Source organism: Medicago sativa, chromosome 5 (assembly GCF_051527215.1).
Source record: "Medicago sativa cultivar Bolivia chromosome 5, Bolivia_mono, whole genome shotgun sequence".
Classification (NCBI taxonomy): domain Eukaryota; kingdom Viridiplantae; phylum Streptophyta; class Magnoliopsida; order Fabales; family Fabaceae; genus Medicago; species Medicago sativa.
Window position 1 is genome coordinate 11,056,776 of NC_140753.1, and position 113,815 is coordinate 11,170,590.

At 32.7% G+C, this 113,815-nt stretch overlaps 7 protein-coding genes, 1 long non-coding RNA gene, 2 other non-coding genes and 3 pseudogenes across 16 annotated transcripts in view; 6 read left to right on the top strand and 7 right to left on the bottom strand.

Moving 5' to 3' along the window:
* Positions 1-5,113: 5,113 nt before the first annotated feature.
* Positions 5,114-9,297, bottom strand: LOC146919967 (MIP18 family protein (DUF59)). The gene is made up of 5 exons (XM_085713357.1): positions 9,020-9,297; positions 8,810-8,913; positions 8,622-8,721; positions 5,683-5,728; positions 5,114-5,482 (listed from the first exon to the last, which is right to left on the bottom strand). Exons 1-5 carry the CDS (start codon positions 9,131-9,133, stop codon positions 5,382-5,384), a joined length of 465 nt encoding a protein of 154 aa, XP_085569483.1. The 5' UTR covers positions 9,134-9,297; the 3' UTR covers positions 5,114-5,381.
* A 2,660-nt stretch (positions 9,298-11,957) lies between these two features.
* Positions 11,958-12,031, top strand: TRNAI-UAU (transfer RNA isoleucine (anticodon UAU)). The gene has a single exon. It is a non-coding gene; the product is annotated as a tRNA-Ile (tRNA).
* A 93-nt stretch (positions 12,032-12,124) lies between these two features.
* On the top strand, positions 12,125-23,129 carry LOC146919969 (vacuolar sorting protein 39-like). Of its 2 annotated transcripts, none has more exons than XM_085713349.1 (12): positions 12,125-12,590; positions 13,170-13,381; positions 13,510-13,641; positions 13,733-13,876; positions 14,094-14,206; positions 18,513-18,921; positions 19,277-19,600; positions 20,704-20,925; positions 21,161-21,403; positions 21,599-22,042; positions 22,208-22,306; positions 22,440-23,129. In XM_085713349.1, the coding sequence occupies exons 1-12, from the start codon at positions 12,191-12,193 to the stop codon at positions 22,464-22,466; spliced, it is 2,769 nt and encodes a 922-aa protein (XP_085569475.1). In that variant the 5' UTR covers positions 12,125-12,190; the 3' UTR covers positions 22,467-23,129. The 2 variants fall into 2 exon arrangements, with proteins under 2 accessions (XP_085569475.1, XP_085569474.1); XM_085713348.1 differs by having other exon boundaries at positions 22,558-23,129.
* Positions 23,130-25,217: 2,088 nt separating this feature from the next.
* On the top strand, positions 25,218-25,289 carry TRNAQ-CUG (transfer RNA glutamine (anticodon CUG)). Its single transcript has one exon. It is a non-coding gene; the product is annotated as a tRNA-Gln (tRNA).
* Positions 25,290-25,513: 224 nt separating this feature from the next.
* LOC146919971 (protein GAMETE EXPRESSED 2-like) lies at positions 25,514-32,733 on the bottom strand (annotated as a pseudogene). The gene is made up of 17 exons (XR_015011640.1): positions 32,598-32,733; positions 32,071-32,391; positions 31,224-31,562; positions 30,676-31,002; positions 30,304-30,510; positions 30,126-30,217; positions 29,900-30,044; positions 29,209-29,517; positions 28,989-29,113; positions 28,560-28,777; positions 28,219-28,446; positions 27,690-27,919; positions 27,251-27,489; positions 26,861-27,017; positions 26,563-26,726; positions 26,279-26,379; positions 25,514-25,805 (listed from the first exon to the last, which is right to left on the bottom strand). The product of XR_015011640.1 is annotated as a protein GAMETE EXPRESSED 2-like (transcript).
* A 1,657-nt stretch (positions 32,734-34,390) lies between these two features.
* LOC146919972 (protein RADIALIS-like 4 pseudogene) lies at positions 34,391-35,975 on the top strand (annotated as a pseudogene). The gene is made up of 2 exons (XR_015011635.1): positions 34,391-34,880; positions 35,772-35,975. The product of XR_015011635.1 is annotated as a protein RADIALIS-like 4 pseudogene (transcript).
* A 5-nt stretch (positions 35,976-35,980) lies between these two features.
* On the bottom strand, positions 35,981-37,694 carry LOC146919973 (uncharacterized). Of its 3 annotated transcripts, none has more exons than XM_085713352.1 (3): positions 37,620-37,694; positions 36,469-36,663; positions 35,981-36,378 (listed from the first exon to the last, which is right to left on the bottom strand). In XM_085713352.1, exons 2-3 carry the CDS (start codon positions 36,655-36,657, stop codon positions 36,286-36,288), a joined length of 282 nt encoding a protein of 93 aa, XP_085569478.1. In that variant the 5' UTR covers positions 36,658-36,663; positions 37,620-37,694; the 3' UTR covers positions 35,981-36,285. The 3 variants fall into 3 exon arrangements, with proteins under 3 accessions (XP_085569478.1, XP_085569477.1, XP_085569476.1); XM_085713351.1 differs by lacking the exon at positions 37,620-37,694 and adding an exon at positions 37,193-37,445; XM_085713350.1 differs by lacking the exon at positions 37,620-37,694 and having other exon boundaries at positions 36,469-37,166.
* Positions 37,695-39,667: 1,973 nt separating this feature from the next.
* On the bottom strand, positions 39,668-48,703 carry LOC146919974 (nucleolar protein). 2 transcript variants are annotated; one of them, XM_085713359.1, is made up of 25 exons: positions 48,197-48,703; positions 47,055-47,220; positions 46,227-46,343; positions 46,006-46,139; positions 45,758-45,908; positions 45,429-45,496; positions 44,948-45,046; positions 44,736-44,851; positions 44,226-44,400; positions 44,019-44,129; positions 43,842-43,920; positions 43,578-43,721; positions 43,378-43,491; positions 43,060-43,181; positions 42,892-42,974; positions 42,685-42,806; positions 42,475-42,595; positions 42,255-42,392; positions 41,883-41,979; positions 41,595-41,720; positions 41,154-41,246; positions 40,944-41,049; positions 40,454-40,599; positions 40,263-40,352; positions 39,668-40,121 (listed from the first exon to the last, which is right to left on the bottom strand). In XM_085713359.1, exons 1-25 carry the CDS (start codon positions 48,491-48,493, stop codon positions 39,996-39,998), a joined length of 3,141 nt encoding a protein of 1,046 aa, XP_085569485.1. In that variant the 5' UTR covers positions 48,494-48,703; the 3' UTR covers positions 39,668-39,995. The 2 variants fall into 2 exon arrangements, with proteins under 2 accessions (XP_085569485.1, XP_085569484.1); XM_085713358.1 differs by having other exon boundaries at positions 39,668-40,124.
* Positions 48,704-68,658: 19,955 nt separating this feature from the next.
* LOC146919975 (GATA transcription factor 20-like) lies at positions 68,659-70,317 on the top strand. Its single transcript, XM_085713360.1, has 2 exons — positions 68,659-69,515; positions 69,604-70,317. Exons 1-2 carry the CDS (start codon positions 69,084-69,086, stop codon positions 69,841-69,843), a joined length of 672 nt encoding a protein of 223 aa, XP_085569486.1. The 5' UTR covers positions 68,659-69,083; the 3' UTR covers positions 69,844-70,317.
* Positions 70,318-72,238: 1,921 nt separating this feature from the next.
* Positions 72,239-73,727, bottom strand: LOC146919976 (uncharacterized). Its single transcript, XR_015011642.1, has 2 exons — positions 73,547-73,727; positions 72,239-72,840 (listed from the first exon to the last, which is right to left on the bottom strand). It is a non-coding gene; the product is annotated as an uncharacterized LOC146919976 (long non-coding RNA).
* A 1,774-nt stretch (positions 73,728-75,501) lies between these two features.
* LOC146919977 (uncharacterized) lies at positions 75,502-76,826 on the bottom strand (annotated as a pseudogene).
* A 23,047-nt stretch (positions 76,827-99,873) lies between these two features.
* Positions 99,874-105,280, bottom strand: LOC146919978 (uncharacterized). Its single transcript, XM_085711086.1, has 13 exons — positions 105,028-105,280; positions 104,587-104,618; positions 104,400-104,434; positions 104,212-104,264; positions 103,699-103,774; positions 102,764-102,825; positions 102,445-102,542; positions 102,026-102,093; positions 101,770-101,917; positions 101,601-101,698; positions 101,287-101,433; positions 100,496-101,164; positions 99,874-100,359 (listed from the first exon to the last, which is right to left on the bottom strand). The coding sequence occupies exons 1-5, from the start codon at positions 105,278-105,280 to the stop codon at positions 103,749-103,751; spliced, it is 399 nt and encodes a 132-aa protein (XP_085567212.1). The 3' UTR covers positions 99,874-100,359; positions 100,496-101,164; positions 101,287-101,433; positions 101,601-101,698; positions 101,770-101,917; positions 102,026-102,093; positions 102,445-102,542; positions 102,764-102,825; positions 103,699-103,748.
* Positions 105,281-112,793: 7,513 nt separating this feature from the next.
* The window catches only part of LOC146919979 (uncharacterized), a 4,580-nt gene continuing 3,558 nt past the window's right edge, over positions 112,794-113,815 (top strand). Inside the window, exon 1 of the mRNA XM_085713363.1 lies at positions 112,794-113,525. Within this exon, the coding sequence (XP_085569489.1) occupies positions 112,881-113,525 (645 nt within the window). The 5' untranslated portion in view covers positions 112,794-112,880. The remainder of the gene's footprint in view (positions 113,526-113,815) is intronic.

Genomic DNA, 113,815 nt, shown 5'->3' on the forward strand with positions numbered 1-113,815 from the left:
TGTTTCCCTTCAAATGTCTTTCCTCCATTTTCCTTCAAACTCTTATAATAAGATATGATGAATCTAATGTATCGTTAAGGATGAGTTGCTCCTAGCGGTGAAACTCATTAAGAAGCACTTTTTTAATTTAAAAACTTTTGAAGAACCGTCGTTGGAGGTGCTCTTATCAACCCGGTTTTTAAACTTAAACTGAACTCTAAACTCGAGATAGATTCCACTGTTGACAAGAACAAAGGTAACTCTCATAAGCGGCGAACAAACGAGTACAACTATCCACTGTTGGCGCTAACAAAAGTACCTAATGCATTCCTAAAAAAAACACAAAAAGGTACCTAATGCTAACAAACTAGTCACACAAAAAATCATTGTTTTGAAATTGTGAAGGTGTCTAAACGGGTGGGATCACAGCTAATACGCACAAAAGATGAATTCTAATAGAAAATTGCTTTTCTGACATACAAAACTTCATATTGACACATGCAAATGACGTTTTTACTTCCGACGGTAGTTAACTACCGTTCCAAGTATACAGCACAAAAAAAAAAAAAAAAACTCCAGCGGTAGTTAACTACCGTGGAGCATATATTGATTTTTTTGTGCATTTTAGCAGCATATCTTCGTGTATAAAGCACAAGGAATGTATCTCTCTCCCATGTAATTGCATATGCAAACTTAGAGGGTATATCTTCCCAACGTTATCATTAATCCAGTGTTTATGTATATATATTATTTCATCATGTAAAAGTTGGAATTACTCCCTCCGTCCCATTTTAATTGAGCCCTTGGCTCATTTCACAATTATTAAGAAAAAATGTATAAGTGAAAGAGAGAGAAAAATGAGTTTGAGTGCCCTTATCAACTATTGGTGCATTCTTCTTTATCATAAATGCAAAATAAAATATATTGAATTGAGAGTGGTGAAAGTAGTATTAATTAATGTTATAATTAGAAAAAAGTAATTAATATTGTATTGAAAAGTGAAATGAGTCAATTTTTCTGGGACAATATTTTTTTGCAAATGGCTCAGTTATTATGGGACGGAGAGAGTATTTGTCAGGGATGTTCAGAAAAATAAATTTGTGATAACAAAAGAACAACCACCCACAAGAAAATAGGACTGGTGTCTAATAAAAAGGTGGGTATTGGCAAAGTTTAAAGAGAAATGATATTTGTACAACCATTTTATGACAACTTTTGAACAACTTTCTCTCTCATACTCACATGATCTTGTTATCCTCCTTCTTCCTTTTTCTCTCTCCATTGTTTTTAACCAATAAAAAGAAAGAAAAGCAAGGTTATCACTAAAGTTGTCAATAAATGGATGTACCAATATCATTGCTCAAGTTTAAAAAGCAGCTACTGCTAAAACTAGAGTTGAAATTAAACGCTAAAAGTGTAGCAATAATTTTAACACTTTCTCAAACTTTTCATAACACCCATGTTACTGAAGCAATAAAATAAAGGGAGATTAACAATAAGTATACAGAAAATTGTTTGTTTCAGATCCCCATGGATATGGATGGAAAATTTTGAAAGCTGAAGACTGCACATATCAAGAAGGCAATCATGTTTAACTGACTTTTATTTAGGATTTGGTTGCTCTAAAGTGAAGGATGCACATAAAAATCAATATACATGCTCCACGGTAGTTACCTACCGCTGGAGCATTTTTTTTTTTTTTTTTTTGTGTTGTATACTTTGGAACGGTAGTTAACTACCTCCGGGGGTAAAAACATCATTTACATGTGTCAATATGAAGTTTTGTATGTCAGAAAAGCAATTTTCATTTTAATAAGGACCTTACTGTTGCAGTGGTTGAAACAAAGACAACATGATGCATGTGAACGGACATTGGCACTTGAAGCAGCTGCATGGATAATTGAAATTAGAATTTTGCTCTCCACCCAGCACGTTTTGCTCGCACCCTGCAAGCCTACCAAAAATACCCTTGCGCAAGTTAACTTGCGCAAGTGTTAATTTCTGCGCAAGTTAACTAACGCTACGTGAGTTAACATGCGCAGCGTTAGTTAACTCACGTGGCGTGTTGTCTTAAGCATGCAGACCACCTCATTTCCTCATTTCTCATCTAGAATCTCAAAAATCTCTCTCAAATCACCCAACTCCAAAATTCCTTCAAGTTCAAATCAAACAACACTCCAATAACAAGTAAGTTCTCATGATCAAACACCATTAACCTTTTAAGTTTGCATGTTAGATTTGTTCTCTTAAATTAGAAATTTTTTAGATTTAGAGTTTGTTTAAATTTTGGTGTTTTTGGAAGGAAATCATACAATGTTAGGATGTAAATGACTTGTGTTGCTTAAAATGTTTAGATGTCTGCATGTTTATGTTGATTTTTTTAGAAATTTTTTTAGAATTAGGGTTTGTTTAAATTTTTATTTTTTTCGCAAGATATGATACAATGTTACATGCAAATGAGTAATATACATGCAAATGAGTAATACTGCTTAATTATTTAGATGTTTGCATGTTTATGTTGTAGTTATCATTTTTAGGGTTTATGTATAATATGCACACCAAGTGTTTGATTAAATGTTTGAATGAGTTTTTCATTAATTATTTTTAATTTCTATGTGCGTAGATTTGAAACAATGGCCGGGTGGATCGACGTTCATGCAACATTCAACGGCGGAGAACCTCAGAGGTTGAAGGTTCGGTGCCTTGATGTAACGCTAAGAGATCTCAAGGATCAACTGAATGAATTCAACCAAGGAGTCAACCCAAGAGACACAAGGAGGGTGCAAAATGTTCGATATAAACGTCCAAAGCTCGACGAGGGGAGCGTATCATTCACTTGGGTGGAGTTAAAGAACGACGAAAACGTGACGAGTATGTTTTGGGAGCACACCAAGTTCCAGTGGATCGATATGCGGGTGACGTTGCTGAGATCAACTGAAGATATCATCAACAACTTGATTCCGCCAGAAGATCGTCATTAGTTAGGGTAAGGTGCATTCCAACTGCAACAATTGTCCTACCTCTGAAATGGGGTGATTCAAACTTGCCAAACGACCAGGACTCAAGCATTTCGCTGGGCATTAATGTTTTTCCTTTGAAAAGATTAAATTCTTGTTAGGCTTGCTTAGATGATGGTATTAAGTGTCAAGGTCTGGACCTCATTTCGTTGGCACTTGAATACCATCATCTAAATCAAGCCTGACAAAAATTTATTCTTTTCAAAGGAAAGCATGAATGCCCAGCAAAATGCTTGAGTCATGTTGTTTGGCAAGTTTGAATTTGCCCCATTTCAGAGGTAAGACATTTGTTGTAGTTGGAATGCACATTCCAACTACAACAATTGTCTTCCTCTGGATAGGGTAATTCAAACTAGTTAAATGGCAGGACACCGGCATTCGACCGGGAGTGTTTTTATTCCATTTTGAATGTTAATTTCTTGTTGGCTTCGTTTAAATGATGGTATCGAAGTGTCAAGGTCTGGACCTCATTCCGTTGGCTCTTAGATACTATCATTTAAAACCAAGACCAACAAGAAATTAACATTTGGAATGGAATAAAAACACTTCTGGACGAATGCCGGAGTCCTGCTTTTTAGCTAGTTTGAATTGACCCCATTCAGAGGTAAGATAATTGTTGTAGTTGGAAGTTACATTTTCGAATTGACGTACATGTCTTTTACGTAATGTAATGTAATGATACCACAATGTAATGTAACGTAGATGAAATTATATCTAAATAAAATTGTCTAAGAATTAATGTTGTGTACTTATCGAATTTATTTATTCAATACGTCATTTTTATTTGAATTAATGTTGTGTACTTATTATAATTCACTTATTCGATACGCAATAATTATTCGAATTCACGCTATTGCAATATTTATTTGAATTCACGCTATCACAATATTTATTTGAATTCACGCACTCGCAATATTTATTCGAATTCACGCACTCGCAATATTTATTCTAATTTTATTCAAATTTATTTTATTGACTTTAATCTTCTAATTTTTTTTTTTTACTTTATTAGAAAAAATATATTGCGTTAATTAAGTCACACTGCGTGACTTAACTAACGCACCATATAATCTGTGCGTGACTTAAGTCATGCACGTTATAATCTTTGCGCAAGTTAACTTGCGTAAGTTGGCCGGTTCTAAAAACTGAAGCACAAACGTTTCTTGGACGCTAGTCAATGGTCTTCAATGGTTTTTGCACGTTTTCCTTAAGATTTGACCACATTTTTGGACCTCATTAAGTGCTATATACCTTATACCACCTATAAAAACCCTCACATACTTCCTCTTTTCCTCACATTTTCTCATCTCACTCTCCCCCCCTCTTTCTCTTCTTCTTGTTCTTCCTTTTCCCCACCGGACCGACCACTACTTCCCCCATAAGCCACTGGTATATACCGAAGAGGGTATCAAATAAGTTTTTACCTCAAGAGGGCATAAAAAAAAAAAGAAGTAAAAATCAGTCTTATTTGCGCGACTTAACTCGCGTATTGCGTGACTTAAGTCACGCATAAGTACAACGTGCGTTAGTTAAGTCACGCTGCGTGACTTAACTTGCGCAAGGGCATTTTTGGTACGCTTGCAGGGTGCGAGCAAAACGTGCTGGGTGGAGAGCAAAATTCTTGAAATTAGTGTTACCAATCTTATGCATTAGATTCAAGACATGTCTCAACCTTTAGACAATCATTGCACATATTTGTTTCCATGTCTAATGTGCCTCCACCAGATAATGTAGAGCGATCCTTGGACATCGTTCATACTTTGATTTTGATTTGGGATCCTCTTCATTTATAAAAAGAAATGGAGAACTACATATGGAGATTGATAGACACAAAAATAGATATTGGGTTCCACAACAAGTGAGTTCTACCATCATTATTTTAAAAAAAAAAAAATTAAATAACTTCTTTGTGTCTATCTCTCTTTAAACAAAGCCTCCATCTATTTTGAGAAACAGAAAGGATCTTAACCCTTAATTTTGTGTTGTAATTTGTTTACTGAGAAAGCTGTGTTTACACTACCGCAGTTGAACATTCATACTACGGCAGTTTAAACCTCCTCTAAATGCAAAATCATTTTTAAAACTTACCACCTAAAAAGCTTAACATGAGCTTGGAGTATGAGGGCTGGCTTAACCCACAAACAGCAAAATATACAGATGCATATCTATAGTCAAAGTTACAAACATAGGACATAATGATTTCTAACTTAATTTACATACAAAGATACCCCCATGCTAAACATGATGTGGGGTTGGTTGGGAAGAAAGGGGAAAAAACAACCCATGGAAACCAAAGAACTAAAGACATAATGATTACATTTTATTGCATTCATCTGCAGCTAATGCCTTCACAATAGTTATTGGGCAGGCATAATATATGTTTGTTCACAGTTCATTGGACTCGAGACACTCATCCACAAGCTGGCGCAGGTTTGGATTCTCTAAGGCAGCAGCGATTCTCTCTTTATCGTTTAATTGCTTATTCACTGCAAAAAAATATTGTTAGAAGTTCATGTTGCAGGAAGTAACGATTATATAAAATGTTAAAGTTTGTTTGGGAATTTAGATGGAGTCTCACCTAGTGTTGAATGCAGATAAAGAAGGGAGAAAAAAAAAACAAAGAAGAAAGGGGTTGGGAAAAGCTTAGTCTTGGATGTTATTATTTTAGAAAAAATTTAAACTTTACCTGATTCTTCATTGGCATGAGATCCTTCAGATACTTTGATGTCCACCTGCAAAGAAGAATTTGAGTAACAAATGAGATTACAACCAGAGAAGACAATTATACTATATGATATAAGTAGTGTGGAACTAAAAATGTAGCCTTGAGAATCGTGATTCACGAGAGAGAGTGTGCAAGTGAGAAGGGATTCATCATCAAGAGATGGGGGTTAAAAGACTGACACATACCACTTGCCAATAGGCACATCAAATACAGGGGAAGAATATCAAACCATGTGAACAACGGCACAATAAGAAAGTAAGGTCACAAACTCATTTGGCATCAAAATATGCATCTATTGTTACCTCCATAGAGATACTACAAACTTGCACACATGAAGTTCGGGTTGATATATCCTACCACAGTTAAGAAGCTAGAATAGACTACAATTCATCTGATGATTAACTTCATTACAGTGTACACGGTGCAAGAATCACATCTCCCAAAGTCATAATTATAGTCAAGTATGATAACCATGATAACATAATTTGAAAACAGCTTATTTAGTATATGACTAGACATATACTTCTATTTAGAAAAAGATTTATCGCTACTGTTATATAGAGAATTCTAGAATACTTTTCTATCTTCACTTCTAGTTACAATGTTCTAAAGAAATACTTCAATCACTTATTCTTCTGCAACCATGTGACCTAGTGATCACATGTACGAGTCATAAGATTCAACCTATTACAAATACAAGGTAACATTGTGAACTATAAACAGACCCTTCTCTGAATAATAAACTAATAAATTTAGAAAATTATACCCCTTTTGTTTCCACTTCTTAATGCTTCTACTATTCTTTCGCTTACATTATCTTGTGTGTGTGTGCATGTGTCTGTTTTAACCATTCGGTTCCGAGGGAAAGCAACCTTAGTAATCTAAAATTTGGCTAAGAGGTAAATAAAGTTTGATCAAGAGTTACAACCAAGAATCAAACATGATACTCCCAACCAATTCAACCTTAACTAAAGCTCATTAATCACTTGAGCCTAACCACTTCGTAAAATAAATTTCTCTTACATTATCTTATCTCAACAATTTTTTAATTTTCTCAAAATTCAAATTTACACAACATTTGGTTTGAAATTTACTTGTATTCATGAAGAAAACAAACTCTGTTCCTACTTTAAAAATGCTTAAGTTAAAATTTACTATCTCGTACAAGTCCAAAACAGCTCCACTCTTTCAAAAGAAAGAGAAGAAATGCTATCTTCATATTGCAAAATGATGTAATTCCTACTCAAACTCAATCTCCACAAGTTTTGGTTGTTTTGAAAGTCAAGGACGGATAAACCAATTTCCATATAGGACATTTATGAGGTTATGGTGCAAATTATACTATCAAAAGATACATCTTAAAAGCATACAAACCACTTAATGGATGTGTATGTTTGGATTGACCGCGAGTTTGGTGGAATTGCACTGTGCCCCAATGATTTTTTAGCCAAAGCTACACTTTGGAGCTTCAACAGAGTCAAGACGTCACACTGATTTTGCCAAACTCACCGTCAATCCATGCATGGAGTAAACTAAGAAACAAAAGAAAACAAACACAACTTATCCATCCATCAATTCACAACACATTGCATATTTAGTTCCACTTTTGAATGAGTCAAAATTGATTATAGAGGCGTAAAATTCATTTTGCCTTCAGAATTGATTCTAACTTGAAGCTACAATTTGGAGCTTTTGACTTCTGCAGTTAATTTTTAACGTTTATTTATTGTTCAACTCTTATACTCAACTAACTTATATCTAGAATCAATTCTACATAATCAATTCATTTGAAATGAATTTTATCCCTGCAAAACGAAATACACTTATAGCTAGAACCAACCAGTTAACTGGAGGCAAAATCTAACATAAATCACTTTACAATACATTCAACTCACTTATAGCTAGAATTGATATTACGAAGCGTGTCTTTGCTTCTGCGGTGACAAAAATTGATTTTGTGTGGATTGATTTGGTAAAATTGATTTTGCCTAAAAATAAGTTGAAGATGAAGTAGTTTACACTTGGATACATTCATGTAAGGTTAGTTGAACAATAAATTTGAGTGTTAAAATCAATACTAAAATCAAAAGCTCTAATTTCTATCTTCAAGTAAGTTAGAATCAATTCTGAAGGCAAAATTCAGTTCTAATCTAGAGCAACCAGACATGTCTAAATCAGTTCTACACCTCTAGAGTCAAATTTATCTACTCCAAAAGTGAAACACAAAACATACACTTAGATGTTCTCAGGTAGAATTGAATTGGCCTCCAAAATGATTCCAACTTGAAGCTAAAATTTGCGGCTTTTGCCTTCTAAAATTAATTTTCAGCCTTTAATCTAGTGTTCAACTCACCTATAGCTAGAGGCTCCGTTTGTTTAAGCTTTTTTTTCCAAAAAAATCTATTTTTTTCCTTAAAAAAATCACTTTTTTCATTTTTAAGTGTTTGTTTAGGATTTTTAGAAAAATCATTTTATCAAAAAAATCTATTTTGATCCTAAAATGAAAAGCTATTCGGATTAGCTTTTCTCAAAATCTATTTTTTTCAACAACAAGGAGATAACACATGTACATGTTAAAACTCATTTTTTTAAAAAAATAGATTTTTATGGGTAGTAGGCAAACGAAAATAGTTTTAGATTTTTTTAAAAATCTCTAAAAAAAAATCTCTAGATTCTTTTAACCCAAAATCTATTTTTTTTAAAGCTGAAACAAACGCACCCAAAATCAGTTTTTCAGAATCAATTCATTCAAAATTTATTTTTTATTACCAGCACCAAACACACTTATAACTAGAATTAACCAGCTAAACATTCAACTCAATTTTTACCACTGCATAACAAAACACGCACTGATACTAAATAATAATAACTTGTGAAGCAAAAGGGTTGAGGAAACAAACTTTGTAATGAGCAGGAAAATAGTGCTTCAGCTTAACTCTCAAACAAAGACCGATCACAGTAACCATACTACAGTGTCGAACCGTCGGAGTAAAAGTAATCCTACACACACAAAAACAAACATAAATTCAATTCAAATTCATAATTCATTCAATAAATCATAAAATACGATAAAAAAAAAAAAACTCACAGAATCCGACCCAATTTGTCATCAACAGAAATGGATTCTTCAGAGAGAACATTAAGCTGTTCCAATGAATAAGGATGTTCAGGATCCCTAATATCTCTCACAAAATTTGTCAAATCAAATCAAAGTCAAGGATTCAATTTTTAATTTCAATTCAAGTAAACATAGAGAAAATATATAAATGAAGAGAAATAAAAAAAATGAAAGAAGGATATCATAAATATCGAGAGGATCAACGAAATGATCAGAGTGAGGTTCTTCGGAGCGAGGAATTCGTTCTTTTTTGGCGTGGACTATAGGATTAGCATTGATCAAACCAAGTGTCATCGCTTTCAAGACTGACGGAGATTCTTCTTCTGTATTTCTACTTCACTCTATTTGATGATTGATGATGATGGATGAAATCAAAGAATCAGTCAGTCTGCATCATTTCGCTTTTGGTCTGCTCTATACATGTTTGTTTGTGCAGTTCAATAGTACAATTTTTATGACAACTTTCTCATTTACACTGAAATTATGTTTTTACTTTCTTTCTCGGTTATTTGGTTTTTGTGTCATGCCTCGTTATCTTTCTTAGAATATAGTTGTCCCATAAGTTTATTGAAAGAGTTGTTTAAATAACACAACTCGTGACAAATCACAAAACTCTTACACTCAAATAATTTAGGGAATAATATGTTTTTGATCCGTATAAATATATAAACTTTTTCTCTAAAATTTTCCTTCGACTTTTAGTCTCTATAAAATTTTCAATCACCACTTTTGATCCCTGATTTTAAGTAACCCATACATAGACTTCATATTTTTGAACAAAATTTTGCAATTTTTTTATAGGAAAATGCTAACAAGTGCCCTAAGGGCACTTGATAAGAAACTTAAAGTAGTAACTTTATCTTGGAAATTGTGCATTCAACTTATTGAAATAGTAAAAAGCAACTTTTTTTACATGAAATTTCACAATTATTTCCTTTTTTGATTCCTTAACCATTGCCCTAAGGGCATTGGTTAGCAAAACCCTTTTTTATAATATTACGAGAATCTTAAAAAAAAAAATAGAATTTTTTAAAAAAACATTAATTAAATATGAATTTTTATAGTTTTGGTCATTTAAAATTCATATTTAATTTATGTTTTGCCAAAAAATTCTATTTTTTAAAGAGATTTTTATAATATTCTACATATTTCTGCACAAATTCATTAAAAATACAAAATTTAAACATGAGTTTCTTAAAAGTATGGACTAAAAGTAGTGATTGAAAATTTTATATAGACTAAAAGTCAAAGGAAAATTTTAGAGGAACTAAAAGAAAAAGTTTATATATTTATAGAGACCAAAATCATATTTAACCAAAAAATTTAACAGTAATTTTAAAATGAGAAAATGGTGTCTTAACCCAAGGTAGTGAATACCTTAAACTCAAATAACCCTTACAAAGAGATTTTTTTAAAAAAAATATCTTCATTTAATGACCTTTCATTTAGAGAGAGATAAAATAAATATGATAATTTGACAAAAAAAATGATAATATTATTTTAAAATTACCATTATATTTATCTTGCCTATCTCTTCAACTCGAAGTAATCAATAAATGAAGATGATTTCAACACGTAAATATGAAGATGAGTTTTTCAAATCCAAGTATGGACAAAATCGAGGATAACATTCAACAAAAAGTTCATCATTACATATGCAAAGAGCGTAACCGTTATAAAAGTACAAAAAGACAAATCAGATTGTTTTTTTGAAGAGGAAAAAACGAAATACATTGAACTTAACATTAATGAACATATTGTTCAAAACTCCATAAAAATAAGGGTAAAATATGCATTTTATCCCTGCAATTATAGGTCATTTGATTTTTCATCCATGAGCTTACTAATCCTCCCATTTTGCCCAGTAAAAGTTAATCATTTGAAAATTCGTCCCTCATCAGAGTTAATCATTGCCACGTCACGCGAAATGACCAAAATGCCCTTAGTTGCTCCAGTTAAACAGAAAAGGACCAAAATACCCTCCTTCATCAACTAAGGGCATTTTGGTCATTTCGCGTGCACATGAGTGATTAACTCTGATGAGGGACGAATTTTCAAATGATTAATTTTTATTGGGGCAAAATGGGAGGATTAGTAAGCTCAGGGATGAAAAATCAAATGACATATAATTGCAGGGATGAAATGCATATTTTACCCTAAAAATAAAAAGGGAAGTGACACCACACCCGTCACTAATTCACGTGTATAAGAAAATAAAAACTTGATCCTCGCACTTAACATAATCAAAGGACAAATCAGTTAGTCCTCCTATTTCTATTCACATGTACATCATGAGGACGAAGTCTAAAGGATAAATTCGAAAATAAAAAAAGAGGAATATACACTTAAGTAAGCCTAAACGATTATATCATGTTGGTCCATAATATTTATGTCTTACTCATACAAACACACAAGTCATCATCTCTTCATATGTTCCATTATCAAACCTTTGGTGTATATGTATGACGGTGCACCAAAGTTTATGTGTAAACCCTTATTTTTTTGCTTTAGTTTTGATTATATTTATGAAACATATCCAAGTGTTAACATCGAGATGTATGTTTTTCGAAGACATCGTAGTCTTGTTGGGATAGTTAAGGGAGAAATTGTATTAGAGGTTGGAGACAAGCTTAGAAACATAATACTTCTGCCTAAGTACAAGCAAGATAAAGTATATCAAATGCAACTTTAGCAAAAAATCAAAGTATTTTTATTTTAGAGGTGAAATTTAAAGATCATATTATTCACAAGTTATACAGTAATTAAATTCATAATCAATTACTTTCAGTGCATTTGTTTAGAATTTAAAAATTTCAATCCAAGCAATTGGGGAAAGCACTCACAATCTTATGCAATATTTTACAAAGGATCTCTGGTTTTCATTGGTGTAAAAGAAAAATAAGAAATTTCTGGTTGAGTTTATGGCATTATTTATTTATTTATGCTTTTAGGTGAAAAGGATTGATAGCCAGTAAGTTACCCGATATATAAAAAATAAGGAACAAATTGGATTGTATGCAGTTCCAAACAAAGGCATTTGGTTGGCACTTAACGTGTAGCAGCGAAATTGGAATGATAAATTAAATTATATATAAGAGTGCAAATAAATTATCAACACGGTCCCGTAGCTCAGTTGGTTAGAGCGTTGGTCTTATGAGCCGAAGGTCGCGGGTTCGAGCCCCGCCGGGACCATTATTATTTTAATTTTTTTTCCTTCTTATTTATTTCTTATTTATATATATTTTTTTTTTGCAATATAACAAAAAGTTTCTGGGTTTCAAAAGTAAGAGGAACAAGCAAAAGCTTCAAATCCATTAAAATGAAGAATTAATTTAACATTTCGTAACCAAAATGGTGCACAGTGCGTACGATAGTTTCGAACTCGTTCCCAATTTCAACGGCAAGATCGAATCCATCGAATCCTACGGTTCAAAACTCTTACTCGGTTGCTCCGATGGATCTCTCCGAATCTACTCGCCGGAAACAGAATTCTCCGATCATTCCAAACCTTACACACTCGAGAAGAATCTCGCTAATTTTGCGAAGAAGCCTGTTGTTTCAATGGAAGTGTTGGAATCAAGAGAGCTTCTTTTATCGCTTTCTGAATCAATCGCGTTTCATAGATTACCAAGTTTGGAAACGATAGCGGTTATCACAAAAGCTAAAGGGGCTAATGTGTTTTGCTGGGATGATCGGAAAGGATTTCTCGCTTTTGCGAGACAAAAGCGTGTTGGCATTTTTAGACATGATGGTGAGAATTTGTTATCTCTGTTAATTTCTTTGTAGATAGATATTCATAGATTATGGATCATAAACACCGGACACGAAACTGACAATGACACGTCAATACCTGTAGTAATCTGTAAGATAGATACAATTGAATGTAATCACATTAGCTTATAGCATTAGTGCGTATGCGCTTAAGTATAAGATAATATCATGATAAGTGCTTATGTATAAGCTATTTCTATACCAAAAGATAAAATAAATTTAGATTGTTTTCTTATAAGCTATAAAATGCTTTCATAAGCTATCTTGGAGAATTTGTGAAAATAAGCTGAAAGCACCTTATAAGGAGAATTTGTGAAAATAAGTTGAAAACACCTTATAAACATGACATAAGTTGTTTCCATAGGTTCTTTCAAACAGTCTCACAAAACATTAGTAGGTAGATAAGCTCAAATAAGCTAATCCAAACAGGCCCTAAATAGTGTATCGCAGAAGAATAGATATCAGTTTAAATTTTAGTATATGCTATCAAGAGTAAAATTTAAGTTGAAATTTAAGTTTGAAATTGATATTTTAGTTGAAACTGAAATTGTGGATGTAGGTGGTAGGGGGTTTGTGGAGGTGAAAGAGTTTGGTGTACCGGACATGGTGAAGTCCATGAGTTGGTGTGGGGAGAATATATGTTTGGGGATTAGAAGGGAATATGTGATTTTGAATGCTTCAAATGGTGCTTTGTCCGAGGTTTTTACTTCTGGGAGACTAGCACCGCCTTTAGTAGTGCCTATTCCGTCGGGAGAGCTGCTTCTTGGAAAGGTATTATTCTCTTCGTTGAATGTGTATGTATGTATTTTTGTATGTTGTGTGTGTGTGTGATTTTTTGTTTTCATTGCTTATTTTTGTTAGGTTAGAGGATGTAGTTTGATTTGTTGATGCATTTTTAGGAGAACATTGGGGTCTTTGTGGATCAAAATGGGAAACTTATTCCTGAAGGCAGGATTTGTTGGTCAGAGGCACCCTTGGAAGTCGTGATTCAGAAGCCGTATGCTATAGCTTTGCTGCCTAGATTCGTGGAGGTAACCGACTGTTGGGAAGAAAAAAAGTGGTTTTTTCTTAATGTGAGAGAGGTTGTGGATCTATGTTCTTTATATGGCCTTTGTTTTGCAGATTCGATCTCTTCGACAACCTTATCCGTTGATACAAACTATTGTTCTTCGCAATGTTCGTCATCTTTGCCAAAGCAGTAACTCCGTGATACTTGCTTTGGATAATTCTATTCAAGGTCTCTTTCCGGTTCCTCTTGGAGCCCAGGTACTGTATATACTGTTAAATGATAGACGCATTTTGCCATAGCTCTTATTTTTGGATTCTAATGCAAATGGAAAAGCAGTGAAACATGTGACTTCATTTTACGCTACCAAGTTATCAAAATTTTGTATTTGTGCATATCGTTGGTTATTTTGAAGTTAGGGATATTGATATTTCGTTGCAGATTGTGAAAGTTATGAACTTTGATATTTCTTTGCAGATTGTCCAACTAACTGCTTCTGGAAACTTTGAAGAGGCCTTGTCATTGTGCAAGCTGCTTCCACCTGAAGATTCAAGTCTACGTGCTGCAAAAGAGGGATCAATTCATATAAGGTTATTTGCCATTATGGATTATTCTAACGAAACAGACTATGCAATTTTCCCCTATTGAATTGAATACCTTTGATTTATAAGTTCATCTTATTTCTGAGCCCCCCTACTAGCTGAGTAGCTGGCGGATTAAGTTTATATTGACTGTTGATGTGGACTATGTATCAATATGATCATGATAGCTAATGTAAACCCAAAAAAGAAAATCGTAATTCCTGTTATGTTGATTGTAGGTGGTCCATGTAAAGGTTTACTTTAGCTTGTTTTAATATAGTAGTATTAGCTGAAGTTGGGATGTACTTCGTAGATATTGTTAATATACTTATTCTTTACAATAGCCAATTAGTGGATAAAAAGACTTCAATTGCTAACTAAAAAGTCTTTGATCACACATCATCTAACTGGAGTGTGGTCTGTGCAATGCATAGAAAATCTTTGTATTTTGAAAGAACTATCTCAAACTATATGCTGGGCATAATCATTTTGGTCATTGTTCATAAATTTAAAGAGAGGAAAAATAAATAATGAGGATAGAGAAAATTATAATCAAATCATAATAAGATTTATTTTTTTTATCTATATTGAATACATTACTGGCTTATTTGATAGCAATTGTTGAAGTTTCGTAATTTAATTGTATAATTGTGTTCACATTATTATTTCATGATAATTGCATCATTAAATGATCATGATCAACGTCTCTGAACTCTGATTATTGAAATTATACAAACTCAACTTTCTATATGTTGAGATATTGAATAGTTGTGACTGTTTAATTTTATCTTCCCTATTTATTGTATTGATTGTATTGATTAATCTTCCCTATTGATTGGGGATTAACTAGGAGGCTCCTGCCTATATATATATAACTGTATATTCTGCCCACATAATATAATGAACATATTTTCAGTCTCAATATAATATCAAGAGCATACTTCCTTTGAGAGATAGCAATACCTGACTTTGATTGTGCTACCTCAATACCAAGAAAATAACGAAGAGGACCCAAGTCCTTAGTCTGGAAGTTTTGAAATAAATGTTTTAATGCTTTGATACCCTCATTATCATCACCTGTAATCACAATGTCATCAACATAAACCACTAGGTAGATATATTTATTCAATGAGGAACATTTCGTAAAAACAGAGTGATCAGCCTCACAACGGATCATCCCAAACTGTTGAAGGACTTTACTAAATCTTCCAAACCATGCCCGAGGAGATTGTTTTAAGCCATACAAAGACTTACGTAATTTGCATACCAGATCACACTCCCCCTGAGCAACAAACCCAGGAGGTTGCTCCATGTAAATCTCTTCCTCCAAGTCACCATGCAAGAATGCATTCTTGATATCCAACTGAAAAAGAGACCAACGTTTCATTGCAGCCATGGCCAAAAAGAGTCGAACAGATGCCATTTTTGCAACTGGAGAAAAAGTATCACTATAATCTTGACCATGGACTTGAGTATATCCCTTCGCCACTAGGCAGGCTTTCAACCGATCTACCTGTCCATCAGGGCCAACCTTAACATTAAATATCCACCTGCAACCAACAATAGATTTCCCAGAAGGAAGTGGAACAAGCTCCCAAGTGTGATTAGATTCTAAAGCTGACATTTCATCAAGTATGGCTTGCCTCCACCCTGGATGGGACAATGCTTCCTGAATTGTCTTAGGAATAGAAACAGACGAAAGTGCAGAAACAAAAGCACAATAGGTGGGAGATAAACGACGGTAAGACAAAAAATTATATATAGGATACGGGTTACGGGTTGAACGATTACCTTTGCGGATGGCAATGGGCAAATCAGGAGATGCAGGTGGATCCGGAGCAGGGGTGGAGACACTTGAAGCAGGAACTGAAGCATGTGGTCCAAACCTTCTCTCATAAGTGATGCCATACTTTGCCAATTCAAATGCTCCTTCGGTTGAGTTGGATCAGGTTTTGCCTATTCCCTATTTTGATTATGTTGAGTCCACTCATATGTATGAGGGGGCTTCAACTAGTGTGAGGACGCAGGATGGGGATACCGGAGATTTTCCCATAACAATAGGACTGCACCAAGGGTCAACCCTAAGTCCTTATCTTTTTACTTTAGTTTTGGATGTACTGACGGAACACATCCAAGAGTTAGCACCGAGATGTATGCTTTTTGCAGATGATGTAGTCTTGCTTGGTGAGTCGAGGGAGGAGTTAAACGGGAGGCTAGAGACTTGGAGGCAAGCCTTAGAAGCGTACGGTTTCCGCCTGAGTAGAAACAAGACGGAATATATGGAATGTAACTTCAGTAAAAGGAGAAGTGGGTCTACCTTAGAGGTGAAAGTTGGAGATCATATCATACCCCAAGTTACACGGTTTAGATATCTTGGGTCCATAGTACAAAATGACGGAGAAATAGAAGCTGATGTACATCATCGTATTCAAGCTGGGTGGTTGAAATGGAGAAGAGCCTCAGGTGTTTTGTGCGATAAGAAAGTACCACTTAAGCTGAAAGGAAAGTTCTATCGGACAGCAGTCAGACCGACAATGTTGTATGGTACGGAGTGTTGGGCGGTTAAGAGCCAACACAAGAGTAAAGTAAGCGTAGCGGAGATGAGGATGTTGCGTTGGATGAGTGGTAAGACTAGACATGATAGGATTAGGAATGACATCATTAGAGAGAGAGTGGGGGTAGCACCTATAGTAGAAAAGTTGGTAGAAAATAGGCTTAGATGGTTTGGACATGTAGAGAGAAGACCCGTAGACGCCGTGGTAAGAAGAGTAGATCAAATGGAGGAGAGTCAGGTTAAAAGAGGTAGAGGAAGACCTAAGAAAACTATTAGAGAAACCATTAGAAAAGATTTAGAGGTCAATGAGTTGGATCCAAATATGGTCTTTGATAGAACATTATGGCGGCATTTGATCCATGTAGCCGACCCCACTTAGTGGGATAAGGCGTTGTTGTTGTTGTTGTTGAGTCCACTCATATATCTTCTGTCCCACCAGTCGTACCAGATACGACATATTTTGGAGGAGACAGGTCTTACGGACTGCAAACCAGTTGAGGCTCCTATGGATCCTAATGTGAAGCTTCTTCCTAATCAGGGGGAGCCCTATACTGATCCAGGCAAATACCGAAGACTTGTCGGAAAGTTAAATTATCTCACCATGACTCGGCCCGACATATCTTTTCCAGTTAGTGTAGTAAGTCAGTTCCTCAACTCTCCTTGTGACAACCATTGGAATGCAGTTATTCGAATTTTTAAGTACGTTAAAGGATCACCTGGTAAGGGGCTTGTCTTTACTGATAGAGGCAACACCGAAATCATTGGATATTCAGATGCTGATTGGGCAGGAGATGCAAGTGACAGACGGTCTACGTCTGGTTATTGTGTTTTCTTTGGTGGAAATTTAATTTCATGGAAGAGCAAAAAGCAAAACGTTGTTGCTCGATCAAGTACAGAGGCTGAGTATCGAGCCATGGCTCATGCCACACGTGAACTTTTATGGTTGAAGCATTTACTTCAGGAACTTCATTTTTGTGAGATTGGTCCAATGGAACTTGTGTGTGATAACCAATCAGCGTTGCACCTCTCATCCAATCCAGTTTTTCACGAGAGGACAAAGCATATTGAAGTTGACTGTCACTTTCTTAGAGAGAAGATTATCACCGGAATCATCAGAACCTCCTTTGTCAATTCCAAGGATCAACTCGCTGATATCTTTACTAAATCTCTACGAGGTCCTCGGATAACTTACATATGTGACAAGATGGATGCATATGATGTGTATGCACCACCTTGAGGGGGAGTGTTGAGATATTGAATAGTTGTGACTGTTTAATTTTATCTTCCCTATTTATTGTATTTATTGTATTGATTGTATTGATTAATCTTCCCTATTGATTGGGGATTAACTAGGAGGCTCCTGCCTATATATATAACTGTATATTCTGCCCACATAATATAATGAACATATTTTCAGTCTCAATACTATAGAAGTAACATTTTCAATTCTATATAGAAAATTTATAATATTACCATGTTTCAAGAAATTAAAGTCTATGTTTAGTGTTTATATATTTGAGTAAATAATTAAGATATTGAAATATGAGAGTTCATATTTAACAATGCATTTTATCCCTATATGTGTACACATGTTCCATTAATATGGGTTAAGTGATGCCCACAGTAATGATAATGATTGTAACTTTCTTTAGCGGAAGACTTTTCCTTTTATAAATTACTTGAAGCTTAACATATTAATCATTGTTTGCTTTGCATTTTTCTGAAGGTGCTGTTGAATGTGTTTGTTTCATGTTGTTACAGATATGCCCACTATCTTTTTGAAAATGGGAGCTATGAGGAGGCTGTGGAACATTTTCTAGAATCTCAAGTAGATATAACCTATGTGCTTTCTCTTTATCCATCCATTATCCTTCCAAAGACAACTATTGTTCATGAGCCAGAGAAGTTGGACATTGATGGGGATGATTCCTATCTTTCCAGAGTTTCGTCAGGTGTTTCAGATGATATGGAACCCTTACCAACCGACGAGAATGCAGCACTTGAATCCAAAAAAACGAATCATAATATGCTTATGGCTCTCATAAAATATTTGCAGAAGAAGAGAGGTAATTTTATTGAGAAGGCTACTGCGGAGGGAACTGAAGAAGTTGTTTTAGATGCAGTTGGCGATAACTATGCATCCTACAACAGGTTTAAAAAAGTAAACAAGGTGAAAAAGCTATTTTTTATTTCTTATTCATTGTTCAATATATCTCCAATGTGCGATGACAATGATTATGGGTTAAATTTTTTGAACTTGCAACTTATGCCTTTCGGTTGGAGGCTAACTAAGCAAATGTAATGCCCATATAAAGCTTTATTGACAAATACACACAGGCTCACTTGTCCGCATGCACACACACTATTGATTTATTTGTAGTACATATGCAGAATGAATGGTGATTGATGAAGCTGTTGGGCACATGATGTCCTTAATCATTTAGAAATATCAAAATAGTTCAATCATAATTTATTAATTATCACAGTTGTTACTGAAGTTATCATTTTGAAATTATTGGTGTCAGGGGCGTGGTAATATTTCGGTTGGTTCTGGAGCTCGGGAGATGGCTTCAATATTAGACACTGCTCTACTCCAAGCATTGCTTCTTACTGGACAATCTTCAGCAGCTTTAGAAATACTAAGAGGTGTTAATTACTGCGATATGAAAATATGTGAAGAAATACTTCGAAAAGGCAATCTTAATGCTGCTTTATTAGAACTTTACAAGTGCAAGTCATTGCACCGGCAAGCTCTTGAACTTCTTCACAAGTTGGTGGAAGAGTCAAGATCTAGCCAGTCTGAAATTACACAAAGGTTCAAGCCTGAGGACATTGTTGAGTATCTCAAGGTAACTTTTTTTAAAAACATTGTGTTCTTTTAGTTGATTATAATGGGCTGTTACCGGCAATACTATAAGACCAGCGATGTTGTATGGAACGGAGTGTTGGGCGTGAAGAACCAACACGAGAATAGAATAAGTGTAGTGGAGATGAGGATGTTGCGTTGGATAGGTGGCAAGACTAGATAGGATAGGATCAGAAATGACAACATTAGAGGGGAGAGAGAGTTGGGATAGCAACCTATAGTAGAAAAATGGTGGAAACGGCTTAGGTTGTTTGGGCTTGTAGAAAAAAGACATGTAGATTCTGTAGTAAGGAGAGTAGATGGAGGATAGTCAGATCACTAGAGGCAGAGGAAGATATAGTAAAACCATAAGAAAAACTATTTAGAAAGATCTAGAGATTAATGAGTTGGATCGAAATATGGTTTATAATAAAACATTATGAGGTAGTTTGATCCATGTAGCCGACCCCACCTAGTGGGATAAAGCTTGGTTGTTGTTGTTGTTGTTATATAGACTAAAGAACTGTCTCGGTTTGGTTCATAGGAGCTAGGAAGCAGTAGTGGCTAAATGTCCTATAGTTCTTGAATCAGATAGTAAGTCCACTCACTCTTCACGAAGGTTTTGGCCAATTTGTTGGTTGATATTATCAACATTAATACATTATATTCTTGTGCAATTGGAGACCACATGAAGTTTTTTTTCTTTCTTTTTCTTTTCTTTCCGGAAATGACATGTTAATTGTTAGTAAGTGGGGGGAGTTGAACCCATAACCTCCTTATCACATGAAGGAATTATTCTTTTGCATAATTTGATAGTGTAGATCAGATGATTTTTTTTTTTCATTTAACAAATGATTATTTATTGGTTATGACATTGATATGCTAACAGGAATTGTTTTAGGTTTTTCATGTTTGGCTAATTCAGTTCTTTTTCCTCTGCATCTAGATATACTGGAAAATGTCGTTTGTGTATTAACACTTCAAGATTAACTAGAAAAATGTTCAATTTCCGTTTTGTATGGATTTAAGTTTGCCAGAAGACTCATAACCTTCAACTCAGTGACGCTTCTGATTCTCAGTTTTTGATCTGGTGGGTTTTTGATGCAGCCGCTATGTGAGACGGATCCCATACTTGTTCTGGAATTCTCAATGCTTGTTCTTGAAAGCTGTCCATCCCAAACTATTGAGCTTTTTCTGTCTGGAAATATACCAGCCGATATGGTGAACTCATATTTGAAGCAGCACTCTCCAAACATGCAAGCTAAGTACTTGGAGCTCATGCTTGCAATGAATGAGAATGCCATATCTGGCAATCTGCAAAATGAAATGGTGAGGACCTCTTGCATCTTATTTAAAGGCTCTAAGAAATGAATCAGTTTTCCGTTTTCTTTTGGTTGTGGAAGAGAAGGGTTGGGTTTTTTCATGGCAATAGCTTTTGAAAGTTTTGTAAAAGCTCAGCTGGTGATGATTGTACAAGCTCAGCTGCTCTTTTGTCATCCATGTCTTATATATGATTAATAATAAGAGATAATTCTGTATTCACTTACAGTAATCTGCAATGTAGGTAAACATCTACCTATCTGACGTACTTGATTGGCATGCCGACTTAAATGCTCAACAAAATTGGGATGAGAAAACTTATACCCCAACTAGGAAAAAATTATTGTCGGCTTTAGAAGGCATATCGGGATACAATCCAGAGGCTCTGCTGAAACGTCTTCCTCAAGATGCTTTATATGAAGAGCGTGCAATATTGTTGGGAAAAATGAACCAACATGAACTGGCATTGTCTCTGTATGTTCATAAGGTATAGCGTGTATATATCATTTCATAATATCATCTGTTTACTCTGATGGGGAGTTTCTTTGGTACAGTCATTTTCTGATATCCCAAATGCACTTGAGTTCATTTTTTTGTACAAGTGTGGCACTGTCATATAAACCATGGCTTTTAAACTGATGAATAACAATATGTAATAATCAAGTCTACTTTTCATTTGTAGCTTCATGTTCCAGAATTGGCATTATCATATTGTGATCGGGTGTACGAGTCCATGCATCAGCCATCTCTAAAAAAATCTAGCAACATATACCTATTGCTTATGCAAATCTATTTGAATCCTCGAAAGACCACAGCAAGCTTTGAAATGAGAATTACAAATCTATTATCCCCACAAAATACAGCCATTTCTAGAGGTAGTGCACCATCTGTAAAAAGTAAAGGGGGCCGAGGATCAAAGAAAATTGCGGAGATTGAGGGTGCAGAGGACACAAAAGTTAGTTTGAGCAGCACCGACAGTAGCAAGAGTGATGGTGATGCGGATGAATTTAATGAGGGTGACTCTACTATCATGCTTGATGAGGTCCTTGATCTGTTGAGCCGCAGGTGGGATAGAATAAATGGAGCTCAGGCCCTTAAACTTTTACCGAGGGAGACTAAGTTACAGGTAATCATTGCTTGTAGCTGCATCATTACGAAAAAGGACACGTCAACTATTTTTACTGGTCTAACTTATTTTCTTAGGAATTTTTTCATGTTAGGAGAAAGTTTAAATTTTTATCAGACATTTTTTTTGTTTATTCATTCTGTTAAGTGCATCTGTAATCTGCAGGATTTGCAATCATTTCTTGGGCCTCTTTTGAGAAAATCTAGTGAAATGTACCGTAACTGTTCAGTGATCAAGAGCTTGCGACAGAGCGAAAACCTTCAGGTAAGCGTCCCGTAATGAAAATGCCATCTATTTAATATTTTGGGGGAGTTTGTACGATTGATGGCTGTAGTGAATACTAGTTAGCTCCTGAATGGATTCACTGTACAAAATTACTTGTTATTTTCTAGTACAGGCACTGTGGGCTGCAACGTGTCACTGACAGGGCAAACGAGCCACACACACATACATATTGAGAATTTCAAATACTTCTCTTTTGTTAGCAAGAGCATGATTCAATTGGTTTTGCACAGGTGAAAGATGAACTGTATAGTCAGAGGAAAGCAGTTGTGAAGGTAACCAGCGATAGCATGTGTTCTCTGTGCCGAAAGAAAATAGGGACTAGTGTTTTTGCTGTCTACCCCAACGGGAGCACTCTCGTGCACTTTGTCTGTTTTAAAGATTCTCAAAAAATGAAAGCAGTGACCAAAGGGTCTCAGTTGAGGAAGCGATGATTAAACTGAATGACTATACCAATTGATTGTCAAGCTATATTGTTTTAGGGTCTTTTTTTGCCCATGGTACTTGCTGGTTGGTGGATTATGATTTATGATGACAATTGCATTTTTTTTAAAACTTGGTATCCGGCCCAAGGACTAACTAATCCGGAGAATCAATCCCATCGTCCACTAGCGGGAAGAAATGATTGTTGTTGTGAAAAGTGAGATTTGAAATGTAAAGTGTTTATCTGTTGTTTTCTTGTGATTGTAAATATTGGGTTACAGGGGTCAGGGCATTTTGAAAGGGAGCTTCCCACCTCCTTTTCGAACTGTGTTGTATAATTGTATTATTTCAATATTGTGACATTTTTTTGTTTGACTAAAAAGACTTTTCTATTGTGACATGTAGTATTGTTATTACAGTACTATTTAAAAAAAAATCAGTGGTAAATTGTTGTACATGGTGAATTGTTCTTAATCCTAAACACGGACACGTAATGACCATGCTTTTGGAATAATAAATCACAGGTCTCTTTTCCCATTGGATTTTACTTCCCCTTTTAAGTTTTTTACTAACACAATGAAAAAGAGAAGAGTAATGATATTTGTATACCATTTCGGGATAATTTTTGGACCAATCTTTATTTTTTCTTCTTAATGATCAAACACAATAGAGAAAGTTAAAAAAAGAGAGAAAGTCAGACCACAATGAGAGTATGAGAGAGTTGTTTAAAAGTTAGTATAAAATAGTTGTATGAATATCATTTCTCAAAAAAGAAAAGGTGATGATATATACAGAGTATTTCTTTTACGAAAATCATGGCGTTATCATATTTTGAATTGTGGTCTAAATTTTCATTTACACATTTAACAGCTTTTGTTATCGAAACAAATTGTAAAATGAAGTTTTTATTTTGGGTTACAGAAGGCCAATGACATGAAAAGGGAGAAACTACATTGAATTTTGCTCTCCACCCAGCACGTTTTGCTCGCACCCTGCAGCCATGCCAATTTTGCCCCTGCGCATGTTAACTAACGCAAGTGTAATACTATGCGTTAGTTAAGTAACGTTGCGTAAGTTAAGATGCGCAAGTGTAAAACTCTACGTGAGTTAACTCACGCATAGGCATGTATGAAAAAAAAACACTGCGTGAGTTAACTCACACATAGTATTACACTTGCGCGAGTTAACTCACGCACTACTGATATATCAGTACAGCATTAAATGCTGTACTGATGTGCATTGAATGCAGTTTGGGTCCAAACCCTAAAATGCTCGTAATTGAACCTAATTACGCCAGTTTAACAATATTATTGGATAATACGACTTGGTGCATCAAAATTACACCAAAACATCGTTAGATGGTACAATACCTGATATTTGATGCTTGATGAGCGTAGAAACTTGCTTCCTGACGATTTGCAATGATTTGGGATGATGATTTTCACCCAAAAAATCGCACTTTTTGGGTTTTTGAAGGTGGAGGGAAAGAAAATGGTGGTTGGAGTTCGGACTGATGGGTTTTGTTCAAAAACAGGAACATTGCGTGAGTTAACTTGCGCAGCGTGAGTTAACTTGCGTGGCGTGAGTTAACTTGCGCAGCGTGAGTTAACTTGCGCAAGGGTAAATTTGGCATGGCTGCAGGGTGCGAGCAAAATGTGCTGGGTGGAGAGCAAAATTACCACTAGTCGAGGGGTAGTTATCCCAAACATATCAGCTTCTAACATTTTTTTTTTTTTAAAGAATAATCTTGCCTTTGTTAATCTAGCGTGTTTCTGCTTGTTTTTATGGGTAATAAGGGTTAACGGACAACTATTTTACCTTTTATAACGAGATATTTACCCAATTTATAGGGGTTTATAGAAGAAATTCATAGGGATTTATATAAGAAATTACAAAATATTTGGCCGGAGCTCGGGCGAGTACCCGGGGTCGCCGGGCCATAAAACCGACCATGTAACAGATTGTTCCTTTTAAGTTATTTTGGTAACACATAAATTGTAAACATTTTCAATTTAGTTCTTCTGTTTTTGTAATGTTTGGTTAACAGAAGGACTAAATTGATAATGCTTACAAACTTAAAGAACTTATGTGTGATCAAAATAACTTAAAGGATCAATCTGTTACAAACCTCAAACATAAAAGGGACTTATGTGTGACCAAAATAACTTAAAGATCAATCTGTTACAAACTTCAAACTTTAAGGACCTTAGGTGTAATTTAGCCAATATATATTTACATGGCAAGATGATATTGTAAAACTAATTTACACCGTCCGTGTGCCATCATTAAACTCATTTAAGTTTCATATCGTTTCTTTAAATTATTATTATCATGATCAACAAAAAAGAAGAGTCTTTCCGTAAAAAAAGAGTGTTTTGAATAAAATTTATTGAATAACTCTCAAAAATAAATTAAATAAAGTACCTATTATATCAATATCAATATTCGAGCCAAATTATTTTCAACAATTGGTCCCATGGTCTAGCGGTTAGGACATTGGACTCTGAATCCAGTAACCCGAGTTCAAGTCTCGGTGGGACCTTTGTTTTTAGTCTTTTTTTTTTTTTGGTACAAGTTTTTAGTCTCTCTTTATTTACTAGTGTTGTTACACGCACGGGTTAATGTATCTTGAATCAGAAATAAATAATGTGTTCAGCCATATCTATTTTGTTGTCATTGATATTGTTGAGGTTGGTAATTTTTTTTTTAAACAAGTGTTAAGGTTGGTAGTTGAAATAAGATAGTACATAAACTAAGAACTCCCCATGCCACATGAATATTTGATTTCTCAATTTCATAGTGTTTAATTTGTGACAAGGTGAAAATAAACAGCTTCTTTCCATTCACAGAAAGTATAACACCCTCTTCCCATTTCAGTCTTTTTCGATTTTCACAAATGTAAATGGATCAGTCATTTTAATTTAAGCTATATTTTTTGTGAAAATGCAAGAGGGGAGGAGTAGAGGTTGGCGTAACGGTATGCAGTGTTTCACTTGTTGAAGGAGAGGATGGATTCACTTCCTTACTTGGTTCTCCAACTTCAAATAGAGGGCGGGACCTGAAAGTTTGGATATGAAGTTACTCGAGGGATCAAACAGATGTAATCGAGTTTTGTTCTAACGAAAATAAATTCCATTTCTAGTTTATGCATGCTTATGAAAGTTTAGGTTTTAGGTCTAACTCAATATTAAGAAGAGTTATATGAATCACCATAAGTGATGACAATATTGTTTCGCGCTAAAAAAAGTTTATAACTACTCAAACTATTTTGAAATATCAATTTTAAAAACAACACTTATCATCATACTATAAGTTTTGTTTTATCTAAAAGACAATTGAAAATGTGAAGATTTTCCAAACCTTATAAGAGCTACTTGCCATACCTGATTGGTTTGCTCAACAATGCTTCTTATGGTCACAGTTTTATTTTTTTTTTTGGTGTTTTGCAGTATTTTGATTTTCAAAATTATTATTATCCTTGTCTCTGAGAAACTGTATCAATTCTGCAGGATACTAAATCAAAGTACTTACCGTAGGCGAAAATTGGATGATTGCATACGGAAACGAAGCAGGGAAGAGCTCCAACAGCAACCAGTGAAATTAGTAGCATTCTCAAGTATGTTCATGCTTGACTGCATATAAATGTGACATAAGACAAGATATCATGGTTAAAAATAGAAAAGAAACGACAAATGAGTTTTTTTTTTTTTTTAGAGCTAGCACACATTTTTCTTGTGGCAAGATCTTACATACTAAAATTTAACATGTGAGAATCCATTCCTGAAAACAAAAACATTGATGCTTTGTGCACTTACAGTTTGTCCTTGGGAACTTTGGTCAGTAGAGGCCTCTGAAGTCCTTTTCTCATTCTTTCTTCTTTCATGCACAAGGAGAATTGCACATTTACAAGTGAAATATAGAAGCAACAATCCAAGAGAGAAAATGATAACGAACTCGATGACAATAATTGATCCTAAGACTGTTACACAAATAAAAAGAGATTTTAAGTCACAGAGAAAAACACTTGTATGCTTCTATTTTCTATTGAACTTAATGACAGGTTTAATTATGAATGCTTCCAAATAAACTCAGATTATGAAATCTGCAACTTACTGTGAGCAAGAAATGAATCCATTGGTTGCTTTCTCATTAAGTTAACCATTGCCTCAGTATATAATGGCATCAACGTTCCTTCTTCACAATCGGGATAACAGCCATAATATCCCATGTCATTCAATGTCAATGTTAATGTAGCTCCATGCTCATCTCCCTGGACAAAAAAAAAAAAGGAAATACAGTGATAGTTGAAGTTTTCAGGTTATATAAGTAGTTTTGTATGTTCTATTACTTTGGACATAAACTATGTAAACAAATGGTTGTGCTTCTGCCACAAGCCATAAAGTTTTGTATAGCCTTTTCATTTAAATAAATGGCTATGGGAACATATTGAAAAGTGAACAAGTGATTTCCCCTCAAACCTCGAGGTAAAAAAACACGACTCACGTGATAATAGAGTTGCTGCATAACAGTATTGCAGTCATTTACTGTGGCTTGAAATCTGATTCCACTGGCTTTTACCATAAAGTGCTTTGAGATAGTTACATATGTTTGAAGAGGCTGCCACTGAAAATTATTCCTATGCTTCAGTTCAGCTGTGTTTATCAAGCGAGATGGAAGATTTGCTGCCAATAGTCCATCATTTACTTCCATAGAAAATGTCACAAGAAAATGAGCCTCACCACCTAACACATGATCCATAGACATATTTATCTGATACAACTCTCTAATACTATCTTTTTAATACACTCTACTATTAGTTAAATTTCATATGAATCTCCTAGAGTGTGTTGCTAGAATTTACTTTTCATGCTTTATCTTGTAAATATTACATTAGACATAAACCATAAAACATCACCTTAATACTACTTATTTATAATCATACCAGGGAAGGTAAGAAGATCAGGATCTCCAATATAAAAGTCAAACTTGTCTTTATCTTTGTCAAAGATAATAAGTCTCTCATCATTACTCCTCAATATGATGAAGTAAGGGACTCTTATATATGGAGGATCATTGATAGGATCAACAAAAATTGGAACTCCCAATGAATTTACACCATTCTTATTCTTTGCGGAGACTTGAATGGTATCCGCGCCGTAAAAATTCTCATTTCTGAAAAACAAAAAGAATTAACAATAACAACAACATTATGTAAGGCTTCCGCGTGAAATTCTTTTTGTTTGCGAGATATTTTGGACGCATAAGGCATAAGCAGAACATTTTATCATTTGTGAAAAATGGTAAATTCTGCGAACATTGATTATGTTGCGAAGAAGCAGATTCATGTGGCTTATACATTGCCAATTCGTAAAATATTTCATTATCATTGGAACAAACAAAACTTACCAAACAATAAGAGCATTATTACTTCAATAAATTTCAACATATTACATCAAAAATATAAAAATTACCCGAGGTACTGAATTGACTGAAGCGCAATATTAATAACTTCCACAGAACCTTCTAGTATTAAACCGGTTGCTGTTTCATTTCCTGCATTAATTGTAAGTTCACTCCACATTGGTTCTCCAAATTGCATCAACATTGGAGACAGAAATATACTTCCAGATTGTGCACTCAGATTGACAGAAATATTCTCCAATAGATTTGAATACGTTATCTCAAACCCTCAAATACTGCTGCAAGAGATCATAATGATAAGATAATGTAGAGAAAGACTAATCAATTAAATCTAACTAAACAGTATTGCTTAATTTCTTCATAAATATTTATACATGATGCAGATACATACCCAAATCTAGGGCTTATCAAATCTTCCGTTGCTTGAAGTTGACTTGGAACAGAAGCAAACTGAGGCGGAATATTGAGAACAGAAATGTACACAGAAGCTTTAGCAAGATTTCCATTTATATCAGATATTGTATACCAAAAAGAATCATTTCCATAATAATCTGCATACGGAGTGTAGCGAAAGATCCTTCCATTCTGTATAAGTGAACCATGATCTGACTGACAAAGTAGCACAAGAAGGGCCATTTATCATATTCCAAAAGAATTTGAAGAAATCAAGATAAAGGTACTGGATAATGTAATGGAAATTATGACTAAATTATAATTTTATAACTTCAGAGTCTCTGCTGAGAAAAGTTAGAATCAACATAGAATAACAGGAACAAGAAGGCTAGGAGAATGTTCCAAATGAATTGACAACATATCTTACTTTTGAGAATTCAACTATACTTGCATTATCATCAGCAAAATAATCATTTGCTAAGGCATCAAAGGCAATGGATTCATCCTCCCAAATAGATAATATATCATCATTGGCTTTCGGAAAATATTCACCTGTATATGTCATCCAACAAAAGAATCCTTACGGCATACAAAGTAGCACATTTTATCAAAACTAGATTAGTAAATAACACAATGTTTGAACTTACTACTATACACATTGATACTGAGAGGACATGGCAGTAAATGATTGCCATCAAAAGAAGCACAAATCTCATAAGTGCCAACATCTTTAACCATATAGCTACAGCTGTATGATCCATCCTTATTATTCATGGTGTCCCATGTTGAAAATCCAGAACTATTAGCTGAAGTAATCTCCAATTTTAACCTTGATTGTTGCGAGAGGACCTGGTTTAAATAGGAATCCAAAAGCTGCACAACTATTTCATTTTTTGACATCTTTGCTACCTTTAAAGAAAACCTCACGACACTCGACAAGGAGATATTTACTTCACCTGCAGCAAGCTAAGAATGCATGATCAGAAACCATCTTACTTTTGTACGTGAATTTTGAAAATGATGGTATGACTTAGAAAAATAGAAGTATTTCATTAGATGTCAGTGTAAAACTGATTTACAATGACAATGTATGTCCATTAAACTCAATAAATACATAGAAAATTTACCTAACAAAACCTGAGATAAGCCTTATAATAAAAATTTAACAAATATATTTCCAAGGAAATATTTTGTAGCTAAGGTATGGACTGTAAATAACTAATAATTAGATTTTCAGAAGCAATAAACATTTCATTGCCAACCATCCTTCTCTATCACCTATGAGGATGCCAACTTTATCAAACCATATTTTTAAAATCATGTAATATACTTTGGTACCTGCTTTTACCTCTTTTCTGAATGAAAGACCCTCATTCAATAATATGTTTCCACAATACACATTAATATCATAAAATCCACTTTTCTCTGGTGTGTACTCCACTTGAAATGCACTGGTAATTAAAGAGCTCCCACTCACATTTGACTGAAACCAAGATAAGATCTCATTATTAGGGTCTCAAGTTATGAACATTGTACACCAAAAAGTTATGTTTGTATTCCTCACATTGTCGCCTAGCTCTACTGAAGGTGAAGGTGACGGGGCAATTTCCATGCGACCGATACCATCATATCTCACTCCCGAGTCCACTCTACTTCCTAATATCAATACCAATATATTATAACAAGCAAAATACAATTATCAAATGTAAATGTAATAAAAAAGAGTTTATCCTTTGAAATACCAGTTTTGTTCAACATGGGATATATGATCGGCGAAACACTATAGGAGTCATTATCTCTTAAGATTTGTACTTGAAGTATGCCTTCTTCAATAGGAGAAGGATATTGATACATGTCATTCAAATAAACAGAGAATTCTTCTCTTATCCCAACAACTGAATCATTTAAACCAGTTCCATTGACAACACTTTTTACACCGTCACAATAACCTGATCCGAAATAAAAAGACGAAACAAAATTAAAAATAATAAAATTTAAATACTGTAATGTTACAACAGCAAAAGTAAATAATCAAACAATAAGAAATATGTAAACATTGCGATAAACTGAAAGTTCAGACGGAGAGAGGAAGACGACTAGGAATGAAACTTTACCTATAAAAACAGTATAAACATATGGCATATTGGAAATGCTTTTATTATGTTTAGCATCATATATTGTTAATATAAAGTTCCCTGGTTCCCAATTTCCAAAGGAAAACAACTGAATTCCAGTATCCACTTCCTCGAAATGTAGATCAGCTATTGGTATTGTCAAATTTGTGTCTCTTTCAACAACTTCAACATCAAATGTATACAGTCCAGAAACCAGGTTCCCATATTGATCCAACTGACGTATAAAGATTTCCATATTTGAAGACAATTGCCATGCATGATGTTCAATGTTCCATTTGGCGACACATTTAGAAGCATCTATAACACCTGGCATTTAAGGGAGAGATAATTCAAATTCGAATACATAAACACCGATATGTATGACTTTAAAAATAGGTATGATTTAAGTCAAATGTTTTTAATGAATTGACGATTATAATTGAATGAGAGTATAAAAAATCTTTACATCGATGTTGTATAAGAATTAACTCCTTCTAAGAAATTCAATTCAACACAACAAACATGCATTGAAGCAAATAGTACAAAACCTGGATTCACTTTTAATGGTAAGGGAGAACCATTCAATGTTTGATTTCCTCCTTCTATGTGCATAGAGAAGTTTCCGGATTTGGTTGCTACGAACTCAATGACTATATAATCAAACTCATTCCACCCCATGTTGGAGATATCAGGCTCACTTGCAACAGAACCATTTTCACTCAACATAGACAACTTAAAATCAGGCATATAGGACACTTGAGTCGTCTCAGATATGCCGTTTCCAAATGCATCTTTAAGTAGCACCATAATTGTAGCTTTTGAACCAGCTTCAAACTCATATTTCATACCCTTCCATGATGCAACACACACAGATGGATACATGTTCCCTTCAGTCATACAACATCGACATAAAACAATAATTAATGAACACGTACCGAAACTGAATCAACCTACATTATGTATAACATCATGATATGCACCAACTAATTCAACTTAGTGAATTCATTCATTCATTCATTCATACACATCTTACTCAAATCGCCAAATTAGCAACTAAAATACCCTAAAGAAAATGCAGACAGACACGTCAATTCCCGGCTTTGCGATATAATCAAACTCATTCCAGATTATTAATAAACACCTACGAAAATCAAATCTACCTACATTTTGTATAACATCAAGATATGCACTAACTAATTCAACTTAATTCATCTATTCATACATGTCTTTCTGAAATCGTCAAAATAGCAACTAAAATACCCTAAAGAAAATATACACAAAGAAAATGAAGACAGGCAAACATGGTAATGCCTGACTTTAAGATAGTTATGTAGCAAATAAAATAAGCACAAAGAAATGCAGATAGAGCCAGTTAAGTAAGGGTTTTGATTATACCTGGTTCAACTTGGAAATGCAACGACGAATCAAAAACTTTGTAACGATCCTCACTAACTAGCACATTGAACAATCCAACCTTAATTGGAGTGAAGGAAATCTTCCAATGATCAAAATCTCCTTTGAAATTCGACAACACGGTGGATACATAGGAACTATTCCCTTCCTTTCCATTGACATTAAGTATGAGATGGAAATTATTTTTGTCAATTTTATCACCATTCTCAAGTACTTGAACCTTGATGGTTGCAGTTTCACCAGCCCTAAATGTCCCCTTATCATCCCACCAACTGAAAGCAATCACAGGCAATTGTGATCTATCTGTGATAGAACAATAAAAATGATAAACATTTTCATAACTTGTTATAATATTTTTAACAAGAAAATTAGATGAAAGAATTGTGATGCTAATAGTTCTAAATTGCGGTCATATTTATCTGCATTGTTTCGTAATATCAAAGTTCAGTGTAATTCGTACACTGATATTGTGACCGCAATTTAAAACCATTTTGCTGTAAACTGCTAACCTGTGGAGTATGATATTGGGAGGAAAGAGAGAGCATAAAGTGAAATGAGAATGAATAGTATCTTCATTTTTTTCTGTTAGAAGAATCCAATCTTAGTAGAAAAGTTATGTTATGTTCTGTTGATGAAAGTGAGAGCGGTTGGTGGCAGTTTTAATATTTCCTTGTCATGAATCATACGTGCTTCATAGAGATTCATATTAAAAGTTAGTTGCTTATCCCGCTTCTTAAATTACAGTGTACAAAGTTAATATATTTGCATGCGTTAAAGATAGATTTTAATTGTAATGAATATATGGTTCAAATTTTTATTATGAATCTTACTGCTTACCAAGTTTATCGCTTCATATGAGATATGACATTATGGATTTGGATTAGGTGCAATGTAACTACACAAAATCACACACATCTAGTATGTCCAATTAAGATCGGATTGTCCAAGTTTTAAAACCAAATTTGATTTTTGTTAAAATCCAAAATACCGAGCTTGATATCTAGACCGTCTGACCTTTGATCAAAAGGCCGAGATGCATTTCAGTCACATGATTGTGGCTGCACAAAGCCCATATCCGGATATCCGCGACGATGACATTAGTATTTGATCATCTGAAAATTTATGCCTAAACTTAGTAACTCTAGAAAGAGAGAAAGACTAAGCTACTTGCTTTTTATTAGGGTTGGTCCAATAATTTTTATAAGTGAGACATAAAACAAGTTTTAATATATGAGGTCTTTTTTGTTTGCATATAAGACTTTTTTATAAGGCGTACAATAAGACTTTTCTATTCATAAAATCTAATAAGATTTTTTTTTTTTTTGTGAATCTAAAACGAGCGCTTTAGTAACCTTACCCTTAAATTGACCTTGCTTTTTATCCCCTCGTCATTTATGCTTCCACTGGACTAGTGACAAATCTTCTTCATGATGACATTTAATAGGTATACTCCACAAGAGAAGTAAAAACAAGATCACCATGTACTATTTTCTGTTTGTTTTCTAACCATGTTTATTTATTTTGTTACAAATTATGAGCATGCTAAGGAACTTGGAACTCTATTGAACACAATTTGTAGTACAAAAGACCTTCCTTTAAAAAAAAAAAGTACAAAAGAACTTTAAAACTAATTTGTTACAATTTCTCATAGAGTTGCATTTTAAAAGAAAAAGCTGCTAAAACAGCTGTTGTGGCTAAGTAAGACCCATTAAAAATAGATTAAGAACCATAAATGATGTTCACTACTAGAGATGCTCTAAACCAATAGAACAAACATGAAAGCATCGAGACCAAAAAAAGACTTAAAAAATGAAGCAACATGGTATTTCTTTAGAACCAATCACTCTTGTTAATGTACCAGCTGCACAATCATCATATAGTATATAAGGATAGTATTATCACATGTACTTTTGTAGGACATCTTGGAAACTTGCCACAAATAGTTTAAATGGTACACCAATTACTAGTTTCATAGTGTCATCTCTTGAATCGAGTGTACTTAAAATATTCACCTTATTAGCTTCCTAGTTCCTTGTGCTTCCCAATAGCCTTCCACATATTGCTTTCTTACTCATTCACTTCCTTATTATAGTCGATGATTCTTTCTAATTTAGTGACTAGTTGCCAAAGGATTGGTACCTCTTATCGAGAAAAATTCAAAATCCAGTTGAAATAATATCTAAAAATAGTTGATAAATATCACCCTATAAACCGATTTTATAAGAATGAGTTAGACTTAATATGGTTTCAGAGTTTGTACGTTCGAGCCACCCACAAAATTATCATCGCACCAATCCAATAGTACTGAGCGGTGATGTTATACCGGAAAAAAATTCAAGTTCCACATTAAAAAGAGATAAGGCCTTAAAATAGTTTATAAAGGGTGACCCTCCTCATAAACAAGTCTTTTAGTAAAGATGAATTAGATAAATATAAAAACCTAACACCTCTTTCTTCCCATCTAAAACCCTCTTGTGATTTTTTTTGTTTTGTTGCAATGACATCCAAAACATCATCCAACATGCTTTCTTCTCCTAACTCAAGTCTACAATGGACAGCCAAGAAGAACAAACTATTTGAAAATGCATTGGCAATTTATGACAAGGAAACTTCTGACCGTTGGTACAATATAGCCATGTTTGTTGGAGGGACAACTGAAGTGGAAATCAAAAAGCATTATGAGATACTTCAAGAAGACATCAAAAACATTGAGTCAGGCAAAGTTCCCCTACCTGCTTACAGAAGAAGAAATACTGGATGCAGCAATGTAAACATCAGCAGTGCAAATTAAGGTAACAGATCTGGTTCTCCCATTAACAACATTGTCGAAACAAATTCTATTTTTCAACTATATATCTCCATAATTAGAATTGTTCCTCTATCAATGAAACTAACACTTTACTTTTAATCCTTTACTTCCTAAACTACTTTAAACTTAAAAGTTATAAGGTCTTCTTTCATGAAACATTAGTGCTTCTTTGAGACTCTTACTGAAAGTTTGTTGCCTACCACACCTCTTAAATTACAATGCACATAGCACAACAACTAAATCCAAGAATCTACATATTTTTCTTACTCAAAATTTTATTATGAATCTTACGGTTCTTGTGTACCAAGTTTATCCCTCCAAGATGCGACGGGATTATGGATTTCAATTAGGTGCAGTGTGCCATATCGATCATCTGATCAAAGATAGGACTGTTCAAATGTTAAAGCAGAATTCATTTTTTATTAAATATAAAATATCGAGTTTGAAATCTAAACTATTCAATCTTGATCGGACAACCGAGATGTGTGTGACTACGTGTAATTACAGGATTGTTTCATGAAAGAAGACCTTATAACTTTTAGGTTTAAAGTAGTTTAGGAAGTAAAGGATTAAAAGTAAAGTGTTAGTTTCATTGATAGAGGAACAATTCTAATTAGGTATTTATACTATCCATGACATAATTAGGTATTTATCAGAAAATCTAAGCCTAAATAGAGTAACTCTAGAAAGAGAGAAAGACTGATCAACCTTTTTTATATCCCCTCATTGTTTATACTTCTCCTGGACTAGTGACAAATCTTCTTCATGATGACATTTGATAAGTATACTTCACAACAAAAGTAAAAACAAGATCACCAGATAACAATGAGTTTGCTTACTAACCGTGTTCTTTTTTGTTACAAACTATGTGCAGGCTAAGGAACTTGGAGCTCTATTGAACACCATTTTCTGAGAAGTTATTTAACAGTTAGGAGCATTGACATTTCTTTTTACTTTTCTGAGGTCATTACCTTGTAACTTTTTTTTAGCTGTCTGCAACTAATTTCTCTATGTATACCAGTCGCTATCGCGCTTTACATTAAATATCGAGAGATAAAAAGCTCAAATACACATTGTTGCAACTTTCTATCAAGACAAATTGAGTACTTAATTTCAAACAGTTAATAAGAGGACTAAAGTTTTACAACCAAAGGAGAAAGTTAAAGCTGAATAAGTTTACAATGCTAACTACAGATACAAACTCCATGATAATCATATGAAACTGTAAAATCCCACTTGAATGTTACACATTAATTGGTGTAAACTGTAAACAATTGTATTGTATGCATTAATGACAATATAGTCAATCATGTGTTCTCTAAGGTCTTGGTATATATCATAAACTTACACAACACTTCTGCCATCTACTAATGATTCAGAAAAGCATTCTAGTTCTTTGTAGATGAATGAAGTTGTACCGAGTTTTCATCTTCGTTTATACTTTCACTGTTATTTCCAAAATCCTTTGATGCATTAAATATCTGTTTCAAACAATATATGATAGGTCACACTTGTTAGCATAATAATCGAAGGGTTTATTGATGTATATACATCCACGGTAGAAAATATACCTTTTGAATTGTGTTTCTCAAGCATCTCCTGTGTTCATCAACGGATGCATGGATAAATTCATGAAAATGATTTCTTAATTTAGACACAAAACTCCCATCCCCGGACTTGTTTCTTTGACAGAATGTGACTCTTTGTGCTGGCTTGACTTGTTTTAGTTTTTCATCAGTCTGGTTGCTGTTTGAATCCATTAACACCTGAAGAAAAGTTAATCCAGTTGACATCAACATAGTTGAGTATAAAAGGAAATTATGCATTAAGATATTGGATTATCTTGTTTCAAACTGGTTTTTTAAAGCATATAATTTCCCTTTCTTTTATTTCATATTTTGGAAACATGATTTATGTACAACAACTAGTACACCCTTTCACATAAGAGATTTACCATCATAAAACCCCTTATAATAATAATAAACCCATGGCTTCAAATTGACATGACACAGACCCATTTTGAATCTATTGTAGGTAACGTTTGTAATTCTAAGAGACTGATTCCACGACTCAAACACGTGGTCTCCAGTCACAAATCAGTTGCGTGAAAGGGAGTTTCCCCCCTTTCGCCAATAACTAAACATAGTCATAATAAGGGTGTTCTTTGATTCACCAACAAGCTATGAAACACTGACACAGACCATACCCAGACACCAAAGACACCTGTAATAATTTAAGAAAATAATTTATTTTTTTGAAGAAGTTTGAGAAAATAAATTAATTGAATGTAATTACATGTGTCATAAATTAATTGAATGTAACAACACACGTGTCGGACGCAGGACACGCGTGCACACAACATATATAAATATGAACTATGAAGTCTTTCAAAGTTCAAACATGCTTTTTTACAAACATTTTGCATGCACCCCTCTTCAAACACTTCTTATCACACTTCAAAGTTCAAATTTACCGCTGAATGTTTCATCACTATTCACAAGTATACATTGGTGTGCAATTGAACCAGTTAATACTACTACATACGAGAAACATAAATTTGAAAAGAATGATGATGATAAAAAAAATTGAAGAGTGGTGAAAACAAGTGGCAGTGGAAAAAGAAAAAAAGATAAAATCGCCAAACGTATTCTGAAAATATAAACAAGGTAAAAAAAGATGATAATCATATTGATGAAATGAGAGTGATGAATAGGGATTTTACCAACGATGTCGTATGCAGTATTTACTGTCGCGCCGCACGCCGTAGTGAGGTTGACGCGACCTTCAAAAAATTAAAGGGTTAATTATGTTTCTAGTCCCTATAAAATAGCGACCTTGTAAGTTTAATCCTTACTTAATTTTAATAGCATTTTTAGTCCCTAATTTTGTTTTTCTGCACTGAGTATTAGTCCCTACTCAATTCAAATTTGTTTAATTTATGCTTAAACTCTTAAATTTTTGAACAATTTTTTGCAGACATGTTTAGAACATTACTAAAAGTTCGTCCGCAAAAAATTATCGCAAAATTTGATCTCTACATCCAGATTTTATTACTTTTTATCTTTAACTTTTGTCGTTTTAAAAAATTCATATTTAATTCATTTCATATCAGAAAATTATAAATTTTAGTAAACGAACCTTTCATAGTGTTCTAATCTTGTCTCAAAAAAATCGTTCAAAAATTTAAGAGTTTAAGGATAATTAATCAAACTTTGTTTTAGCAGGGACTAAAATTATAAGTAAATTTTTTTTTATAGGGACTAAAAATGCTATTAAAATTAAGTAGGGACTAAACTTACAAGGTCGCTATTTTATAGGGACTAGAAACATAATTAACCCAAAATTAAAATCAGTGATTTTTTTATCCATATCTCTAATTTGTACCTTTAATAAATCAATGTACAATTGGCATTTGTTATTTTTGCTAGATCTGTATTAGATAAATAGTTAATTTCCTTTTTATCAACTATTACTTGGTTTTTTTTATTATTATTATAATTATCTTTGTAACTAATTCTGTATCGGCTAGACGGTTACTAGTCAGGGGTGTTCGCGGTCCAGTTTTGATTGATTTTGAGGTAAAAACTCATATGATCCAATGATAAAATTATACGCGGTTCGGTTCGATTTTGGATGATTAATTTTTAAAAACCGATCTGATCCGATCCAATTTAATGCAGTTTAATTTGGATCGGTTTTTGGATATCCAAATTACAAATTGTTTATAAAAATATGATAAAATAATAGGTTTGATACGGAATATAACATGATTTATAAAAAATTAATAGTACAAAATAAAAATGATTGATTATCTTTGAAACATATAATATATAAACAAAATTGATTAAATTAAACTCATATGTAGTATTAAAAGAATTAAAAAATAAATAAATAAAGCTTAATATAATAAGTATATTATACTTATAAAAATGGAAATATATATTAAAATATATGTATGCTGTTCGGATTGGTTTGGTTTGGTTTTGAAAATTCAATCTAAAATCTGATCCAATCCAAACGGTTTTCATAAAATGTCATCCAAACATATCCAATATTATTCGGTTTTGTGCAATTTTCGATTTTTTTGGATCGGTTTACCGTTTTAATTTGAATCAGTTTGGATTTGAACACCCCTACTACTAGTATATCCTTGTAAAAGGGTATGAGAGATTAAGAGTGATGTTTAGTAGAATCGTTGGTAGAGAAATGAGGGGTTGCAATTGCTTCAAACCTCAGTAGTAAATCATGTGTTTTTACTGTTTACTTCGTGTTTCTAATTTGCTTTATAGTTTTTTGTTTCAGTCAAAAAGTTGTCCAAAAATGCTTGTCAAAATATCATTTCTCTTTCAAGAATCTTTTAGATGAATTTTCTATCTATTGTTTCACAAGAGCATTGGAGTGCGACAATGATAAAAGGAACACACATTCAAACATATGGAAATCATGTCAAGCGAAACGTGTCCAACTTACAAACAAAGAAACAAACGATATATTTTCTTTTTTTTTTTTCCTTTAATTACTAAATAATGTTGATCAACGTAAATTTTTTATCTTCCCATCGGTTTTCTTGTTCATCCACATAACGTTTTAAAGAGAAGATGCTACTTAGCAAGAAACATATAGATTTGGAAAACACATTAATTTAAGGATAACTCCATGTGTTGTCAGAAAATATGGCAGGTGGATTTCAGAAAATTTGATATCATTCCACGTTTTGACTTATGTACTTGTGTTAGCACAAACTGATGTATTTGTGTTGGGACAAACTAGTTTTAAGCATTTTACTTTTCATCGATAATTTAAAAAAATAAAAAAGTATCCCCTGTTAGAGTCTGAAAAACTCGTGAAACATATAATTTAAGCCACACTACATCAGCTTCTTTACAATATATAAGAATCTGGAACTCTTCATTTTTTCTGGGCTGCCGAACTCTGAAGGTGGGAGAGGAGAATACACGTACACCAATCTACACAAACTCTTGTGCTCTACCGGACCGATCATACTACAATCAATTGTGTTCTTTGCGCTGACAAAATTGCTTTTCTAATTGATAAAATTGACTAGAGGCAAAATTTTCTCATTAATACATAATTGACTTTAATTTGCGAGCCTTGGTGGCTTGAGAAAGTATATACTTCTCACAAACCCTTTTCCAACTTCACCTACAGCTTTTAGCACCTTCCGAGGGTCGTATCCTTTCTCGACCACTTCCTCTTGTTTCCGCTTCTTTGAAAAAGAAAGAAAAAACAGTGATCAGAAGATCCATTTGCATGGTTTTAAGAATTCATAAATATTTTTTTTTGACAGTAAGAATTCATAAATATACTTTGCACTAAATCAACAATATATGCACAAATTGTATACCTTGGAAGGATACGATTTCTCCCACGTCAGGCCGATGGCATCGCCTCCTAAAGAATCATGCCATAATTGGAATTTGGTGGAAAACTCTTTCTGCAAGTTATAAGTGATGATATCAAGATTAGTAAAGAGTATGCCACCAAATGGAAACAATACGAGTATGTTCAAAATCAAATCCTTTTAATTGTACTTACCTCTAAATCTTTGATAAAGCACCTTGATGGATCAAAGTCTACCAGCAACTTATTTTTAAGTTCCTCTGGCCGCCTACCCTTCAAATCTTTAGGCAACAAAAAGGGTTGGAAGAACTTACCAGCATGTCCTTTAGCAACTTGTGTTCCTGTTACATTTCCAACGAGAATATCATTTGATTAGTTAAGCTTGTGTCAATGAAGATGATAACATGAGGGAAAGGTCAGATTGTACATAAATTTCTAAGCATACTGAAACCAATGTCATCCTTGTCTTATACGTTTCGAAAATCCAGAATATTTTATCATGCACACAGAAAACCTGCTATGCCTAATGAAATTGTACACTGCCTTGCTACAAATGATTATCATTATTCACTGTCAACTTATGATATCCCCCTCACCATTGAACCCCCTCACCCTTGAACCATTTTATGAATGTATAATTCTGCAAACTACCAGCTATTAAGAACTATGCTATTAAGAACCATACCATGACCAACTTCTGATGAGAAGAGAAGCCTCTGAGGATATGCAAGTTTGTCCTTGTGGAGAAGAATGATTGCATCATAGTTATTTAAAGGAGTTCGCAAAAGGCACTGCAGCAAGATTTGAATAATTCATTAGCCTTTTAAAGGAAATCAAACTCTAATCTACAAATGAAAGTTGAAACAAATAAACTAAAAAAATCTGCTCAATTTACCTCCCATCTGTATGGACCAATTTCCTCCTGAAATGTGAGTTTCATCAACAAATTTGCACTGCTTCGAGCATATGCAACTAACCTTTTAAGTTCCTGTTAATGATTCATTACAACACAACAAACACCTCATTATCAATTAGCATGCACTTGCTAGATTAAACAGTATTGAAATGTTGACATCAAGGTTCAAAACAATAGTATGCTTTACATTTACTGAACCCGAACTGTTGTGACTATTAATTATCACTCTAAACTTATTGTTACTTAAAGACAGTCATATATTGTAGAGAAATTATTCCTAGAATTTAGTGACTGAACAACTGAGTGAAGAGACATTACATTACAATTAACAGAGAGGGATGCATTCAAGAAACCTCCAGCCATATGAAATAATTATATAACAGAACTCAAATTATATCCAATTTAGAGAGAATAACTAACCAATTCACTAGGTGATAATCCAGTCCAGGCCTCAGATGCTTTATCATAAACTGTAGCCAAGAACATCACTGGCCCTACAGCTTGCTCATTCTCTCCCTGACTTTTTCTTTTTAGCAAAAAGTTATCCTGAAAATCCACACAGTTATCATCAAGAACATATAGTTCCTAAAGACCAGCAGTAACAAGATTTTACTTTCTTTTATATTGAAGAGGAAATCCCCAAAAATAACAGACTACAAACAAATCAACAAGTTTTTACTTAATTATGTACTAAGACACACAACTTACATTTATTTCTTTTCCATCACTCGGGCTCAAGTCATTATTTATGTCAACAACCAAAGGAGAATAAGTCCAATCATAGTTTGAGAGCAACTGCAGGAACCTGTCAATGAAATAAAAGTGTTATAATGTGTACAAACAAATCAATAACCATAATTTCAAATAAGGATGCTCAGTTCTGGCCTCTCCTTGGGTAATTGTATGTCCCAACTTCACACCCAATTGTGAAACCCCTTACCAAGGGAATGGCCACATCAACCGTGGTAATGAGATTTGAGACATTCCCACGAGAAAATCAGGTTTAAAGAGTACACTTACTACATTCAATATCTCCCAAAATCTGCTAAGTAAATGAGTAACAATAATTAAGAAACACACCTCATAAACCCGGTGATCCGCGAGCAGGGAGCATTAAATGGCAAAGGATTAAGAAAGAGATAAGCAACCAAAAGCTCAATGGCCTCCTCTACCAAACAAGCAGAAAATAGATGTGAAGCAGCCCAACGTTTTGCTAGTCTAGACAAATAAGAAACCTATGAGTTACAGATTATAAATCGAATGGAACATAACTTGACATATAAATTTTTTAAACGCTCACCTAACTATTGGTCCATATATTGGGTAACGACTTTGTAGTCCATTAATCATGCTAGCATGTTGACCACGAATCAAAAGTTTCTTGTCTGCAGAATGTACCCGTGTTTTTTTATCATTCCCAACTGCATATTAAAAAGGTTTGATAAGTGAAACTCAAAAATGGCATTTCCATTTAAATCATCAATAATCATGCAAGAAGTGTAAGCCATACATTCTTTGAGTAAACTAAGGGCCCTCTCATGCAAAATTTTAAGACGAAATGCATATCCTGACATTAGCACATCCACATCATCCTCAGTTGCAGTGCATGTCATCCCCCACTTCTTTTGAAGACTGCCATAATAACAGAATCATGTCATATTAAACACTGAAAAAGAAGAACAAGATATTGAAGCAAATAAAGGACATAAGTTCCCACCTTTTTCCTATTTGAACAAGGTAACTAGATTTTGTTTTTTCAATTGCAATTTCATCCATTGGCCAGTGCCCCGAACCTTCCAGCTGTAAAGAGAGAACAAATAAACTATTAGTAAATTTTCTCTGCATAGGTCAATTCATTGAGCACCACTGGAGCATAATGTCATACCTGAATCATAATTTCTAGTGGTTGAATGCATGATGGAACCAACTTATTCAGTCTGAGAGATCCAATTTTTTCATTAGCTAGAAGATGAGGTTCAGGAGGGAAGACTGATGTAAACCTGAATGCTGTAAATGGTAATCAACACATATTGTTAATTTGGATGAGTTCAAGCTTCAATAAATTCAACAACATAGAACTTAGAAACGCTTGTACTGCCTTTTTTTTCTTTGGCAAAAAGTTTTCAGTTTTGGTTTATAATAACACACCCCAAGCATTGACACAAAAGACTTCAAAAATAATTTATTCTGGTGGGTAAATTACCAGAGTCTAAAGGCTGTACACTAGACACCTTCAAAGGGAGGCCTTCAATAAGACGCAAACGCTTTGATAGAAGATCAAATGCCTCGAGCAAATTTCCAGAGTGTGCTATCGGATCTGTGGGTTAATCATTTCAAAGAACATCAGCTGTTAATGATATAAGTATATGGGGTAAAAAAAGGAGGCTAGGTAAGATGGTTTACCTACAGCACCATGAGCCAAAGAGAAATCAAGTTGATCCACAACTACTACAATATTTTCCTTGGATAGAGATAGATGCCGACTAAGCACATGCTCGGCTATTTTTTTCAAAATCAGATGCCTTTCCCATTTCTGACATTCCCATACTATTTTAGAGAAAAAAGCACTGCCATGTTAGACATATTATCTTGGCCAGCAAGACAAGAAAACTACGCTAGTCATACTTGATCAACTAAATATGTGAATTGCCACAATAGATGCCTCACCTGTGCTTTCTGCAATTCTACTGTCTTTAAATCTTCTAAGCTCGGATTTTTCTCCCCAAAACTTCCGAAATTCAAGAGCCTGCTTGAAATAATGAGTAAGGACAGTGGTACATTCAAAGCAACAAAAAATTTGAACACGAAAAGAGAAACAGAGTGAACGTGGACAAAAGAATGTACCTCTTCTTTACTTTCAGCATTCGGACCAATATCAACCATCCTAAATGCTTTCTCCAAATCACTGACTGAAATTCCTATGAACAAGGGCTCTTTATCAAGAATTGACAAGCCCTGAAGTTGTAAATTCAATCAGAGACAGAACGGAATAAGGAAAAACATGAAGCATATTTCAAATGAGATACTGAAAATTCATGCTTGAAACCATACATCATTCACGCTCCACTGGCATTGTGCATTTCTCCATATTACTCGAATAAATTTTGCTCTATCATTCAATCCTTTAGCTAAAATAGCATGTATTTTCTCCTCGTACAATCTCCAGCATTCATCATCCATACAAAACCCTGATGCATATAGCTCCTTGTTTCCCTTAAAGTTTATTCTGTAAGAGCAAAACATGTAATAAACTAAGCAGCTTTTACAGCATGAAGCAAACCATCATGAAAATGAATCAACTGAATAATCCATCACGTAATACAGCATCTGAATAAATATGGTATTTATCACCAAGAAAAGCAAATGCAAGTCTCCTGAATGTTATCGTGCAACACAAAAATACACATGCATCATAATGAGTCCTACAAACCTGTTTGCTTACATCATTATAATTTTAATTTATATGCTTTCAATATACAAGTTACTTTACCTAAACCTTTCCAATCAAATACCCCAAATGGATTATCAATGTCAAACAAACACTAGATGAAAAAACATTACCTCATACAATAATCATATTTAACCGCATAGTCAATCTTGGTCATAAAAACTTCCTCAAATCCACCACCTCTACACTTCTCCATGCATTTAAGTGTCAAAGCAGCCTCGTCTTGAAGCTGAATATACACATGAATAGTCAAAACGAGTATCGTGAGATATATATTATAATAAAGGAGAATAAAAGACAAAGGTGGTTGCTGGCCAAAAAATACCTGAGAAAAACCAATCCTAGACATTCGAAAAGCCAAATTGAATGCCCCCGATGGATGACACATGACAACTGGAAATGACCCTTTAAGTTGCATTCTGTCCTGCAAATGGGAATCATGAACAAAACAATGAATAGCTCCGAATAGAAATGGAAACTTTTAAAGAAAACTCTTAGTAAATGGTGCAGAAGAAAATTTTCATCAACCCAAGATTGATCCGTCGTGGTGCAAGTGATTGAAAATACAAAACTACTTGCCAATGAAGAGTTAAAGGTGATATTGCATTACGAAAATATGATTTATTTAAAATTTTGCACCACATATCAATTAAAAACGAATGAAACGTGAATGTAAAGAAAAACATAAAAGAAAATAAAGTATAAACAGAGATTCGGATATCAGGACAATCACAGTGGAACATGAACACAAACTACATACAAAATAGAATTACAAAGGTAGACAAAAGAAGGTTAGAGATCTGGACCTCTTTAGTAATATTTCCTTCGCCTTCCTTTGGAAAGTAGAGACCTCGACTCCATGTCTCTGAAGTGGCTGCAAAACCAATCACAATAATGTATCTATTTAATATGAAAGCTTTAAAAGCCCCCCCACTTTCAATCTAAGCCAATTTTTAAGTCAGTAGCAAATTGCCTACAAATTCACTAAGAAACTACAATGGAATTCAAATATACTAGTCAACAGAAACAACGATAGTGAATCGAGAATACCAAAATATGGCACGCAAACTCCCTATGGTCATCAAAGCACTAAATAAAATGAGCCAAAACTGCAAAGGAGAGTATATATACATACCAATGAAGTTCAAGGTAATGCGAATTATTTCAATTGCCTTCATTGACCTACTAATTTGTTGCCTAGAAGCAAGGTGTGCCAGTATGACGGATAGCAAAAATCCATTCAGGCAATCATGAACATATATTGAACTTCTCTGTCGAGCCCATACCTAAAATTCGGAAGAGCGGCATCAAATTCAGTGTTTCCACATTAATTTTTTACTTATTATAATGCACAAATGCCTAAAAGAAATTCAAATATCAAACCTTAAGTAGGATTAAAGCCTCTCTTAGTTGCTTCCATCCAAGAAAAAATTCGTTGATTAATTTTGTATCCTCCATATACATGTCTTCCAAAATACTAGAATTATACTTTGGTGTAGCTTGAACGGAACTTCCTTCTGAACATTAACAGTCAATCATCAATACATTGTATCAGAAGAAGTTAAAATCTAAAAGAAACTGAATGTAGATGCAAAGGTACAAACCATTCTTTGAATTATGAATGTTATTACGCGTCATGTTTAACTTCGGTATGCTAAAGATATCCTTGGCCGATGGAATAATTCTCACAAAAAAACCATCAACATCAACGAGCTTTGCAGCTGCAAAAAAAATCTCCATTAGTCTCCAAATATTGTTTGTGAACCAAAATGCATTGGAATTTAAATGCCAAGACATACAGGGACGGAGCTACATATATTACTTTTGAGACAGTCGCCACCCCCAAATACAAGAAATTTATGACAATATATATACTGAAACTCATACTCGCCCCCCTAAAGAAATAAGAGTGTTATTGTTGAGTGTTGAATTCCCCTGAAACATGATTAGTTGTACTACAATTACATGCATCACTCTAGTACTTTTCAATATACTCTAATTTCAATTCCTTTCCACGTCACTTGGTACATATATACAAGCCTTCTATCTAGTGCCCCACATTTAGTCATCTTCTTATAATGATATTAATTTTTGTTTATTACTTAATAGGGAGAAGAAAAAAAAGTTCATTACATTCGCCTCTTTTAAAAATAGTACTATTCTTTTTGTTTGAGATGGTAAAATAAGGCATCTTATTCATATTAGCAAAAGAAAAAAAAACATTATTAAGTTAAAAAAATATTTGATTAGACTTTATGTGATTTATTATCATGTTACGTACGTTCTCATAACTACTAAAGCTTTTTTCTCTAGAAATCAGAAATTTAAAACAAAGCCGATTAATTGATTTCAAACCAAGCAAATGTGCATGAATTATTTTCGCCCCCCTTAACAAATTTTTCTGGCTCCGTCCCTGAAGACATAGTACTAACCTGGATACACAATCAGTACAGGCTTTCGAGCTTCGTTCTGCAGGGTAGACCATTCAACCCTACCAATAGATGGAGATTTCTCTAAATACTTTTTCACCAAGCAGAGATAAAGACACCTCTTAGCATGGTACCTGTAGTTCAAATAATCCTTCTCATGGAAGCACTCCTGTCATAACAGAAATTACAGTTACAAAATCAAAGTATACACTCAACACCGATAAACTAAAGAATTTAATTCATATACATTGCAGTGTAAAAACAATTTACACTGTCAATCAATCATAACAGTCAGATCATTGGAAACATTGGACTTTATCATAACCACTTTTAAAGTCGCACACATGATTTGTTCTGATGTGTTGCCGGATCACAAATGACCAAATGGGTTAATAGATTTAGTAAAGCAATTGGTAATTGAACTAAAATAAAGAAATTCAAGTAAAACTAGACACGGGGATTCAAAGATTGCAAGTGAAACCATAACCCTAGACCTCCTTTTTTTTATTTGGAAACAATCCGGCCCAATTACCGACTAATCCGGGTGACCAATCCCACCGTCACTAACGGGGTCCTATTGAAGCAAGGACCCTAGACCTCTCTCTCCATTAATTTACAACTATTGTTCTTAATTACTTTCTATTTAGTTACCGTAAATAATTCAACCACTTTTGTTAGTCATACATATTATAAAATCTTAATTAGTTCGACATTTGCTAATCAATCCATGCGGATACGATAATCTTTTATACTACTTCTCCAATAGAATACACTTGCTCTAAGGGCCTGCTTGAATCGACTTATTTGAGCTTATCTACTACCTTAAGTTTTGTGAGACTGTTAGGGAGAACCTACATAAAAGCTTATGACAATTTTCACATGCTTATTTCAGCTTATTTTCACAAGCTCTCCAACATAGCTTATGAAAACAGCTTATAGTATATACAAAAACAATTTAACTTCACATTATCTTTTTTTATAAGAATAGCTTATGCATAATTGCTTATCATCATGATAAGCGCTTGTGCATAAATGCTTATCATCATGATAAGTGCATACAAAGTAAACTCTAAACTAAATTAAACATCAATTAACATACATAGCTATTATAAAAAAACAACCCATTTTAAAAGATTGAATAATACCTTGGGTAATCTTATAATAAGATCCAAATTTAATTCAGGCCTAGCAAGACTCTCTGTAGAGTAACTACCACCCTTTTGAATAACCAATGGTTTCTTAAACTTGAACTCCACTTTATCAGCACCAATATCCCTAACAAAACTCGGTGCCAAATCAGCAGTAACATTATAGTTATCAGGGATTTCGTCGATGGAAGATTGGATAGCGGCAATGGCGTCATCCACAGGTTTAGAAATCTGTAAGTAATCTACTTGAACTTCTTTCAAGAGTTCACTCACCTTGAAATCCATTGAATCCATTGAATAAAGTTTTCAGGGTTTAGGGTTTAAGGAGAGATGGCGGGTGACGAAAGTGTGTGTGACTGGAGTGACAGTATGGGCGGAGGTGTCACCGGAGACGGAGGCAGACGGTTAGGGTGTAACCGGAGAAGAATTGCACGGCTGAACTGGAAACGTATGGTGGCGGAAGAATGACACGAGAGAGTAGAGGAAAACTGAACTTAGGTCTATGGTGATGGCATAAATAAATTTAAATAAATATATTTATGAATATATAATTTAGTTTTAAGCAATTTTAGTGGAATGAGATTATAAAAGATTATTTTGCCAAAATAAAAAATTTGTAGATTTTGCCATAAAAAAATAAATTGTAGATTTTAAAAGATTTCGTAAATTTGTAAAACGAACGGACTAATAAGATTTTTTTTTAAAATATTTTTGACAATCATAATTTGGAGGACCCTTTTATGATAGTTAATGCATTAAAATTGTAGATTTTATTATAAATAAATTGTGGCACATTTGGAGTTCACTCACAAATTAGATTTTATTATAAATAAATTTGTGAGTGAACTCCAGATTTATTATAAACAAATTAGATTTATAAATAAATTGTAGATTTTAAAAGATTTCGTAAATTTGGAGTTCACTCACAAATTAGATTTTATTATAAATAAATTTATTTAAAAAAGGAAATTATATAGTAGTTAATGCATTAAAATTGTGTAATTAATTTATAATAAAATCAAAAACAGTTTCCTTTTATAGTAATAATTCCCTTTTATGGTATGTTTTACCAGTGCCCCGGGAGAACCGGTTAGCAGGACCCTTTTTTTATTTCATTTTGGTCTTATAACTTTTAAAACGTCCCTCAAGTTCACCTATGTTTGTCAGAGTCGTTCTTTCCGTCAATTTATTAAAACTGCCGTTAGAGAGTGCACACGTGGCAAATCTGACGTGACACATATAAAAGATGTGTTTTTTTAGGAACCCGTAATTAAGGTTCATCTTCATTACTCTTCTCTTTGCAACCGTCCTTCATCTTCTCTCTTCTTCTAAATCTCCATCCTTTTCCTTCAATTCCTTTCATCCTTGATCCATTCTTCTTCAAATCTGATAAATGGCAAAAACAAACACAAAATTGTGGCAAATGGGTCAATCAGTTGGGTCTGTTGGTTCGAATCTTAGAAGAAGAACAATCACATAATGTAGGTGTGGGGAAGAAAGCGTAATTCATACTGTCACTGATATTACAAATCCCAATTGTTGAAAAAATTATCGGGGTGTAGAAACTATGAAAATCAATTTGATAAAGGTTGTAGTTTTTTAAGTTAATTGATGAAGATGTAGACGATGACAGGAATTTGAAGATTGTAAAGCTTCACAAAAAATCTGAAGTTGAAGAATGAATTGGAGCAGACAAGATCTTGGTTGAAGATTTCTATGATTTTTGCATTAACGTGTTTTGGGGTTTGCCTGATTTTAAGGACAGTACTACTCTGCAATATTAGTGCCACATGGAGTCATATGTATTTGAAATATGATGATTGTAATAATATTGTGTAGTTTGATTTGTAATAGATGATGTTGTGTAATTTGATTTAAACTGTCTTAGTGTAACTTGTCTTGGAGAATGCACTATTATTATGAATTGAACCAAAGAAGTTGCTATGCCAATTTTCCGTTTAGATATGTGTCCAACTTCATTGGATTAATGTTAAGTAATGCTATTTGAAATTTTCTTCTTAGGATAAACAAAGACGTGCCAATTAATTATTAAATTTAAATGCATAGAAGGTATATAGTCACATATTTGTCTATGAAGAGCGGATCTAATTATATAAGTATCTATAATGTATTTTTTTTTTTTATAATACTAATCGATAGCGCCTCAATGGTAAGTGCTACAAGATCTTGTACATTAGAACTCAGAGTTGTGGAACCGCATCCATTAGTATCGAACATTTTCTTTTCCAAGGGAAAACCTCGCATACGAGCAAGACTGAAAAAGTGCTTTCTTTGTTGTGGAATAAGAAACCTTAATAATTAAATACACGTATCTAATTTATTCGGAGCTATTAGGGCGGAATCCACTTTTTGGGGAATATGAGTCGAAGCAATTACAAGAATATTTCTAGTAGAAAATTATTCAGAATCTCTAGAAAGAGTTCACTAATAGACCCATGGGATAAGTCATTCGTCTCATTCCCATCCAGATCATGAATGTTCGGAATCGAAATTATGCAAGGAGACATTGCTTTTGCTAATGCGAATTGAAGTGTGAGAAAAAATCGGTCTATTTCTGGTATGATATCCTCAAGTATCGGATCCTCCATACTTAGAAACTCCAAATGATTATCATAGTTATGGTTGAGATAGTCATTATCATATCTATCCAAATTATAGAAAATATCCTCATTCCTAGGTAAAAAACTGTAAATGGTACCCTCTCTATCATAAAAAAGATCATCATCATCATCATCATCATCATCATCATCATCATCAAAAAGATCATTAATATCAAAACATTTAGGATAGTTATCCAGGGAACTTGTCTAGAGATACTATAATGAAAGGAACATAGGAGTTTGTCGCTAGATATTTGACCAAATAGGATCGTCTAGTTCCTACGTAACCTATCACTAAAATACCCCTATGAGGGGATAGGGCTAAGCGGGGCGAAAAGGGTTTTCCATGAGATGGGAAATCCAAACAATTAGCCCCGCACAGGTTTCTGAATAAGTGATTGTCTGATAATGAGCGAGGAACATCCGTCTTTCTGCTAAGCAGGATGTATTGAACTCATAATTTAGTAGATACTTTTTATGAATGTCAATTAAATTTCGTAAGTAAATTGTTCCCGATTGCTCAATCATTTGATAACCAGAGTTATTCTTTGATAAATGATCACTATTAGTCAGACTCAATAAAAGTTGATCAATCCTTTTTTCTGTCGATAAGGTAGAGAACTGAACCATGAATTCCCTTTCTTTATCAGCAACGAAATCACTGTTCAAGATCCAGGATTCTATTTTATCATTAATCCAATCACTATTCATATTTTTCTTTTTCTTATCAAGGTATAGATCGCTTTATTTGTATGACTTACATGTCTAGTATTTCTCAAAAACGTGATTCAATTGATGGGAATATAAATAATGCGACCTCCGCATGTAAAGTGTCATATTAATTATCTCATTAAACAAAAAATTCTCATCTATGATTAAAAAAAAAAAATCTCATCTAATTGAAATAAAATTATTAATAAACTAATTTAATATTTTTTCAATTATTTAACTAAATCAATTAATCAAAAGGACACTAGATTCCTAACCCTCTGTTCTCGCCGGTCACATGTCTGGTGCATTCACCACCACCGCCACCCGTTGCTATGTCTTCTTTTCTGGTCAGGAAAAGTTTAGGTGGGTTCGGCTCTGGTCACCACCAGGGTCAGGGCACGCCTCCGGGCCCAAAGGGCACTTATAGAGGTACTTACAGATCACCCACCAACACTGCCCTCACATCGGCGGAGGGAATCGAACACACAACCTTCTGCAAGGAAGTGGCCCGTTCCTTACCAACTGAGCCAACGTGTGTTGGTTATTGCTATGTCTTCTTTTGTTCATGTTTTGATTAATTGATTTAGTTAATAAATTAAAATTGTACTGGATTGTTCAATACAAATTTTATCTATTTTAAATGAGTAATGTTTAATAGTATATGTTGAAAAATTAATAAATCTTCTCATTAGTACATCATTTTGTTTTCGTACCAACAAAAAGTGAACAGTAACGGCCAATTTTAGAAACAAGTAGTGGCCAATTATAGAAACAACTTCCCTCAAAAAAAATTTAGAAACAACTCAACAACTAATAAACCAATAAAAAGTTTTCTTCAAAAAAAAAGAAAACTAAGTTGAACAAGACTAAACTTATAAGCAGCCATCAACTTTATAGAGACCAAAAATAAATTTAACAAAAGATAAATGTTAACTACCCATTTTTTAACCTAGATGTTTCAACAGGGCCGTTCCTAGGAAAATGGAGGCTCGGTTCTCATAAACAAGAGAGGCCCCTAATAAAAATATGTATTTTTTTAAAAGAGAAAAAAATTATATTATTTGTTTTATTTTATTTTTTGAGAGGATAATTATAATATTTGCTGTTAAACTTTGCTATTTTATACGATAATTATGTGCCCAAAATTACAAGTGCTCTAAAATAATAAAAAAATATTGTGTTTTTATTTGTAAAGATGTAGTTTAATAGGTTGAGTGAATTAAGGAGATAATAGAGAATATGGAGGACATATGAGTATTTTGGCTGTAATATATGCTGGAAAAAAAATTAATGAAAAAGGTAAAAAAAAAAATTAAAAAAAAATAAATGAAGAGAGTTGAACCCATGACTTCAAGAAGACAAAAAAATTAAAAAAAAATAAATGAAGAGAGTTGAACCCATGACTTCAAGAAGACTTCAAGGCACTACCACTAGGCACAATGCACTACCACTAGGCCGCTTCTACACCATTGTAAGTTTAACAGCATTATTAATATATATGCCTATATCTACACCATTGTAAGTTTAACAGCATTATTAATATATATGCCTATATTTTACATTCATGTTACAAATAAAAAAAAAAAAAAATTGGGCCCCTAAATTTTAGAGGCCCGGTTCAGTAGCGCTGCTTACACCCCCTAGGGTCCGGCCCTGTGTTTCAATACACTCTCTTTTTATTCGGTAAAATTCATACGGACCTACCATATTCAAGTGACCCATATGATATAATGAGTTCCATATACATTTCAATAAATAAAAGAGAGTATGTTGAAATGTATGTTATAGAATGTGTTTATGACATTATTTTTAAAAAAAATTAAGAACAGAGAACATGGCGTTTTAGCAAAAATAGGGGTGTTGATAGGCTTGCCCAAAGCCTAATCCATTTGAGCTAAGAGCAATTAGCTCATGAGTTTGACTACGAATTCTGCTCTTTACCCAATCCGTTTCGCTCATTCTCAAGTGAAATGATCAAAATACCCCTGCGTGAGTTAACTTATACTTCTTGCGTGACTAGTCACGCAGCGTGAGTTAACTCACGCTAGTTTAATAATTCCAAAGGCATAAACTTTCACAAGCATAAATCACGTGTGGGTAACAACGTTTTGTAATTTTAATAAAAAAAAAATAGAAACTATAGCAACAGAAATAGTGTGATCATTTACTCCTTCATCTGATTCTGGTTTTCTTACTTTTACGTGTTATGCAATCAACATTACACGTATTCAGCAACATGCAATGCAAAATTTGGAATCATTGCTTAGGGTCAACAGGAAAAGAGAAGGTAGTTGGGACTAAAGACTAGTATGGTACTTTATTGGTCAGTTAATATGAAGCAATTCTTTTTCTATATTTGATGATTCCTTAGTCCTTTGATGGCTACACAACAATCAAACGTGATTATGCCTTTGGAATTATTTAACTAGCTTGAGTTAATTCACGCTGGTGTAAATCTCTGCGTGAGTTAAGTCATGCAGAATTAACACTAGCGTAACTTAAGTCACGTAAGGGTATTTTGGACATTTACTTTGGGAATGAGCAGAAATGTTTGGGTAAAGAGCAAAATTCTTTGATTACATGTAAAGAGACTAGCCCAATATACCGATAATTTTTTTTTTTTATATAAAGATCATATGTCCTAAATTTTAAAAATATGATCATTGTTGTTTCCACTTCAGTTTTTGCTTAAAAATATATGGAAATTACACATTTAATCTCAACGGTAGTTAACTATCGTTTGGGAACAAAGAAAACGAAGGAAACCGAACGGTAGTTGACTACCGTTGAGAATATATGTGTAATTTTCATGTGTTTTCAAGCAAAAACTGAAGTGGAAAGAACAATTTTCTAAAAATAAAGCCATCATTGCCTAAGAAAAACTAAGGCCACCATTTTGGTACGAATCCACCATTTTTTTTAAGGAGAAGTACAAAACCGCCTTAACCTATCTGAATTGGTCTAACAATATTGGTTTGGGACCTTGGAGTATGTTACTCTTAGAGTCCGTTTGATTCAACTGAGGGGAGGGGAGAGATGAGATTTTAATGGAGGGGAGAGAAAGGGAGGAGAAGGGATGAGAGATATTTTAATTAAAAATATGTTTGGTTTAAAGGGAGAGATTTTAAAATTAATTTACCGTTTTACCCTTAAACTGAATTATATACACGAAAATGTTTGTTTTTACGATTTCATAGACCGACGAAAAGTTGTTACAAAGATAACATAACCTTATTTAAAAAAAAAATCTTAACAATAATAAAAGCTGTTATAAGGATAATACTCCCTCAGTCTCTATATCTAACCACCCATTTGACTTTATTTTTATCCCTAAATCTAAACCCCTTTTCAAATTACTAGATGCATTTATTTTTTTTCTTTCCTAAACATACCCCTAATCAATACTACTAACTTGTTTTGAAATTTAAAAAGTCAAATTTAATACATATACAAACAAAGGACAATATGGTAATATTAACACACAAAACAGACATAATAATTACATTGTCAGCATTTCTTAAGAAATGTGAAAAAAGTAAAGGGAGGTTACATTAAGGGACGGAGGGAGTATATATTAATATTAATAATAATAAAAGTTGTTACACGGATAGTACAACCTAATTAATAAAAGTTGTTACATGGATAATATTGAGATTTAAAATCAATCTAAGTATAATTTTGACAATACAATAATTTTTTTAAAGAGATCCTCTCCCATCTCCTCCGAAAAACTCCAATTTGGGAAAGCAAAAAGTGGGTCTTGAAAAGATTTTGCTTCCCTCCCAGTCCCTTCCAAAAATTGAACCAAACACGTCAAATTAAAAATATTCCCTCCCCTCCCCTCCAAAACTTTCGAATCAAGGTTTCAAGTTCGATTCTTTCCGATGCTGATTTTTATGGACTAGTTTGACTTCTTCAACAAATATTTATTTCCTTTTGTAAAAAAAAAAATTGTCAATCTAACAACACCACTATAATTGATTGCTTCTAATTAATGAAAGAAAAATGCTACGAGAGACTTGTTCACGGCAATCTCAAGAGGGGACAATTATAACTGCAACATTAACTCCTTCACAATCAAAGACAGGGCCGGCACAAGGACCACGTGACCCAAGCAAGAGTTCTATACTTCAAAATTTTCGGTTGAAAAAAAGCCTCAAAATATTTTAAGTTACTTATAAATATATAATATGAAAATTTATGAATAAATGTTTCGCAAGTTGAGTTGGTAAAAGAGAAGGCCTCACATTTCTTTGTTCAAGGTTTAACTCTTTGACTCCAACAAATCTAAAATTTACTTTATTTATTTTCATAAAATTTATGTAATTTTCTTATTGCAAAAGGCCTCATAATAAAAATTGTTTTAGATCTCTAAACTTGTTGGGCCGGACTGATCAAAGCCAGCCATGTATTCCATTGAAAAGAAAATTTATCGGCTCTAAACTTTCGTGATAGGATTCACTATGTTTTCCTTTGCTAGAAATAACACAACTCTTAATAAAATCTCCGACAATTGAAGCATTTTGACCCCAAAAAGCAATTGAAGGGAGAAAAAAAAAACATGTCATCTACTTCAATGTAATAAAATTTGTATGTTAATATTTGTTTAGAACCAAAAATAATCTAACAGTAATTCTGCATTATAGAAAGAAAGGGAAAAATTCGTAAGATCTGACTCAAGTGATAATGTGACATTATCTAAATTGTTAGAGTTGGCATTTTTTCATTGTTACCAAAATTCAAACTCATGATATCCTCTTTGTGATCTAGACTTGACATTTTTTCATCGTTACCAAAGCTCAAACTCATGACCTTGTTTTCGTGTATATGAATATTCATGTGATGTTTGTCTAAAAAAAAAAAAAATCTCATCATCATAAAGTCGTTTCATATTCTCCTTTAGCTAAGATACTTAACTTTCTCATTTTAAACAAACTATTTTTAAACTTTTTTTAACAAATATTTTATATGTATTTTTTAAACAAATTAAGAAATCGAGCACTATAATTATTTTCTAAATATAATTAAGACCAAAAATCACAATTTGTTTTAACAAAATTAAAATATGACACTTGAGAAATAAAAAAAGTTCAATCTTAGAATTGGAGGCCATTATCGTAAGCATGGGACCAAATTAGTGCAAATAAACCTAAAAATAATGCAGTGTAATTATTTATTTTTACAAAGATAAAATTTTCATGGTGATGTTTTTTAGATACAATTACTTAACTAATTAATTATACAAATTAACAAAAAATTTGATCTTCGAATGTATGAGATGCTGTCCTTGTAGTCCTTACTTATATCAAAATTGCAAACACACCTCTAACTCGTCTTTTATTAATGGACTAAGTTACCAATGAAAGATACAATGGAGAATTAATTTGATCACCCAAAAACATATTTGAGGACCAAAATATCAAATAAAAGAGATATTTACAAATGTATTTAAAATTTCTATACATTCCAACACTATAATGACAATATCTCACCCATTCAACAATCAAAATGGTTTACCCTTACTTATTTACTTCATTTATTATTTGCTTTGCCTTGGGAGTATATTTGATTTTACGTTCAAAATTTAAAAAGGGAATACTAGCTAACAAGGGGTCGGTTATTATTTAACTATACTTACTTCTCTCTTTCACCCGGTCCTAGTTTCTTAGAACTTCTGCATTCTCTATAAGTTTTCACTTCCTTTTTCTTTATTCCCCAGAGATAGTGTGACTTTGGTTCTTTTCTGATCTCAAATCATACATATGATTAAACTTTTAACCGCTTTTAATTTAAATAAGTAGTTTTACGTAGTCCCCGTGAGCTTAGCTCAATTGGTAGGGACATTGCATAATTTATGCAGGGACCGGGGTTTGAACCCTGGACACCCCACTTCTTCACATTTAATTGTGTGAGCTCTAGCCTTTAGGCTACTAGACCTAAAAAAAAACAAAGTAGTTTTACGTAAATTAAGTTTTAATTTTTTTCCTTGGATTTTTCTTCATGAATTCGTCGTTTGAGTGTAGTGTTGTTTTATTTTTCGTCTTAAAGCTTCGTTGTTTGGTTTAAATTGAAAGATCAACCTTGATCAATTGCAGATATACAATCAACGATTTAAACTTCAACAATGTACAGATCCAGAAACATAAGCATTTCAGTCTCATTGATTTTGTTATGCATTTTGCTATTTTATGTTATTAACATATAGATACTACGGGTTTGCTTGCAAATTCATCATTTTTTCGTCTTTAACGATGTTGAATTTGTGTTTGTTTTCAACGTACTCTATCAATTTGAATGCTTAAAAGCTGTTTTTTAGTCAAACAAAAAATCAATTATTGTTCAAAGATATACTCACCTGAACCAAAATACTTGAGCTAAAAAATAGACTTATTTGTATAAGTCTTTAAACATAATCACTCCAATTAACATGAACGACAAATGGCAATATAATAACAACTTAAAAACCGGAAAAGATAAAGAAGTGTTCTTTTAAGGCACATATTACTACTATATACAATGTTTAAAAACCTTTGACCAAAAAGTTTAGATCACACCAGAGGAGGGAGACAATTAGAGGTTACAGATTGTGATCTCAGATGTTATGGTACGGACAATAAGCAAACTTTTTAGGTAGGATGCCCCTATTAGAGGTTTCTTCTCATCCCTTTTCTAAAATGTTGGTCCTTGCCTCCCCCTTGGTTTACTACTTTAATTTTTGCTTTTTTTTTTTATTTTTTATTTTTTATTTTTAACTTCTGTTATTCTTATTCTTCAATGTTGGTATACTTTGAAAGCCTTATACTGAATGACTATGCCAAAGAAGAATATCCCCGTCAACAACATAATAACTGGACCACTAAAATCCCAATTTACCAAGCTAAAAAGGTGTATGGTCTCGATGGGATCATCTAATTTGAACCCAAAAGGAAAAATAAAAATATCCCTAACCCCTACTAAGACAAACATTCCAGTTGTATGTTGTTGCTTTTGAGGAATGCAATTTTATTCGTTCCCAAAGTTTATTTTAGTAATAATTGTGTTGTTTGTTTTATACTACTCCACATGACATTTCTAATAAAAATATACTCCCTCCGGTCCTAAATATAAGCAAATTTGACTTTTTAGATATTCATTCAATTAAAGATGTATGTGGTCCATAATATGAACCACATACATCATTAATTAAATGAACCTAAAAAGTTAAATTTGCTTATATTTAGGACCGGAGGGAGTATATAGACATTGTTGAATACATTTGCATGCATGCAGTATAAGAAATCCTTCCACGATACCCACGTGGCATCTTGGTATATGTTATTTTTGTGTAGCATTTTGGTTGATGATAGTATTATAGAATTTGGATCCTTTGGTCTTTCTTTCTCCTTCTTCTCCCTATGCTATAAAGGAGAGATAGACAAGAGCATTTTTGTTTTTGTTTTTTGTAGAACTTAAAATTATTTTTGTTATGACTTTTATATCTATCTTTCTCATCACATGAAAAAATAATCATCGTAAACACAATATTCATTTACTTAAAAGACATGACATTGTTATGTATAATCCTTTGAACTCTACGTAGAATTAAGGCCGACAACCTCTAGTGCTAGAAAACCAAAAGTGTCAGCAAATGGTATAGAAACATATTGAATATGTTTTCTCTTGTTTGACCACTTTGCTTGACACGACATTGAAGGTTGTATGTCCCACCATAAAATCCCCGATCCCTAATATTACAAGTGGTGAAACAATCAAGTCCACACATGCATGTTTTCCTCCTATCAACATGTACATCATAACATCTGTTAGTCTAAATGTCGATCTTTCATCTAGGGCGTCCGTCAAGAAGTTCAGTGGTGTCCCTTTCTTCATCGATACTCCCTCCTCGCTTGAACATATTCACTAACATTTGATTTTTCAAATCATTTTTTGTTGTATTTTATTCCGAGGAGAGTGTTAGCTCAATGTTTTAAAAACTAAATGGGACTGACATCAGTTCAACAAAAAATTAGATTTATTGTCGTTCTTGTCAACTTACTCAACCGGTTTGGTGCACTTGAATCAGGAAGACATCACCTCAACCACAATTTGTTAAAATCAGTTGATTCGCCTAAACAGAGTGACTCAGATTTTACACTATTTTTAGAGAGACCCATATATATGGTTTAATATCTATACAAATTTTCTATAGAAACTGAGTCATCCAATTTGATCTAATTCAATCATGCAGTTCAGACAATAGTCTAATTATTAATCTAGTTATTGGACCGATAATTGTATGACTTATTAATCAATGACTGAGCTGTTATATATTTAAAGGGAAATCACTTGTTAGGGCACTTGTCAAGAAGTCTAAAGAAGACATTTTGACTTAGAATAATGCATTCGATGCATTAAAACTTTAAAAAGTAACTTTTTCTACTTAAACATTATCACTTATTTTCATTTTTGTATCCTTAACAAATACCCTAAGAGAACTTGTTAGTATGACCCATATTTAAAGGGTAGTGTTATCTATTGTGCCCTAAAGGCACATGTAAAGAAATCTAAAAGAAAAAATATTTTCAAAAAATTTGTGCATTCAATTCATTAAAAAGTTAAAGATTAAATGCAATGTACACATTTCAATAAATTATTTCTTTATTTGAATCATTAACTTGTACTCCACGAATACTACTATTGTTGATTACTGAAATGATTGATATTATATGGTGTACGATTTTGGCAATTATTTTGGCAATGTGGCCAAATACATTGGGAAATTGAACATTATATAAGGTGAGTCCCACAAAATCCAACGAGCCACGTAACATGATGATTAACAAGAGCATTACATATAAGACCGTGCAAAACTGCAATTGAATTGTGAGGCGGTTCCTAGTAATGGCATCATGCACGCTCACCCTCGTTTTCCGTTTGTACATTAGTACTAGTATCTTTTGAATCCAATGAAAATCAAATGGATACATGATTTAAGCAAATCCTAGATTGAGAAATAATTGCTAGCACTATCAGATTCTCACTTCAGAGTTTGTTTGCTAGCACTATCAGATCTCCCAAATCCTATCAATTTGGGATATACTATCACATTAGTGACAGATCCATAAATTTTAATAAGTTTGGTCAAAGTTATATCATAAAAATTTATATAAACACATGCAAAAATTATATAAGTTATGTTTATAATTGTTTTAAAATGTTGATTTTTTAAAAAATATTTTTCCATTTTTAGTTGACTATAAAAAATATAACCTTAATTAATTATTTTTTCAACCACCAATGTCAATCACATAACCTTTTTCAACAAATATAAGAGTAGTTTAAAATATAATAGTAGTTTTATGATCTTACTAACGATATGCTCTAAGAGAATTGGTTAAAGATTTCATAAAAGAAAGTTTTATTTTAAAAATTAGCGTTATTTTTATCGATATAATAATTATAACAATTTTTTTTATAAAAAATAACTTCTTTTGATTTCTTTTCTTAGAAGTTAGAACACTCATAATTAGGATCCTTCTTAGTTTTGTAATTTTTTGTAGTGTTATAAATGAACTATGTAAAAATAATATTACTATATAAGTGGGATCAAACTTCTAAAAAAAATGTTGATTTTTTTTAAAATATTTTTCCATTTTTAGTTGACTATAAAAAATATAACCCTAATTAATTATTTTTTCAACCACCAATGTCAATCACATAACCTTTTTCAACAAATATAAGAGTGGTTTAAAATATAAGAGTGGTTTTATGATCTTACTAACGATATGCTCTAAGAGAATTGGTTAAAGATTTCATAAAAGAAAGTTTTATTTTAAAAATTAGCGTTATTTTTATCGATATAATAATTATAACAATTTTTTTTTTTATAAAAAATAACTTCTTTTGATTTCTTTCTTAGAAGTTAGAACACTCATAATTAGGATCCTTCTTAGTTTTGTAATTTTTTGTAGTGTTATAAATGAACTATGTAAAAATAATATTACTATATAAGTGGGATCAAACTGCATAAATATATAATTTTAGGTTAAAAACACAATAAGCAAGTGGAGACAAGTGGGGTCTGGTGACCCCATTGCCCCCACATTAAATCCGTGCATGATGCACATATGAGGAATGCTATGAGCATTTTTTTAGACGTCGCTTTGTTATTGAAAGAAACTCATACGTTTTATATATCGTAGAATTGAGTTTCACATAAAGTGGTGAGACTCGTAGAATTGAGCTTCACATAAAGTGGTGAGACTCATATGTGTTTCATACTATAAGAGAATGAGTGTTAAAAAAGATAATGTTCTTAACATTTCTTATGAAGTAGAACAACATATTTTCCAGGTCTTGTTTCACTTGTACTCTAAAGACACAAGTTAAAGAATTTCAAAATAAAAATTTTGTATTGTAAGAAAGTAATTTTTGAACTTGAATTTGAATAAACCTTGTTAAACAATTTTTTTTTAAAACATAATTTTAAGATATAATTATTATATGTAGATAAGTGAATATTTTTCGTTTCGGAAACAAAGAATTTAATTTAAAGAGAGATATACATAAAAATAAGTTAAATTTCGCTATCAAGTGAGTTTCATTATCATCAATTTATATTTAAATATTTATAAGTTTGTATGTGTCTACATCTCTTCATATAGAATCCTTCATTTCTATGAGAAATGCGGAGACCCTAACTTTACATTTTCGGACAATATAGTTCCCACAAATTCTTAGTCTTAATGATTTGTATTAGATTTCTTTTTCGACCCTAACACACGGGGATTAGTTGTGAATGTAACCGTCCTAGCTAATTTATAGGTTATTACATTAGCTTTCTAATAATTTGTTATTTTATTCCTAATACCGGCTCTTTTAAGATTTATCATGTATTACCTCCCTCCTTAATTATAAGACCCGAAGTAAATTGAAGGACTATTTATGAGACCCATTTGCAAAACAATGAGATACAAATGAACCTTAACCTAATAAAAAAGTGTTGATAATGTAATGTAACGTGGATTGGTTTCTTGGGGTAATGAATTGTAATTTGATCATCGTAGTTTACAAAGGGAATGGAGAGCATCTTTTGAAAAGCGGTGGTCGTCCCGTTTGTCGACCTGTGTTTTTTCATCAATCTCAATACGATCTGATTCTTTACTCTTCTCCGTGAATGAATGTTTTTGAATCTTTCCATCGAATTATCGATATTCCAGAGGACTTTATTTTGTTTGAGCTTGGTTATGATTGATTATGTGGTGGGGTATAGTACTTCTCACTCTTAGTTTTTCTTACTCCATCCGTCCCGGAATATCTGACCCATTTACTAAAAAAAGTGTCACAAAATAACTGAGTCATTTCAATTTTCAATACAACTTCCATCATTCCCAATACAATATAACTCTAATTAATACTACTACTTTTATCATTCCCAATTCAATATATTCCACTTTCCCATTTATTTATACATTTTTCTTAATCTGTGTGAAAAACCAAACTGGATCAGATATACCGGGACGGAGGGAGTATTAAAAAACTATACTCCCTCCGTCCTGGAATATCTGAGTCAGTTTGGTTTTTCACACAGGTTAAGAAAAATGTATAAATAAAGGAGAAAGTGAAATATATTGAATTGAGAATGATGAAAGTAGTATTAATTAAAGGAGTAATGATATTTTGACATCCATTTGATGACAACTTTGTTGACAACCTTGTTTTTCTCACTTCTTATTGGTCAAAAACAATGGAGAGAGAAAAAGGAAGAGAGAGGATAACATCATGTGAGTATGAGAGAGAAAGTTGTCCAAAAGTTGTCAAAAAATGGTTGTCAAAATATCATTTCTCTAATTAAAGTTATATTGTATTGGGAATGATGAAAGTTGTATTAAAAATTGAAATGAATCAATTATTTTGGGACACTTTTTTAGTAAATGGATCAGATATTCCGAGACCAAGGGAGTATAGTTTAGCTACACTTTTGTTATTTTCTAAGTTCTACATTCTACTACTATCTTTGACCCAAAGAAACCTCTCTCTCTCTCTCTCTAGTGGACATGACACTCCTCAGTAAGCCAAGTATTTGAAGCAACGTTGCTTTGATCATTGCTAGACATGGCAAAACAACCCGGACCCGCCGGGTCTCCCCCGCTCCCGCCCCGATTTTAACGGGGAAAAGCCGAATTAACTGGGTCCGGGTCCGGGGAAAACCCGTAGGTTTAATGCGGGGGCGGGGCCGGGGGATACTCACACCCGCCCCGCACCCACCCCCGCCCCGCACCCGTGAATGAGAATTTACCTTATTACCCTTATTTTCCTTAAATTAGAAGGGGTATATAAAGAGAAGAAAGCTGTGAAACCTAATTTCATTTGTCTTCACTTCACTACTTCAGCCGCCGCTGTACTGTACTCTTCCAATTCCTCTTCAATCAATTTCGTTAAGTTCATTTTGTCAATTTCCTCTTCAATTCCTACTTCAGCCGCTGTACTGTACTTTTTACCGTTAAGTTCATTTTGTTAATTTTGATATGGAAATAAACATGTCAACTAGCAACTAGTTCGACAGATGACAGATCCATGCTATCCCTTTTAAACAAATAATTATTTCCTACCATTCAAGCACCTTTTTAGTCTTTGAGATTCAGCACCTTGTTCATCATAATTTAACGGAATTTAATTGAGCAAGTTCGAAAAATTTATGTCTTTGAGATTCAGCACCTTGTTCATCATAATAAACATGTCAACTTTATGTTCTGCTGCTATACAAATGTTCTTAATTGTCATATTCCATATTAGTATAGCATTTCAATTTAACTCAGTTTTTTTCCCTTCTGAGTTATATATAAATGTAATAACATATCTGTATAAATAATATTCAGAGTGTTAATTTGTTTTAATTATCTTGCCATTGAAATATGAAAACAGGCTTACTGTTATAAAAAAAAAGGCTTGCTGTATTTTTTTTTTTAATACACTTTTAATGGGTGGGGGTGGGTGCGGGGCCGGGGAAACCCGTCCCTGTTGGGGGCAGGTCTGGGTGTGGTCTTTTTATCCCCGCCGGGTCTGGGGGCGGGGGCGGGGCTGTGTACCATCAGACGGGGTCGGGGCTGGGTGTGTTAAAACCCGCCCCCGCCCCGCCCCGTTGCCATGTCTAATCATTGCAGAGTATCCCATCTCAGATACCTTTTTCACTTTCTCTCTTTGTATCTTTTTCTTACTGCCATCCAAGATCTATCAAAATCTCATCATCTACTCTCGTCTATCTATAATTTAAATAAATTAAATTATTATTACAGTTGGGCCAATAAGAGTTATAATTATTTTGTTTTGAAAATGTTTTTAGAGTTATTAGTTTGTTTTAATTAATAATGTTATTTGTAGACAATTAATCTTGATTATAGGATCAAATTGACTGTATTTAGCACCGAAAAATATTCTTTTCTTCATCTATAAGACTATAACTAGAGTTCACATTCCTTGAATTCATGTAATATTGGTATACGAGAAGTTCTAGCAACATTATTTTTATAAGATTCACTCTCTTGTTAGATGAAATTAATGTGAATCTTACGCTTTTCGTATGAATGTACTTCGTTCGACACCTCAAATCTAACATTAATCATTAACGAAGGTCTAAACAACACAAGAGAGCAGAGAGACCCTTTAGCCACTTAGCCTCGATTATAAGCAATATTCATACCTGGAAAATCCATTGATACGTCGTTTATAAAAGATAAAATCGTGTGGGATTTACACAAGACTCCAAATGTGGATTGAGGGCAAAATAAAAGTTACATTCAAAAATCTACTAGAGCGGAGACCTATTGTCGACTTTAAGAAGAAAACAAGAACGTGAAACCAAAGTTAGTCATTAAAAAGGAGTAATAATTAATTTTTAGTCTTAAAAAAATGGAAACAACTTCGTTCGGATTGAACATTGTCACATCTAAATTGAACCCAAGTTCAATAGATACCCGCAAAAAATTTCACGATGGACGGGTAAATACCCACATTGTTGGGTATGAGCTTGGACTTGAGTAATTACCCGCAAATTTTAAAAGATATGGACGCAGGTACAAACACTCTAGTGTCCAACCCGACCCATGCCCGCACATTATACACTATAGTTATAATTTTAGTTTTTGATATTTATTGTAATATGATTTGTTTTTTTTATATTTTTAATCCTTTTTATTTTGGTAAATACTACGATTTGTAATATTTTATAATTGTTAAGAGATTTGAGACCAAACTTTAATTAAGTTGTTATCGTTTTTGTTATTTATTGTCTTTTTGTTGTTAAAATGCAGGTAATGAGTACGGATACCAACGCTTAGATGTCCATAGGTTACAGAGACGTACACCAAATTTGTTGTCCATAAAGTATGAATTCAGATACGAAGATTTTTTATAAACACGGATATGAGGATGTGCACTATAGTACACTGTCTAAAGAGTACCGATTGCCTTTCCTAAGTCTAATTTAATTTCTTTAGGCACATATTATCGTCAAGAATCACATTGAGTTTTCACTCTAGATATTTGTCAAGAACGACATTGAGTTTTCACTCTAGAATTTATGAACTAACTTTTAAAAGCATTCTTGTATTATACTACTACGTACTGGAATGACACTGTTCTCGCATAAGCAACTGCTCCAAAAAAGCAAAGTTGTGATGGGTTTTAGATTCCAGGCACGAGGTTACTATCATGACGAGCTTGGCTTAGATTCATTCACGTGATTCCCATTGTACGGGTGGCCACAAAAACTGGTTGTTGGTGTGCTTTGTTTGTTGCTGCTGGATTGGATGCGATGGTCTATTATAACTACTAACGGAGGGGATGTTTGAGGAGTAGTCATTGTTATGTTGAAAAATATATCGTCTCATGTACATAAAAGATACTTCCCATTGGCCATTAATTTGGCATATCCCACACTCTCGTTAATCATGTGTGTGGCAAACACAGATGTTTATTTTTTCATGCTATGTGACTAATGGTGAATTTGAAAGAATTACAGTAAGTCATTGTAGTTTTGGGAAAACACATCCATGCAAGCCATCACAATTATTTTGGCACCCTCATCACTATCATTTTTTTTGGGGTGAAAGTCCACTATCCTTTTAATGCTATGTGTCGTTTTTTGTTTATAGAGTGGCTGAATCGCAGGCAATAAATCAAGTTCAACTCCGACCGCTTATCAAATGAAAAAACATTGTAAAAAAAAAAAAGCATCAAGCATAATAAAATCCTTATATCTCTATGGGTATATATCAAAGGAAAACTCTAAAACTAGTAAGTCTAACAAAAACTTTACGTGAGTAGGGTGTAAGTTATCGGTCCTGGAGGAAAAAAAATCTGCCGATTTGTTTTTTGGCTGTATATTAGGTATATTTTGCGCGCGTAACTGCGGACACTAATCACTTGAGTCTTGTAGGACTCAAATGAACGAAAAATTGTCCTTAATAATTTTACCTCTACTACTTGTCTAAGACTGGATTCGAACCTAATACATTGGTTTAACTAATTAAAAGAGACATATGTCATCTCATTTAAACACTTTTGGGTCCGTCATTGTTGTTTTGGAGAGAAAAAATTAAACTATTAAGTGTCACATTTAAATATGAGAAATATTATTTGAACATTTTCTTTTTTATAACTTATGATCACAAAAGATATACCAGACAATGTGGTTGTTTAATATTTTTTGTTTGCTTTAATTTTTCACTACTAGAAAAAGAAAATTTGTGACTGAAAAAATGAAATCTCTCACAAATTTCATCGTCACGAAATTTAGTGACGAAATTAGAAAGGAATGTCGGGTTTTTCCTCTCTAAATTTCCCTCGCTAATTTTTGCATATTTTAGTTGTGTCAATATCCACGTTGTTTTGTAAATATACCATCCGTTATAAAATATAAACTAAAGCGAGTCAAACAAAATTGATGTATTTGATTCAAAATTTGGTCTAAATACATCAACATTCTTTGGTCTACTTTTTCATATTTCATAACATGGATTATTTGATTGTCTTGTAAATTTTTCTAAAATGGTTTTTCAAATAGAGAAATGTTATTTGAAAAACCATTTTGCGACAACTTTCTCTTTCATACTCATATTGTGCTTTTACTTTCTTTCTCTATTGCTTTGGTTTTTACGTCAATACCTATATTTTTTTTTTGTATATTTTGATTGCCTCACAAGTTATTCCAAAAAATATTGTTCAAATAACATCAATATTTCAAATAACACATCTCTTCAGCAAAATGAGGCATACCATATCGAGTCAAAATCCTCTTCATTTATTAGTCTTTTCATTTCTTATCTGGAGAGATAAAAACACAAAAAAAATCTGAAAATAATTATGGAAAATGTTAACAAGTGCCCTAAGGGCATTGTTTAAGCATCTAAAAGTATCAACTTTTGCATTGAAAATTGTACGGTTATAACTTCACAAGTGTTTGACTTATATTTTCAAAACATAATTTCTTTTTATGAATTCCTTAAACAATGTCCTTAGGACACTTATTAACAAGACCCAATAATTAATAATTGCGAAACTCACTTAATGATAAGATTAACTACATAATTTTTTGCATCTATCTCTTATTAAATGACATTATGAATTTATTTTTAGGAAATTGTGAGAATTTTAACTCAGATCGTAGAGTATGTAATGTAAATATATACTCCCTCCGGTCTCAAATGTAAGAAACTTTTCATTTTTTTGGTTCATTCAATAAATGATGTATGTAGTCTATAATAAAGACCACATACATCATTTATTGAATGAATTTAAAAAGTGAAAAGTTTCTTACATTTGAGACCGCATGAAGTAGTAAGCATTATTATTGGGATTAGAGCGTGAGAGTGAATGTATGAGATAGGAGCGTGAGAATAAGGTTGGGGAAAGGAGGGAAAACTATTCCATTTTCCTTGGGAGGGTGGCAGTGACAGAGTGAGGCAGAGATACGGATACGGACAGAGGTTTTTGAGACACTAATAAAGCCTCGTGATCGGAGAAAAACCTTGCAGATAGATCCCTTGAAGACCGTTCCCTCTAGTCACGTGCCCTCTTTTGACCAACCCATCATACTTACACATTACACAACACAACCCCTTCTCTCTTTATCTTTATCTTTCTACTAGTATAAACTGAAACTATGCATTATGCAACAAGAAATCAAAATCATACATACTTACTTACATGAAGGGTGTCATAAACCAGTAGTAATTTTGCAGAGATATAATAGAAACTCAAACACTTGCTTACATTACATACCCTACAATCACACTCACTCCCTGACTTACCCTTCATTTCATTAATTTCATTGGGTCCCTCCCTCTATTTATCTCCTTTACTATATATATTTTGTATTTGTATGTACATGACTCCATTTGCAATTCACGACAACGTGGACTGCAGGTGCTGACTAGTATTTCGCCATTTTATTATCTTCAAACACTACAAGACAATTCTCTCTTCTCATATTTCAAACCTTTTATTATTACCATTCACTCTTCTCTACTCTAAAAACCCCTTCAAATCATTCATTTTCATTTCTCACACAAACAATGATGCATCGTTCATCTCAAGGGCAACACGTGATGGGACACTGTTCATGTGGTATGTTTCATGGACAAAACAACTCATTCTCAATGTTATTCTCTACACCTTATGATGAACCTGAAACCTATTGTTTCACTCCTAATTCTTCATCTTCTTCTTCTGTTGATTGTACTCTTTCACTTGGAACACCATCCACTCGATTCACTGAAGATGAAGAGAAAAGAAGCCGACATCATGAACGTCGTTCTGTCAAAAATTTCTGTTGGGATTTGCTAACACCTAAACAGTACAACAGTACTCAGTCTCAAACAAAGGCAACACGTGCAAATACCAATAATAACAACAACTCCAACAATGATTCTCTTCTTGCTCGTAGATGTGCAAACTGTGACACCACCTCCACACCGCTTTGGAGGAACGGTCCACGAGGCCCAAAGGTAAAAATACTCTACATATATATATATAACTATATGCATTCCAAATACCAACATGAAATATAACATTTTATGTTGAATGGAATTACAGTCACTATGCAATGCATGTGGGATCAGATTCAAGAAGGAAGAGAGAAGAGCAACTGCTGCAGCCGGCACACCGGCAACGCCATCTATCGGCATAATGGAATCAGCTTCGATGTATAACCACCACCATCACAACAACTCATGGTACGTACAACCACAGAACCAGAAGATGCAGTGTTTCTCTCCAGCAATGACTAACGAGTTCCGTTTCATTGATGAAACCAATCGGGAAGCACTTGGGTGACATAATGTCACCGTGACATTAAATCTGGATCACACAACACACATTGCCACACAACATCTGGGCCACACAACACATACAACACATCTGGGCCACACAAATCAACACCTTTGTGTGGCCCAGATTTAATGTCACGGTGACATTATGTCACCCAAGTATTTTCCGAAACCAATCATGATTCTGAAAATGGCATTCCATTTCTCTCTTGGAGACTCTAATTAATGTCACTGATAGAACAAGCCTCGTCGTTCATGACTTTACCCGATGAAGATGAAAAATATTAATAATAATGTTATAATAATAGATTTAGTAAAGCAGCTAGGACGGTCAAGACCAATGATAATGATGTAGAAGATGTTTTTGATTGCGATGGTTCTATGGTATCGTCACATGATGTTTTTTTTCCTGACCTTTTTTTTTTTTTTTGCATTTTATTTTGCTTCCTTTGACGAGAATGTGAGATAATTCTATTCTATATTCTTAGTTTGTCTTTTTATTTTTTTTTATTTTTTATGGACTACTTTAATTAACTTTCTCTTTCAGTTAGATGTATAACAACCTACATTTTTGTTGTTCAATTTCTCTATTAGAGTTTTTTTACAAAGATGCACTATCTCAATTGCAAGTCTTTGTGTCATGGTGTGCATGAAATACTATACATATTCGGTCTTATTTATAAAAAAAAGTTGAGTCAACAAAAGTTAACGGATTTGGACTGAATTTTTAACTAGATACAATACATCAAGTTTTGTTGACCAAACTTTTTCTTATAAATAGGACCTATATATATTTTTGCTGAATTCCACACCACACACGTTCATATACACGAATACAGATAGGTATGTACAGTACCGATGGTGGATTGGATTTAATTAGTTTGAAGCAAATCTGATCTGATGGTCCAAATCCAATGCCAATGTTTAGAATCACTGTTGTCTCTGAACTGAACACTGGGGTTCAGAAACAGTAAAACTGAAATGTCTTTTTTAGAATACCGAGCGTAGAATCTAATCATCCAATGAAGTTAGTGTTGCACTATACCTGCAAACTCAGGTCACTTTTTCATTGTAAAAACATCATTACCGGTATTATCTTTTTAGAGTACCAACTACCATGTAGTTAAGAATCAAAATCAACATTTGTTAAGAATTAACAAAATCAACAAATTGTATACTCCCTCCATCTCGGAATATCTGATCCATTTACTAAAAAAAAGTGTCCCAAAATAACTGAACCATTTCAATTTCCAATACAACTTTCATCATTCTCAATTCAATATATTCCACTTTCCCCTTTATTTATACATTTTTCTTAATCTGTGTGAAAAACCAAACTGGTTCAGATATTCTGGGACGGAAGGAGTAACTTTTTAGAGTACGTATACAGTATATACTCCTAAATCCTAATTAAGTCCCTAACAAAAAAAAAACTTCATGACGACCCCAAATAGTCCATCACATAAAGAAAGGTCTAAAATAATTCTTACGGTCATAAGGCATCGACTACCATAGTCTAGTCCCTATGGTTACTTATACACAAAATGGTTGATAAATTGTTGATGTGTATGTTTGTGTATAATGTACACCCTCTTTGGTCCTCTTTATAAGAGAAACTTGAATCAACAAAAATTAATGTATTTGGTTAAAAATTCAGTCTAGATACATTGAGTTTTGTTGACCCTACTTTCTCTTATAAATAGGACCGGATAAGTTAGTAATTTTCACGTGTAAAATATTGATGATGTGTAAGAAATTGGATCAAACTATTTGCTAGGTTATTTTGAATCTAAATTATTTGCTAGGTTATTTACCCCATGTCCAAAAAGACACAAATACCTTCCTTTGTAAGCCCAAATCCGTTCATCCCCCTTTTAACTCCTTCAAAAACTCCAAACTCATTGTAGAAGCAAATAGAGCAAACAGAGTACATGTCAAATTCAAGGGAGCTTCTATGGTGAAGTCAATGACTTTTTTGGTGGAGTCATCTATGTGGTCTAATAGGATAGTGACACGTGGAATCATTTTATTATTTATTTATTTGTTTGTTTATTTATTTATTTATTTTTAATCCAAGATCGATGTTTTGCTCTGATACCAGAGTTTGTGCAGAGTACGGAAGATTTTTTTCATAGACAAATTTAAATTCTTTTGTCTAGTTTTTTGAGCTGTAAAGACAACCCTGCTACTGAGCTTTGTAATTTACTTAGCTCTTTTTGTTCTGAGATTTCAAAATCTCTTTTGGGTGGTGTTACTCTAAGGCTTTGGCTCCTGAACAATGGTTTTTCTGTTTCTTCAAAAGATCTTTTTCAGCTTCTATCAAAGAAAAGCTATTTATTGCTAAATTTCTAAGTATAGGTGACTTTAGGGTAACTAAAGGTGTAAATAATTCATCAATATGAATTGTATTTATTGGAATGATAGGCCTTGCCTTTCTATTGATTTTCAATGATACATATACAATGTCAGTTTCTCTGTATATTTGCTATAAAATCATGACTATTTAATGACAATTATATTCTAATAATAACAATAATATTCTAATAATGACAATGATATTCTAATAATTCTAATACACCCCCATAGTCGAAACAGGAGGCTGACGAATGTTGAGACTATCACGAAAATCATCAAAGAGTTGCAACGGAAGTCCTTTGGTGAAGATGTCAGCGATTTGGTAACGTGAAGGGACATGTAAGACTCGTACTTGGCCACAGGCGACTTGCCAGATAAATAGACAGCACTCACATTGTCACAATAAACCAGAGTGGCTGTTGTGACTGGGCAATGTAGTTCCAACAATAAGTTTCTAATCCAACAAGATTCAGATACTACATTGGCGACTCAACGGTACTCGGCTTTGGCACTGGACCAAGAGAAGGTGTGTTGGCGTTTGGCAGACCATGAGATTAAATTGTCACCAAGATAAACATAGTAACCAGAGGTGGATCGCCTGGTGTCCGGGCAACCAGCCCAATATGCATCAGTGTAAGAAACCAATTTGCTGACAGAGGAGGGATGTAAGTGAAGGCCGAAATCAATAGTGCCATGAATATACCGAATGATAGGAATGGTGTGAATTACTTAAAGCATAATTAATTCTATAACAAATTGTAAAAGGATGATTACTCTTTTTCAGAAAATTCGAGTTTTTCAACTTATAATGAAAAACTATAGATCTATATAGATCTTTATCTTTTAGGGATAATCTCATTTGTAAATTTATGTCAAATTTTATTTTTTCATATTTTAAATTACACTTTCCTTGTGCAATTGTTGCTTGTCTTTTGTCTAAAAGTACTTTTGATTAAAATTTGAATGGTTGATATATGAATATAACCAATTTTACTTTTTTCTTTTTCAGAAAATGTTTCAATTCTTTTTTCAATTTGAGTATTATCTATGGTAGATATGACTATGTTTCCTTGAGTAGTTTCAATTGGAATTGTTTCTTCTTTGATCATTATTCCAAATTTCAAAATATTTTTTCTTGAGAAAAATTCTTTAAATTTATTAAACTTTCTTTTGAAGTTTTCTTCAGCAGTTAAAGATAAATCTGCTTCTTCTATCTTATTATCTATTATGTCATCATCATAATAACTAGATGTTCCTTCAAAATATGAAACCTCAGTCATATTCTATAATGTCTATCATGCCAATAATATAATATTGAAAAGTAAATTTTGAATTTAATAAAGATATATTCATACCTGATTTGATCTTCTTTGAGATTTGATATTTTTGGTGTTGTTGTAGTTAGATATAATCTTCTGAATGATTATATTTTGATTTTGGTGATCCCTCCAGAGTAATACCTCAAGGATCTAGCTCCTCCAGAGTCTTATCTCAAGAGCTACTTCTATAAAAACAAATTTTTATAGGAACGAAATACTTAATAGTATTGAACTACAATATTCGTCGTTTACAAATGAGCATCAAGGCTCTTATTTATAGTGAAAAAGGGCTCACAAATTGTTCACATGTCCTTTTCTCGACAGCTAATAAAGATAAACACGTAAACAAAAAGACACACAATATTGTACATAATTATCTCATAAGTGGTCCCCATCTGACTCAGATGTGATAAGGTACCACTGTACACTTTGGTCTACTACATGACGCGTGGCTTAATGATTGATTCTTCATTGTTGTTTTCTGCCGACGTTTTCTTTGGACAGTTTTTGCACACGCGTCCTTTGAAATATGTACCAAAATACCTACAACATTCTTCCTGTATGGCTCGTGGTAATTTTTCATGATCATTTTTTAACTGATCTATTTTAGTCCAGGACCAAGGAATTTTTTCTGAAATTTTCTTTTGCTAAGTCTTTGAAAAATCCTTAATTAGCAATATAATTTAAACATCCAAGAAATCTTTGGATTTGCTTTCTATCAGAAAGCTCGTTTGGAAAAGCTTGTATTTTTTCTTGAGTATGGGGTGCTAAACTTAGTTCCCCATTTTCTTTGAAGATAAGTCCAATGTATTCTATTTCTTTTTGACAAATTTTTGATTTCTTTTTTGAAATCATGGACCTTTTTCTTTGATTCTGAAAAGAACAGTTTCTACATCTTTAAGATGTTGTTCCTTACTTCCTTTTGTGAAAATAAGTATATCATTTATATATGCTAGACATATATGATTCAAACCTTCAAAATATTGATCCATAAATCTCTGATATATCGATGATGCTTGTTTTAGTCTGAAAGGCAAAACCTTCCATTCGTAATGTTTTTGAGGTGGACATGAAAAAGCTGTTAATGATGTTGTTTCTTCAGCTAGTCTAAGTTGGTAATAACTAGACTTTGCATCCAAAGAAGAAAGCCAATTACATCCTTTTATTTTTTCTAAAATAAAATCTTTTCTTGGTAACTTATAAGAATCTCCAATTGTTGCTAGGTTAAGCTTCTTATAATTGATCACCATTCTTCTCTTACCCCTTTTTATCTCATTGTGATTTTCAACATAAAAAGTTGGTGCTGAGTGTGGGCTTGATGATGGTCTAATAAGATCCTTATCAAGTAAATATTTACATTCTTGTTGAAATTCTTCAACATCTCTAATAGTATATGGAATTCTATTTGGAACATTTATTTCGTCATCAGGGTTTTTAAGTTTAATAACTATTAATTCATGATTAGTGTTCTTAAAACTGTCTAGAGGGTTATCTGAACAGACTTCATCTAATCTTTCTTCTATGCTAATATGAAAATTTCTTTCTTCCCACATAATTCTTAATTCCTTAAGGTTTCTTTTAATAACATTTAAAATCTCGTTTCTAGTAACTATCTTAGTGGTTACTATTTTACTATTCTTAGGGTTTCTTAAGTATTTCCAATGAAATGATATAGTATCTCTTCTTTGAGTAAATGGTTCATATAACTTTAAAAATTTATTTCCTATGATTAAATCTAGTCCTGAATCATGGAGGTAAATTGTTGGAATGAAAAACTTATATCCTTCAATTTCTATAGAAATATCTCTAAGGTTAAACCATATATGATGTTTTGATTTGTCTGCAACGATAATTTCCTTTGGTTTTGCTAATCTTTCCCAATTTCTAGAGATAGATTTTTTACCAAAATAAAGAGTTGCACTTGTATCTATATAGGCCATGAATTTTTTCTTTCCTAACACTTTTTTATGAATGTAGCACTTGGATTTCCTTTACCAAGTATTTTCTTCGACATCTGAATCTGTCTCAGTACAATATTCATAAAGTTCGTCATTAGAACTAATGTCTGATTCTATAGGTTCATAGCCTAAAGCATATATAGCATGTAGAACATTTTTCTTAGAATTATTTTTCTTAGGGCACTCATTTGCATAGTGACATTCTTCATGACATAGCCAACATGTACATGATTTTTTACCTCGTGGACATGTTTTTCTTTTTGGATGAGGCAGTTTTTTCCTAAAGAATTTTTTATCTCCCTTCTTAAATTTTCTAAATGGAATTTTCTTAAACCTCTTTTTCTTATAATGACGTTTCTGAGTTTTTCTAGACCCTTTTCTAGAATTAGGGTTACATCCATAGTTTCCTACTTTGTCTTGTAATTTATTACAACAAAGAGATACTTGAGCTTCTCTTTTAGCTATTTTTTGGCTACATTTCTCCTGAAGCCAAATTTTTAAGGAAGTTATTCTTCCTCCAAAGGTATTATCTACTTTTCCTTCTGTGAGGGCTGAGGCAAAGTATATCTTAACCTGTTCTGATACTTTTTCTGGTAACTGGTCATAGAATAATTCTATCAAGTTCCTAGAGTTTATGGTGTTATTATCTATGTTATAATAATAGTTTTGGAATTCACAAATAAAGTTATCTACATAACACATATTGCAAATTTTTAGATTGGTTATCTTCCAAAGGTTCTGATCGGAAAATGCTATTTTTGATTGGATGGTATCTTTCCATCCCTTAAATTCTTTAACTAATAGACCATATATCCAGTCTGTTACTAAGGATCCAGTTAGGGGTATGGATGCCATAACTTCTGGAGGTAAAGTTGAAATGTATTTAAATGCATTGCCTCTAGTTTTATATTGCAGATGGTTGAAGGTATCATTAGCACTTAAATTTCGAAGATCTTCATTTAAGTGAACTAATACATTATTTGTATTATACCAATCTCTTAAATTTTTTGCAGTATCTATACTACAATTTATATCCATAATTCCTTGTCCTTAAAAATGATTTTGTGAAGGCTCATAGTAATGAGGTATTTTTTGAAATTTTTGTCTTGTAAGTTCTTTTTTAAAATCTGCAGGTCTTTTAGTTCCTGAAGTTTCAGCCTCTTCTATTTTTACATAATTAGGATTTTCCTTTTCGCTTTCATTAGCTTCTTCTTCTGAGCAAAATCGTATATAATCTGATTATTATCTTCAAGTTTACCATCAAAGGTTTCTTGACCTTTTCCACTAATATCTAAAGAAACCATAAGTCTTTCTAGATTTTCTAGTTGCTTATTAAGGTCTTATTCTGTATCATCCATCAAAAGAAACTAGATGGAGGTCTAATAGTTAATTGTTTAGATTCAGAAGTTTCCTTAGGTTCAGAAACTTTTTCTTGAATTTTAATTATTTCTGGTGTTTTTTCTGGGATAACTATTTGTTTTCCCTTATCTTCCCCCCTCGCAAGAAATTGAGATAACTCATCCATGGTTAAATATCTTTCTTTATTTTCTAAGAGTTTCAAAATGCCTTCTTGAATTTCATCCATCCTTTGGTGAAATTTTTTATAACAACAATTCTTGATTATGTAAGCTAACATACAAGCTATATTGTTGAGTTGTGGGTTTTCTGTATGAAAAAGGTGAGGATATCTATGTGTTTCATCTTCTTCATAACAGGCAAAATTTTCTTCATTAAAATTCCATGTTTCATGAGGTCTATTTTCATGTGGTCTATACTTTTCTTCTTCAAACTGCAAAGTTTCTAAATAGGACGTTTGTTTTTCTATCCTATATTTTAGATTAGAAAAGTCATCTAAAACCTCCTGAATTTTATTTGTTATACTTCCTTCAGTCATCTTGCCATAAATTTAAGATTTTTCCGAAGTAATCTAACCATTTGTCCATATTTTTCGGACAATTGTCTATCAATATTTTTAAAGAATAATTTTGTATCTCTAAACCATCTAATCTGTAATCTATACAGACTTAGCTTAGCTAGGTTTGGTATGAAACTAATTGTTCCATAGATTAATTGCTTATTCGGATTTTTTTATCCAATTCATGGTTTTTATTATTTTATTTTATTTTTGACTTTTTAAGCCGGTTGTTATAAGAGCTGATTTAGAAAGTTTTGACTTTATTGGTGAAGTCATTTTGAGTGACTGCACTGGAAAACTTGCCCAAATTCAAATGGTGACACAAGATTAAACAATTATAGTTACTGCGATCGATTCAATCTAATACCTAAATTTGGGTGAATCAAATTGGAGAAGATTACAAAAAATAATTTATGAAAAAAGATTACACACAAACGAAAAAGGTTAAGAAAAAGAGTACGATTACAAGGCAATTTTGACATTTAGTTATATGAGTCTTGCTAACGAATGCCTCCGGGGCACCTTTTTAAACTATTAGAATAAAAAATATTCATTGTATAAATTATTAGTATATTGTATATTAGTTAGAGATAATTGAGATTCAAGTTAGAAATATTTGATGCTCAAGATACTTGACGCCCAAGTTAGAGATATTTGACCTAAGACAACATCATTGTATAAACACACATTATAGTATAATGAAACACTTAGGGAAAACAATTATTTCATAGTATCACCAACCTAAACCCCTTTTGCAATCCTAATTTCTTTCTCTCCACCTCTAACAAACATAACACGCGTCTTCTCATCTCATTACAACCATTTGTTAAGTTGAGAAAAGTGGGTCACGTGAGTTAGTAAAATGAGAATTTAATTACAACCATTTGATTTAATCCAAGGGTCATTATTTCACCCTCTTATCTCTCATTATAAATGGCTCTCTCTCTCTCTCTCTCTCTCTCTCTCTCTCTCTCTCTCTCTCTCTCTCTCTCCCCCTCCCCCCCCCCCCTCTCTCTCATCTTAAGAAAGTGACCCAAACACTATTGTCAACTTCATAAGCCGTTTCGGTATATGTTTTCAAAATGAAGCAGGGGGATTGTGTGGTATATCTGTATGGAAACACGTGGTTTTCTGATAAGTAATTAACAAGTATGGTGAGCCGGTTCGGTTTTTTACAACTAGTATAAAATTGCATACTGTTCCGTTCATCGTCGTCGTCTAAATTTTCCGATAATAGTTAGTTTCCCTTCAACTTTCATTAAGGCAGAAGAATTATTCCTTAGGATTAGAGTTGAACCAGTCGCACCGCCACCACCGCAGAGGCGGGTTGCGGAAGAGCGTGTTGTGGAAGAGGCTGATCAACCTATTACTCTAGCAACATTTCAAGCGATGTACAGAAGAGTCAGACGTTGGTTCTTCGTGGAATTTCTAAAAGGGGTGTTGAACTACTTCGCGACCTTAGGTTTGGTCTGTAACACACTCTCTCTCTCTCTCTCTCTCTCTCTCTCTCTCTCTCTCTAGCTCCATATCACATCATATCTCTATCATATCCCGATCATTAAACATATCTTTCAATAGTCTAAATTAAAGCTGTCAAAACGGGCCAACCCGAACGGGCCGGCCCGTTAAGCCTGAATAATTGTAGGGCTTGTGCCTAAAATATTGAGCCCGGATTTTAAGAGGGCTTTTTAGTCCGGCCCTAAAAAGGCAGGTACCCGTTAGGGCTAGCCCGCATGGGCCGTGGGTAGCCCGCATAACAAAAAAATCCTATATATATTATATATATATTATATATATATATATATATATATATATATATATATATATATATATATATATATATTAAATAATTTTTTCACTTGGTTGATTACTAAAGTAAAAAATAAAAGTGAAAATTCAAAGAATTAATACACAAATATAAAAGTAATATAAAATTATTTTTACTCGTTTCATTACTTATAATTTTAAAGATCAAATATATAAATATCTATAACCATAACGTACGTAATTTATTTAAAATTGCTTTTCTCGCGATTTTGGTTTGCGACGTTTGTACGAAAATGTTTATAATTTTTTTTTTGTGCTAGACATCATTTAAACATATTAAAAATATTATTTATAACACTACCCAAAAAATTTATTTATAAGAAATTTTATATAAGTATTTTATAATACTATTTAAAAAAAAGAAGTAATTTTTAATACGGGCCGATCCGTTTACGGCCGGGCTCGGGTAGTATTGTTCAAGCTCGTATTCCAATCGGGGTTTTTGGCCTGGCCCAGTAATGCCCAAAGCCTATTAGGACCGACCTTAAACGGGTCGGGTAGCCCGTTTTGACATCTCTAGTAAACTTGATAGACTGGTGGTAGACTCGTGCAAACTTTATAAACCCGAGTCTATGATGAGTTTACGAGTCCATAAGCTTTTATATGTATAAGTGCACGCGCGCGTGTGTGTCAAAAACATAGACCTTGCGATCACACTGTTGGAATATTTTATTATTTATTATATTCCAATATCATTATGTGGGCAAATATCGTAACAATAATTATATTAGCTATTTATCAATTGTGGGCCTTAGTTGATTAGTGATCAAATTAAGTAATAAGGCTATTAGATTTCTAATTGGATAATTAATTATTTAATTAGTTGATATGGACTCAATGAGTGGATGTCCGGATGACCCATTAACGGAATAATGGGAAACCCTAATGGTCATCCAATATAAAAGAGGCTATGGTCCCCAATATACCATACACGGCGAACTCTCTCTTCTCCCCATCTGAAGAGAACTTGAGGCATAAAGGTACCGGTTGAGGAAGAACCAAATCAGCCGCCGCTAACCGTGTTGATGTTGATGTTTGTTTCAGATCACCTTCTCTCCTTATTGCCGTTGTCGAGAGGGCTACATGAAAGCTTTATCCAGGTATTCCTAATACCCTAGTTCTTAATATCTTGATAAATCAAACATGTCGTAGATCCGATCATAATCATGTTCCATGTTTTGTTTGCTTCCGCTATTGATTCATAGTTGTTGAACATGAATTATTGAAATCTGTTTTTATTAAGACCTAAATTTCCCACAAGTGGTATCAGAGCGGTCTTCATGTTTGATTTATTAGGATTAATTGCAAAGTTTTGAATTTGTCCATAGTTGGATTTAGTTTGAGCATCTATTTTTATGAACCCTAAATATTTTTTTTATTTTGCGGCTTTATTTTGATGCCGTAATAAAGATGCCGAAATAATTTTGCTTTTATTTCAAAACTTCAAATTCATGTTCTGAAGCCTTATGAAGTATATATACTATATAGTGGTGAGTTGTTTTCTTAAAATCGTAAATTACATGTAGAAATTAAAATCGACACCGTAGCATAGTAATGAACCAAGATTCATGCTTCTGAGACAAATTTTGCATGACTATAACTTTATGAATCAAGTTTTTGTTTATCTTATGAATGCATATTGGGATTGTTGCAATGATAATTGAATTCAAGTTTAGGTTTGATTATTATTTGAATTTAAATTTAGAGCAAATCATAAAGTTTGCTTTGTTTTGAGATTGGTATCGGTTTTCCGTTTTATGTGGCAATTTTTGTTTTATATGTGTTGATTATAGTTGAGCAACTTTTAGGATGATAATCCAGTTTATGGAAATTTGACTGCCTTGCGTAAAATTCTGTGAGAAATAAATTGTGCTGCGATATACATATTGTCAGTATTTGTCAAATACAAAATTCAGTTTTGGTTGTTTTCTCAATTTTCATGGATCACGGTGTATTTTGACCTTCACGTTCATTGATCCCATGAATCTAATTTGGTTAAAAATAATTATTTTTTTAATCTTTTTCAAATCAAATATTTAGTTTTGACTTATTTATAAAGTTTTATTTTTGTATTGTTATATCTCTTTGGTAGCGGGTATAATAAATATAAACGTGTTGTTAACAAAATAAGTATTTAGATTTGATTTGACATGATTTTAAAATATAATTATCATATTTTGGAGTTTAATTTCGATGTGAAATTAGTTTTGATTCATGAAGATTTTGTGCATAAAGTTCATTTTGAGAAGTAGGCAAATAGAGTTAAAATATATTTGTGATATATTTGTTGCCTTTTAATAATGAATCTCAAAATATTATGAATAATTTTTTTTTATTTTTTTTGTACATAAGGTAATAATTTAGTTCTTTAAAGTTTAAGAAAATTGAACTCTAGAAGTGTTTATTTATTTATAAACATATAAAGTTTGTTTTCTTGTTTAGGAAACAATTGAGTCTGAAGTTATTCATTATTTTATTTAAAGAATTATTTGGTATATGTGAATAAATTGTGGCATGAATATTTTGGTTTATATAAGATTCAATTTTCTTTTGGTTTGAAATTGAATATTTTTCTTATAGCATGATTATGATGTTATAGTTTATTGTTATTAAGTTTTCTTCAATAATAGTTTGTCTTATCATGCATTTTGAATATATTTCATGCTATGTTTGTTGTTGCTTTTATGCGATATATGTAAATGTATTGTCATACATACACACATTGGTGTGATTTGTGACTTGCATCTTCTTTCAAATTCGTGAGTTTGTCTTCACACTTAAGTATTGTCATACACACATTGGTGTGATTTGTGACTTTCATCTTCTTTCAAATTCGTGAATTTGTCTTCACACTTAAGGGTTGCCGAGTGACCTCATGATTACTTAGCAACATAAAGAACTAATTTGGCCTACATTATGTCAGTAGTGCCTTGTAAATTTAAGACCATTCCCATTTAATTTACTGTGAAATGTCTAGTAATTGCGGTTGTTTTGGTTGAAACAACATGTTGCCAAAGTAACCTCTGTTGCGTAGATTTGATTCAACTGAACTTACAAAAGACGTAGTATGAAATTATCCATGTGAGTTGTCGTCGGCCCCAAGGAAGGCACAACTTGACCGGATAGTTACATACATATGATAGTAAATGTGTGGTGATTATAAAGTAATTTTCCATGTGAATAATAGGATACCCGAAGGTGACTATTATTTGACAGGATTTATCACCTCATTTAATATATATTAAAATTGTCTAGTAAAATTAGTTGAGTTAGTTGAAACAACAATGTTGCCCAAGTAACCTCTGTTGTGTAAATTGATTTCAATTAAGCTTACAAAAGATGTAGTGTAAAATTATTCATGCGAGTTGTTGTTCGGCCCCAAGGAAGGCGCAACTTGGCCGGATAATTGTGCACTTGCGAGGGTAAATATGTGGTGATTATAACGTAATTATCCATGTGGGTAATAGGATGCCCAAAGGTGACTATTATTTGACAGGACTTATCACCAATGTTTGATCATTGCATTGAGAGTACCGCTAGCAGTTAATTCTTAGCAATCCAAAGATTGTGTTTTAATGGTGCGCTTGGTATCTTGTTAAGGTCTTTTATTTACAAATAAAGAAGCATGTTTCTTTAATATTTTACTGACATGTGTGATGATGTTGTGTTGGTGTAAACTTATTCAAATATTTAAGAGTTTACATTCACATATATTATGATAAACATGTGACAATTATAAGAATTTATTCTTTGTCAAAGTAAATTGTCCTTGTTTGATCATTGTTGTAAAATACCACTAGCAATTGATATTATTGTTTAGAGACTTGATATTGATGGTGCACTAGGTATTTTGGTGAGTACTTTATCTGCTCTTGTTCTCTTTAAACTAATATAGTTTATGTATTTGCTAATTAGAGTTAAATTCTAATATAAGATTTAAAGAAGAACATTAACATTGTTCTTGGATCTAGACCTTAGATAAGGATGATGAAACTCACATTCTCTCACAAATTCAGCACCTAATGTGAGAATCTAGTTTGACAAGTGAGTGTACACCAAATCTCATAGGTCATGTGAGATCATAAAGCTAAAATATCATATATATTAGAGGTGTTGTTTAAGATGACAAATTTTTTTTGTCATATTTCCTTTGCTTAAACTAAGGTGCTTTTGAAGCAATACAGAGAAAAACAAGCTCTCATTGGAGAGTGAGTATTCTATTAAGATTATTAGGCAAAGAAAATGTTAGGAGCACATTATGTAAACATTTAATCTTGCTAAGACACTATAATTTCGACTATCAGGTGACTTGTTCGAAAATTCAGCATTTAGTATTCTATTTGCACAATTAAGTTTATAACTGTTATAGTTAGAAATGATCTTTTGAAGGATCAATTCATAAAGTGTGCAAATAAAGAAAAGCTGAAGCAAGAGAAAATAAAATAGCACTCATTTGAAAAATACCTCAAAAGATAAACGCAAATAAAGAAAGGTAATCTTGACTGACTTATGTCCAATGATGTTGAAAGATATGTCAATTAAGAGTCGACAAAGTCGACAAAGATTTCTTTATTCCTTTTTTTTAAACCAATTTTAGATTGTCGTTACTAGCATATTTTTGTATTTAAAAGACAATTTGGTGAATCATTATTTGAATTAATTTTTGTTTTAATTTCTCTTTGAAAAAATCAAGATATTTTGAGTTTTATTTTCAAATGATGATTCAATGTGTCTTTTAAGTTCAATTATTAGAGTCAATTTAGTTACGACTTGTGACATTCTATATTGTTTAAGGTTTTGAATACTATTAGTTTTCCGTCCCACAAATTAAGAAAATTTTGAAACATAAATTGTTAAGTTTTCTTGAGGATATTGAGTTTGGGGGAGAGATATGGCAATAAGAACAAAATTGAATGAGGAAGAATTAGTTCTAAACTAATTCATATAGTTACTATTGTTATAGTTTATTTGGAACCTCATAAGGACATTATTGTTCTTCCTCTTCATCAAGTTAAGAAGTTAATTCATGTAGATCAAACTCAACACCCTCAAGAACTAGGGATTCTAGTGTCATTAAGAATTGACTGAAAAGAGAAATTCTATTTAGTTTAATTGAAAGACTCTATTAGGACAATCATGATACTAGTTTGCTTATTATAATTTTGGAGCTGCATAAGATGGATTTCAATTTAGTGTTTCTTAATGGTGACATTAATGATACAATATGGTGCAACTTAAGAAAACTTTTGTGTCAATAGATACAAAGTAGATGTTTTGCAAATTCATGAAATCCACTTATGAGTTAAGAAATTTGTCTCTTTATTGTTACTACATATTCTCATAAAGCAATTATCTCGTTTGGTTTTGAGATAATATTATGGAGAATTGTGGATTTAGCAAGTTCAGTGGGAGTAAGTTTATATTCCTAGTTTAATATGTCAATTTTATTTTATTTAGTCAACGATGATATATGTTAGTTATGTGAAACCAAAGAAATCTCTAACAAAAGTTACTGATGAAAGATCCTGGGGACATCTCTTTTGTATTAGGCATTTCAATACTTAGAGATTCTTCTCAAGGTATTATTAAGATATCACAAAAGAGTTATATCAATAAAGTTGAAAATGAAATGACATAATTTTTGGATGACTTTTCAGTCTCAAATATTGCCCATTAGGAAATTTATGAATTCAAAAATTTAAGTATTTTCCTACACTTTGCCTATAGGATTTTTATGTATAATTTTATTATACACATTTGGAAATAACGTATATAATAAGATTGTTTGGCAGATACTTGAGCAATTCAAAGTTTGAATTGTTGAAAAGGCAACCATAAAGATTATTAAAGAGAACAGGAGAGTTATTACTCACATTAGAAATCTGACAATTTGGAGATCATTAGTGTGTCAGACTCTTGCTTTTGGATGTTTGTATATAATACACATCCAACTCAGGAAATTACTGTAAGTATTTATGTCACTTGGTTGTATATTGTTAAAGGTATTGAAAGACCACTCAAGTTATATAGTGACATAATTCAGTTGTATATTTATTTGATAACAAAGTTTATAAGGTTCATTACCTTTGTTGTTAAATGATAGAACACATAGAGACAAACTTTATGCTAGCTATACCACTAATCAAAGACATGACACATAAGGTCTTTCATGTGGTTGTTGTCATTAAGGATGTCTTGGATTAGTGGGAGTCTCTTATTTTATGTTCTATACTTTTGTTTTGATATTGATACAGACTTTATGTTATGATTTTCTGCAGAATTAAAGTTCACGAGGTTATTATTGCTATAACCATTTCTGTATCATTTGTGCAAATTTTAAATTTGCAAAACTTCAGTTTGATCTCATTAAAGACTTTAGTTGGATCAGTTGGAAATAGGCATGATTTAGAGATCACATTACATGAAATTTCCGTGCCACTCATCCATATCAATCTATGTCATCAAGTGCATTGATATGGTGGTCGTCGGGGTTCCGTCACGTTATACGTCAGTGACGACAGCCGCGGTGGTCCCATTATTAATGTATGAGGTGGACCAGATTGTAAAGTTGAAATCTAAAGATAAATAGCATTCAGTTGCGCGCCTAAAGAATTCTGATATAATTATTAAGATATGTAGCCCAAGTGGGAGATTGTTGGAATATTTTATTATTTATTATATTCCAATATCATTATGTGGGCAAATATCGTAACAATAATTATATTAGCTATTTATCAATTGTGGGCCTTAGTTGATTAGTTATCAAATTAAGTAATAAGGCTATTAGATTTCTAATTGGATAATTAATTATTTAATTAGTTGATATGGACTCAATGAGTGGATGTCCGGATGGCCCATTAACGGAATAATGGGAAACCCTAATGGTCATCCAATATAAAAGAGGCTATGGTCCCCAATATACCGTACACGGCGAACTCTCTCTTCTCCCCTTCTGAAGAGAACTTGAGGCATAAAGGTACCGGTTGAGGAAGAACCAAATCAGCCGCCGCTAACCGTGTTGATGTTGATGTTTGTTTCAGATCACCTTCTCTCCTTATTGCCGTTGTCGAGAGGGCTACATGAAAGCTTTATCCAGGTATTCCTAATACCCTAGTTCTTAATATCTTGATAAATCAAACATGTCGTAGATCCGATCATAATCATGTTCAATGTTTTGTTTGCTTCCGCTATTGATTCATAATTGTTGAACATGAATTATTGAAATCTGTTTTTATTAAGAACTAAATTTCCCACACACACTACTTAAATATTCACTTGCAGTTGGTTTTGGTACACTTCACAATTGAAAAAACGTTGTAAACAATATGTTATCAACTAATCCAAACACTTAATAAGTAGGCACAATATACCCTAAAAAAAAAAAGCAGGCACAATATAATTTAGTAGTTCTCACATATAATTGTATCATATTCATTCTCTTCGGTTCATAAAAATAGGCACTGGTTTCATGTATATATATATGATTCATTTTCATTTCAATTAATTTCTCTAATTGTATATCTCTCACTTTCTTAAGAAATAACTACCTACCTGATTCTTATCACATAGTTAAAGTTATCTCTTGATAAAAAAAATAAAAAATAAAAGAGAGAGAGAATAGCAAGGATTGAATGTCTAATCTCATTATAGAAGCTTCAAACACTACAATATTTGATGTCAATTTCAAACACTAACCCATACAACCAGGGGAGGATCCAGGACTAGATTTTTACTGTGGCTAAAATAATAGGGTCAAACAATTTAGGGTTAATATGTCTTTACCCCCTGTAATATAGGCGAGTTCCGGTTTTCCCCCCTGTAAAAAAGATTCTTTCGATTCCAACACTGTAATATAAAGATTCCGTCGAAAACCCCCCTGAGCACATTTGAGACCCCCCAGCTGATGACGTGGCGTGACGTGGCGCGCTGAGTCACCCTTTTCTGCTGACGTGGCGTGCTGACTGTATAATTATTTTTATTTTTTATTTTTTTATAGGGTACACGTGGCATTTGTCATTTTTTTATGTCTTTACCCCCCTGTAATTTAGGTGAGTTCTAGTTTTCCCCCCCGTAAAAATTTTTAAAATAAAAAATAAAATCTGGAAAATTTAAAAAAATAATTATTTTTTAAAAAAATGCTGGAAAATTATTAAAAATTGAAAATACTGCAAAAAATACAAAAAAATTAAAAATTTGGAAAAAAAAATTCGCATGACATGTGTGTATATACATACCACATCATTAAATCATTTTAAGAATAAAACTTAGAAACTGAAAATCTTTTAAAAATAACAAAAAATCAGATTATTTTTTAAGAAAAATAAAAGATTGATTTTTTTTAAATTTTAAAAATAACAAAAAATCAGATTATTTTTTTCAAAAAATAAAATAAAAAAGCAGAAAAGACATTTAGATTTTTATCAAAATTTAAAAAATTGGAAAAAATTTCGGATTTTTTTTGAAATTTAGAAGATATTTAAAAATACTGAAATTTAGTTTTCAAAATAAAAAGTTTAGATTTTTTTGCGAAATAAAAAAACTGGAAAATATTTAAAATTTTAAAAATCTGGATATATATTTTTTAAAAATCCAATTACAATATGAAAATTAAATTTTAAAAATCGTATAATCTGAAGAAAAAAAAATTGATTTTAGTTTAATTAAAAATTTAGGAAAAAAATCTAAGAAGCTTGAATTACATAGGAATATTTTTGTAAAAAGAATTATTAATGCGTGTAAAATTTTAAAAATTACACTCAGGTTCATTGAGCTCGAAAGAGCTTTATGCTTGCTGCTTGAGCAGGGAGTTGTTGACACTTGGGTTTGTTATTGTGTTGGCAGTCAATCCATTCGCTAAAATTAAATCCTAAATGTTTTTGACAAATGTTCACTGTTCATATTTTTTTTTTTGTAATCTGGTTTCGTCCCCGTACGTGCGTTCGCTGGGTTATGCTCATGATTAGTGAATTTTTGTTTGGATATTTTAGGACTGTTTTGCTTGGTCTGATTTATAACGATGTATGCCCGTTTTGGGTTTTACTTGGGTTAAGTTTTATGTCCCCCGAGTCTCTGTATCTCTCTCTTTTTTTAATGTATTTTTCTTTTTGCTTAAAAATAAATTTTAAAAAGCGTCTAATTTAAGAGACATTAAAATTTAAAAAGTGAGTACCTCAAGTTGCTCTTCCAATGTCTTTTGAACTTCGCAAAAAAATCTAAACTTTTTTATTTTGAAAATTAAATTCCAGTATTTTTAAATATCTTCTAAATTTAAAAAAAAAATCCGAACTTTTTGATAATTTTGAAAATTTCGAAAAAAAATCTATTTTTTCATTTTTATTAATTTTTTAAATTTTTTTGGAATTTTTTCATTATTTTCAATTTTTATTAATTTTCCAGAATTTTTTTTAAAAAATAATTATTTTTTTAAATTTTCCAGATTTTATTTTTTATTTTTTAAATTTTTACAGGGGGAAAACTGGAACTCGCCTAAATTACAGGGGGGTAAAGACATAAAAAAATGACAAATGCCACGTGTACCCTATAAAAAAAATAAAAAATAAAATTAATTATACAGTCAGCACGCCACGTCAGCAGAAAAGGGTGACTCAGCGCGCCACGTCATCAGCTGGAGGGTCTCAAATGTGCTCAGGGGTGTTTTCGACGGAATCTTTATATTACAGGGTTGAAATCGAAAGAATCTTTTTTACAGAGGGGAAAACCGGAACTCGCCTATATTACAGGGTGGTAAAGACATATTAACCCAACAATTTATCCAATAAAATTAAATATTATGTATTATTTTATCCAAAATAATAGCCTTAGTAGTTTTATTTCAGCTGGTTTTACTGTCCCAAATTCATTTGTAACCTTAATAATTGCTAATTAGAATAAAACAAGCTGTCAGGTTTCGTTAACATTTATTATTATTACATCCTTCATATGTAAAAAAAATTGGTGTGGCTATAGCCACACTAAGTTGCATACAAATCCACCCTTGCGTACAACCCATACAAATAAAAAAAGGAAAAAAAAACTCATGCATTCTCCTCCGCAACTGCATTCACCGCCCCCGTCGCTGCATTCTCCCGTAGTTTTATTTCAGCTGGTTTTACTGTCCCAAATTCATTTGTAACCTTAATAATTGCTAATTAGAATAAAACAAGCTGTCAGGTTTCGTTAACATTTATTATTATTACATCCTTCATATGTAAAAAAAATTGGTGTGGCTATAGCCACACTAAGTTGCATACAAATCCACCCTTGCGTACAACCCATACAAATAAAAAAAGGAAAAAAAAAACTCATGCATTCTCCTCCGCAACTGCATTCACCGCCCCCGCCGCTGCATTCTCCCGTGCAGTAGCATTCACCGCGGGCTGGGGTTTAGGTTTTTTCCACCTTGATGCAAATGCTATTGTCAGGATGAGAGAAAACATAAACATTGAGACAGCCGCGATAATGCACTTCTGCCATGTCTTCATTCCTTCTTCATCTTTATAATGGGCGGCACTCGGAGAGAAAGGAGCGCAGGTAAGTTAATGCTTGGGGTTTCAGGTGGGTAATAAGGCATTTTTTTTTTTGAAGTTTTGAAGTTCAAATGGGCAATGGGGAAGAAGTTTTTTCTTAATATTATGAACTAAGGATGTGCGTAATACTTAACTCGCAAGTAGACTCTCAGTAGTTTATGATTCTAGAGACAAAAACGAGTGGAATAATCTAACATAAAATCATATTCAAGGTAAACTTGATAGACAGGTGATAGACTCGTACAAACTTTTATAGACTCACGAGTCTATGACGAGTTTACGAGTCCATAAACTTTTATACGCACATGTGCGCGTACGTGCATGCGTGTCATTTATAAGGTTTTTATATATTATATATGTCACATATGTTTTTTAAAAGTTACTTTCATTTTTCCATAGACTCGTACGAGTCCACATCACACCTCAATGACACAAGTTAATTTAATGACAAATTTGCCCAACGTCATTTAAAACAGAAGACTATTTTGTTTATTCGCAAATTTTAGGGATAAATTGTCTACCCCTACTGTTTTCGGAGACACATTAGTGATTTACTCGAAAAATTTCTGAAGTTTCGTTTCGTTGAACATGTGCTTCTAAAATCCAAACCATATCAGGGAGCTTTGGTATTTCATATGTTTTATTCAAAAATAATTGAATCTTATTGTTTCAACAATCTTGTATTGACCTTTCTGTCAACAAAAAAAAAAATAAAAATCTTGTCTTGACCTTCTTAAGGAAAAAAAAAAACTTATCTTCCTTAAAATAAACAAAAATCTTATCTTAACTCTTTTGAAAAAAAAATAACAATTTTATCTTGACAATCATTTTTAATCTTTTCCATTTAAAGTCACGGTTTAATTTTAGGAAAATTCTATGGTGAAGTCATGAGAATGACTTTTTTGGTAAAGTCATGAGAATGACCGGTCATTTAACATATGTGTATTTAATGAATGTCAGGTCAAATTATATGGTGTGTTGCACATTTGTTCATACGGTGTGCCACAATATTTTTACTTATTGCAATTGTGTCCTGATTAAATTAAAATTAAACATTATTATTATTATTATTTTATTTTTTAATCGTAAAAATTGGATACTAGACACTTCCATCTTCCCCATCGTCTTCACTTCAGAATTATGCATCAATATTGGATACAACCACTTCCATCTTCCCCATTATCGCCCATCACTGTTTGCTTGTTTGCATCATAACAGGTTCTGCAATCATAACAAAGCAACCCATTATCAAAAAATTCAAACTTTAATATCAAAAAAGGATTTTGAACAAAACCCAATATTGAAAGATGGAAAAAAGTAAAGAAATCGTACATGATCATATTGATGAAAAGAAAGGAGATTGATGGGGCAAGCTCTACGTTCGGCTTCACGAGCAAGATGTTCAGCAGCATCCAATACGTTACCGGTTTGAGTTGTGTATAGAATCAAAAGCTTATGATACCATTGTTAATGATTCAAAAGGGTATTTTCACCTTTTACTCGAATCAGAGGCTTACAAATTTTTATTGAGGTTTTGAGGCTCACGAATCAATGTTCTCAATGCTTTGCTCGAGATCTCAGCTGATAACGACGCCGCAATCCAAGAAATGACGGTGCCGTTACAAGAAGAACACGAACCAAAATGTATAATTGCAGATGAAGAAAGAACGAAAAGATGAACAGATGAAGAATAAAAATGATTTTATTTTAAATAAAATAAGTTAATAAATCAAAAGTAATTAATATTTTGTACGAGGACTGATTTGTAATAAGGTAAAGTTTAGTCTTACGGTGGTCCATCAGAAAGACACTAGTTGACATGAGATCAATAATTATGCTATTGGTTAAATAAAATGACTTTTTCAAAAAAGTCATTTTCTTAACTACACCATAGAAGGCCCCTTAATTTTATTATAATGAACCCACAACTTTTCTTTGATTTAAAAACAATTTTATCTTCCTAAAAAAAAAAAAAATTATCTTGACAATGTTTCTTTTAGTCATGCGCATATAAGGTCATGGTTGTAACATTTAATAATAATCAACCTAATAATTTTCAGCAACTCTTACACTGTGATATTATAGTAATATCTTCATTTATAGATTTTTATTTAAGGATCTTCACTTATAATGTATTTTAATAAGAATGTTATGTTGACAAAATTTTTGTGTCTGAATCTGTATGTTCGTGTACCTGTACACATACAATATAGATATGATTTTTGTTTTTTAATTACTTTTTGCTCTTTTGTTAAGTCATAAAAATAATTAAAAATAATACATTTTCATACGGCATCGAAATACATCTTCAAATTTAAAATGTTCAAATCACACTACTCTTTTAATGATAGTCATCGTGTTTTTTCCATTCCAACAAGAGAGTTTAGAGATGAAAATCTATTTTCTGGTTTGTAGAATTATAAACACATAGTTTTAATTGAATAAATAGTCAAATTAGTTTCTACTCTATCACTCTATCGTCAATTTTTTATTCATAAATTATTTAAATTAGCTAAAATGTTCATAAATTTTTTTAAGGTAAAATGTTCATAAGTTATACTCTCATCCATCGTTTTTTTTATGGTAAAACTAGTTACAAACCCGTGCTTCGCACGGGGTTCAGTAACGTATTTGACAAAATATTATATTGGAAGGATAGATTGTGAAATGACAGATAATTATAAACCATAATACAATATTTAGAGTACTCTTACATTACGGATTACAAAATTAAATCTTTAAAATGGTTTGATCACAAGTAACAAATGAAAACATATTTTGTCAGCTGTAGAAACACTTTTCCAGTAATAATTGATATCTATCTATAAACCAATGAAAACCCTATTACCAAAGCTGCCTGATTTATATCATTTTGACTTTCAGCTTCAACATATATAAATCATTTCACATGATCTACAGCAAAGACAGATATTAACTGCAATTTAGTATCTAGTTCTTTCAGGCGAACAAACTTCTGCATCAGATAGATAGCTGAAAGCCTCTCTACCTAATTTATATCATTTTGTGTTTTTAGCTTCAACGTATATAAATCTTTTCACATTATCTACAGCAAAGGCTAAGGATGTCAATGGATACCCATGGGTACGGATAATATGATACCCGTCCCCGCCCCGTTGGATAAGTATGATACCCGTGCCCGCCCCGTATCCTCGTGGGTACTCACTATACGGATACCCGTGGGTATTGAGGTATCCATGGGTACCCATGGAGTTTTGAATTTATTTATTTTTTGGTACAAATAATAACTTTTTTTAATTACCAAAAAACTTCAACTTTTAAACATCCATACATAATCCACTCAAAATTTCATAAATCATACATAATTCATAGAAAATTCATGATTCTTATATAATCTATATGTTTTATGATGTGAATGAAGTGGAAACGGTGAACTTAATAAGATGAATTAAAAAAATTTAAAATAAAAATAGATTATTATTGAGGATTTTTAGGTGGGGGGTAAAATTTTCTTCAATAAGGTACCAACTTTAAGTAATAAGATATGATATATAAAGATATATTAGTAATTTACTTAATTTATTATCGGGTATGGGTACCCATAGGTATGGATACAATCCAATCCGTGTCTGTGTCCAGATAATAATGGGTAGTCAAATACCCGTTTATTATACCCGTGGATGCCAGTTTAGCTACCCGCTCCATACCCGTGACGGATTTTACCCACGGGTACCCGTGGGCATGGGTATTTTTGCCACCCCTAGCAAAGGCAGATATTAAATGCAATTTAGTACCACGTATATAAATCCTTTCACATGATCTACAACAAAGGTAGATAGTAACTGTAATTTAGTATCCATTCCTTTCAGGTGAACAAACTTCTGAATCAGACAGATAGTTGAATGCCTCTCTACTTGATTTATATCATTTTGCCTTTCAGTTTCAACGTATATAAATCATTTCACATGATCTACAGCAAAGGCAGATATTAACTGCAATTTAGTATCGAGTCCTTTCATGTGAATTATACGCACTTTTAAAAACTTGTTTTAAAGGAGAGATGTTCAAATTACGGAATATTACCATTCTTAGTAAATTTGAGAATGAAGTTCGCATAATCCAAATATTTGTGATGCATGGTTTAAGGCATGGGGTTCAGTAACGTATTTTGTAAAAAAATTGTTCCGAAGGAAAAATGAACAAATTAATGAATATTGCACAAAAATTAAGAAACTTTATCAAAATATTTATGAAAGCTTTATCAAGAGCAGGAAAACATCATAAATTACATAATAGTTAAAATTATAAAAGTGAGCGCTACTGTCATAGAGTTACCAAAAAGGGATTAACACCAATATTTATATGACACAAAATGAACGAAAGAAACACATTAAACTCTTTAGCGTCTTGTGTAGGAACTTGTTATTAATATTTTGACCGTTAAAAAATAAAAAATCTCTTTGACGTCAAAAAAGTAATATCAACAGAGCAATATTCAGTCTCTTCATATATGCTTAGTAATATTCAGTCTGGAAGATTACATTGAAAGGATAGATGGTAAAATGACGGATAATTGTGAATCATTGTAATATGTCAAAATATAAACCTTAAAAACCATGAACCATCAACTTAGTTTTAAATAGTTAAAAATAAAAAAAATTGTAAAATAGTTAAAAGTTTTTAAAAATATAAAAATTGGAAAATATTTAAAAAAATTGGTGAGGTAGCACTCAACCAAGCAACACTAAAAAAATTATATGCATTAGCGTAACAAAAAAAACAGACAGACGGACATAAAATATTACTCTAAACGTTAATGTGTGTATATATTCGCGAGGTTGAAGAAAGGAGATAAAAATATTTGGGATCATTAAATGACAGCGTGAATAAAAATATTTGTGACATTGTGATGATTAAACGATATTGAAATTAAATATATAAGTGATAAAAAGATAATAAAATTCCTTTGAAAAAAGGTAATAAAATTAAATGGAATCTCCTTAAAAAATTAATGGAACGGTTAAAAAAAAATAAAGTTAAATGGAAGAAAAAAACATATTGAAATATAATATTAAAAAATAAAGAAAAAGTTTCCGGCGTGAGTTGAAAAGAGGTGCTTGTGAAATAAATTGTCGAGAAGTAGTTTTTTAAAGTAACATTCAACAGCTTTTGGTCAAAGCTCATTCCATTCAATTTTATGCGTTCAAAAAAAGTACTTTTTTTAGTAAGTACTTAATTGATATTGTATTCGGCCTAACTTCTCCTTAAAAATGTAGAGAAGTTTGAAAAAAAGTCGGGTCAAACGATACCTTAATCTCCCACAACGGCAATGTAGAAGCAATTGAATTTGGGAGGAAAAATTGAAAAAATAGTTAAAAATATAAAAATTGGAAAATAATTAAATGTTATTAAAAATATAAAAATAAGAAAATAATTAAAAAAATTGGTTAGGGGCAAAAATGGAAATTCATAGGTCAAACCTTAAAAAAAAAAAAACCTCCAATAATTGAATTACCAAAATGCCCCTCATAGGGGCAAATTGGTAAATTCAATGGACATTTCCTTTCTTATATAAATAAGAAAATAATTAAAAAAAATTGGTTAGGGGCAAAAATGGAAATTCATAGGTCAAACCTTAAAAAAAAAAAAAAAACCTCCAATAATTGAATTACCAAAATGCCCCTCATAGGGGCAAATTGGTAAATTCAATGGACATTTCCTTTCTTATATATATAAGTAGATGTTCATAAGTTATACTCCCATTTATCAATTTGATCCTGACCGAGAGACTAAATTGATGGATAGAGGTATAATTTAAGGACCTTTCAGTTAATTTTAATAATTTAAAGATTAAATTGGTAAAAAAGTGACAAACTATGAGTACTTTATAACTATGTTACAGATACAAAATATCTACCACCCTTAAATAATGGTTAACTTTGCCAAAGAATTTGTTAAACATACAAAGCTGATCATTTTCTCCCAAACAAAGAGTTAGAGAATGAACTTTCACTTATTTGTGTCTTATAACTTACAACTTAGACCAAACATATGTTGATATCATCGATCGTCGTTGGAAAAAAAAAGAGAAATGATATTGTACAATTATTTTATTTTCTCTCTCTTTCTCTCATACAATCAAGATGTGTTACAACATCATGCTCTAACGGCACCAGATCCTCGAGAGAAAGAAATAATAATGACATATATGCGATAAATTTGTGATATAATTAAACAAGAGATAAAGATTGATACCGTTTTTCAGTGATCGTTTCATGAAAGAGTATGTTTTAGGTGGTGATGTTTATTTTGGTGGGTGTTGTCCTCGGGGTGTTGAAGGTATGGTTTGACTAGGTATTGTGTGTAAGGGTGTTTTTATGGCGTTTATTTTCGGATGTTCCGCCTATATACGACACATTTTGTTTGTATTCTAAATCATTGGTCTCTGTTCGTCTTAAACAGGGGTATGGTTTTCAATAAAGTTTGTTGTTAAAAGAAAAAAAGAGATAAATATTGATAATTGTCTAAATATTATTGTTAAAAAAAGGACAAAATCCTAGCAACAATCACATTCTGCACCATATAAATAGGCAACAATAATGTTCCTCTAAAGACACGGACTTAGATCATTTCATGTTGTTCATCTTGTCTTAATCTCAACTATTTATTAACTCTCTCATTATTCTGTATTATTATTCCACATCCATAAAGACACACCTTATTAACTATTCTTTAATTTCAACGTTTGGCCTACCGCAATAACAAAAATTTTCGTTATTTCTCACCATTAAAAAACGAGGTATGTTATTTAAAAAAGGAAAATGCTACTTTTCAAGAAAAATAGCTTCAAGAATTTTTCAAGAAATAGTTGGCAAATTTTAATTGGATGATTTATTTGTCCACTTCCTATTTTTCAGCCACACCTCCTTGAATTGTGGCAAATAGTGCATTGTGATTGGCTATTCTTTATTCTTGAAGAATTTTTGATGTTATTTTTCTAGAGATATAGCATTGCTCTTTAAAAAATACCCTTCTTACCCATTATTACATGGACAACGAAACACAAAACTAAACCGGATTCAAGTCAGCTGGGTTCAAAAATTCCATCAGAACCAACCCAAAAACAAACCGGTTCAAAGTAAAACGCTTCCACCAAGTGGAATTCTGGTGCATCGTGCAACAAACACCGCTTCTCTCACATACTCGGCATGCCAATTTACGATATGCGAACCAATTTACGGAACAAAGCGCAAGAGTCCAATAACAACATATTTGGAACTCAATGAAGGTGTTGGGTTTCAACATTTGGCTTTGGCGTCTGAAGGTATATTCAAGACTTTGAGAGAGATGAGAAAAAGAAGCGGTGTTGGTGGTTTTGACTCTAAATGGACTCTAGAATGGGTAAAACAATTTCAACTTATTTTTTACGAACCTGCGCCTTTGTCATGTGGGAATCAATTACAGCATATACGAAAATATGTATCAAGTGTTGAGGTTGATTCGAGACAAAATTATATACAAAGTTGTTTGTTGTTTTATGTTTCAGAAAGTTTCTTCCTAAATCCGTGCAAAACTTTGAAACGAATTTTAGACAAAATATATAATGTAGTAATTTTTTAATTCTTTTGCGATTCATGTCACAGTTTTTGCTAACGTTTGTGACAAATGTGAGATAAAATTTATACCAATATTTTTTATTTTTTTTATGACTTTCTTCTCAAATTCGAGTGAAAGGATTGAAACTATATATATATATATATATATATATATATATATATATATATATATATAGACATATTACATCATTTTTTTAGGTTTAAATAAGTTTTCGACTCCTATAATAAGTTTTGTTTTTTGTCTTCATAAATAATAGTAGCAACTTTGCAAGGGCCTGTCCCCGTAAAATTTTCCTATATGCGGTTATACACTATGCTAAATTCAATCTTTTTAAATTATCTTTAGGAGTTGATTTCTTTTTTGTTTGTTTTGGATATATGATGGATATACAATTGGAAAATTGGAATTAAATTTTAGGATTGTTTCATTTGGTTGACACTGTGGGGAGGACAGGGAGGGAGGGAGGTGGCATTGCATGAAACTCACGTGTCCTTTTAAGTTGATATTTCTTAGTTTTTTTTTTTTTTAGTTATTGTCTCAACCTTTTGTGTTAAGTGATTCGTGATCCTCTCCATTTTATAAAAGAAGTAGAAAACTCTATATCAATATATAAATACACAAAAAAGCATATTGTATATTAAACTAGTTACAAACCCGTGCTTCGCACGGGGGTTAGCTACTTTTTTGACAAAATATTATATTGGACAAATAGATTGCGACATGACAGATAATTATAAACCATAACACAATATTTAGAGTACTCCTGCATCACTGGTTAGAAAATGAAATGTTCAAAACGGCTTATCACGAGTAACAAATGAAAACATCAAGGACTTTTTTTGTAGAGAGAGATACAAAGCAAGTTGCAGCGAAGACAACAACTGAGAAGGCTAAACGTGCATTGGAAAAGTAGTGGCTTTCAACAACTCAATAACTGTAAAGTTAATTTAATAGAATAATTGCGAACTGTGTACTTGATCTGATCCACCACCCCTGCACTATGCAGAGTCAATCTAACCTCGTGGGTACCCACTATACGGGTACTCGTGGGTATTCAGGTATCCATGGGTACCCATGGAGTTTTGAATTTATTTATTTTTGGTACAAATAAAACTTTTTTTTAATTACAAAAAAACCTCAACTTTTAAACATTCATACATAATCCTTTCAAAATTTCATAAATCATACATAATCCATAGGAAATATGAAATACTTCTAATCACATCTAAATTTAAACAACAACAACAATAAAAATAATAACAAAGAAAATCTTGGGTCTGTTCGGATTGATTTATATAAGCATAAATAGTGGCATAAGCACTTATGAGACTGTTTGCGTATGAAATGTCTATAAATTGCTATCATCTTATTTCCAAAAGCTCTAAAAGATAGTTTATGAAAACAATTTAAGCTTATTTGAAAACAGTTTGACTTTATTTTATATATAATTATAGAAATATCTTTATACATACACACTTATATGATAGAAGTTATGCCATATGGATATATTTAAATTGTTTGTCCAGCCCAGACATAAGACAAAGATAACATTTCAAGACCCACCTCTTGTCAATATTGTCTTGGAGAGCCTTGCAACCATGTACATTGGCATACTTATAACGAATGCAACTTATTCCACACACTACAGAATAACTCAAAATCCAACCACTGTGTGGGAATAGGAGAAATTGAATCGTCTTTGCCCAGAAGGAAAATACTAAAGCAAAAACCCTCTAGATGACTTAAAGTGCAAACTTCTTTTTTTTTTTGTTGAAGGATTAGAGTGCAAACTTATAGTGAGAATTTTTACTCAAATTTTGGCATTCATGATATATGAAAGACACAAGGACAATTTTTCAAATTCAGTTTTAGAATGATCTAAAAACTTCCTTATATTCCCCTACCACATATATTAGGTACAACAGTAAAGAGATCCATTTTGTGACAACAGAACATCACCACAAGAAAACCTCCTGATCTGAAATCAGGGGAGGTACAAACTAAGCTAAAAACCGCATGTTACATCCATCTAAGATACAGACCAACCGTTATGAGGTGGAAAGCGTTTAAATCCAATTATGATTCAATGCTAAAGCACATGAAAATTATGGAGTACATTACAATTTCCGGTGAGTTCATTTAAGGTTCAAACTGTTATTAATAAATCCAATAGAAGAAAAGGGTAGAGATAAGAAGGGTATCTATTCACAACATAGTAGCAGCTGTGCAAAACTACTCTCGAGCAATATAGTCATGTTACATACAATCTACATTGCCAAACCCATAATAAGAGTCAAGAAGGCCACAATTCACAATCCGTCCAACAAAGAAGACCATTAAGTACATTTTGAGTATTTGAACTCTTATCTTAGGTTGAATGTACAATCATGAATAGCCAAAAAGAGAAAGTTAGATGACAAAGATTGAAACACAAGAAATAAATCAATATATTATAAGTTTAAATAGTATAAAGCACACATTTGCAATTTTGATTCAATATTTAAAACAAATATATAAAACCTTCTAAGCTAAGAAAGGATATACATATATATTTGGTTCTGGGTTTTATTAAAATTTGTCATCAATTATTAGTACCATATGTGTTTGGTTTGATAAAAACAGAACAAAAACCATCGAAAAACTACCACAAAACAACCACGGAGAATAGCTGCACATAATACCCTTAAAAGCTATACCCGTGCATCCAATTGTAACCTAAAGAGAATGCAAAAAAAATAACCTCTCGTAGCACCATAACTGGACCAGAACATAGCGAACACACTGCAAAAATCGCAGAGCAGTAAGCAAGTCCAACACCACTCTAGAACATGTTCACCTTTCACCCAAATGTGTCATTTTGTTTACCTGCTATGATAACATAAAAATTGGAAATTCAATCAATTAAGCAACATTATTCATAAAAAAAAAGGGTCTAATGAAAATTAGAGATCATCTGATGTGAGTGTCCTGAAATCCAACTCAATCTTCCAAACACCGCAATCGCAATCCATAACTATTAAAAGGACCCTGTTTACAAATTCACACAGCCAGGATACCATACAACTACTTCAAAGATCTTATGCATACAAAGTTGCAAAAACACAAGCAGATATTATCATCAATAAGTGGGAACAATGATTGAAATCAACGCAAAGAACCTCACCAGCCCAATATGAAGAAAACCCCGCATCCAAAGTCCAAACCATGTCAACAGAAAGATAACAGGGACTATACCAGTGGCTAATAAGTAGAATATGACAGCAAAAACAACCCGTCAACAATTTTTACTTACATTGATACTTCACATACAAAACATTCATTAAAACATAATCTTATGTTTTTGAAACCAATCGAACATTGAATCAAACATGGCATTTTTTGTTTCTTTTGGTGAAGCTCTTATTTGAGATTGGAATTATTCTAAAAAGAAATCATCAAACAGGTTTGACAACTTAGCTACTAACCTCAAACCCCACGCTGCTCAAACTAAATGAAAGTTTGTCTTGCATTCCATTTAGTTGTACAAATTGAAGCTAGTATGTCACGCTTTCAATTCCCTATTCGTATGATTTTGTAGCAGAATTTTTTTCATGAATAACCTTTTACAGGGACTAACCAGATTATTTGATTGCATTGATGTCCCCAGGGGCAACAAAATTAAAAGGGATACTATACACATAAGTTTTGCATAAAAAACAAAGAAGCAACATAAGGAAAATTATGCAACTAAAGTCATGAAGAGATATGAAAACTCACAGTTTACAGCTGAAAAATAATAACTTCAATCAAATCTAAGCACCTCAAAGCCTATGTCATAACTGTCAATGGGTTTCTGCAAAATAATAACCTCATTCAGACCAAAATACTTCATCTACAATAATAATAATATCAATGCTGTCTTGAAACCATGAATGCATCTTCAATCCCTAATCAGAAATCAAATCTAGAATATACCTTTTTTTAGCCAAGACTACACATTATTTTCATATTAAATATCCAGCTTTTGGTTGTGCTACATCTAGATTGAAGGCCATGGATAAAAGCATCAGAATTCAGAACATAAAAAATGAGGCAGAACCTTGTTACCTTTCCTTGGCCATGCTGCAAATCGAAAGCAGTATAACAATCAGAAGTATAAAAATATCAATTACTCATGACAGATAGCTAAAAGGGTCGTTACAACTTACATAACAACAAAATAAAATGCCTAAAGGATTTAAACATCTAAGAAAGGATATTTTTAGATATCGGTAGTTGTCCGGTTGTACCCAAACAGTTAGATTCCAGAGGAAAATGCACCTAAGATCAAATATTTCGAGCCAGCTTCTGTGGAAAATTACAATTCTGCAGATTTAACCCAATTTTCCTGCATGAAACATGTCAAAATTCATCCAAAAACAGTCCCCAAACGGCCCAAACCAGTTTAATCATCATTACCTACAAAACTATTCGGATTGAGCAACATTTTCGTTCGCCAGCCTTCAATATCCAGCTATAACTATGTACTGCATTTCACAACATACAAGCAGCCATCTATTCATTTTAATACTTTAAAAACACAGCTAAAGTTCCCTCGACCAATTTGCTGATAAGAGAAGTAAGAATTATACAAAACCATAAAGTTAAATATGATGACGGTAATACCAATTCAAAACAGTTCTCAACAAATAAAATTCCTTTTGAAACATGGTACCTCAATCTCATGAAAGTCAGTGCGATAGCATGAGAGCCCATCATAAGCTGTAAATTTAGTGAAGAAACCTACATTCATACCATTATACAGTTAGAAAATGGTAATATAAATGAATAAAAAACAACAGATATAAGATCATGCCAGTTACATTGTTGGATTTCATCTTCTATTTTAAGACTATGTCTTCACTGTGAATAAATTGCAACAAGTTTTAAAATATTGAATTAAGCATTATTGATGCTCTTCACCACCTCACTCAAGTCCAATTCAAAATGTACACTATCAAAGCAACAAAGAAAATCACCATCGAATAAAAAACAAATTCTGGAAAAACCCAAAACCAAAAAATCAAACCCTCAATTAAACATAGTATCTAATTGTTAACATGGTATAACAATTATCAAATTCTGGTTAAATACCCTCAAATTCTGGTTTCACATATTGAGCAAGATGTTTCAGTCCCAACACGGTTGATTGCAGCAACAAAGTAACTATTTGCTATTGCAGCATTTCGTGCCTGAAAAACAATAACACCTATGAGCCATAAAATCATGCCAATTTTCTTATTATTTTTAGTCATTTATGAACTAATTTCCAGCTGAATGTCAACCTGTAGGTATAAGCATAGAATAATATGTCATGAACATTAAGAAATACTCAGAAACCAATCTAAGCATCATAAACAATAATTAGTAGAAAGGAGTCTAACATGTCTTCCATTAATACAAAACAACTGACCTCTATTGGCCACATAGGTTCGCTGAGTTCACCAACGGTGGCAGCAAGGTTGAAAACAATTTCTGCACCATTTAAGCCAAAAGCTAACTAATTTAAACAATGGTGCCTACAATAACATATATTAATGGCAATTTTTCCAAATGTTGTTTCAAATACCCTAATTCAGAAAACAAACTGAAAAATCAATCAATTTTTTTTTTGCAAAATTGAACAGACCCAATTCAAGAGAACCTGATAAAGAAGCAAAATTCATCACAACTTTTTGTAAAAAATTTATATTTAAAATCTCACTTTCACAATCTCAAAATCCAATCTACCAAACACTATCCATAACAGATTGAATCAAACCCCAAACCCGCCACAAAAATTGGATCCAATCCAACAAACTCAACAAAAAAAAATGTCTCTTTCCAACCAAAATACAAAGTTGTACAAAAAAATTACATTCCCGAACCTCTTCCACTATTGAAAGTGGCTATGCCACTATTGTAGGTTTTAATAGAGAAAAAGGCCATGGAATATCAAAGGGATTAGAGTGATAGATTAGTTTTCATTAGTAATAAAAATTTAGATGGATAACTCTTATAGTCATATCAATTATAAGCTTCATGGAGCAGTTGCATGTCTGCTAAACAAATTCTGGTTAATTGTTATAACATGCTATATTTTCAGTCCAACCCAATACTCTGCCAGTTGTAGTATAGCAACCTATGAATCAGAATTTAACAACACTTGCTTTCATACAAAACTGAATCCAAATATTTAAAATATCTAAAAAAAAACTGAAGAAAAATCAATCCAAAACTACAAACACAACACTCATTTGTACAAACTTCCACAAATCTAATTTCTATCCACCTTTTACTGCATGAAAATGAAAATAGAAAATCATACATCATAGAAATTCAAGCCATGATTAAAAACCAGGATTATACCTTCAATTTGATTGCCTCTCCAATATCATAAATAGAAATTCACACCCTTGCTATACAGACGAGCTTGTCACTGCTTCTAGAACATAACAATGTCAATAAATTTGCAAGCTTAGTGGAACCAAATAAAACAGAAGAGGGGATTATCTAAGAACAACTGCAGCTAAAGCTAAACATTAATCCCACCCTCCACACAAAAAATCTAAAAAATTTCTACCAAAGCATAACAAATAGTAGCAACCAATCATAAAAAAATTCAATGATTAATATTCATTCCAAAGGTTATTCAATTTTTTCTTGTTCAATAGTCCTCCTAAATAAAATTATCCAGCAACCTGCAGTAGGGAGGAATCTCAACCAATAATTAACTTAGTTTTTTCAGAAGTGCCATATTTACATTTGAACATATACTGACATTTTAACTCCCTAACTACCTAGTGCCTAACAGAAATAAAGTTTCTTCAAACTACATAGTGTCTAAATACTGCATATGAATTACCAATACATATGAATTACCAATGCAGATGAAGAACAAATCTGATTTCTCAAATGCCACATTGTGTACATGCCTAGAATTTATCATGAAGTTCATCAGAATTCATAACTACATTGTATAAATGTATATTCAAAGAATCAATGGTAACTATTTCAAATTTATTTCATTAAAAATTATTTAAATTTCTTGATGACATGATTAGTGTTACCTGAATGCTATGACTTCAACAAACTCTGTATCAATCTGCAACATCAAAGCAGCTAGCATCAAAAGGAAGTCTTCATTTTAAGCAATTGAAACCTATCATGCAACCTTATGAATAAGTTCAACATAAGGCTTTTTTAATTTAATTTACATCAAAACTTAGGAATATCTTTAAGTTAAATCAATCTTACCCCAGTTTCTTCCTTCACTTCTCTTACAGCTCCTGTATAAAGCATAATTAAAGCCAAAATTCACCCAGAAAATAAGGAAAAAATGCCATACACAAACCCTTAACGTCAGATTGAAAGAAAAAACATAAATTCCAACCTAAATTAACAAAAACTGATTCAATAAAGCATTTTTAGAAACATGCATGATCTCAGATGAACAAAAGAGAGAGAATAATGATTGTACAAAAAAATAATTAAACCAAAATAACAACCCAGAAAATTAAACCAAAATCTCTCAATCCATCAAAACAAACACAACATACAGACCAAACAAACACTGAATCAACCAAGCTACATAATAAAAGAGGCAAAACAACAACAAAAACAACACAAAGAACAGACATGCAAGCAGAAAAAGAAAAAAAAACGCGATGATGATGTTGAACAGAACAGGAACCGAACCTGAGAAATAGAGCAACCGGAGAGAAAGACGAGAAATACCGGAGAGAAAGCAATCGGCGCCGCCGTTTTTCGCAGCAGTTGTGACGGAGGAGAATTCTCCTCCCTTTCCTCCCGTTCCCGTTCGTCCTTCTTCTCCCGTTTCTTTCTTTCTTTTTTCTTTTTTGCTTTTCACATATATATAGGGCAGGGGAGCTTCAATTTCTAATTTACCAAAATGCCCCCTCAAGGGCAAAATGGTAATTGACACGGACATTCATTTTCCTATTTAGTTTAGTAGATCTTTTTGACCATCTAACTTGTTTTTTTTTTTTTTAGGGATCCATCTAACTTGTTTTAATTTCTTTATTTGTTATAGATAAAATGATAATAGCCATTGAAAACTCACATACAAATATATGAGTTGGGATTCGAACCACTTCCGACCTTACATTTTTTATTTTTTTTTATCAATTGTCCTTATGTTTTTATCTCTTAAAATGTTAATAGAATTCAATTTAGCCACCTCGATCTATATAGTTGAAAAATACGACATCTTTATTTTTAAGAACATCTACAATTCTCCAAACAACGCCTTACTTTTTTGGACCTCTGTAATTGAAATGATATTCACATTTCAAATCCATAATTTTTACCTCCTCCTCCAACCTCAGTATTTTAGTATCACCTTAGTTACAACAACTAAACTTTCATAATTGATCAGTTTCTACCAATTATTATTTCAATGCCATTTTTGTTATTATCTTTTGATTTCAAGATAAGATACATCGCTTTAAATCAGTGACGAAGTTAACAATTTTTTTTTTTACCAGGGGTTCAAGTATGAATAAAATAATAAATATTTTGAAACTAATATATTGAACTCAATCCATATGCAAAAAAATGCAATAGTTATTGAAAAGGAAAAAACTTAGCTACAATGCCATAGATACTGTTTTTGCTGTTTGCCAATTAAAACAAAACACGTGTATAACTACACCGCTAGTTTAAACGCCGTTTCAATTTCAGAACAATTCCTCCATTCTCTCTCGATTTTTTTTTATGCCCTAAAATCAAACCAAAAATCAAAAACTACCTTACTTGAATTTTTTTTTTCAAATCTACCCTACTTTTAAAAAGTTGACCACTATGTCTCAAGTCCAACTTGAGACATACCCTATGTCTCAATTCCAACTTGAGACATACCCCATATGTCTCAAGTCCTACTTGCGCCATACACCTTCTCTCAAAGTTTGCATTTTTTTTTGTCTTTATTATATGTCTCAAGTCCAACTTGAGACATATTTATTTTATTATTTTCGTTTTTAATTTAAATATTTTAATAGAATTAGTTTTAAAAATTTTAAAAAAATAATTGAAATAAATATTTATGATTATTTTTTTTAGGGAAAATATGTATTATTTATTAGTATGACACATTTAAAAGGAGCGCTTACGATGTGTCGATAAAGAGCGCTTACGATGATCCACAAAATGGATGGCACAATACTCCGACAACCCATGTGTTTTGTGTCCGACACATTGCACAAAACTTTATGCGAGCAATAAAGGATGGAGAGCTTAGGAAGAAAGTTACCTGCATGGGTAAAAATCATATATATTTCCTTCTAAATTACACATATGTTTTCTTTAGCGTGGACATATCTAACTTTTATTTCAAACAATGCATGATATGCCATGAACATACCCACGTTCAATTACTACCGCAATGAAATTGCAAGAGCAGATCGTCATGCATTAGCTTGGGTCGACAAAATTCCCGTCGAAAAGTGGACTCAATCACATGATGATGGTAGACGATGGGGCCACATGACCAGCAAAAGAGGACACGAGGCATCAGCAAGGGTAAATTCCGGTGAACCATTCTCAGAAAACATCATGAAATATCCGAAGGAAGAGATCATCAAATCCAACAGTCAGCAAGTCACACAGTTCGACCGAGATAGATATACCTTCTCCGTCCGTGAAACTATCGACCATAGAGAAGGATTGTCGATGGGAGAATACAAGGTCGACCTGCAAAGTAAATGTTGTGACTGTGGAAAATTCAGGGCGTTACACTTACCTTGCTCACATGTCATTGTTGCATGTTCTAGTTTTTGCTACGACTATAAAACATTTGTCGATCAAAAATTTACGAATGAGTGTGTAAGCTCTGTATACAATATCCCTTTCGACGTGGTTCACCACCAGCAGTATTGACCAACTTATGTAGGCTCAAAGGTGGTTCCCGATTCAGCCATGCGTAGAGCAAAGAAAGGTCGTCCTGCAATTACTCGCATTAGGACCGAGATGGACGTTGTGGAAAATGAAGGGCGAAAATGCGGCATTTGTAAGATGACCGGCCATTCCTGAAAAAATTGCATTAATGCTGAACATCAGTAGCAATCTAGACTTTTTTTAATTGCATTTGGTTTGTATTTTATTAAATATTTATTCTCTGTTTAAATGTATTGTCCTTTTAAATGTGTCATACTAATAAATAATACATATTTTCCCTAAAAAAAATAATCATAAATATTTATTTCAATTATTTTTTTTAAAATTTTTAAAACTAATTCTATTAAAATATTTAAATTAAAAATGAAAATAATAAAATAAATATGTCTCAAGTTGGACTTGAGACATATAATAAAGACAAAAAAAATGCAAACTTTAAGAGAAGGTGTATGACGCAAGTAGGACTTGAGACATACACCCTCCGGTAACTATTATAAGCAAAAATCTACTTTTTAGGTTCATTCAATAAATGATGTATGTGGTCCATTAAATAAACTACATACATCATTTATTGAATAAACCTAAAAAGTGAAATTTTGCTTATAATAATGACCGAAGGGTGTATGAGGTATGTCTCAAGTTGGAATTGAGACGTAGGATATGTCTCAAGTTGGACTTGAAACATAGTGGTCAACTTTCTAAAAGTAGGGTAGATTTAGATTTTTTTTTCAAGTAGGGTAGTTTTTTTATTTTTGGTTTGATTTTAGGGCATAAAAAAAAAAAAATCTTCTCTCTCCGTCAATTCCCTTCCCCTTCGTTTCACGGAGACTACCAAGTCAAGCTATTATTGGCAAACAGCAAAAACAGTACCTATGGTACTGTATCTAAGTTTTGTCCTATTGACAGGACAAACATTGAGTTCCAGTGTTCCACCACACTTGAAAAGGTCATCATATCCATCAATAATTGACCCTGTATTAATTGGACTAACAATGTAAACAATTAATTCATTTGAAAGAAACTCAGCATCCGCCACACTTTGTAGTACTTATGCGTTTTATTTTTTATTTATTCTAAAGATTTTGTTAACGTGTGTCTCTGGAATACTCTTTAAACATCTTAATTTTAGTAATTATTCTTTTAAAAAGTTAACTATTATAATTTTCAATGAATTTAATACGCAATTTTTCATTAAAAACTTACCATTTAAAATGGTTAAAGAGTTTCCGAAGATACTCGTTAACATTTCTCCTATTTTAATGCTTATTTGATTGATCAGAAACATAAGCTGTAATTATCAGCTGCCAACGACTATCGATATATTTTTTTGAAGCATGAATAGACGTAGTAGTAATTCAGAAACTTGCAAGTTGCAACTGTGATCTTTTTTTTTTTTGACAGAAAGTTGCAACTGTGATCTGCTAACTACTTGTGGTTTGTTTCAATTATTTTTTTAGGAGTGTACTAGTAATAATCATACACTCTTATCTAATGAAGCCACATACTCTAAAATGGAGACATACTCGTATCAGACATGTATTATATACTGATATTTCGCGGACACGTACCTACGGAGTATGAGAATTAATTATTTTAATCTAAAATATATATTTTATCGGATACTTATAAGATACTCGACAAACTGATACAAATACTTATAAGATACTTCACCGAGATGTATCCTAAAAAAATGTAGGTAAAAAAGTGAAACTGTATTGTGAAAATTCAACGGAGATGTATATGATACAATTTAAAATATGAATCACTATAATTGTTTTTCGATTAGCCAATTAAAAATTATGTTTTTGGTGGATGAAAGTAACGAGAGAGATGAGATTTAATCAATCAACATTAAACAAACTTTGTTTTAAGTTCTTTTATTGATGCATTTGTTGACATTCTAACATATGAATGAAAATAGAATATGATTTATACAAAAAATTTACATTTTTTCTAGAATAAACAACTTTTAATGCAGAATATTACTATATTTGACTCCTTAACCGGTGCCCCGGGGGCACTAGTTAACATTTTCCTTTTTTATTTTGACCACACATATTTTTTTTTTTTTATAAATTGTGACTTTTATGATTATATAGTATTGAAGAGTAATCAATGCTTATTTTTTTTCCAAGTATTTTACATGCATATAAATTTTAGTATAAATATTTTTTTAAAGTATATTAGCCGTATCGTATCCTGAATTTTAAAAATTTCGCGTATCCACATACCCATATCGTACCCGCACTCGTAATACGTATCCGGGCTTCATAGCTCTCTTCTATGGATCAATATTGTCACCCCCACATTGAAGAATAAATATCTTATTAAGTTGTCACCCCCACATTGAAGAATAAATATCTTATTAAGTTGAGTTAAGAGATTATTGAATTCGAATCCTAGCAAGGAAGAAAATACTAACATTAAAAAAAAGTTCACCCACACATTAAGTCCATTCTAGATTTTTTGATAGCCTAACGAGCTCATTTAATTAGATCATGTAAGTACTTAATTTCTTGTGTCTCTAAGACTTGGTAAAGAAATTATAGACGAATTTCATGTTTTTTGGCTAATTTTTGGTTACTAATACAATATTTTTATATATACAACATGATTCACTTTTTTTTTTTTTTAATTTTTAAGAAATCAAAATAAATTATATTAACAACCAATTATCTCTCCGGCACAAGGTGTGCCGAAAAGGAAAGCTCAAAGGTTACAACGAGAGTTCAAACAAGAGGAATACATAAATTAAACATGATTCACTTATGTCATAATATTACTTGAATGACATTTAAATATATACATTTCAGATGTCCAATCTCATCTCGTAATGAACAAATTAGTTCGGTCGTTCACAAATCCTAACTTAAAAGTGAAAACTCCATCGTGGATATTGATGGAGCTTCTCTAGGTCTAGGTGGACCACGACCCAATCCTGAAAAAATTTCATAGATCTTGGAGTTACGTACGTTGTTTATTTGGTATATAGTCATTTTTGGTTAGGCTTTTTTAAAAGGCCTGGAATGAATGGCTTTGTAGCCATCATTTGGTTTATGTTATGGATTAGAATCCTCATTCCACAAGGCTCGAACATGCGGGTATACATGGCAACAGGGCGGATCGGGGCGGGTTTAAGCATCCCCATTCCCGCCCCACTTCCATGCACCCGGCCCAGTCCCCAAACTATATTGGAGGTAAAAATTGAACACTCAACCCCGCCTCCAATGGAAACGTGTCTCCTGGCCCCGACATCACCCCCACCTGCGAAAACTCTATTTTTATAGGGGTGGCAAAACGGGTCTGACCCGCCGGGGCGGCCCGTTTGGCTCGCAATTTTTGGCGGGCTGAGTCAAAGTTTTGAACTCGCTTTCTATAGTTGGCTCGGCTCGGCTCGTCTCGTTAAAATACGGGGCAGGCATGGAGCGGGGCGGGCCGACTTGCTTAACTCGTTGAAAACGGGGCGGGCGCGGGTCGAACGGACCGGCCCGCTTAACTTGTGTTTCAATTTGTTATTTTGAGTCTTATTTTATGCTTTTGGATTTATTTTGGTTATTAGATTTATTTTGATACTTATTTTATACTTTTGGATTTATCTTGGTTGTTGAGTTTATTTATTTTGAGACTTTATTTTATAATTTGGATATTGGATTTATGTTGAGCATTTGTCTTATTTTGCTATTAATTATGATATTGAATTCGACAATTTGATAATTATCTTGTTTTTCACAAGTTTACTTGCTACCTATTCTTTTATATTTTTTACGATAAAAGCAACATAGTTTTTTGTAACAATTAAGTTGTTAAAAAATATATAAAAAAAGTGTTTTGTTTGGCGGGCCGGCCCGCGAACTCGCAAGTCCGCCACTAAACGGGGCGGGGTGAGATTTTTGACTCGGTCACAAAATTTGACGTGGCTCGTCTCGTCTCGTTTTTAGCGGCCTTAGACGGCGCGGGCCTAAATGGGGCGGACCGGCCCGCTTTGCCATCCCTAATTTTTTATAAAATATTTTAAAAAATGCATATTTTTTCATTTTTCATAGCAACAATAATTATATTAATAATTAAAAATCTAATAAATTTTTTTCAAAAGAGCAAAATAATTATAATAAATGTGTTTCTAAAGAGTAATAATATATTAAAATAGGTTGGTGCTTGAGCTTAGCCCAGTTGGTATGATCAATTCATAATATATGCAAGGTCCGGTGTTCGAACCCCGGCCACCACCAAAAAATAAAATTTAATAAAGTAAATTTTAAAAAGCGGGTGCGGGGCGGGTGTAAGCATCATGCCATTTTGTATCTAACAATACCCACTTGACCTTCCCGCTTGCCTATAGAATCTGAAAAGCAAATCCCCCACCCTCGTATTAAAAATCCAGATTTCCTCCACACCCGTTAAATCGGTTTTTCCCCGTTAAATTCGGGGCGGGACAGCCGGGTCTGGCGGGGGCGGGTTTTGTTGCCATGTCTACATGCGGGGTTCAAGCCAACAATCATTGATATCAAACATCATGTACAACGCCTCAATGACAAACCTTAGATTTCGTCCTTCATCGATCACCAGAGCCTAATATTGACGAATCGTCGATCGTAACGCTCTTTAAGGACTTAAAATAATACAATAACTTTTTATGAAAACCTATGTATTTAATGCATGAGAAATTAAAGTATTTGACTTAAGAAATAATTTTTTTAACCAAGAGTGCTATAATCTGGTTTATAACATAGCGAAGTAATCACGAGGTACTTTCGACGTTTGATTCTCGTTTGTCGGACAAAACAGATGGTGGGATAGAAAAAAGGGTTATGCTACAATAACTAATACGAAGTACAACTCTCGAGGATAAAACTTCGTGAGATAGATTTTAGCGATAAGAAGCATTTCCGTTTCTTAATTTAAATTCCTTAAAAAATGCTCTTATGACAGTCGTTGGAAAGACTCAATATTTAAAAGCAACATTTTTTTCTACCTAAAACACATCATTTTTGTTTTTTTTTTTTGGAATCATTCACAAGTCTTGTTAAACTCTATTTAGCAACTTTCTCTACCTTAAACTTATAAATTGTCTTGAGACACTAGTTAAGGAGACTAATACAGGAAAAAATTGCTGGAACTTGTGTAGTCAGACTTTTAAAAGTTTAAAAAATATTTTTTTTAGTGTAAAATTTTATTCCTTAACTAGTGTCCCAAGACACTTGTTAGCACGACTCTTATAAAAATATTCAAAAAAATTACTCTAATTAATAATGGCATTAATTTTAATGTTTTTAAATTTTTTTTTATAATAAAGACCAGAAAAAGTATTAAATACGTGAAACCTTCGGTTGTAAGTTCTCTTTGTAATAAAAAAAAAAAAAATATAATTGGCGGTATGGGTTTTCTTGCCATTTCAAGTGGGATATTATAGTTTTATGATCAACACACTTGCCAATGCCTCATCCATACGGGCCTGACGTCGCATTCATGGATTCCATTACTCAAATGGGTTAGTTGGTAGCTAGCTAGATACAAATAATTCGTAGTACACTATTTACTACTAAAGCAAGTGGCATGCACATATACTTCATTGCTTTAAACATTACAAAAGAAAAAGCTAGTGCAATCACAATAGACACAAACAAATATAATCAAACATGGTGAACACGGTGAACGTAATTTGGACACTGGTTAGTTGGGTAGTGAAGATGGCAGGTTTAAAGCTCTACACAGTAGAGATAGAACCAGGTACAGTTATGAGATTTTGGGTTCCTTCTAACACCATTTCCAAGTCCAAACTAAAACCCAAACCCATATCCAAACCCACGAAGCCAGTAGTGGTTCTCCTCCACGGCTTCTGCGGTGATGGACTAGCTACTTGGCAGTACCAAATCAACCCTTTAGCCAAAAAATACGCTGTTTATGTACCGGACTTAATTTTCTTTGGTGGCTCAACCACCGATAAGACGGACCGGTCATTGGCTTTTCAAGCCGAGTGCTTGGCGGTGGGGTTAAAGAAACTCGGGGTGGAGAAATGTGTTGTGGTTGGATTCAGTTATGGTGGAATGGTGGCGTTTAAAATGGCTGAGATGTATAGTGGGTTGGTTCAAGCCGTGGTAGTAAGTGGTGCAGTTTTGGCTGTAAAGGAGTCTATGATTAGTAAGGCAGTTGAAGATGCTGGATTCTCTTCTTGTTCGGAAATGTTAATGCCATCTTCTGTTGAAGGAGTGAAGACACTTCTTTCTGTTGGTTTCTACAAAAACATTCCGTTTCCCAACCGTCTCATCAAGGACTTTCTTAAGGTTTGTATGTTGTTGTTTTTTAACAGTCATTATTAATTATACATTATTAATCAATTTTCTATAACAAGAGATAGATTTTGTATACAAATAAAAGTCTAATTTAATTTTTATTCACTTAAAAAGTTTATTTGTGGATTTAAATGAAGGACCGGATAGCTCAATGATTAGTTCTCCTACAAAAACTTATCTTTTGATAATTTTATATAGATTGACAAAATGTTAAAATAAAATTTTAGTCGTATTACTATTATTAAATAGCAATAAATATAAAAGGTAAAAATATTGTATGG

Excerpts from the sequence above, each read along its gene's own strand:
- LOC146919967 (XM_085713357.1), bottom strand. The coding sequence starts at position 9,133 with ATGACACTTGGTTTGATCAATGCTAATCCTATAGTCCACGCCAAAAAA. Across the intron at positions 5,729-8,621 it reads ATTTTCCTGCTCATTACAAA|GTGGACATCAAAGTATCTGA; the intron begins GTTTGTTTCCTC and ends TCTTCTTTGCAG. Across the intron at positions 5,483-5,682 it reads TCATGCCAATGAAGAATCAG|TGAATAAGCAATTAAACGAT; the intron begins GTAAAGTTTAAA and ends ATTTTTTTGCAG.
- LOC146919969 (XM_085713348.1), top strand. The coding sequence starts at position 12,191 with ATGGTGCACAGTGCGTACGATAGTTTCGAACTCGTTCCCAATTTCAAC. Across the intron at positions 14,207-18,512 it reads GAGGGATCAATTCATATAAG|ATATGCCCACTATCTTTTTG; the intron begins GTTATTTGCCAT and ends ATGTTGTTACAG. Across the intron at positions 19,601-20,703 it reads ACATTGTTGAGTATCTCAAG|CCGCTATGTGAGACGGATCC; the intron begins GTAACTTTTTTT and ends TTTTTGATGCAG.
- LOC146919978 (XM_085711086.1), bottom strand. The coding sequence starts at position 105,280 with ATGTCCGTGTCAATTACCATTTTGCCCTTGAGGGGGCATTTTGGTAAA. Across the intron at positions 104,619-105,027 it reads CCGGTTGCTCTATTTCTCAG|GAGCTGTAAGAGAAGTGAAG; the intron begins GTTCGGTTCCTG and ends TGCTTTATACAG. Across the intron at positions 104,265-104,399 it reads GTTGAAGTCATAGCATTCAG|GCATGTACACAATGTGGCAT; the intron begins GTAACACTAATC and ends GATAAATTCTAG.
- LOC146919975 (XM_085713360.1), top strand. The coding sequence starts at position 69,084 with ATGATGCATCGTTCATCTCAAGGGCAACACGTGATGGGACACTGTTCA. Across the intron at positions 69,516-69,603 it reads ACGGTCCACGAGGCCCAAAG|TCACTATGCAATGCATGTGG; the intron begins GTAAAAATACTC and ends ATGGAATTACAG.
- LOC146919973 (XM_085713350.1), bottom strand. The coding sequence starts at position 36,723 with ATGCATAATTTCCTTTTATACTCAACTATGTTGATGTCAACTGGATTA. Across the intron at positions 36,379-36,468 it reads TGAGAAACACAATTCAAAAG|ATATTTAATGCATCAAAGGA; the intron begins GTATATTTTCTA and ends TGTTTGAAACAG.
- LOC146919974 (XM_085713358.1), bottom strand. The coding sequence starts at position 48,493 with ATGGATTCAATGGATTTCAAGGTGAGTGAACTCTTGAAAGAAGTTCAA. Across the intron at positions 42,596-42,684 it reads CCTTAGTTTACTCAAAGAAT|TTGGGAATGATAAAAAAACA; the intron begins GTATGGCTTACA and ends TTTAATATGCAG. Across the intron at positions 41,050-41,153 it reads TTGGTCCATACAGATGGGAG|TGCCTTTTGCGAACTCCTTT; the intron begins GTAAATTGAGCA and ends ATCTTGCTGCAG.